The sequence below is a fragment of the Thalia democratica genome, chromosome 1, assembly GCF_965202585.1.
Source record: "Thalia democratica chromosome 1, ktThaDemo2.hap1.1, whole genome shotgun sequence".
Classification (NCBI taxonomy): Eukaryota; Metazoa; Chordata; class Thaliacea; order Salpida; family Salpidae; genus Thalia; species Thalia democratica.
The window spans coordinates 53,187,537-53,305,805 of NC_139165.1; the positions used below are offsets into that span (position 1 = coordinate 53,187,537).

General features: G+C 26.4%; 6 protein-coding genes across 6 annotated transcripts; all 6 read right to left on the reverse strand.

Moving 5' to 3' along the window:
- Positions 1-6,632: 6,632 nt before the first annotated feature.
- LOC145837579 (tRNA pseudouridine synthase Pus10-like) lies at positions 6,633-21,768 on the reverse strand. Its single transcript, XM_082945125.1, has 7 exons — positions 21,361-21,768; positions 20,028-20,200; positions 18,793-18,969; positions 18,659-18,737; positions 10,769-10,990; positions 9,406-9,633; positions 6,633-7,076 (listed from the first exon to the last, which is right to left on the reverse strand). The coding sequence occupies exons 1-7, from the start codon at positions 21,766-21,768 to the stop codon at positions 6,891-6,893; spliced, it is 1,473 nt and encodes a 490-aa protein (XP_082801251.1). The 3' UTR covers positions 6,633-6,890.
- An 892-nt stretch (positions 21,769-22,660) lies between these two features.
- LOC145847074 (uncharacterized) lies at positions 22,661-24,407 on the reverse strand. The gene is made up of 2 exons (XM_082953496.1): positions 24,277-24,407; positions 22,661-23,381 (listed from the first exon to the last, which is right to left on the reverse strand). Exons 1-2 carry the CDS (start codon positions 24,279-24,281, stop codon positions 22,787-22,789), a joined length of 600 nt encoding a protein of 199 aa, XP_082809622.1. The 5' UTR covers positions 24,282-24,407; the 3' UTR covers positions 22,661-22,786.
- A 26,384-nt stretch (positions 24,408-50,791) lies between these two features.
- LOC145849256 (putative mitochondrial pyruvate carrier 2) lies at positions 50,792-53,153 on the reverse strand. The gene is made up of 4 exons (XM_082954402.1): positions 53,031-53,153; positions 52,030-52,070; positions 51,532-51,728; positions 50,792-50,976 (listed from the first exon to the last, which is right to left on the reverse strand). Exons 1-4 carry the CDS (start codon positions 53,125-53,127, stop codon positions 50,958-50,960), a joined length of 354 nt encoding a protein of 117 aa, XP_082810528.1. The 5' UTR covers positions 53,128-53,153; the 3' UTR covers positions 50,792-50,957.
- A 7-nt stretch (positions 53,154-53,160) lies between these two features.
- On the reverse strand, positions 53,161-55,277 carry LOC145849255 (Y+L amino acid transporter 2-like). The gene has a single exon (XM_082954401.1). The coding sequence runs from the start codon at positions 55,192-55,194 to the stop codon at positions 53,752-53,754; it is 1,443 nt and encodes a 480-aa protein (XP_082810527.1). The 5' UTR covers positions 55,195-55,277; the 3' UTR covers positions 53,161-53,751.
- A 12,388-nt stretch (positions 55,278-67,665) lies between these two features.
- LOC145848639 (importin-5-like) lies at positions 67,666-80,225 on the reverse strand. The gene is made up of 24 exons (XM_082953979.1): positions 80,122-80,225; positions 79,250-79,400; positions 78,443-78,562; positions 78,075-78,177; positions 77,827-77,923; positions 77,421-77,525; positions 77,029-77,151; positions 76,655-76,775; positions 75,839-76,048; positions 74,959-75,227; positions 74,658-74,777; positions 74,082-74,213; positions 73,554-73,658; positions 73,382-73,476; positions 72,179-72,344; positions 71,868-72,024; positions 71,634-71,806; positions 71,384-71,527; positions 71,105-71,251; positions 70,671-70,777; positions 69,747-69,859; positions 69,256-69,511; positions 68,994-69,135; positions 67,666-68,649 (listed from the first exon to the last, which is right to left on the reverse strand). Exons 1-24 carry the CDS (start codon positions 80,197-80,199, stop codon positions 68,563-68,565), a joined length of 3,321 nt encoding a protein of 1,106 aa, XP_082810105.1. The 5' UTR covers positions 80,200-80,225; the 3' UTR covers positions 67,666-68,562.
- Positions 80,226-93,900: 13,675 nt separating this feature from the next.
- LOC145833466 (uncharacterized) lies at positions 93,901-109,450 on the reverse strand. The gene is made up of 31 exons (XM_082940645.1): positions 109,258-109,450; positions 108,891-108,942; positions 108,027-108,143; positions 107,573-107,707; positions 106,896-107,057; positions 106,657-106,830; positions 106,523-106,600; positions 106,300-106,413; positions 106,090-106,143; positions 105,754-105,969; positions 105,496-105,691; positions 105,154-105,417; positions 104,309-104,517; positions 103,711-103,893; positions 103,249-103,426; positions 102,307-102,504; positions 100,826-101,128; positions 100,586-100,765; positions 99,990-100,097; positions 99,610-99,717; positions 99,312-99,428; positions 98,772-99,014; positions 98,510-98,689; positions 97,924-98,031; positions 97,406-97,720; positions 97,160-97,321; positions 96,787-97,043; positions 96,255-96,555; positions 95,412-95,563; positions 94,832-94,966; positions 93,901-94,696 (listed from the first exon to the last, which is right to left on the reverse strand). Exons 1-31 carry the CDS (start codon positions 109,278-109,280, stop codon positions 94,430-94,432), a joined length of 5,289 nt encoding a protein of 1,762 aa, XP_082796771.1. The 5' UTR covers positions 109,281-109,450; the 3' UTR covers positions 93,901-94,429.
- Positions 109,451-118,269: the final 8,819 nt, after the last annotated feature.

Below are 118,269 nucleotides of genomic sequence, written 5' to 3' on the forward strand. Positions count from 1 at the left end.
TAGTGATAGTAAAAAGTTAAACAAGAAAAAAAAAACTACCCGTGCAAAATAACCCCGTCCAAAAGCGTCTTCGTGCATATTTGACCCTTCGTGCAAAAGTGTCCCTTCGTACACATTAGAATTCTACCCGTTACTACAATGTACTAATAAGATATGCAAATATAAATATTTTTGTACTATTCACGGTAATTTTCAGGTATAGACTAAACTAGTTTAAAAAAATAGTTAAAAATAGTTATGGGTAGGTGTCAAATATGCACAAAAACACATTTTTGCACGAGTTGATTTTTTTTTAATAACTTTTTTTTTTCTATCACTGTTACCGCTAACCCTTACCCTCGGTCAGTAACTTTTTTTTCGCTTATTTTATTTTATTTTTATCATTATTTTATTTTATTTTTGCTAATAATTTTAGTTTGAGTTTTTTCTCTTTTATTTTTATTTTTACTATCCCTAACCCTTACCTTCGGTCGGTAGGCTTTTTCTTCTTTTTTGGTTTTTTGTTAACTAGTTTTTTTTTTCATTTTTGTTTCTCTTACAAATGTAACCCTTCGTGCAAAAGTGTCTTTAGTGCAAATGTAACCCCTTGTGCAAAAATTACTCTTCTTGCAAAACTGTCTTCGTGCAAAATTGTCTTTTGAGCATGTTTTTACCCTTGGTGCAAAAATTTTTTCGTGCATAACTTACCCGTCCCAATAGCCTGATTACTTTTAGCCCGTGATCATTTTTAACTGAACTATTTTTAATTCAATGATTTTAAACTTGGTCTTTACAATATTTTTACCGTTTTATACATAACTACTTAATAAAGAAAAGCCACAAGTTATCTCACAAATACTATAGCTATTTTTATTTGAACTCAAAAATGTTTTTGGTCGAAACTTTGTTCATATTTTGATTGTTTTTCCGTTCATGTGTCTACAACTGGATGTCAGTCATTAAAGTTTAATCTAAAAGAGTTTCAAAAGCTGTCATTACGACCTCTACGCCATCAGACTACTCTTTACTATAACACAATTCAAATTTACCGTTAACTAATCTAAATCTAAAAGCGACTTTTACTCTTTTTATATTTTCGGTTCTGAAATTTTTATGCATTGTTTGTTGAACAGCGTTTTAGTTTCAATTTACTTATACTTATTTTGTCTTTATTTTGTGCTCTTAGCTTAAACTATCTAAGAAAATCTGTACATAGCTTTTTCAAAACACTTAAGAATACTCATTTCTTTATACTGGCACACTCATGATTGTCAATTAAATACTGTCTTTAATAGCAATAATAAGGGTCTACCAAAAAATTTTCAGAAAAACTGCATATTTGCAAATGGACATCTTTTAAATAGCAACTATGAGTGTGTCAGTAACTACAAGGACAACAGTTTTATTTTAAAATACGAGCTGAGAATTCTTTTCTGCTTAATATACTGGAAACTTTATATACTCAATTTCTAAAATCCAGTTTATGTCAAAAGAAAAAGTTCGTTTATCAAAGTATACTTTTAAAATTTTTATATCAAGCAGTTAAATCGTAATCATTTTCTTAAATATTTCTAAAGTTTACTTTTTTTAAGTTTTACCGTTGGTTCGCTTAAGTATGATTTTAAATCTAATAAACTTTAACAGTTCACAGTAATTTTTTTATAGCACAGGGTTTGGTAAACTGCGGTCCGCTAGCATGTTTTAATTTAAAGTGTGGTGCGGTCTGCAAGTATGCAAACAAGGCCACCAAAAAAATATCTGAAACTTAGACTGAGTTTGGAAACGAACTACAAAAAAAGTATTTTAGTTAAAGTTAATGGGTAACTAAAGACTTACTTTAGATATTTTAGGTCTGCTATGAAGATTAAAAACTAGACTAAGACTGCTGCCAGCAACTATTTTTGTTTTTGAAGTTTAGCCCGCGACCTATAATAGCCTGCCGACACCTGTTTTAGCATTAAATCTTAGTTAGTTTTAAATCCTAATTTTTCACTTGATTATTAAGAATTTTACATATTACAAACTTTTAATGCTTTGATTTTAATATTCTTTTATTTTAGAAATACTGTTTTGATAACCCTTAGTTGAAAGTACTTAACAATAAATAAATATTATTGAAATGTGTCTTGTTAAAACTTTTGGATTAATTAAGTAACTTAAAAAACTTTTTTTTCATTGAGTTCAGCTTAAGTTTAGTTGTATGATAAAGTTGCTCAAAAAAATTTTAGTTTTTCTGTAAATTAATGTTATACAATTTAGGTTGTGCTTTTTTTTTTTGTTTATCACTTTTTTTTCTTTAACCTGAGCAATTAATCTCATGCTCTTTATTTTTTCACGTTTTTTAGCGTTTATTAAAAGTAACGTATAGCTTTTTTTTTTAAACCAACATGCCAAATGTTTATTTTGTTTATCATATTATCTTTTATATTGTCCTGAACAACAGGTTAAAAGGTATCCAAGAGGTGTGCGACTCGATAACCTAAAGGTTCTTTGTGCACCAGGTCCTAGGACCAAATACTTTGATCGCCTTTTTTTTTTTGTTCAGTAAAATAATAATATTAGTCTGCTGTTTTTTGAAGCTTAATCTTTATTCCATAAGTGAAAACCCCAAAACTGTAACACGTAAGCACAGACTAGAATCTTCTGTCCAAGATTGCTACTTTATATTATTTCCTTTTTTTAACATTTTTGTTCCCTAGTCGACATTCTAGACCTCTTTAGAAAATAGAGCTTGTCCATTGCTTGCATCTTACTGGTTCTGCTCAGTTTATGTTTTCAATGACATATCCATATATTTTTTCAGCCTCCATAGGAATAACAAAATAATGTGTAAATATGTGAAACAAATCTATGATTCACTTTTCTAAATAGTTTTTCCTTGTTTTTGGTTCAATATTTTTCTTTAAGATTTTTTGTCGTATTTAAGTCTGTTTAAAAAAAACAACTAAAAAAAACAAGCATTCGTTTATATAATCCTATGTATTAAATAACTTTTTTTCGGTACTAAGTTTAGATAAAGATCGGAGACAGAAATTCATTTTACAAGTTATTTTTGTTAACTTAAAATTTTTCGATCTACACTTGTCAAAAGTTCATGTAGATAACTAAACATATTTGTGTAAAACGGTGAACTAATTAAAATTGTAAGATTATGCGTTATAATAGCTTAAAAATTATATGTACAATGCAATGCTATTATAAAGTAATTTTAACTATTAACGAAAAACCTAAAACACAAGACTAAATTATCAGATACTAAACAAGTTATAAAGTTAAGAGTTTCTAAAACAATATATTATAACTTTACGTTAATACCAGCTTAAAAAAGGTTTTAACCGGCGTATAAAAAATTATTTAACAAAATTTAAAGTATAAGGTAAAGTACTGGAAACTTAAAGCATTAATAGCAATTTTAATAAGAGGAAACAAACTTATTTAAATACCACTTTATTGCATAACACAAAAATTTTTTCATTATAACTTTTATTAAGAATTTAAGCGCTTTTGGAATTCAAAAACTCTCTCGTCAAAAATACTAAACACTCACAAGTTAACTAAACATAATATAAATAGAGTGAAACTAAATTGTTTGTAAAAAACACAAAAAAATAAAACGACAAGTAACTAATAAAAATGCATTATTAATAACAAAAAAACTAATTAAAACCAAAATGAATTATTTGAATACATTGTTAGTTACTCTTGATCCTTTATCAGGACCAAGCTGATTATTTAAATTTGGTTAAAGTTTTTTAATATCAAAGCTTCTGTATACGAACTGCACGTTTTAACGATTATGAATGTTGTTACAACTAGTACAAAATGCACAGTTTTCGATATGTTTAAATACCGCACTATAAGTTGAAGTCACATGTTACTTAATTCTTACGAAGAGTTGTCTTTCAATCTCACCAATACATTAGTTGTTCAGATCACCTGGACACGTAAATTTGTAGACTAAGAAACTTTGATGCAAACGACTTATTGAGTACTCAAGGGAGAAATATTTCCCAACTTTTTCTGTCTTATATGCAATACGTATTTTTACTCCGATGTCTTCGAACATAGCTTTTATGTTTTTGGAGAATTTCTCTGATGTCTTTTTAACATATGGTATTGTAATGTAATGCTTGTCATCATCTGTATTTTTAATTAGTTCTGACTCAAAGTTGTTTTTCTTCTTTTGCATCTGGTCATCGATAAACTACAGATGAAAATACAGATTATGATGGGCTGTAAAAGGTTTGTCTTAGTCAATTTTTCGGATTTTACCCACGAACGGTCGCTTCAGTGCATATGTATTTAATCCTGCTTAGTTAGATCTCAACAGCGGTTCTCAAGACTATGCTTGCTTTGGGTTCTTATGAAGCCGCAACCGGTCATAGGTTGTCTCGGATGCTGTTTTTAATGGTCGTGTAGTGAAGTAAACTATATATTATTAATGGCGCGAAACATCTCGAATTTGTTTTATGATGGCTGTAATAAATAAGAAATTGCTATGTAGTAGAAAAACATATGGTTTGCTCAGCAAAAAATTATTTAATATAACAAACTAAGTGTAATTAATCTTCAATAATTACATTAGACATTTTTGAAGTAGAATTGTACCTACTAGTTTTACTTAAACAATGCATAATAATCTTTTATTTACATTGAATGGCATTTTAAAATGAAAATTATAAGCAACTTAGTAAAAATGTTGCTCTTTTCAAAGTGAAACTTTACATTAAAATTTTGTGACATCACAGTCAAATTTTAAATTCAATTAAGTAGATCCCCAAGCTATATGTAAAACATTTTAGTTCTAACTTTTTTATGTAATAAACTTGACATTCATTATTTAAAAGTTTAGCAAACAAGCAAAACCAAATCTGTAAATAACGTTTTTAGTGAATAAGCTATGCTTCTTTTAAATTTTCTTCTACTTTTTTTATTCAGGAGTCGCCCAGGAAATCAGTCAAAACACGCTCCTGAACAAATCACGAATTAAAATTATAAATTAAGTTGTTTTATTTGAATTTTTCATGATAATTTTAATCATAAACAAAAAATATTCCGAGTAATAAAACTAACTTAACATACTTTTGTTTCTGAATTTTTGTTATTACAGGGTGGCCACTAGTTTTTAGAAATTTCTTACAGGTCTTTTTAAGTACACGTTTTTCTGTCTTTTTTTGTTTAAAATAGGCTTAAAGTAAAAAACTGTTTTAATTAGTATAGCAACATTGAAAAGATATTGTTAAACCTACTTCAGATGTGTTTTCTAATAAAAAAAATTTTGATGACTACAAAATTTTTTTGTCTATATCATATATTTTTTGTGTATAATCAGATTTCACTACTTAACATGTAAAAGTGTATAAAAATCCAAGTTGTTTAGTGCTTTTTGTTTAAAACTACAGGTTTTTATAGCCTAAATTTTTCAAAGTTCCAGGTTTTGTGGCCACCCTGTTATTAGTTAACCATAAAATAATAGTATACAAGAATCTGAAGGAAATTAAAACTTCTTTTAAAGGTTCAGTTCAACAAGTAAAATAATAAAAAAACTACTGCTTAGATTAAATCTTAGTTTTTTAATCTATTTTAAGTTTAGATATTAAAGATTTAAATTGCTATGCACATTTTTATTCTTTATAATCTATCTTTATAATCTGTCTTTATAAAAAATATATACTAAAAAATATTTTAAGAAGTTTTCTAATTTATAATAGTTATATCCTCGTGATTGTTATATTTCATTTTTAAACTGGGAAGTGGTCAAGATATAATTTTCAAACCTAAACAATGTAACTGACGTTTTTTCAATTCTGAACAAGCACTAGACTGCACTGCACGACCATTAAAAACGATCTGAACTGATTTTGTCCTTATTATGTGAACACAGTCACGATGAACCGTCGTATTAGTCTAATCAAACAAGATAAAGTACATTAATTAGCACTAAAGCGTTAGTTTTATAGAAGATATCCGAAACATAGGTTATAATTATTTGCTTTTCAAAAAATCATAAACGATAACTTCTGATTAAAACTGACAATATTTTAGACTTTAATTGTCAACAATTTAGTTGCATCAATGCATTTTGGTTATACTGATACAACAGTTCATAGTGACTATGTCTGCTTATGAGCCCTAATGAAGACGAAAATAGGCCAGTATATCGCGTGAATTGTTGTTGATAGTCGTATAGTGCTTATTGATGCAGTATAGTTCTTATTGTATGTTGGCGAAAACATCTCAGCTTTGCTGAAGATAACCTAAATATTGACACTATTTACTGCGAACAGCATAAAACAAATTTTCAGTTAATACTAGCTTTCATTATTACTCGATTTAAGCTAAACTTACTTATTTTAGTTATTAGAAACTATAACATTATAACAATTTTTTTAACTTTCTATTGTTAAAGCTTAAAATATATTTAAGTAAACTTAGACCAGGGTTTCCCAAACTCATATTTTCATTAAACTCCCTTTCATAAAAATAAATATTACTTCCGTTTATTAGATTTCGCCCCTTTAGTAGTTAATTACAATTTTCACCTTCTTTTTAATTAACGCCCCCAAATAGCTAACATCGCCCCCGAAGTTGCTGTATTGCCCTTTTTGGGAAACCCTTGTGTAATAAATCAATTTGGCCTAACAACAAAAAAAATAAAAACTAGCTTTAGCTAGGAATGTTAACTTATATTCAAATGAAACTATCGATATAGTAACTATAATAATTTATTCTAAATCATTAAAAATTCTAAATTTTTGCCATAAAAAATACAATTAAAATATTAGATAAAAGTATTAACTAAATAAACTGTTTAATCTAAAAAGTTGATAGCAATTCATTATCTAAGAAAAATTAACTAATACTAGAATATGAATTCGCTATAAATTCAAAGTTAAATAATGATAGATCATCTATGGCCACACTAAGTCAATGGAATGCACGTCCAAGTAAATAATATCCACTGGATTTTCAAGAAGAGTGCCAAGATTTGGAGTGGTTCTGCTGAGATCTCCATTTACGAATTCTTTTACGTAAGTTCCGGCTTGAGTTTTCAACTTTATTTTAAACTTATCATCATCATTTGCAACATCTTCAACCTTTTTCGTATTAAATGTTAAAATTTATAAAAGCTTAGGTATTTTATATATAACTAAGTATTATAACTAATGTGCACTATAAATTTACTAAGAGTCGAACTCTGAACTAAAAATACACTGAATGTTTTTGTAACAGTTGAGAGTTTTATAGCTTTTTTTTTTAAACTAAGTTACAGTAACCTCTCGTTTATTTACGCACATTGTGTCCACAGAAAAATGCGTAAAGATACGATAGATTGTAAAGATACGAGAGGTACCAAATATACTTACTATAATGGCTGTATTTTGATATTGCTTCTAGTTAAAAGCAGACTGGGCACTTTCTCACTTTTAACACTTAGTTTACTTCATCGATAAATATGAAAACAAAAGATAAAACTATACAATTATTTAAAAAAAGTATTTAAGCTTATATAAAATAATAATACTTGTAGAACATTTTTACTAATTTTTAAGTAGGTTTTATCTTTATCTTTATTTATATGTAACTTATTTGATACTTAACATTTACATTCTATTCTACTTGCAAATTCAATTTATAGTTAACCATTTTTTTACACTTAACCTTTTTCAAAAACATACATTTGGTGCTGTATTGAATTTCTTCTTTTAAACAAATATATAAAACATAAGAAAAACATTTAAAAAAAATTGTTTTGTTACTACAACATCTTTTTTTAATTTGACCTTTGCCCACATAAGGATAAACTTGACTTGCATTGTAATAAAGATATATTAATGGATTTTTTGAGTAGGATGAAATTTCATGCCATAAGAATTTGAGGAATTTCAAATTTTATTTATTTAAGGTATAAAAGGAGGGTCTTAAGACACCTGAGCTATAAAGGTCAAAGCCATAGAGTACAATAGGCTCCTATTAATAGACTTTTACTTTTTGATTTTTTTAGAATTCTTAAATGCGTAACTAAACGAGAGTGCGTAACGTCGCGAGTGCGTAAATATGCGAGAGGTTACTGTATGTGGAAAATTTTAAGTGAAAAAATTATCAATTTTATATTTCTCTTAACATTTTTTATCATTGAAAGATTTGCACTATGTACTATTTTGGTGTTTGAGTTTTACAAGTGCTGAGGTTTTATATTATATATATAAATACATAGCTTCCTATTTTATTTAATATATAAAAATAACTATTTTTCAATTTGCTTACAGCTTTTCAACGCTTAAAAGTGTCTCTTCAGAGCAAATAAAGTTTTACTGAATAAATAAGATAACTCAAACTTTTCTTTTCCCAAATATTTCATCAATTTTCATCAGGAAAAATACAATTGAAACAATAAACTAAGATAAAACACAAACAATATATATTACATAAATATACTAATTAATCAATTAACTAAATTCAAGCGTAATCAACATAAGTAAAGTTGAAAATAAAACTATCACAAAATGGCTTTTAACTAAATAAGGCTAAAGTGTAATCAAATTCTTTCTTTTAAAATAAATTAGGTTTATTTAAATGTATAAGAATGGCTTCTAGCCTTATTAATTCTAAAGTATTTGTACATTGTCACATAATACTAAATTTTGAAATATCAAAATTGTTCCCACAACAAGTATTGTTTACCAAATGTTCAGCTATAGCGGATTTTTTCCATCGTATTTTTGACTGCTACGCTCTTTTTTTTGTCACTGATGTACGAAATAATACATTTTGAAACATGCTCTTTTTTTCTTGTTTTTAGGTGACGGGAACTTTGTCCAATGTCACTACATTTACAGTAGCATTTTAACTTGTAGACTACAAGACTTTTTCTCTGGTAACATTGGGCATTTTCCTAATCATTGGAGTATTGGTTTAGACATAAAGAGAATTCTAAGATTTACTGAAAAATAGGTTCTGTTTGTCATGTCAACGATCTTTTTTTCAATTTATTTTAATCAGAACCAACATATGGTAGTTACAATAATATTGGGCGTTTATCCGGTCCATAAGGTTTAGCTTTGTTTAACCTTGTTAACAGCTACTTTATAATTGTGTAACGTTTTAGGGTATTTATTCAGTAAAGTTTAAAAATAAGTCTGATGTTTTAGCTGTTAAAAGAAAGTTTTGTAAGTAAAATCTTAAGTTTTCAGAAATACAATTACGACATATTAAATGTAATAGATTAGCCTACTTTAAACACAATTCATATACAAGTAAAGCTATCTTTTTATTTGTATTGCTAGTTGTTAATCTTAGTTTTAGCTCGCCTCTATTTTTAGTTATTGCTATATTATTTCTTTGAATAAAACTTTTTGGTTAAGATCCTACTTAAGATTTCAAAAATTTATAGTTTTATAATAACTTAAAATAAAAATTTCTTACTAGCTCTATACTGTGAATAGTTTTTTGGCGAGTAGATGCCGTTCTTCTATGCAAAACTCTTATTGGCGTCTTTTGGTTTAACACAAATGGTTTTAGTAGGTGAAGTTCGCGAAGTTTTTCTGTGCCCATGTTATGATTCTTTGTTAAGAACCTGCAAGTGGCAATGTAATCTTTTGTTTTCTTTTCTTCCCCTTCTTTTAAAAGCTCACACTTTTGTTTTCCAACCACCTTTAATATTTGTTACATCTCAAATTTTATACATTTTATTTAAAGTTAAGTTAAAAAATACAAAAATTAAGTGTAAATTTTAAGACAATAAATTAATTTCATTAAATGTAATCTTCACAAATCACTTACAACTATTTATTCTTACTATTATTAATTTTAGACTATAAAATATAGGTATTACGATGTTTTTAATTACACTGTCACTTTATAAGTTATTGTAAAAAATAGTTAAAATTTTGAATTAGTTACAGTATACAAAATAAAAGTATACTTTACCAACGCTTATGCTAAATAAGTCTATAAAAATACTATCACGACTAATATGTTTCTAATTATTTCTAAGATAAGGAAAAAGGGGGCAAGGTACTTTTTTACAGGTTGCCTCCATTCATGGCGTAATTAGCAGTTCCTTTTTATCATGTTTTATAATCAAAATTTGTTTTTGAGGTATTAGGAAACAAAGATATTTATTAAAAATTTATCTCCTCCTACAACTTTTAAGAAATTATTCTCAAACTTTATTAGTCTAATATTAAATACACAATTAACAACCCTATTATACGACTTTCCAACCTTCAGTAAATATTTCTTTTCTAAAAAGAATATACTTTTTTACTTGTGGTTATATATTTATTTTTAGTTGTTACAATAAGACTTTTTCTGCTAATAACACTTCCTAAAAAAGGATATTTCCATATGAATATAAAATGATGATAGATTTGTAGTAAAGTTTTCAAAGTTTTGAGAAAATTGACAATGAAAATTTCTCCTAAATACGTTATATCTCAATAGTAAAATAAAATGTCTATACTGTAAAAAATAAATTTATAGTATATAAATCGAGCTTTTCAATGCTATAAAATACTAAACTTTATTATCAAAAAGGTCTTTTAATGTAGTTTCAATTATGATTTTATCAGAACAGACTTAGTTAAGTATATATAAGCTATTTTTTTGTCTTTAAAAAAATATATTCTATTGATAATCTTATCACATTAATTAATTTTATAACTTGTACTTTTCAACTTATTTTGTCTAAAGCAAAATAAAACTTAAATATAACCAAATACAATGACCTAGTTTTTTTAAGAACTCTATAGCTTAGATTTTTATATTCATCAAGAAATAAAGTAACCTGCAAGCAAGTAACTTTAACATCATCGGTTTGCTTGTTGATTTTACCTTCGAGAACTTTCATTTCTTCTTCACTAAAGTTAACTTTTGTTGGGTCGACCACTTCAATTATGAACGGGCGCCCATTACCAAGCATTCTTACATCACAATCTTCTCTTCCAGATGATTGAAACTTGTGGTCAGAAGAACCAAAAAAACTGTCGAGTGGTCCAACTATATATTCCTATTAGGTAAAATCAGAGTTAAGAAAAAAAAAGCAACTGATACAGATACTTTAGAATATAACTAAAGCATTTTTTTATAAAAGGCATAAAATATTCTACTAAAGCTCAGTCAAATGTGTATTTTAAATTAATAATTTAGCCTTACCAAGAAAAAAAGTGTTAGTTTATAACTTTCGAAAAAAATACCCTAACATTTTTTTGTATATTGAATTTTTTGGTAAACTATTCCATAAAATGGATATAATACATTCTAGGTTGCAAAAGAGTCTATAATATAATTAACTTATAACAAAACATTTGGTAGCTGAACGTATTGTTATTATTCTCGCTCACGTTAGTGTTTGAGCACTTTAATATTGTCCAGATAGAGATTTTTTTAGTCTTTTAATATTTTTAACTTAAACTTTACTTGACCTTTTATAGACAAGTTCAAAATTCTGTAAATACATGCAAACTCTGTGTTCGCATAAAACTACAAAACATAACTTATTTAATGTGCAACAAACATAAATAAAAAACAATTTTTGAAATTCAAAAAGTGCAAGTCGTATCAGCTTGCTTATTTTTTACCTTGAACATACCAGCACTTACTGTTTGAAGGTAGAACGCGTGTATTTCCCTTATTTATCTACATTATACCAGGGGCGTAGCGTGGAGAGGGAAGCTGGTGCATGCGTGCCACCCAAAAAAAAAGAAGTAAAAAAATGCAATACCTTTATCCTATATTGTTTATTTTTTCTGCTTAACTTGCCTTTTTTCAACTATGTTTTTCTATTATTTGAAAAGTAAAACGAAATTTCGAATACCAATTAGTGACAATTTAGGGAAATTACCCAGTATACTGATTCGGTGCGTAATTGCAAATGCGCACCGATGTTGATGAAAAACTCCATAAGGAAACATTTTATAACTTCATTAACTTCATAAGAATTTAGACTCAAACAGCACGCAACTAGTTAGTGCACCGCAGTAGTATAACCTTATGACAGATTTTTTACAAGGACAAATGCTAACATTTTGTTAACAAACCATAAAGCTAAACCTGTTTTATAGTGATAATGATTCAAGAATAAACAAATTGTAGTAAAAATAGCAATAAACAACTGCTAATAAAATAAAAATAAATTGATAATAAGAATAAAAAATATTAACAACATAATTTGATAGAAAAATAACAAAAAACAGAAAAAAATAAATAATAAATTAAAATAAATAAAAAACAAACAGTTCATACTGTGATACAGTTTTAATCTTACTATACAAAAAGTATTGTTTAAATTATCTAAACTTAAAATTTTTATTAAAAGTAGTTTCTTTTTTTATTAAGATAAGAAACAAATCAAACTTTGTTATTCTATCAGCTATAAAGTTTAAAAATTAAACAATTTTTGTAGCAAGTTATTTAAAAATTTCTTTAGTTACATAATGAATTAATTTATAGCAACTTGTAAAACAAAATTTTTACAATCAATTTTTAGTCTAAAAGACATAATAGATTAATTTTAAATTTAAATTTATTTAGTTTTAAATAAAATTTTAAATGGTTTTTAAAAAAATTTCTTTCTACCAACTGTTTGTAGTATTTAAAAAATGCTATTTCCTAAAGATCTTAGAAAAACTGATTTTAAGATAAGTGAAAAGTTATATTTCTTGTGAATTTTTAAAAGCATTGAAAAAGTTGACTTAAAAACTTTATCTTTTAAACATTTTGTTTTGTATCAAAAACATTTAGTAAAATCTTTCCACACACTCAGGATAACTCAGGATTTTATTAAGTTTTGGAAAACTTTAGTATGTCTCAGTAAAAATCAGGATAACTCAGAATGTTTTAAGTATTTTTAAGTACAGGCTGACTAATGATAGATTTGTTTGTTTTTTTAACTCAGGGTAGATTTAGTGGTTTTAAAATCTTTGTTATAAAGCCTAGTTTCTATAAGTTTAAAAACAATAAAAAAATTCTTTAAAAGAATTTAAAATGCTTATGATGACACATGACATAAAAAACTACCTCAGGACAGTTATTTTGACTCAAAGAGTGGCAAGGCAATCCTGATATCTTCAAAGTTAATTGTTTTTTTTTTTTTTTTTGTAAAATATGTTTTATTATACTAAAGAAAAAGTAAACACTTGTTTTTATTAATTGTTTGTATATTATCTAAAAAAATATGCAAAGTGATATTGTATGGAATGTTGCAAGTCTAAAAGTATGTCAGATAGTAAAACTATCTGAAGTTCAAAAGCTTGAATTGAAAAATAGCAGACCAACATCAGATATTGCTATTACTCAAGACTGCAGTTCAAGTGGTATGAAATTTTTATTTTTAATTTTGTTTATATTATAAATTTTCTTCATTTGTTAAGATTTATTTTTACAGTTTTATATTGTGATATAAGTAAAAATGTAAAAGTTAAAAGAAAAACTAGCGCTTTAGATTTCTTCTACAAAAATTATAAAAATTTAAAACTTTTAATTTTAATACTGAAGGTTTAACATTTTTATATATAAGATTAAAATAGTATATTAAAAGCTGCGACAAACTAAAAGTATGAGTTATTTTGAGTTTAATACAATTATTTTTTGCTGATATAAAATAGAGAACATTATTTAGAAATTGCACAGAGAAAAATGTTTTGAGGTATTAATTGTTATACTTAGTTGACTATTTATTTGTAGTTTAAGGGCACATGGGGGGTAAGCCATGTTTTTTGGAAGTTGATCTTGTTTTATAGAGTTTTTTCTAAGCTTTAGGATGCTTTTTGTTGTTTTAAAAAATTCGAACTATTTTTTGAGATATGACCAGTCAAAGTCGGGCCGCATAATAGGTTCCCTATGGGAAGGGAAAACTAAAACAGCGAAAAAAGGCTAGTTTGTTTAAAATTTACCTTCTAATACATTTTCAAGGAATCTTCTTCAAACTTTAACAGTTTAATCTTTATACAATAACAAAAAAACATTACTTGTGAATTTAAAAATTTGTAGTAAAAATTTTATTTTTGAAAAAAAAAAGACTATTTTTTTTAATTTTTTTTATTAAATTTTTATTTATTTTAATTATCTAAATTCATAAATTTATTTTTTCTTGTAATGTAAGGAACATTTTCTAAAATTTGAAGAAGATTGCTTGAAAAATGAAGTAGGAGATAGATTTTTAGTAGTTTTTTAAATTTCCGAGAAAATTGACCCCGAAAAATTGCGGCCCAAATGTTTTAATTTAGGGGATTACTTATTTGAGAAAAAAATTACGCACCCCCTGACCAAAATACCACGCTACGCCACTGCATTATACTAATCCAGGGGTCGGCAGGCAATTGGTGCTCGCAGGCCAAATTTAAAGTTTTCAAAATCTTCGCGGGCCACAGTTTTATTTTTTTGATATTTGAATAATTTTTGGGCTTCTGTTTTGGTCAAACCAGAGATAGTTTTACTTTTATTCACTTAATTACTTTAAATGACTTTTAGCTACACATAGAATGCCTATTTAATACATAAATATCTGTTGTAATAGAATTTACATTGTTTAATATACTGAGTCTTAATAAAATATGTACTTTCTTAAGTACTTAAAAAGGTAAACTTAATAGAATACTTTTATAAAAACAAATTGTACAGTAATTTTCCTTTATTGTACCAACATATGTTTCTGTGTGTTAACGAATCAACACACTTCAACTGGGTTGTTTAATGGGAAAGACAACTGTTAACTAACCAGTGAAGTTACTTAACTAGGATCTTTTATTAGCAAACGATTAAACCTATATTTTGGACAGTTTAAATACTATTATTATTTTACTTACAACCTAACTCTCTATAAAAACCGAGTTTGAAAAATATTTATAGGTCACTTTTATACATTTTTTATATTATGAACCACCTTTTCGTATCAAAAAATGTTAACTTTATAAAACAGTTTTTGCGTCTTAAATAGTTTGCACTCTTTAGAATATTCAGTAATTAGTTAACTAAATAAAAATAATACCTATTTATACTGTACATAAGCTAAATCAAAAATTTTACCATAATTAATGATCGAATGCTTTAATAAAATACCTTATTAGTAGTTAATTAGTCTTTTAAACGGTTGCCAATTTAAAAGCAAAAATTTCTGAATTATATTAAAAATTTACTAAAAGTTGAAATAGCTAAAAACTTTCTGTTAATCAAGCTTAAATACATAACTAAAATATTATTATTGTAATAAAGCACAATAAGTAAATAGAAAAAAAAATACAATTAGTAAACTACACTACAGTCATAAAAACTATTCTGAGAATTCGAAGATTTATTCAAAGTGTTTGAAATAAAAGTTTCAGATACACCTGAGTTTTATAAACATTTCTCAAACAGCTTCAACCTAATCTGAATGTTAAATTTTTTTTAAACTGGCCTGATTGTTTGGCAACCCTGTTTAAAATAAAGTTCACAAAATAAAGAAATACCGAAGTTAATTAACAGTGAATTAATTGAATAAATAAAAAAAATATTTTATTTCAGCTTGAATAGATAATTAAGTTTTTTAACATTTTTAACAAATGTATAAAAATTTATTAAGCAATTAATGAATTAGAAAAACCTATTTTTTATTGAGCATAATAGCAATTCTTTATAAGCAATAAAAATATTGCATTCAAAAAGTGCAAATATGAATTATAAGAAGAGCTATAAGAACTATAATACGTTAGTTTGGAGTTATTGCGAGAAACAAAAAAAAAATCGCTTAAGTCAGTTTCAACGACGCACATAATTATTTACAGTAACTACAGACTGATCAGAAAAAAACTGTTTAGGCAAGTTATAAAGTAGCAAAATTAATTACTAAAAAAAATTATCGTTTAGAGTTGAAAACTTATTTAAGTAATTTGTTTTTGCGTTATTATAATATTTTTGTTTATTTCTTCAATATCAACAAGAAGTCGTGTTTAGGTATATCTGAAGATTATAAAGCCGCATAAACTAAATTACGACTTTAATCAATCTGTTAAGATGCGAGAACTGATACAACAGATATTGCTAATTTTAGAGTTTTTAATACAGGTGTTTTTACTAATTTTGACGTTTTAGAAGAATTTCTAGGTTTAGTTCCAACACAAAGCACAACAATAGGTAAAGAAATTTTAAAAGCAAAGGTACAATGCACCAATATAAAGTTTTTAAAAGTACAACTTTTTACTTCTATTTTTAGTATATAATTAAGTTAAAGGTAAAAAAATCTGTCTTAGACAGTATAATTTAAAAGATACTGTTAAGATACTTTAAATGTGTTTTTTAATAAAAAATATTTAAATGGTATATTTTTTGTGTCAAATCGAAATATCATTACTTTACATGTGAAAAATTGTTTAAAATTACAGGTTTTTTCAATAAGTCTTAAATTCATGGCTTTTTCAGATTTTTTAAGTGTAAATTGTCAAATTCCAAGCTTTTCCGTGATTTTTTATCAACACTAATTGTTCACACTTATATATATACAGTAAGTATAAATAATAATTTAAATTATATCAGCTGAAAGACTTAAAATTTAAAGTATATTTTAATTCCAACCAACACTGTTTATAAACAAAACATACATCATAAATTTAATTTATCACTCTTTAAAGCAAAAAAGTCAATCAGAGTGACCAAAACTAGCCTGATATTTTAGAATACAAAAAAAACAATTCAAGCCAAAAACTGAAAAATGACTAAATTGGCCTGAGATTTCCAGTCTTAAAATAGTCATAGTCTGAGTGTGTGGCAATTTTTATTTGTTTATTGATCGAATTTGAACTATTTGATTAAAAATGTACAAACTTAATAAATTACCATTTCTTAATCTAGTTTGTATCAAATAGGTAGTTCCAAAAAACAGCAACTGTTTATATTAGTTGCAACGCGTAAAAATTAACTTACTTTGCAAAAAAACATGGTTGAAAAATTAAAAAGTTTACCTAACAAAAACTTTTTTAATTTATGTCATATATACTGTTTTAAATGTGTCTGTACACACTTAGATATTACATGTAGAAACAATAGTGTTAGAAAATCATGCATAAACTAAATTTTATTTCGTTAAGTATTAAATAAAAAGTTTTTAAAATATGAGTATCTTTGTTCATTGGTGTGCATAGAAATTAATTGAAAATGCAAAGAAAACTTCTAAAAAATCAAAGGTGACAAAACCAAAACAAATTAATCTTTTTTTTTTAATTATTTTTATTATTACTATTATTATTATTATTATTATTTTCATTATCATTATTAATCTTATTATTATTATGATTATTATTATTAAGTTACTTAAATTTTTTTTTGTATAAACTAAAACATAAAATTTAGAAATAAAACATCTGTAATAGAAGCTTAGGTATAAAAAACGTGTAAATAAAACTAAACTGTAAAGAAATGACATTTTAGTTAATTACTATGCATTACTTTTGTACAAAACGGAAAACAGTTAAATGAATTTAATACCAAATAGGTATTATACAACTTTCTTACTAATTCAAAACACTTTTTATACTACTTTTTCAGAAAATAATTTGCTGTTATAAGAAGAAAGTTATTATGAAATTAAGAAAAAAAAACCTGGTAAAATGCTAACCTGTCTTTTTCACAATTTTAAGCTAAATCATTAAAGTCTTTTAATTGTTTTAAAATGTTATACAGGAACTTAAGACTAAATTTATCAAACAAATGTGACTTGAAATATATTATTGCTCAGCGGGCCACATTTACATGCTCGCGGGCCGCAAAATTTTCTTTCGCGGGCCGCATTCTATTCAAAAAAATAACGTGCTCGCTGGTCACAGATTTACCCTTCGTGGGCCGCATTTGGCCCGCGGGCCGCAGTTTGCCGACCCCTGTACTAATCTGATTACAAACCTAAATACTTATCAGATAAATTGACTAAAGCTGCTAAGCGATAAATTTTACCTTCTTTATAATAACTTTAAACTAGATTTGAAACTAGATTGATCAATCGAAGTTTTTGACCTTTTATAAATTCTTAGAGAGAGTAAAAATTATTTTTGAAACAAGATAAAAACTCAAATATAAACACAATGAGTGTGTATAATCCAAGATTAATTCAATATGTTTACAAGCATACTTTTTTGTTTGTCTATAGTACTGTATAGTTTTTATATACCGAAAACAAAATTTATATAGTAGTTTAACTTTTACATACTTATACAACTTTAAAACAAAAACACTAAAAAATATTATAGTTAACCTAATTTGCTTGGACGGATCGCTAATGGGAGTTCACAGCAGTATTTAAGTGTTGAACTTTAGGATGTAGTATTTAAAACATACTCAATGAGAAGTAAATGTAGAAAAAAAAAACGTTTCAATATCACAAAAACAAGTATTAAAACTCTAAGGTCCTTTTGAGTTATTATTTTTTATTATTTTGACTTATAACTTTCCCAAAAAAAAAACAAGCTTTAAAACCACTCCTGACAAATAGCAACCATTTTATATCCTTTATCAAGTTTTTATTTTATTATTCAAAAAATATTGTCTACTATATAGCTAAGTTGGAAAAACATATATAATGCATATATAGATAGGGCTTTTGATTGCTAAGTAGTATTATATGAAACATATTAAAGGATAACAATAATGACAAAAAATTATTAATCAAACATATCAATATCATAACACTAAATTCTTACAACAAAAATCAAACCTCAACTGAATGTTCTCTAACTCGTTTCCCATCGATAACCCAAGGTGTTTGAGACAATTCCCTCGAGTACTTGTTGTACCTGATTGCATGTTACTTTTTAATATTTTTTCATAAGAAAAAAACTGGTTACTTACCTTCCACCAACATACAAAGAGGTGTGTTTCAGTCCAACTTCAATTTCACAGCTGCTAATGATTACGCTCTTACATTTTTCAATTAATTCTTCTTTTTTGTGATCTTCTATAAACGAATTAACTTCTGCAATACTTGGCAAGTCTAAGTTGTTTACTTGAAATGTCTTTTTCTTATTCCTATAAATTTATGAGGAGATTTAGTAAACTGAAAAAGATTTAAATGTATTTTAGTTAAAAAATCTTTACTATAATATAAAAAAAAGACTAAAAACGAGAGTTATTTAGATTAATATATAAATCTAAAACCTACGATTTTAAAGAATGTATGTATATACATTTTACTGTTTTTACAATATATTAATGATACTATCTATCCAAGTTCAATAAACAAATTAGAAGCTAGCAATGTGGAAACTTTTTTTGTTTTAACAATCGTTTATTTAAATCCAACACTAAAGCTTCAATTTTATAAGCGAATAAAATTTACAACGTGAAAAATGATAAACAAAATAGTACAACATTTTTTTAAACATAATTGCGTATCTTTAATCCGAACTCCCTTTCACTAATAGCTAGCCTAACTCTTCAAAAACTAAATTAGTTTTGTGACAGTGAGAAAAAATTTGCAATTTTGATGTTATTTATTAATGTCTTACCTGCATTTAAACATTATTTACTATAAACATACAATCAAGTATGTTTAAGAACCAATGAAAACACCTATAAAAATTAACTTCTCAATGCATAATTAAACTGACAAACTCAGAAAAACAAAACATTTAACACCCGTAATTACAGCTTTGCTTTAATTTTTTGATGATTATTTTTTATCATCATCTTACGTACACAACTCCAAACAAATTTACTGACCATAAAAATTTTTCTAAACATCAAAAAATTGTGAAAAAAATTTCAAGTTTTTTATTGTTAAACCTGTTGAGTTATTAAATAACTTTATTTTAATCTATAAAAGTCTACAAAAATGTTTCGCACAATTTAAAAAAAAAGTCTTTAGATCTTTAGAGAAACCAAATATATAATAGGGCTGCAAATTTTGAAAATTATAGTACATACAAAAGGTGTAAAAAAAAATTTAAGAGTAAAATTGTAATGAAAATTTCATCCAATAGTTATTACTGTGTACCATTCTAACAATTTAACCTAAGCATGTCAAGATACTATTTTTATCTGATATAATAAAGCTATATAACGACAACTTGTAATGCAAAACCAACTTCCACCAAGGGCCATTTTTGACTTTTTTTTGTTTGCGATACTTCTTCAATATTTCAGGGTAGAGTAATTCTTCCGAATCTTTGTGTTTGTAAAATAAAGATATTTGAAGTCCGCTACTTTCGTTTTTTCGCTCATTACCAATAATAGTGTTAAGAAGTGGGTCATACACTAACTAAAATAAAGTGTTGTTATGCTACTATATTTATGTAATGTTTATCTATAATTTTATTCATTATAATTTATAAGTAAGTTTATGAAAAACATTATAATTAGTTCATTAAGTAGTTACTAGCTTAAAAGGTAAACTAATTTAAAAACAAAAAGTGAGTTATAAATTTTACTTATTAAACTTTGCTTTTTAATTTACAAACTTTAAAAGTTAAGATTTTCAAAAGCCAAAAATTTAAGTGTACAACAATAAAAACTTTATAATTTAATATAAATAATATAACAGCCCTTTTATCATTAAACTATATATCTGTTGTATAAAATATTTCCTCTTATTATTTAGTTAAAATTTGTAGCAAATAAATCTACTCTTGTTTATTTAAAAAACTAAAGTTATTCTACAAAAAATACAAATAAGTTAACTTAATCATTGCATATACCTATCTTATAACTTATTTTACTAATTTAAACAACTTTGAAAAAATAATAAAGAGGTAAAGTATACACATCAACTTGTTACATAAAATACTAAACTAACTGCTTAATTATAAAGAACTCAATTATTTACTTAGACAAAAAACACTTTGATTCTAAAATTATGCTAGATAAACTTTTGTGTATATATCACAGTTTCACTATGGTAGTGTCCTTGCTACAGATCATCAATACTAAAGAGCTTACAAAAACTGCTTGAACAATATATTAATAGTAAAAATTTTCAGTTTTATAAAAAATATTTTATTAATTTATACCAGATTGCATTGGAAGTTAAATAATTATGTAAATTTCTAGGAAAATTTTTGAATTTTTTTTTCTGAATTTAAAGGACTTTTAATTATTTTTACCATTTGAAGGCCTTGAAAAATAAGGAATTTTGTAAATTCAAACTAACAAAATCAGACTTTTCCTGACTTTTGTCATTTTTTTTAGTTTTTCCTGACTTTTCCTGATTTCTTGACTTTTCCTGACCTTGTGCGAACCCTGCATGGCAATCCTAACTAAATTTAGTACCTTTGTACTCAATTATAACAGGACAAAATAAGCAGAGTGAGAGATGTAAAAAAAAGAAAACTAAAGAACGAAATAATATATTATTATATTTAATAAAAACATTACAAATTATTTTACATTTATCAAGCATACATATACACTGAGGCTCCTTACTTTTAAAATAAACTTGGTGTCATATGTAGTTGAAACATCCTTCAAAACTCCTTCAGCCTTTTGTAAAAATAAAGTTTCAAAAACTTTCATTTGAACTGGAATAGTATAGAAGAGCTGATAAGAATTAAATTGTCTTTTGCTAGCAATGATTTCATTTTTAACCTTTTCAACTGTGTTTTTAATAAACAAGTCTTGGAACATACCAAAACAAACTGTACACCAGTTATCATTGTCCTTTTCTACTGTGCAGTCTTCCCACACTTGCTTTGTTATAACTTCACGTTCAGTTAAGTGTAATCTTATATTTTCTTCGCTAGATTTAATAACATCTATCTTAGCAGTGGTAAAGCGGCAAATACATCGCGGACAAACCTCATGAACAATTTGTTGTAAAGATGAAAAATTCATATTTTCTTACAAAAAATGTGCCTTAAATTTAATGAAAAACATTAGTTTGCTATATTTAAAAATTTATAGCTCAAGAAATCTATTTTAGAATTAAGTGCCATAAAATAATTTAACTAAAACTTTTAAAGTTTATTAACAACTTTTAAAACTTTATTATAAACCAAGTGTAGCAACTTATCCTATTTTATTTAAATAAATTATTTTAAATTTCAAGCTTTGTTTAAATTCAAAAATATATTTTAAATAAAAAATATTTCATAAGATAGTGTATCTTATATCCTAAATGAAACAATAAATGTTTTACATAGCTGATTATAACTATAATAATCATAAATAGCGTTATGGTTTAAAATAAATAAATAAATATTTTGCATAAAACATTTCAATTAGTTGAAATAAATATGCTAGAAAAAATAACTTATCATTTTCAAAGTTAATATCTTAGTTTGTAAAAACTTTTTGATCGAAAAATAAAAGACTTAATTAAGTAAATTAACTAATTTAAAAAATAATAAAGCTTTTTTTTCAAAAAAATGGAAACAACAAAAACAACAAAGTCTTTTAAAAAAATACTAGGTTATTAAATTACCTTGAAATATTAAGTTTTTTAATAAACTGTTTTAACAATTAAAAAAAAATTCATTTTAAACTAAAAAATGCATATTTTAAAAAAAATAACTTTTTTAAATAACTCGTTCAGGACAAAAATAAATCTAATTAAATAAAAATTAATTTATTTTTATTCTGAAACTAATTCATTTTGAAAACACTTTGTAAATGAAAGCTTGTTTCTTGTACAAATTAATGCATCTAAAAAAATTAATTTTTTCAGAAGCTTTAAAAAAAAACTTATAGAAATAATTAAAATTTACAAAAACTATAATTTAGCACCTTATTCTATATAGTTAAAGCATGAATTTAACACTTATCTTGTAAAAAGTATCTAAAGAAAGCTTTAGAAAAAAATTATTACATAATAACAAATCAACATATAGTAGAAAAAATTAGAGTGTTATTATTATTGAAGAACACAATCATTTTTGGAGTCTTTACTTGCATTTTTTCTAATTGCTTTATTTTTAGCATGACGTAAGGAGTCTCTTTTTAACATAGTTTTATAAGTATTATCTAGGTAGTCAAAAGCAGTAGTACGTTTGAAGCTTGAACCTTTGCTTTCATTATAGTCTGGGTCTGCAGAAGCAAAAGTTTGAGAATAGTTGTTTTTTTCATAAGGTTTTCTTTTTTCCCTTGGTCTCCACGAAGTTCTGATATCCTTAATTGATCGATTGGAAATATAAGGAGTAGCTGATTGTCCAAGAATTACTTTTCGATGAGCCAAAAGCTTTTCATATGCCTCTGAAATTTTTTCAAACTGTTGCGAAGCGTTCTCACTTTTGTTGAGGTCCGGATGAGTCTCTTTACTTTTTTTGTAAAAAGCTTTTTTTAGACGACTATCACTTGCGTTGTAAGGTATTTCCAGTATATCACTGTATTTTCTTACTTCAGATTCAGTGAGTTTGCTATGTTGTAGTTGTGTTGAATGGAAACTTCTACAATTTAAGCTTGTAATTAAGGATATATTTTTTCTTATAGGTGGAAGTTTAGTGAGGTAACTGAAATAATTTGAAAATTAATAAACTTAAGATAACCAAAACTTTTAATGAACATTAAACTTTAAATCAACAGGTACTAATAAGATAAATTAACAATATTATACTTAAATAAACTGAGTAAAATAACATATATAATTATTTATTTTTTAATTAACACACTCATTATGATGATTACATAAGGAAAACTATTTAGGTTTTCCACAATTTCAATTAAATTTTTATAATTTTATGCTTCCTTCATTATTGAATATACATTCAAAATTGTATTCAGTAGATAAAATGTTTCATTAATGTTTATTAACAAGCTTTACTTGCCTTTAATATAATTTATTTATAATAAGTTTTTTTTTAGTTTTACTCAATGAAGCCTTAAGCTTTTTTACCAGTTTTCATTAAGTTGTATTATTTTTTTATGTTATTTTCTTTAATAGCTTTGTTAATAGTAGCTTTAAACTTTTTTACCAGTTTTCATTAGTTTTATTTTTATTATTTTAAATACAGTTTGTAAATGTCTCCATAAATTTTCATTTTTATTCTCATATATTAATTATAACTGAGGACCTCATTAGTGTTATTAATTTAGTGGAACAATGTTTTACAAATTAAATCTTAAACCAATGAATTGAATAAAATTTTCATAAAATCACTTGATAGAGTAATTATAAACACATAAAACTTATGTTATATAAAAAACTTTAAAATTAAAAGTATATGTTAACTATAATAATTGTTATTGTTAATGAAATGTTAATGTAAATGTTATTGTAAATGTTAATTTATTCATACTTAAAACTTTATATATCAATATTTTTTACAGTTTTTATCAAATAAACTAAAATACATTTGTTACTATAGCTATCAAGTTTACATTTGTAATAGTATAACATTTTCTTACCTCATTTTATGTTGAATTTTTAATGATTTTGCAAATAAAATTTTCTGAAAAAAATTATATTTAAAATATGTATACTAACTTTCAATAATAAATATTTCTTTAGTAACTATTTAACTTTTTTTTAACTGAAGTTAAACTAGAAACAGTTCCAATCAGAATTTTTCACAGCTTTTAAATATAAACAAACTGAAATAATTATTTTTTTAAATATGCTACTCTTTTTAAACTAATATAGGACTATTTTGTTGAGCAAAATAAATTAAGTTAAGGGTTCAATCATCAGAGCAAAAGAATAAAAGCCATCATGATTCAGTATAACATCAACAAAAAATAATCAAATTCACCAAATGACCATCAACAACAGCATCCAAGACAACCTACGGCTGGTTTCATTTTTATTATGACTCCTAATAAGTCCTAATATAGTCATAATGATAGTCCTAATAAGGGCAAACCAGTCGTAGGTTATTTTGGATGCTGTTGTTGATGGTTGTGTTGTGAAGTTCAGTGTTCATTAATAACATCTATTCAAAAATATGCGGACAAATTTTCTAAGCACTGACCTATTTTATTTAAAGACTGTATTTTATTGGTTTCTTTAAACAGGGTTACCACTCTTTGATGCAGAAAAGTCAGCCTGAGGGACCAAAAACTAGCCTATGTTGGACCAAGCTAGCCTGAGTCAGACTTAGTTTTTGGTCAAATTTAAAAATAAGTCGTATTAGCCAGAAAAAAATATAAAAATGTTATCAAATCCTGAATAGTTAATATTTTCATAATACAAGGTTGTCACTCTTTGAGTCAAAAAAACTGTACTGAGTGATTAAGTACTGACCTGAGTCATCCTGAGTTTTTTCAAAACTTTTAAAAAGTTTTTTTTAACTTTTCAAAATTGTTAAAAATCTAGTTCTTTAACAAAATAGGTTATAAAACAAAATATTGAGACTAAATCAACTAAACCTTATTCTCAAAGTCTAGAAAAATATGTATCAAGATCATTAAAAAACCTATAACTATCTTGAGTTTTTCATTAAAAAAAACTATCCTAAGTCAGCCTGAGTTTGAAAACAAAATTCAAAACACCATGAGTTATCCTGAGCTGTCCTGAGTGTATGGCAACCCTTATAACAACAAAATAAATTTATACTTATAAAATAATAATAAAAATCAAGCAAAAAACTGATTTCCAAATCATAAAAAAAAGCCTGAAGTTTTTGAAAAAAGTCAAATAACTTAAGTTATTTAATAAAAACTGCAAACAAGCATGAATCAGCTGAACTTTTATTTAAATTAATAAATGACTACTAAAATGCATAAGTTCAACTTATAACCAACACATTAACTTCAAAAAAAAATTCAAATACCAAACTATCCAATTAGTAAAAATATATAGTATATCTAATGATGTTAATGAACTTTTTATATCCTTACTAAAGACTCTTGTTTATTATGAAACAGGTGAGAAAAGTATAAAATATTATAAAAAAGAAATCAATCTTGCAAACTTTACATACTTATAAAGTATGTCAATCATAAATAGTAGTAATGTTCACTAAAATAGCCTTAATATACTTACATACACATAAAGTAATGTTTAAATTTATCAGAACAACTTATTTAGAAACTATCATTGATTTATATAAAGCTTATATTGCACAAGAACAAAATTGAACGAGGGTACAAAATTGCACAAAGATACTTTTGCACAAGGGGATAAAATTTCACAAAGACACTTTTGCACTTTTTTTTTTTAGTTTTAAATTTAATTCTTATTTTATATTTTTTTCTAATTCAGTTTTTTTGTTTTACTATCACTGTTACCCCTAGCCTTTACCCTTGATAGGAAGCTTTTTTTTTACTAATTTTTGAATCTTTATTTTTACTATCACTGTTACCCCTACCCTTACCCTCGGTCAGTAACTTTTTTTTTTGTTTTTTTTTACTCTTGTGCAAAAATGTAACTTGTGCAAATTTGTCTTTGTGCAGAAGTATCCTTGTGCAATTTTGTGCCCTTGTGCAATTTTGTCTTTGTACAGTTTAGTCCCCTTGTGCAATTTAGTAAACTTGTGTAATTTTGTCTTTGTTCAGTTTTGACCTGTTCCCCTCTTAACTACATCTAATTCTATTGAAAACCTTTAGCTAAAACACAGTTACATTTTCATAATGTTTCTCTAAAAAAATCCTTATTTATTTTAACTAAAAAAAAATGTAAAACATTCAATATTATTATTATTTCATTTACCAGTCTTCAAAGTAAGAAAGCCAGTCTGATTACTTTTTAATTTATCTAGTAAGTACCAAAAAAATAATATAATACTTAATGATTTGTAACTCTTTTAAGTAAAATAGCTAGACATGAGTGACAAAAATCTGATCTCAGATATATGAAAATAGCTTTAGTCAGCAAGAGTATATGAAAAATTGAAAAAATAAAGTTCCCACTAAAATTTCAGAAAAAATTCTAGGGAAGTCTAGGATAAATGGGACACATTCAAAATCCACCCAGTCAAAATCGAGAGCCGCTTATCGATTGAGGATAAGGGTTTAGGGTAACAGTGATAGTATAAAATCAATAAATAAAATGCAAAAAATATACAAATATATTAATAAATAATATATTTAAAAAAAAAAAAAAAAAAACAGGTGAACTTTGAATGCAGCTGGATTTTGATAGTATACCAGGATAAATAGCAAACTTATAGGTTTATTTTGTTAGATGGTGTTAGAGAACAACTATATTATGCTACTGATTCATAATCTTTTTTAACTTAATTATAATGTCTGTATATATGTTGATATTATTGTACTTTTTTCATCAAATTAATAAGTTTATTTTCATAGAATAGAAATTGATGTTTCAAAGTATTTATGCCTATTGATATGGGAACGGGTCAAATATGCACAAAGACTTTTTTGGACAAAAGGACATTTTTGCACGATCGTAAAAAAAACAAGACAATAAAAAATAAAAAGATAAATTGTTTGAAAAAAAAGTTACTGACTGAGGGTAAGGGCTACGAGTAACAGTGATAGTAAATAAAAATAACAAAAAAAAGTAATAAAATAAAATTTAGAAATAAAAAATAAACTAATAAAAAAAACATTTGCGGACCGAGGGTTAGGTGTAATAGTAGAAGAATATAAAAATTAAACAACTAATAAACATTATTGATCAAAAAAAACAAGAAAACTTAAAAATTAATAAGAAATAAATTGTAAAAAAAAACTACTGACAGAGGGTAAGGGGTATTAGTGATAGAAAAAATAATAATAAATTTAAGTAAAAAAAAAATTATAATTCATGGAAAAGTGTCTTTGTGAAAAAATGACGGTTCTGCACAATTGATACCGTGCAAGAGTCTTTGTACATAATTGACCCATCTTCTACCCACTTTATATAGTTTATAGCTTATGATAAAAACTATATGTTAAATAATTGAAATCTTATTCAAATTGGGTCAAAGTAAAATACTTAAAATATCAAAAAAAAAACTATGGAGAATAGAAAAAAAAGGTTTTAAGAAATTAATTCATTTAAAAAAATAAACACTAGCCTGAGATATAGAAAAAAAATATCTAAACTGGTAAGCCTGGGTCAGCCTGATTTTTTGAAAACTTTTAAACTAGCTTAAGTTAGCTTAGGTGGCCAATATGAAGTAGCTGAAGTGTACAAGTTAAACCAGCAAACACCAGGGTTCGTGCGCGAAATTTTTTTCATTTAGCCTGACTGGGACAAATTTAGCCTGACATTTTTTAAAAGTAAGGAAAATCCCCTTAAGAAGTCATTTTAGATATTGGGGGGTCAAAATTAGTACTATTGTAGTCTCCGACTTCAACTCAAATCAGGGTTCGTGCGCAAAATTTTTTTTATTTAGCCTGACTGAGACTAATTTAGCCTGACATTTTTTCTAAGTAAGGAAAATAACCTTTAGAAGTCATTTTAGATATTGGGGGGTCTTGATCAGTACTATTGTAGTCTCCCAGTTCATTCAGTTTTACCTCAAAAATATTTTGAGCTTTAAAAATCTGCAAAAAGCAACTCATAGCTTATTCACAACTCAATAAAATAAGACTAAATTGTGAAAAGGGTGATTGACCCCCCACCCTATGCCCTTAACATAACAAATTCAATTATAAGTTTTAAAATAAGTGTTATATCTAATCTTTTACTAGTGTAAAAATTTAATATATATTACTAAACACAATTGTTCAATTTAATTAAGCACTTAGTAAAAACATTATAACCAGAAGATTTATAATAAAACGATGTGCATTGTGTGTTTTATTAAAACTTAAAATGAAACGCTTATACAAGTATTAAAATTCAAACAAACAGCTAAGTTGCTGAACTAAACTGTAATGTTTAAACTGTTTTTTTTTTATGAATTTTCATAAATATGACGTAAATAATCTACTAAAAACAAAATAATCTAAATTTTTTTAGAGATTCAACAAAAGGTTTTAAGCATTTATTTTAACAAATACTGACTGATTTTGTCTTTAATAACTAAATCATTCTTTAGAAATAAATTCACATCTCAATTTGATCTTTAAAAGATTTCTCAATTTTTTTATCAAAAATTTTGAAGCATTTGAATTGAGAAAAACTGAGATTCTCAAATTTTTAAATAAAAAAACTGATTTAGCCTGACGTTTTTCAACTTTTTTCAAAAAAACTGATTTAGCCTGACTTAGCCTGATTTAGCCTGACGCGCACAAACCCTGAAACACTAGCTTCATGGTAAAATTTTATAAACAAACTGTTTCAAGATTGACAACTGCGAGTTTCTGTTGCTTAATTGATGAGTTTCAATAAAAACAAAACCTAGGTCTCAGTCCACCAAAAGCATATAGTCAGATGGTCCAAGTGGTATGATGGAAACTTTATCTCAACATTTTTTATAATGATTTTAAAATTAAGTGGTTTATATTAGTGGCAACACATGATAATGTCATATGGATAACTGAGCAACACAAACTATTGTTACTACAGTTATCTCTCACAATATATTTTTTTTTTGCAATTATAGCATAATTACATATTTTAGTATATCTTAATATACAATTGAGGTAAATTAAAACTTTCCACACCTCCTATGATGTCATCAAGCATTGCTCCTATTATCATTTTTTGATTTAGACTTATGTTTTAAGGTAATAGTTAGAGATAAGGGTATATTAGTTGATATTTTGGTAGAGTACTATTATCAACAAGGTCATTTTAGGCTATTATTTTTAGTAAACAGTTAGTTTTTTTTTTTATATAGTTTAAAATAAGTTCTTAAAAATATTTTCATAGTTTTACAAATACTATTATGTATATGTCAATGTTTCCATGATCAGAATTGGCATTCATGGGTTTTTAAAAAAAAAACTCTTATCAGTTAATACTTAAAATTTATTATTTGTTTACTTATATTTTAGAGTAAAAATATAAGTACTTTCTCTTCAACAATAGACACTATGTGGAAGAAAGTCAAGCAAGCAAGTTCAATGTTTAATTTTATTGATTAACACTTAGTTAATCAAAATTAGATAAAGAATAAAACATCTCTTTCAATAAATAAATCATTGGGTTATTTTTATGAGAAAAAACATCAGTCTCAAACTGTACCTCTTTACACCAACAAATGTTTTCTGGTTGTGTAACAAGTGTGTAAGATCATGTGCAACTTTATCAAACCTTTTAATGTCTTACTTATAATTAAGCAAAGTAAAATAAAACCATCTTTTAAAGAAAAAACCCTAAGTGACTATTTATGTGTAATTATTTTCAATCATTTTTTACTACTGAAAAAAAATGCTTTAAATTGTGTTTACAAATTTAATGATGGGTAAATCGATGATTAAAAGGCCTTTCTCCACACCTTTCCATTGACAAATGTTCAATGACAATGTTTGTGACTGGCAAGAGTTCCTTTTTTCTTTCTAATGTCCTTATCTCTGAAATACCTTTATATAAGTTTTTTAATACTTTGAAAAGTTAAAAATTTTAGTATTCCCTATAACAAAACTTTAGCCTAAACTTTAAAGCAGGGTTAGATAATTATAAGGTATTAAGTTAATCTAGTCTTTCTACCCACAATATCTAGTGTTCATCAAGATTATACCTCTATGAAAAGTTATGATTTTCTATATATGATTTTTTCTTGATTTTTTTAACTTTTTTTATTTTCTAGTTTTAGGACTATGATTAGTATAAACGAAATTTTTAAAAATTATAGTTTTTTGGCTGATAGACATTTTTTCAGTAGTTTTGATAAATTTTAAACCTATTTTTATAGATCTTAACTTTAAAAATAGATCTAAAACCTTTGTTATATATCATAACTTTAGCTATAAATGAGTGACATGAAAAGTAACATTTTATTTTAATAAAAAAAAAATAGTCTTTGACAAAAAACTGCCATTAAACGAATGACTGTGTAGGAATTTAAGAAAACAAAACTTTCAAGTCTTTCAAAAGAAAAGTTTATTTTGTTTTTCTTTTGTTCCGTAAAAAAGAACGTTTCAACATAATTTCTACTAAATTAGTAAATTTAGGTTTCAAAGAAGGGTTCGTAAAGTTGCGACTTACGCATCAATTATTGACCGCTATGCAGAGTTGCCGGGTTTTCAAAATAAAATACTTCCGTATACAAAATAAACGTTTGATTTGTTTGTTTTAAATTCTTGGGTAATTCTATGGCGACCTCTTGGTGATAGAAATTTAAAAACTGATCAAGTGCTTTTCTCTCTAGCTAGAATTCTGAGAATCTACTTTTAAGGTTTTTTTTTTCAACATAACTAGTGTTGTTATGAAGGTGTTCATGAATTGATGATTGTTTACCTTTGGGCCTTACGTCGACATTAAAAATAGCTTTTTTAATCGTATTCGTAACATGTTGCTCTTACCTACGTAGTCACTTCTGTAACTAGAACTAAAAATGTATACTAAATTATTTAATTCATGGGTACATGTGGCATCTTTCACAGTTTGTTAAGCGGGCGGTTAAAGTGGTACGTAACACAAAGTGAAACGCTATTATAGGTGGATTTTCTAGCTAATGAACCTTGCCTAGCCAACCTAATTAAATTTTTAACCATTTATGCAAGGTGGAGGTAGACTTGGCAAGAATTTGCGCCGATGGAGGGTAAGCGGTTCATTTTGAACTGAGTTGCCTTAATTGTGTTCATGATGAGTATTTTGAGGTAACTTTGAGAAAGTTTTGAGAATGTTGTCCAATTCTAAATCCAAGCAGTCAGCCATGAAAATTTTAATGGCTTTATTGGTTATGCATTGTATAATCTTTAATTGTTGTTTGGTTGGACAAAATGAAATCAAGGAAACTTAATGTAGACTAAATTAGTCTTTTCTTTACAATACAACAAAAATATTCTAGCAACCCTGCTGCCAAATAAATACTTTTGGCCAATGAGTACTACATACTACACAAAAATTATCTATTTCCTCTTAAATTTTTTAATTTATAATCATTCATTTTATACAAATTGCTGGTTTAGTAGGTACAACTAGTATTTTGTGCGATTGTAATAGTATTCAAAAACATTTACTCACATATAAAACTTAATATAGTATAAACATACTTTTAATCTGTTTATTTGAATAATATATTGTTGTATGCATAGAAATAGACAGTGAATAGTTGTTAAGTGTTAAGATATGCAAACGGTTGCCACATACAGCTAGTTGTTGCTAAACCATTTGTTTTTACGGACTATCAGTTTTATTAAAATTGCATTTTCTTGTTAGTTAAGCGGAACAAACATTGTGTTATCGATACTTTTTAATCAAAATATAGTCATATTTGAAATCTAGTACAGTAAGTTCTTTTTTACACACATTTTAAACACAGTAAAAAATTGCATACTCAATTGAATGAGCCTTCCTAAGAATTTTCACCCAATAGTAAAAAACGATTTTTTCGAATTTATGTTAACTAAAAACACAAAATAAGCTATTAACTTTACCATTGTAAGTTTGACACAAAAATAAATTTTACATTTTGTTACTGTGAAGTAAAGGAAGATATAGTAGAACAAATTTATTTATAAGAAGATAAAAGTAATTTTTGCCTTTTTTGAAGCAAATTTTTTGAATTAAAAATAAAGTATTTTAAATCTAAAAAGCTTTAATTATTGTTAATATTTTTTTAATTGTGCAGTGTTGGACTCAGGCATCAAAACCTGAGCCACTTAAACAGGACACTCAATGAGAAAAATAAAAATAAAATCCATTTATATTCAACAAAAAATAAACATAAACAAAACTAGAAGTATAAAAAAACTCAAAAATAAGCTTATACTTAATTGCTTAATATAAAAGGCGATATTTTAGTAAATACAAACACATTTGTACAAAGTTAATAAAAATAAGTTATTAGTCTGTTAGGGGGAAGGCGTAGGGAAATAAAACTACTTAATATTACAAATAGAAAAATGAAGAAACCAGTAATTAATTTAGATAATATGAAAATTATAAAAGTTTTTTTTATTAATTATTTCCTATTGTATTTGTGGAAAGTTACTGAATTTTACTGATATTTATAATATTTATATTAAATCTTTTTAGTTTTAAGCGAAAATGTTCCACCCTCTCACACGATACCACATTCATGTGGTAACTTGTTCCACATAGTCTTTGCTCTGTGAAAAATGAACCTTGCCACTGACTGTTGCTAAAATTAAGTTTAAATTTTATTGTTCTATTATTTCCTCTTAACTGATGTTTATCATAGGATAAAATAAATAATTGACTAAAAAAAACCTTATAATTGCCATTTATAATTTTAAAAAGCGTAAATAAATTAAACCCCTATCTTCTATATTCTAGAGATTTTAATCCAAGTTTAACCAATCTAGTATTGTATAGTGTATTGGATATGTTACATCGACTACACATAAAACGGGTAAAATTTCTCTGCACAGACTCAATTTTGTTAATGTCGTGTTTAGATAGGGTGATAAAATTTTGGTATTGTTATCAAGCTTAGGACAAAAGTATATCTTAAATAGTTTTGTCAGCATAGCTGAATTAGTTTCAAAACGCTTTTGTATTTGATATGATAAAACTTGTGCAACATTATACAAATAATTTATCTGTTCATTCCATTTAAGATTTCAAAAGATATATATTTCAAATCTTTAAAAACTTTAACAGTTGATATTTTAGTGTTATTGATTAACAGGTCAATCGGGTCAAACGGTTTTTTTTTTTAATATAATGAATGTTATAAAAGCTTCAAATTTTGATTATGACTTAAATAATTGTTTTGAATGAATACTTTTTTTGTAAAGTATGAAGAAGATAAGTTTAAAGTTAAATTAAAGCATTAAAACGCAAGAAACACTTAATTGATATTTTATTAAGAAATATAAGAAATGCCAGTACATAATTAGAAACTTGTACTTTAATGTATAGAACTTTTTTGCTTTCTTTTTTTTAATTACGAACATATATATATATAAATTTCATAACTAAAAGTAATCTTATCAATAAAAAATATATTTGTACGACTCAAAACGGTATTTAGTATAGAATTAAAAATTAAATGCAACAACTTATAAAATTTTCTCACCCTCTCTAGCATCCCTTTCTGTTATGCATGAGAAATTATGTAAGGTTAATAAAACATTAAGGACAAATAAAACGAACTTAACTTTGGTATATTGTAACTCATTTATAAAAATAAATTCAATTAAAGTGATTTAATTTACAAACCTATAGATATGTAGAAACAAGAAGTCAAATAGCTTGTTTCTTTTAGAACTATGCTATAGCAAAATTTTTTTTATACCGTTTTTGAGTTTTTTATTTAGTTGTCAAAAAGAAAAAAAACAATTGTTTAAAGACTGATTAAGAAAAATTAAAATTTCTGAGAAAATGCACGTTTTACTATTTTTTTTTAATTTAAAGACTTTTAAAATGTTGTTTATTGAAAGATAAAAAAGTGATAAAAAATTTAGTTTAAGGATCTGGTGTACGAAAAACCTTTTGGTTATCGAGTCATACGCCCTAATACAGTTTAATATCTTGTCAACAAATAAACATTTATAAGGAACTTAGAAGTATCAAAAGAAGAAAAACAGAAAATTATATGCAAATTGCACATATAAAAAAAACATGTTCATTTAAGTTTACTTCAAATCTAAATGTTTATAGCTATAGACCTTAAAAGGTAAACAAGTGGTGTGCTACTCGATAACCGAAAGGTTTATTTGTGCACCAGGTCCTAGGACCAAATAATTTGAGCGTTTTTTTTTTTTGTCGTTCTATAAATAGAATATATATAAAAGTCTCTCTACTTAAACTTTAAAAGAGTTCTGTTGAAAATTATTTAGATGTTTAAAGAAGCTTTTTTATGTATCTATACTTATTTTCATACCGCGTAAATACTGGTTTAATTACTCACAAGTTTTGTATGCTCAGTAGTTGGATATAGTGCTATCAACGATACTCTTACCTAGTACTTTTGTAACAGTTCTTTAGATTAAGTATAGTTTGAAATCGTTTACAAAAAAAATTGCTAAATTCAATTTTAAAATTTTATAAATAAGCATTTTTATTTATATCTTATATAATATGAAAGTTTTGCAAATGACTTTGAATTTTTTTTTATCTCTTAAGAGCTTAATTAGATTCTATAAATTTTGACAAATTTAACTTACTAGTTCGTTACATAATATTGTTAAAAGTTTATATTCTAAGAAATTTTAGGTTAAATTAATAATTTTGTTCATTTTGCTATATTTGCAAGCTTAGATATCATTTGGCTACATTTCCGTACTATAAAGATGGGTGCACGACTATTCAAATTCAGACAATTCAAACTCCGACGATTCAAATTCTTAAAAAAAAATTGAAACGGCCACAAATAAAAAAGTAATGTATATTTGTAAAAAATGAATATACATATGTAGGTTATATTAATATCTACAAGCAATTTTTTCTTTAAAAAAAATAAATTTTTTTTGAGATATAGCTTAAATAAAGTAAAAAACATAGTTGTTTTTATTAATTTTAAAATATTTTGAAAAATATTTAAGATTTGCCAAAACAGAAAAAGTAGCTTGTAGATAATAATAAGATTTACATATACATTATTATTTTTTAGAGTTATAGTATTTTTAATATTTTTTTAAGAATTTTAACTGTCGGAATTTGAGTTGTCCGAGTTTGAATTGTCGTATAACCTACAAAGATAAACTATAAATCAAATTTCAAAGAATATCACTTATGTTAAATCTTCCTTTAATTTAGCAATTATGAAACTTAGAACATTCTTACTTTATTTGTCAAGAACAGAACCATATTAATAAAGATGTAAAAAACCATCGCTTACAAAACCTTATTCAAAAATACCCTAGACCTAGATGGTGTCTAGTGTTTAAAAAAATTCATAACCTCCATTGAACTATTGGCTACAAAGTTTTAACAATTTTCTAAAATATGCCTATGTTATAGAAAAATTGCAAAATATATATGTATTATACCCTATATATTATAAATATTTAACCAAGTCTAAGTAAAATAAAAAAAAAGACCTTCCGATACTTCGGTAAAACACCCAAACATTCGTCTTTAAATTTATGAATACAAAAATAAATACTTGTATAGATGCTGTGTTTAAGAATTTCTTTAGAAAATAAATATTATTATTGTTTGGTGTAAAGAACTGAAATTTTTCTCAAATATTTAGTATACGCATTTCACATAAGCTACGCACTTTTACCTGGGTTCAAAAAAATTATCTAATCCGATATTCCTAATTTCTTATTTTATTTTTGTACACAAACTGTAATACATTTACTTTCTTTTTTAAATTACAGTTAAATTAATTAAGATAAATTTGTTAAAATATAGTCAGTAGCTAACCGTTACAAATCTAAAAATTAAAAAAATTGTACTGCGAACAGTAATAATATCGGTAAAAATAAGAACATAAAAATTAATTAATAATTTTCTACACATTACAAAATCATAGATTAAATGAAGTTTTAGAATACGTTTGAAAATATTTTTTTGAATTATTTTATATTATCAGTACTAATCTAACTATAACAGAACAAAACTAAACTTGCAAATAATATAAAAAAAATATTTTTTTTTTCAAAAAACGTAATTGCTTAAAAAATGGAAACTTTCTTCTATAAAAAGAAACTTAAACGAAAAACTGTAAAAGTTGATAGAATTTAGTTAAGCTTTATTTGATTTGCGAATAGCTTTTTATCTATTCTTATTACTGAATCATTACAAAAGTCAACTGTACAAAATATAAAGGAACATACAAAAATGTACAGAACTCATATTCATTCATATATAGTAGCTATACTAAGACTTTGAATAAGTAGTTCAATTAAAGTTTATATGTTGCATTATAGTAATTTAGTATCTTGGTCTTTTAATTTTCTTTAAAAAATTCTTAAATAACTTAAAGTTTTAGATTTTACTTAATTAAATTAATTAAATCCCTTTCATGCCTAAAAAACAAGTTTTATTGCATTATAAACATTGCACTTAATTATAAATTTCCTTTAATTTTAAGCATCAAAAGTTTTCAAATTAATTCAGATGCTTTTACAAACTGAAAATTAGTTTTATGTAAAAATTTATTTATAACAAAAAAAATCTTTGACATTTCATATTTTACTACTCCAGTTTTATTTGTAAATTTTCAAGTATTTATAAAAACTTTTACTTTGTTAATTTAAAACTTTTTCAAGCTGCTTAATTTTAATGGTAAAATAACTGAATACAATCCAATAAGTAGCAAACAATAGCGCATTATTGCACTACAGTAATTTTGTTCGATATTTTTTATGAATTAAATTAAAGTCAAAAAAAATTACAAACATTTAAAAGTACATACAGTAACCAGCAACTTAGGTACGCTCTGCCGGTTCAGTACGCACTTTTTTAGCCAAAAAACGCTGTGTTCAAAATAGGTTTTTTTCTTTTTAGAAATCAAAATCCAAACCTAAAAGTAATAAAACAAAAATATTACGTTTTAAATTAATTCTTACTGTATAAAATTTTAATAAACTAAAGCTAAAGGAACCAGAAAAAAAATTATGAAGTTATAAATTGCATACTAAATCAATTATTGAAACAAACATATTACAGTTTGATTACTTAACGAAAACAAAGAACAATGCAATTTAAATTGACATACCCAATGATTGAAAAAGTCGGATAAAAAAGTGTTTATAAGATCATAAAAGTTTATAAAAAAAATAATGAACAGTGCTGTTAACATTTACATACACCATGATTAAAACATAAACGTTTAAAGCGTATAATTATCTAAATTAAAGTTTTTAGATAATGAGAGTAATAAAGAGTTTAATTGACATTTACAGACCTCATGAATCAAAAAGAAATCTAAAAATTGTGTTAAAATGCGATATTAATGAAAATAAAAAGTACTTAAATTGTCATTTACATACTCCATGATTGAAACGTAAACTTAAAATGCGTTTAAAAAATAATTTTGATAAAAAAGAATATTTATTAGACTTAATGTAGGTAATTAATTACCGAAATTTTTTAGGTACGCACTACCGGTTATATACGCGTTTTTGTGTTGTGTTAAAAAAAGCGTATCTAAGCAGCAGGTCATTAACATTATAATATAATACGCTTAAAGTTCACTATCGTTTTTCATAACAGCTTCCTGAAAAAGTGTTTTTGATTTTACAATTAGAGTTTACCGCGGTACTGAAATGTTGGCACACGTTTTTATTTAAACAATTTTCTCCGCTGTGATTTTTGATTTCGATCCACTCGAGTTTACAAAGCTCACAAGAATTGTTCAATATTAAATCACCAATAGCTACTCGAACTATTGACCATTTTATTATAAATTTGATTTTTTTATCCTTAAGATGCCATATGTATTTCGCTAAAGTCGTAGTGTGTCGACGGTCAATATTTTTGAACGAGTAAAGATGTTGTAGGTATCTTTTTTTAAAAACTTTTCCAGTTGATCCAATGTAAACTTTTTCGCCGTCTTTAGAAGTTACAACAGCTTTGTAAATAACTTTTGATAGCTGACATTTTGAGTTTACTGGGCACTCTGTTTTCTTTGCACAGTTGCAATAGTCTTCTGTTTTATCAGTGATGGCTGTCTGTAGACAATCTTTTAGCTGTTTTTGACTTCTTAGTATCATAAGTAGTTATTTTTTAAAAATCTTTTAACTGAACTTGTTTCAAAAGTTTAAACAGTTTGTCTAAAAACTTTCTTGGTTAACTTTAAAATAGTCAATAGACATGTTTATTTGCTTCTAAATAGTACTTACAGACGAACAAGTTGCTGGTAAACAATTCTTTTTCGTTTATCATTAATAAAGATATGTATGATTCACAAAATTAATTGAAGAAGCTTAAAAATAGCTCAAAGTTTTTGAGATGTACCGATAAATTTTAGTCAATTTATATCGATTCAATGTAAATATATTTAAATAGTTAAATACGTTGTTTTAATTATACTATTTGTTCTATTTGTAGAAAAAATACTTTTTAGATAACCTAATTGTTAAAAAAATTCTTTTGGAATTTAAATGCTTTTATTAAGTTGAACTCTTTTATTGCCACAAATATAAAAGCTCTAAGTTGTTTTCATTTTTTTGAAGATTTTTTAAAAACGATAATACTTCTTTATAAAAAGTAAGCCAATGTTTGATTTTATTTTCCTTATAACTATTTCTTATGAATATAAGTTTCGCGCAATCAACAATAATTAATGAACTTTACCGCAAGATCAACAACAACAGCATCCGAGATATCCTACGACCGGTTATTGATGGGGAGAAACATCTCAACAATGTTGATGATGGCCGTAATAACTACTAGTTAAAAATGATCAAACGAGCGCAGACTATAATCTCACAATAAGCTGACAATGTCTGAGACGTTGGGCTGTGAACGATTTAGCTGTGTCAATTTTTCAACTTTACCCATAAACGGTCGCTTCAGTACTTCGCACTTAATCCCGCTTGGTTAAGATCACAATAGCGGTTTCTCGCAACTATGCCTGCCTGATGAGTCCTAATTAGGACGAAACCGGTCGTAGGATGTCTCGGATGTTGTTGTTTTTGATCTTGCGGTAAAGCTCATTAATTAATATAAATGTAAGTTAATGAATGTATTTTAGTAAAAAAAATACACGAGTACAATTTTTTTAATTTTACATTAAGTCGCTAAATATCATATATTAAAATGTAAAAATTATTTTACTTAAGCTTTGTATAACTAAATTCTACTGAAAAAAGATTTTTAGGAATAGCCTGTATTGTTTATTAACTTAAGTTACAAAAAAATATTACCTAAATTCAAGATTTCTATATAAGTTAGTTATAAACAAAAACTGTAACAACTTTTATGCTGTTTAAAGCTCTGCTTTAACGATATATGCCTAAAACAAATGATAAAATTAGTTAACAAACATTTATATTTTCTAATTTTCTCATTTCGCGACGAAAATAAAGTTAACTATAAAAACTATTTAAAAAGTTGACTAACATATTGTTACCAATTATAAATTTTAGTCATATCTCAGTTTTAAAATACATTAATGTTTTAAACGTAACTAAAACGTATAGTTTTTATTAATCAATTAAGTTTAAGTTTAAGGTCATATAATCCTATCGCGTTGACATTATTTTAAGTTGTACACTACTTTAACGCAAATATACAAAATCTAAAACAATTTTTTAAGTTTTTTAAAAATTGTATTTTACGTTTTTTTTTTTTAACTTTAACCATTTACCGTGTTCAAAAAGTTTTTAAGAAACATTAAAACAATTTGTTTACTAACTTTTAAACTGTTTTTATTTAAGTAAAACCTTTAGCCTTTTTTCTTACTTTTTTTTTGTAAAAGTTTTGAAAGTTTTTAAGGAAATATTTATTTATACTTAATATAATTTAGAACTTTATGATTATTAAAATTTTTTTATAAACTTTATTATTTTTCAACACATTTTGATAATTTTGGGCAGCTAGTTTTTATCGAATTTAATTTCACAAAACCTTTAAATAAAAACTTTAATATATCCGCTAGTTAATAATATTAAGCTTTTTTAGAAATACAAAAGTTAATAAAAATATAGTTAATTATTTTTTAGTTTTCCACTTGAACTAAAATTTAAAACACTTTTTAGTATTTGTATAAACATATTTTAAAAATAAAGAAGTATCAATTTTATGGATGTGTTTTTTGAAATTTCAGTACTAAATTTTTTTTTGACCAATATAGTTTTAACATATACCAATGTTTTGTAATTGATATGTTCTTTCTAATTTTTTTTAACACATTAAATGCAAAATAGTTTCGTAATGCAATATTAAACAAATTCTCTAAAATTATTGTACATTACAACATTATAAAGGTTAAGATATGAAAAAAGTACAAAAATTTAACATAATAACTTGCTTTAAAACAAATAGCCGTGCGTATTATGTTGATAAGCGTATAATGAAAGATTTCTTACTAAAATTAAAAAAACACAAAAGCTATTTATTTTAACTCTTCATGTAAAGTTTGTATCCGAAGAAAGGTTGTTTGTGAAAATACTTGCCGTAATTCAAACACACGGCATTTTAGACTGAACCTCTGCTCATGTGTAACTACAACTTTTTTTTTAATGTTTGTCCCTTTTATACAAGTTTTATTTGTTTAACTTTTCAACTTTTTAAAATAAAATGTTTAAAGTATATGGGTGTTTTTTACTTTACTTTAAGATAGCAAGATACTCGTATCTTATAATCTTATCTTTTATAATAAACTAGAAATATAACTTTGACACTAAATATATAAGGAAAGCTAGAACTCTCATTTATTGCACTTAAATTAGAATACACACTACTTTTGTATGATTTGTCGAAACTTTGGTGTGTTTTCGTTTTATTTTGTTTGGTCAACTTCCTTTCGTTGAGTTTTTTAAGCCTTATGTTTAATTTTGCAAGCATCAACTTAAACTCAAAAACATCTTGCTCACGACCAGAGTGGCAAATATATTTTGAAACTTTATATTTTTGGCTGTTTTGTGAAGTTGTAGCCACACCCGCTATGTTTGTTATATTAGAGCTTAATAAACTAGTGACAAAACTTTTTGTTTCAGAATGTTGTACACAAGTAGGTTTCAAGTTTGAATTTTGGATAAGCTTTGACAGTATGTGTTTGTTGATCCAAAGGAAACGACCATCACTATTAAAAGATTCGCTTTTTTCAATAAAATCTAATACTTTTAGTTGATGTAGACTATGATTTTCGTGTGAAGTTAATAGTATTTTTTCGTTTCTTACAGGTGTTTCAGATTTTCCATATAAACTAGAAAACTCTTTTTCAGAATTGGATAAGCCCAAGTTTATAAAGTTGCATTGTCCTTGTTTTATTCCAAGCTGAAGAAATCTATCTGAAGTTTGTGTTGAGCAGCTCATTACATTTAAGCCAACACTGTAATTACGCATAGATGTCATCACAGATTTGTCAGCTTTTTCATATGAATGATTGTGCTCTGCTTTGCTATGACTTAATGTTGTATGATGTTCAGAAAAGTTTGATGCAGGAGTTTGACTAGTGAGAAAGGCGGCAAGTTTGTTTCTGTGTTGAGAAATAAAAAAGTTCTTATTTAGGCTATCCTCATCTAAGTAGGTTGTATTACTGTTTACTGACGGGTTCTCATTTGCTGAATATTCTCTTGGCGGCAGCTGGCTCACGAACAAGGCTGCAAGTTTGTTATTAGTGTGTGTTTTGTTACTACTTACGTTTTTGTCTGCTTCACTTTGTAAATTGCTGTGTTTTGAAGCGTTAACATGATGTCTAGAAATTTCTGACTTTTCATTACTATTTAATAAACTTGGTGCTACTTTTTCTGTTTTGTTTAGGTTCGGAAGAAAAAAGTTATCACTTTCGTTTAATAGATCTACGCTAGCTCGTCTTCTTTTGTGAACTTGTTCGCTTTTGTGACTACTTTCGGAAAGAAAGTTTGAGTTGTTTTTTAGTTCGGCTAACTTAGGTTTTTTCAGCGCGCTTTTATCATTTTCTAAATGAATATTTCTGTAAGTGTGACGATCAATAAAAATGTGTGAATGATGAATTGACAAACTTGACTCAGCACTATCGGAGTCTTGGTCAAGTGTAAAATGGTTTAAAAGCATTTCATTGTTATGATTTTCTTCTTGGTTGTGCTTTTTGGAGATAACATGTTTAAAGTGGTCTACTCTTTGTTCGTGATGAAGTGGAAAATGGTGCAAAAATAAGTCATGGTTGTGTTTTTCTGAATTATCAGTTTTACAATGTATTTTGGAATCATTACTTGTGGCAGGATTTTCTTTTGAGTCGTGATGACTAGTAAGGTGGTGTAAAAACAAATCATGATTATGTTTTTCCGACACTTCATTTTTATTATGTATTTTAAAATCATTACTTGTGGCAGGATTTTCTTTTGAATCACGATGACTAGTAAGGTGATGTAAAAATGAATCATGATTATGCTTTTCTGAGACTTCAGTTTTATTATGAGTTTTAGAGTCATTACTTGTGCCAGGGTTTTCTTTTGAATTTTGATGATTAATCAAATGATGTAAAAATAAATCATGGTTATGCTTTTCTGAGCCTTCAATTTTATTATGAGCCTTAGAATCACAACTAGTACCAGCATTTTCCTTTGAATCACGATGACTAGTAAGATGGTGTAAAAATAAATCATAGTTATCTTTTTCTGAGCTTTCGGTTTTATTATGAGCTTTAGGATCATTACTTGTGCCAGTGTTTTCTTTTGAATCGTGATGACTAGTAAGATGGTGTAAAAATGAATCATGATTATGTTTTTCTGAGCCTTCAATTTTATTATGAGCTTTAGAAATATTACTTGTGCCAGGATTGTCGTTTAGTGGTTCGTGATGACAAGTAAGATGGTGTAACAATGAATCATGATTATGAGAGTTTTGCTCGTTTTGTAAAGCAGAAGATACTGAAATATTGTTAACTTTATCATCTTTTTTATCATTAATAGCTTCATGTGAAAAAGTTTTATCGACACGCTCGTTTTTGTTGTCTGACACTTTAGTATCATTATTTGGTGTTAATTTGTGGTGCTTATTCAAACCTTCATTAAGACCATGACTGTCTTTTTGCTGATGAAAATTTACGTCAACCAAGTTAGATTTATTGTTGTCATTGGAATTTTGTTCATTTTGTTTATTTAAATTTTCATTTTTTTCATGGCCTTGAAAAACATTGTGAAAAAGCAATGCAGGTAAATACCATTTACTTTCTTTGTGTTTTCCTAAGTCTTCCGACAACTTCTTTTTTTCTTTTAAAGCAGGTTTATTGTTATCGTCTGTAAGTTTTTGAACAGTATTTTCATGACTGATTTCATTTCTTCTATCATCGAAAATGTCGTATTCATTAATATCATCGTCATTAGAAGGATCATATTTTTTATTGTTAGACATCTTTATAAAAACAGTTACAACGTGACTTCATTTTCATAAAATCTAGATAAAGTTTTAATTAGCAAACTAATTACACAGTAATTATCACATAAATATAAGTATAACAAGTTTTTAATCTTAAAAAACACATGAACCCGTAGATATAAATTTAGTAGCTTAAGCATTGTGCATTAAACATTTGACAACTTGGTTTTTACGTAACAAAGCTTCGTTGATAAGCAAGCGATTTAAGCAGGTTAAAGTTTTATTTTAATAGTAAATCATACGATTATATTGTAAATATTACAATGCAAAGCTGTATTAAAATTAAAGAAAAATAATAAACTATTTTTGAAAAGATGCTGTCCTCTCTGTTTCAACTATTACGAGTAAAATAATTAAGTATATAAATCAGGGGTCGGCAGGCAGTTGGTGGTCGCGGGCCAAATTTCAAGTTTACGAAGTCCTCGCGGGCCGCAGTTTTAGTTTTAGTGACATTTGAATAATCTTTTGGTTTTAGTTTTAGTCACACGAGAGAAAAGTTTAACTTTTATTCACCTTATCATTTTAAATGACTTTTAGCTATACATAGAATGCTTATTTAAATAAACATTTATTAGAATAAAATTTACTTTGACTAATATACTTAAGTGTTAATAACTATGTACTTTCATAAGCATTAATAAGTTAAACTTAATACTTTTGTAACTTTACTAACAACCTAACTCTTTATAAAAAACAAATTTGAAAGACAATTTATGGGTAACTTTTATATATTTTTTATACTATTAACCCCTTTTTTCATATTTCTAAGAATATTTACTTAAAAAAAATATTTTTGCGTGTTAAATAGTTTACATTAATTAAAAAATTTAGTAATTAGTTAACTTAATAAAGTTAATACCTGTTTGTATTCCAGAAAGCTAGAACAAATTCTTTAACATAATTAATTCTCGAATACTTAAATAAAATATCTTATTAGTAACTAGTCTTTTACATAGTTGCCACTTAAAAAGCAAAAATGTCTGAGTTGTATCAAACCAGCCTAAGTTTATTAAAAGTTGAAAAAACTAATAAATCGTTGTTAATTAAGCTTAAATACCTAGTAAAAATATCATCATCATCAAAAAGTGCACAAAGTGTAAAAAACAAGAAAAAACTACAATAAGTAAACTACACTACAATCATAAAAACATTCTGGAAATTAAAAGATTTCTTTAAAGTGTTTGAAATAAAAGTTTCACACAAACCTAAGTTTTTAAGCTTTTAAAATAGCCTATTTGTGTAGCAACCCAGTTAAAACAAAGTTCACAGCATAAAGAAATAACGAAAGTTATTAACAGTAAATAAATTACATGCCAAAAAAACTTACAAGTCAGCTGGAATGGACAATTAAGTTTCTTAAACAATTTTAACAAAAGTATTTAACTTTATTGAGTCATTAGCAAAATAGAAAAACTTGTTTTTTATTAAGCATTATAGCAATTCTTTATCTGCAATAAGAATATTGCATTTGAAAATATTAATTGCAAAATATAAGACGAGCTACAAAAATAAAAAAAAAGTTAGATAGGAGTTATTGCGAGAAACGATAAAAAAACAAATCACCAAAATCAGTTCCAACAAAGCACAAGATTATCTTTAGTAACTACAGAATTATCAGAAAAAAATTGTTAAGGAAAGTTATAAAGTAGCAAAATTTATTATTTAAAATGAGAAAACGTTTATAATTGAAAACTTTTTTAAAGAGTTTATGTTGGTAGTAATGAAAAACTTTTGTTTATTTCTTCAATGACAACAAAAGGTCGTATTTAGGAAATGCATTAAGGTTATAAAGTCGCATAAATCAAATTAAGACTTTAATCAATATGTTAACAAGAGAACACTGATAGAAAAACTATTGCTCATCTGAGAATTTTTATTAGAGATGTTTTTACTAACTTTGACATTTTAGTAGAATTTCTTGGTTTAGTTCCAACACGAAGCACAACAATCGGTAAAATTTTACAAGTAAGCTGCAATGCACCAATACAAAGGTTTTAGAAGTACAATTCTTTCTTTTTATTTTAGTATAAAGTTTAATTAAAGTTTGTAATGTGTCTTAAAAAATATATCAATATTAAAAAACACTGTTAAGCTACTTTAGTATATTTTTTAATAAAGAAATGTTTATTTGCTAAATTTTTTGTGTCAAATCGAAATTTCATTACTTTACATTGAAAAATTGTTTGAAATTCCAGGTTTATTCAAAAAATCTCAAATTCAAGTTTTTTTCCAGAACTTTTAAGCATTAATTTTCAAGTTCAAAGCTTTTCCGGGATTCAAGTTTTTTTTGGCAACACTGATTGTTCACACTTAAATGTACACAATAATATAAATAATATATTGAATTATATCAGCTGCAAGACTTAAAATTTAACATATATTATAACTCAAACTAACACTGTGGATTGAGCAAAACATACATCATAAGTTTAATTTGCCACTCTTTCAAGCAAAAAGCCAGCCTAAGTCAACAAAAACATTTCTGATATTTTTGTATACAAAAAACAGTTCTAGCCAAAAACTTATAAAATGACTTAGTTGGCTTGAGATTTGAAGTCTACAAATAGCGATAGTCTAAGTGTGTGTCAATGTTTAGTTGTTTATTAGCTTGAATCTGAACTATTTTGATTAACAGTGTACAACCTTGATAAATTTACCATCCCTAAGTCTAGTTTATATTAATTAGGTAGCTCCAAAAATCAGCAAATGTGTGTATTGATATGCAAGGCATAAAAGTTAACTTAGTTTTACAAAAACAATGTTTGAAAAATGAAAATGTATACCTAACAAAAACTATATTAATTTATATCATATATACTCTTTTAAATGTGTCTGTACAAATTTAGATGATACATGTAGAAACAACAATGTTAGATAATTATGCATAAACTAAACTTAGACTAACTAAAGTATTAAATAAAAAGTGGTTTAAAATATGAGCATCTTTTTAAGTTGGTGTGCATATAAATTAATTTAAGTGCAAAGAAAACTTCTAAAAAATTAAAATGTGTCAAAAGAAAAATTAGAAAAACCTTATTTCTTATTACTATGTTAATTTAAATGTTTTTACAGTAAAATATAACATTTACAAATTAAAAAATCTACAAAAGAAACTTAGGTATAAAAACCTTGAAAAAGAATATCTAAGCTATAAAGAAATGACACTTTAGTTAATTACTGTGAATTACTTTTGTACAAAATGGAAAACACTTGCATTTAGTTTATTTAATAAATAGATATTATATAACTAACTTATTAAGTTCAAGCACTCTTTACACTCTTTTTTCAGATAATTACTTGCTGTTGTAAAAAAGAAGTTATTATGAAACTCAGAAAAATATCCTGTTAAAATACTAATTTGTCTTTTTCACATTTTTAAACTAAAACAGTAATTTCTTCTAATTATTTTTAAATGTTATACAGAGACTTAAAACCAAACTAATCAAATTAAATCGAGTTACCGAAAAAAATTTAACTTGAAACATATTTTTGCTCAGCGGGCCACATTTACATGCTCGCGGGCCACAAAATTTTCTTTCGCGGGCCGCATTCCAGTCAAAAAAATAATGTGCTCGCGGGCCGCAGATTTACCCTTCGCGGGCCGCAATTGGCTCGCGGGCCGCAGTTTGCCGACCCCTGATATAAATTAAAGGTACAACTTAAGTATTTTTTGAATTATAATTAGTCAACGTCAAAATAAAACTTTTTTTTTAACTCGATTTAAAATTTTTGTTTATAATTAAGTTTTTGTACACTTCATGATATTTTTTAAGGAAAACTAAATAACTAAACGACACTTACTAGTTTTCTTGCTTTAAAATACAACAATTTATAAACTTGTTGAGAATAACTTTAATAGTGATTTCGTTTAAAAGCCGTTAACAAGTAACAAAGTCCTAGCATAATGTCTGAATTGAACTAAATTCCTTTTTTGTAAAATTCATTGAATTTTAATTAGCAATCGTTTTTTGGTAGGCTAACACCTATGAATTAAAACTAGTAGTATTAAATAAAACTTAATCGTCCGTATAATTTTTCAGGTACATATTTAAAAAATATTTTATTAAAAACTTACATTAAGGTAGCTTATTTAATAGCTAGTAAATACTAACCCTTTATTATTGTATTGAATATATCATAACAGTTTTTGAATTTTTTAAATGTATTTTTGTATTGATTACAAAAATTTGAAGTTATTTAAATAACTGCTGTCCTTTCAGCAGAAAAGTTTGTTATACAGTTTTTTTTAAGGAAAGATTCTCGTTAACTTATAAAAGCCTGCTGACCGCTGACGTCAGTTTAAAAATAAAAGCTTATATGCAGAACCTTTTTTTAAATGTTATATAGACTAAGATTTTAATCTCCTTATATTCTCAATGACATATGATATGGTATAAGGTTTTTATATGCTATGAGAACATATTGAAATCGAAAAGCTGAAGTTTCGCAGATATTCAAAATCAGATATTTGCATTTTCAATACTTATTCGCTATAAACACATTTTCGTAAAAAAATAATGGAGCTTACAATTCTTATTCAATTTAGACAAAAAACATCTCAAACGATTTGTCTAGCTTTTTGGATATGACTTTTTTGGTTTGGATTAAATAAAAACATTAAACAAAATTTTGTGACCTAAAAATTCAACTTTTTTTTTTGTTTATTCTATATAAAACAAGTAAGTTTCGTAAAAAAATAATAGAGCTTACAATTCCTTTTCATTTTAGATTGCAGTCAATTGGTTTTTCATAAATCAACTTATTGTAATCAGGATAAAGTATTGATACATCTTTTTAAATGCTAAAATAAGACTTTTCTTTGCTTACTAAAAGTTTTCAAACTACGATAGACAAAACAATATAGGTTTTTTTAAATTATAACTTTCTTAATGTTGCTAAGAGTGTGATTTTACTTATTCTTTAAAAATAAATGGTTTGCTTATCCAAAAACTTTAACAAAAGTAATCTTTGACGAGTAAAAGTTATATAAAATTTTAAATATAATCAAGAATAAAATCAGTCTAATATAGTTTTATACGAAGTTCTTAGTTTAAAAAAAATTAGATCTTTATAAAAAATAGATAATCTTAATAGAGATTAGAACAGTTCGTTGGATTATTTAAGAACAATTTATTCAGTGCTCAATTTGTTGAACTGTATTGGATTTATTAAAAACACCGTAGAACTTTGTTACTAGTTAAGAGAGAAATGTGCGTCAGAAGAAATTGGGTACTGAGAAAATAGCTGAAATGTATAGTTGTAATTTAAAACTGTTTAGCTAAAATTGCACGAAAACACAAAATTGCACGATGATACTTTTGCACTAGGGGATAAATTTGCACGGGTTGAATTTTATTTTTTTAATATAACTGTTACTCCTTACCCTCGGTCGGTAGTTTTTTTTTTTGTTTGTTTTTATAATAATTTTTATAAGATACTTTTTTATTTTTACAATCACTGTTGCCCCTAACCCTCGGTCAGTAACTTTTTTTTTCTTGTTACTTTATATTTTAGTTATTTTTACTCTCGTGCAAAGCTGACTTTTGTTGCAAAATTTTCTTCGTGTATTTTTAACCCGTTCCCAAAATAGTATGCTGTTTTTATAAATTAATAGTACTCACAGTCAATCCCAAAAGATAAATTGCAAAAATACATAAGATAGTAAACTAATTAAACAAACAGACTTTCACAAACTTTTTTTTTTCTATTTTCAGGCAGACCAAACAATTAATTCACAATTTGCTTTAACTTATTTAACAAAGACAGTGAAACTAAAAAGTTATATATTTACAATTTTTCTATATTAGAAACCAAGAAGTATTAAAACTTATTAATTAGAAAAATATGGGCAATTAAGAAACAGCAGTACTAGTTATCGTTGTTAAGGTACTAAATCTATTTTTGGCTTCAAATAACTTTTGTGCATTAAAGTATTTTCATGTATTGTTTAACTATCAATATAAAACACTTAATATCCAACATTACAATTTATTTTACACAACATAACAAAACTTATTTTTTAAGCTCAAAATAGGCTAGAAAATATTTTAGTTACGTAGTATCAAAGTATAATAAACAGTTTGAGCAAGTCATCAAAATTTTTCTGTCAATGTACCACAACCACTTAGTTCTACTTACAAACTTTTTGCACACTAGTGTTATTATTGTTTAAAGTTACGTTTTTTAAATTGCATTTATGTGAAATTGTGTTAACAATTCAAAAAATAGTGTATATCGTTACTAGTTTAAATCGATAGAATTTACTTTTATATTACATGCAATATATTATTCCATTACAAGTTAAAATTGTAAGATATCCAGCTTCTTTAAAGGCTTGAATTTAGCAGAATTGGGTGTCATATTTTTTAACTTATTATATATGTACAAATATTTAGAATTTATTTATAAGCTAATTTTTTTTAGAGTTAAACTAAATTTTACAGATAAAACAAGTTATTTGTAAGTCTAACGTTTTTCTTTTGAACTTTCAGGTAAAGATTAAAAACCACTACCAAATTAACATACTATACAATATATAAATTATTAGCGAGCTGGAATAAAATTATTCGAAAAATCATGTGTTACTTTTACATGAGTCAATCACCTTTTACTTTAAATCATTATTGTCAAATTAAATTTATAGTACTTGAGTAATAAAAATTTCTTTTAACTATTGAAATCAACTTTTTAACTTTCTCTGAAAAAAATTATAAAAAATGTAAAAACCAAACTATTCACAAATATTTTTATAACAACTGAGTATAATTAAAAGTCCACTTGAATGTATAATACTTCAAGTACGTGGTTTACTATGTTTGTACGATCAAAGTTCAAACTAATAATCGATATTTAAATTTTCTATAAAAGTATTCTTGTTTTCCACATCACCTACATGTACAATAAAACAAGTATTCACAACATACATTAAAAGATAATTAATAATGTCTATAACAGTAGTATTTACACATATGTTATTTTAATTAATAGTTTAAAACAACATATTTACAAAATATACAATATTCATATATAAAAACAAAATTGATTATAATTTTATTGATTAATAAATGATTGAAAAAGAGTAAACTATAGTACTGGCAAATTGAAGAAATTAGTATGAGGTTTGAAAAATTGCATCATGGATTGAAAAAAATTGGCTCCTAATTAACGACTTCAGATATTAAATAAAATGCTGCATCGAACTTTAACTGCTAGACTGATGACTGGAAAGAGTAAATTTTTGTTTAAATTAAAAACTATTTTTCAAAAGACAAAAATGAAAAACAGCTTGAATAAAAAGCAAATTGAAACTCTTAAAAAATAATATTATGTAACTACGTTTACAAAAATTATCCTTTTTAAAATGTACTTTTAGATAGTATATTTTTTTGTTAATATTAATTAACAATGATAATTAAAACAAGCAAAATAAAAAATATAGGCTAATTTCAATACATTTTGTTATGTATAATTAATTTGTAACATTTTATTAATTTGAAATTTGTTTGACTTCTACAAATATACCTTAAAGACTTTCATAATGGACAAATCACTACCTTTGCGGAAGATCAATATTTAGATCTTTAAAATATCAATATAATTATCAAGCTAATTAAACTTTTTTAAACTAACTTGTTTACAGCTATAAGCCGTTTTGAATTTCAAGTAAAATTCAATTTAATATTAAGGTTAAAGATAAAAAATGTCATTTAAAATCTAATGAAATAAAACTACTTTTATATATTTTAGAACTTAAAAAATATGAAAAAACAACTTACTTGAGAACTCTTGCTGTCTGAGCAAGCCCTGTAATTCCGAGGAAAACATTACATGAGCAAAGAAAATAGTTTACAGGTATAATTACCAAACAATACCTAGCCCAGATAAAACCAGTGACTAATAAAGATAAAGATTGGTTTAAACTGATGTTTTCAACAGGACGGGCTAAATCTGACATTCCAGCAAAAACTAGTCCCTGTATGGAAATAGAATCTTAACAATCAAATTATCTATATACATACAAATATAATATATTATTTGTATATAATAAATAATTATATACAAATATAATTAAATTTGTATATTTTTTAAGTAAATTTTACTGTTAAGTAGTAGCGATACTAACATAATTCATTTGGAAAAAAATAACAACAAAAAGTTTTTTATACAACTTATTTCGACAACTATTTACCATTTATTGTTATAAGACACTGTTAAATATAAAATAATATGTTAAAATTAAACTATAAAATTTAGCTTATTATTTTATAACTTACCCACTTGATAACAGGACACCAAAAATGAATAGTTCGTGGACCTGTGGTACAATGAAATTTTCAGAAAATATTGGTAGAAAGAGAATTTTTAATAAATATGTATATAATAGTTATGTAATAAATAGTATGTTTTGTTGAAATAACTATTATAATACACTTTAAATATTATATTTTATCTTTGTACTTCTAAGAAACTTATAAAGCAGTTACACCTAGTTTATTTATTTAAAAAATATATATCACTAAATTATTAACTAGTAATTATGTTGAAAGCAGTTAAAAAAAGACACCACATAGGTATTTCAACTTTAAATATATATGATTGAAAATAATATATTGAAACATCATTTCTAAAATGCTATTATTTCAAGTAAATTTGTATTTATTCATTGTACAACTTGTAAAAGTAAGTTTATAAAAGACTGTAATTCAATTTTTATGTACTTGATAAACAATAATAATTTGAGTGAGTCAAGTATTACTTTCAAAAATCTAACAAAATAAATACTGATGCATATTTAAATTAAAATATTATTAAGCATAGTTATGTTACTTAATTGCTAAAAATAACTATACTGATTTTATTGGTGTGGTGAGTTTTTAAAGATACATCTAGTCAAGGTATTAGCAAAAAAACAAAAGTTTTCTTATAAGAATTATGTGGGAGAGTAAAAACTTCATGTTTCATTTCATTCAATTATAAAGCTATAGACCGTAAATTTCCAATAAAGGTAATTTGATATTTAAAACTTATGTAAATTAAATTAATATATTTTTCCAAAAACTCTGATTGTATTAAAGCAAATCTAAAGGTGTATAAAGCAATAATACTTCCTGTAAAAAAAATTAAGTTAAGTATTTAACAAAATCTAAAAAAATTAAAAAACTATTCAAAAACTGCAGGGAAGAAAAGATTGACTTAGATTTATTTCTATTTATAAATGCTAAAAAAACCTCAGTTATCAAAATAAAATATTAAAAATAATTAGTTTTAATCCAACCTGCAGGATGATTCCACTTTATTTTTAATGCAGGAGACAGTCTAGACTGAATTCTAGAGTCTACACTCAAGACAAAGCGTCTTAAAAAAGCAGACATAGTATTCTTATTCTTAAAAAATACAAATTTCTAATAAAAACACATTTTCATTAGTACCCATTAAAAACCAAAATATAATTTAAAAAAATTGAAGACTCACCCTAGCACCAAATTTTTAATTAAGTTAAGAAATTTTTTTATTATCAATAGCTGCTTTTAGAGCATCAAAGTATTTTAGTAAGATGTCATAGTAATTTTATCATTGGAATAAATAATAGACATTTGTCTTAGCAGCTTTTAATAAATTAAGGGTAGTGTAATAAACATGAAGAATGCTTTTAGAAATTACATATTATTTGCAGACAAAAAATAACTAGAAATATTATCTTAATAATAGACACTTTTATATAATGATTATACTACAATATAAACATTAAATAAGACTGTGTTTAAATTTTGTAGTGTGAATAAAACTATTTTTGTTTAATTTAATAATGATTAAATCAGTAAAACACTGTTTATTCAAACATGTTTTAATACAAAGTTTAAAACAGAAGTGCAAAAGTTCACTTTAAAGTACAAATCTTCAAAATAATTAGTCTCTCAGTAGAATCATCAAAAAATACAATCAGAAAATTTTGTCAAAACTAAATTCACTGGTCTTCATCCATTTAAATAAATCAATTACTCATCTTCACTTGATTCTGGTAAAACAACTAATAATTTTTGAACAAAATTTGAGCAGGTAGTTGTTAATGTTTTACAAAAAGCAGGAGTATACCTACCTTTGTTATACAGAAATATAAAGTACAATGGAAAACCAGTGGCCAAGAGGGCTGTACCTATAAGACTTTTAATTAATGCATCATAAAATGGCACCACAACTAAGACAACACAAAATCCTCCAAAGAGAAAAGGCCAGAACAGGCTAAACTTAATTGGTCTAGGCATTTCTGGTTTTTTGAATCGCAAATAAATCTGTCCAAAGATGGATAATCCAACTGTGAGCCAATACATAAAGCTATAGTATTCAATTAATTCAAAAACATCTTCAACAAATAAGTAAAAAAGTGTCAAAGTACCAGTAAGAAATAAACTAGGAACAGGAGTAAAGCTTTTAGGACTAACCATTGAGAATATGTTTGGCAGATGATTTTCTCTGGCGCCAACAAAATACAAACGAGAAGAAGCATAAAAAGAAGAGTTTAATGCACCAAAGCAAGACATGGCAACAAAAATTGACATAATCCATCCATAGCTTCCCATCGTTTTAGTTGCAAAAGTTAATGCAACTGCATTGGAGTTTACCATTTCTTCAGATGAAAGAACCACATAGTATGCTACATTAGCAAGTAAGTAAACAATAGTACAAAGAGGCATTGAAATGTAAATTGCCATTGGAAGATTTTCATATGGATTTTTTAGTTCTTCTACCATGAAGTTTAGAGTATCCCAGCCAGCATATGAATACAAACCTAAATAGAGGGACATTACTATTCCTTCAGATGTCCATGTTGTTCCTTTCCAGGGATCTGCTAGAGCACCTGTACTAACACCATCCTGAGAATAAGTTACCAAACCAGCAATCATGATGACAATTAATGCAAATATCTTAGCGTAGGAGAAAGCATCTTGAATTCTAGTTGCTATTCTAACACTTTTTACATTCATTGCTAAAATAAAAAGGCAGCATGCAGCAGCAACTAAGCGTACAGCAATAATTGGAGGATCACATGTATCAAAAAAAGGTTTGATCAAATATTCTGAGAATGTTACTGCAATAGCAGCTTGTACAGTTGGTTCAATAATAAGCACAGACAACCATAACCTCACAAACCCCAACATTGGTCCAAAAGAGTCTTTAATGTATGAATAACTAGCTCCTGATTTAACAATTGTTGTTCCAAGTTCTGCATAACAAACTGCTCCTACTAATGATAAAACACCACTTACAGTCCAAATAATTAAACTAGCTGCTGGTGAACCTATATATTCATGTACACCTTTTGGTGTAAGAAAAATTCCAGAACCTACAATGTTACCAACCACCATAGTTACTCCATTTAAAAGAGATAACCTTTGTTTCATTTTAACTTCATTATTTTCTTTTACTATGTCTTCAGTCATTATGATACATGTAAAATTTAGTTTTGTCAGTAAAATATCTATAAAAAACAATGAATTTATATTATATAGTTAAGAGTAATCAATAAATAAATACTTTTATAAACAATAAATGTAATGAATTATAAATAATACACTAACAATTGAAAATTATTGAGCTAAGAGCTTAATTGTAGTATCAACTGGAAAAAAACTTTTTTATTATTTAGTGCAAATCTAGCTGAAAAAAGCATCAAGAGTTGCAGATTTCTACTTTGCAGACTGAACTTGTCCCACAGCAGGTCACAGTTTGCTGACTCCTGGTTTAAAGATAGATGTTTCAATGATTTTGTTATTCACAGAATTGCCAAACACTTTATGAAAAATTGTTCAACGTTTTTTAAAAGACCATGTTTTTGATCCATTTAAAGTATAAAATAAAATTTAAAAGTAAAAAACAGTCCTAAATAGTATTACAGCATTAAAAAGATACTGTTAAGCTGCTTTAATTGTGCTTTTTAATATATAAAATTATAATATATTTTTCTAATATGAAAGATTTTTATATCTTACTGATATTTCATTACTTTACATGTAAAAACTCACTAAAAATTTCTCTAAATTTTATTTAATTTCTTTGATTTTAGGTTTTTACAGGATTTTTACCTGAATTGTCAAATTTCAGGTTTTTACAGGATTCCAGGTTTTTCTAGCACCCCTGTATTTAAGACCTCACTATTATAAATAACAATTTAGTGTGAGTTTTTAGGTATATAAGATATTCAAGTAAGATATTTCCAGAATTTTCAATTATTTTTTTAAGAAAAATAGTTTATTTTAATGTTTTTCCATAATTTTTGTTTATTCAGGCTGGCCACTGAAATTTTTTTATAAATTTTATAGGTATTTTGAATTCCTTCTGGATTTTCCCACTAAATTCCAGGTTTTTTAATGGTTAAGTTTTCTTAAACCTTATTTTCACTTTAAGTTAAATTGAATTTTGTTATGATACTAATTTATAGTTGTTAAATTCAAAAACGAGTTGAAAAACAAAAAAATCTCTTAAAATTTTATTCATTATATGTTAACATTTATTTTCCGTAAGCACATAGTTTACAAGCAACTGTTGCAATCTATAAAGCTTTTTTTTAGAGAAATTATTTAAAGTTTACATGACTGAGAGTGAGTTTCTATTTTTTGTTTAGTCTTTATTTATAGCTATTTAACTTATACAAACTTGTTAATAAACTGTTTGTTTAGTTTAAATTAGTTAAAATTACTTAGTAATTGTTTTTTCCAGTTTTTAATTGTGAGTTTTTCTTTATTTAGAGCAGGGTTTCCAAACTTTTTTTCATAAGGACCCTCATGGAAATAAAAAAAGCTATGGCCCCCTCAAACAAGATCTCCAACAAAACTACTATTAAATACGCTTAAAAGGTTTTTTTTTGCTCTTCCTCATCAATTCCAGAATATCTAGTATATATTTAAAATTATGGCCTTGTGGCTCCCACTTTTACAGCTTATAGCCCCTTAATTTTTGAAACTTTCCTATAATATCTAGTATAAGTTTCAAAACTACTATTATTTACAAAAACCCTTTTTTGCTCTTCATCATAAACTACAGAATATCTAGTGTAAGTTACTAATTATGGCCTCTTAGCCTCCTTTACACCTTATGGCTCCCTTAATTTCTGTAATGGACCCCAAGGGAGTTAAATAAAAAAATCATATTTAGGGTCGTTTGGCAAAATTATCAAAATGTAGATTTCTAAGTAAAATGGCCACCATGTTTACATTTAACTGGCCTGAGTGTATGATTGAAATAACTAATAATGAGAGTCAAAAACTGAAAAAAAAATAGTTAATCAAATTTATATACCTAAATTTACCTAGATAATAACAAGCTGGCTTGAAAAAACACTACTTAAAAAAATATTTCTAAGTTAAAAGTTACTGATTGAAAGAAATCATCTTTATTAGCCTGAGTTTTGTAAATAAATGAAAAGCACCAGAGTAAGCATGAATATTAAAAAAAAAAATTAAACTAGCTTAAGTTTATCAAAAGTTAAAACAAGCAAGATTTATTTTCTGATTAGCCTGAGTGTGTGGCAACCTTGATAATGGCTAATAGCAACATCAATTTAAGTAACTTGTTACTCAAATTATACCAAATTCTAAACTTGTCAAATTTCATTAACCAAAACTTTCAAACTACACTTTTTTTTTTTTTTTTAATTCTAGGTTAAACCGTCTCTCTGTGGTTAGCTAGGTGAGAAACTAATGGTATTCTTAAATACAATGTGTAGTTATAACTGCAAAAAAAATTAAATTGAACATCCAAGTAGGAGAGATCACAGTATTTAAGGTATTTTATTATTTGCACACCTATGAAATCATCAAATCGCGTGTTGCCACTGGTGTTAAATGAAGGGGATCATATAAGCTAGCAGCAAAAAAACTACTACAAGGATCACCATTATAAATTAAAATAAACTAGTTTTAGAACCTAAACACATGATTAATATTTTAAGTAAAAACATTAATAATAACATTTACTATTTGTTTACATTTTTACTTTGGCAGTATGTAGTTGAAGAGTTAAATTTTAGCTAATACAACATGTTAGACTGTGAATCTACTTCTTTTTTAGCTAACTTATTGTTGCATCAGGTAAAATTTGTATAAGATGTGATGAAAACGAACAAACTGGCTGATTTTAAAGTTTTTTATTTATCTTTTACGACTAAGACTATATTAGGAAAGGGTAGGCCCACGATGCACTTTTTAGATAAAAACAGACTTTTTTTATAGCAGAAAAAAAAGTAACTAAAACTTATGATATTTGTTTAATTAGAAGTTATTGCTATTGTTTTATCCAACAACTTCAGTTTTATTGTTCCATGTTTTTTTTTTTTAACTTTTGATTTAAAGTCGTACTTTTACTACTTTCTAAATTTATGTATAATAACTTCGACCTGCAAAAGTATTTTTTTATATAATACGACCCTCATTTTTTTCCTTAGAAACAGCTCCTTACATAGAAAAGCCTGAGAAACGGGTACTTACTATGTACACTTTACAAACTTTGCAAATCCATGTTAGTTCACAAGTAAACCTTACAAATAAGTGCAATGTTTTTTGTATTTTATAAAATACTTATGTGTTTTGCTCTACAATGACTTTATCTTTTTTCAGTTTTTAAACAGCTTTAGATGTTAAATACCATTTTTTTTAACAAAAAAAGACATTTAAAACTTATCTATACAAAATTTTTAAAAATTACAATTTTTTAAATTTGAAACAATTTCAATAGTTTTGTATTTATTAAATAGTGTAAACAGTTTAAAAATAGTTTAAACAGTTTATTGAACAAAAACAAAAAAAAATTAGTCAAAAATTTTTCGGTTTTCAGCTTTATGGCTTTATTTTTTAATTATTTATTTTTATTATTTTTTTAGGCTTTATTATTTAGTTTTCAGCTTTATTTTCAGCTTTATGGCGAAAACTTTTTTTTCGAACGTTTTTCAAAGTTTTATGATTCTATTTGGAATTTTTGAAATACAAGTTTTCTTGTCCGTTTTTGGTGTATATTTTTTTATCAAAGTTTTTGTTGTTTTATGTTGTTAATACAATACTGTATTTATACTGAATCGTATTGGATTTAATTGCAATTTGTATTGCTTTTTCGAATCAAATTCCTCACAGTCTTTATCAAAGATTTTTAGAGCACTAATACAGATTAAATAGTCTTAATAAATAATTACGACTTAATGTTATTTTTCAAGTTTATGTTACAAATTTTGGCATACTAGCCTTAATTTTTTTTTTTAATATTTCTGTTTAGTGTTTTAAAGTTTTTGCATATATATAACTATTTTTAACATTTTTGATGATTAGAATAGAGATAAATAAAAAGTTTTAAAACAAGAAGCAAGAATTAAAATCAGAAAACTTGGAAAAAAGTTCAAAAAAAAAAAGGCTTTCACCATAAAGCAAGAAAAATAAATTATTTGAGTTGCTTATAAAACATCTGATAAAAGTTTTTGTAAAAAATGCTGCTACTCATTAAAACATTACATCAGCAGTTTAAATGTTGGTAGCAGTAACTGCCATTTCATGATGGTATAAAGCATTAAGATTAGTTTTTCAGATGTTTTTGATGTTTCCTTTACTTTGCATGGTATATTGGTTTGTAGCAATACCAAGTTTAGTAATTTTGCGTTCAGCTTCGATTAATTTCTTATTTATAAGAAAATAGTTAAAGCCTGTTGTAAATTATATAATACTTTTATTAAAAAATGTTTCTTTTGCTTAAAAATTGTGGTTTATTACATTATTGAGTTTAATTCCATAGTTTACACTTACGAATTCAGTTTGTTAGGATAGTTAAATATATTAAAAAAAGTTTAATAACTCAGGATTTTCTATAATCTTTTAAAGAATGATGCTGACTTTAAAGAAAAATTTTAGTGAAAACGACTAAACAACCGAGAGGTTTTTTCGTACACAAGGTCCTTAGACCATTTTTTTGAGCATTTTCGTTTGTGTTACGCATATATATTATTTGTTCTACTCGCTGCTAGTTTAAAGCCAGATTATACAAACGCAAAACGTATATTTCTTAAAGTTAATAGGAAAAAAATAAAGAAATTATCGCAGCTTACCAACCGTTTATGGAAGAACATTGCAAACACTTTAAGTATTCTGTGCATTTAGAAGCATTCGAACAAACAAAAATTAAATTTAAGCCACAAACTATGTGTATGCTACTCAAATTGGAAGGTTCTTTTAGAGCTTATTAGGAATTAATTAACTAAATTAACGATTCCTAAACTTGTTATCCGATTTTCCAAAAGAAATATTTTTTGATCATTCAGTATAAGTATTAGTTTATTTATGTATTTAAGATTTTATTGATGTACTTTTCTAGTTGTTTTTTACCTGGTTTTAGAATATGTAAAATTTATCCTTCAAAATTAGCTTTTGATTAAATTTCACTAACCCTTACAAAAACTCTTCACCATTTATTCCCATAATAGTTAGATGCCACTCTTCACTATATAGACCATTCATAAATTAGATGCTAATAATTTGCTAAGAAATCCTAACGAATCAATTTGTTGGACTGTACAGTGTAGCAAACAATTAGCACGAATCTACGATGTTCTAAAAAAAAAGAACTGCAAAAAATTACACTAGATAAATATATGCATATACTAAATAAAACCTATATTTTTAATAGATAACTACTAGTAACTAAAAGATATATTATTATTCACAGTGTAGAACATTACTCCATTTTACACGTGCGTTAGTTGAACAAAGCAAGTAGTGCGCAAACTATTGTTTCTAATATATAAAAACACTTCTTAAATTTGATTTGAATTACGATTTAATAATATTTCATGTTTATAAAACACTGTTAACATAATGAAATAGACCCCTTAAAAACTTAAAAGTAAAATACCTACAAACTATTATTTGATTAACTTCATGTATATTGTGTTAATTTTGGTTTATAAATGTTTTGTAAATAAGTTAACTACTGAAATGTTGACTTTATATTTAATATGGGTTTTATCAAAAATAGATAACTTATAATTTAAAAAAATTTAATGTACTAGTGTAAACAAAATTTCAATGTTAAATTTAGTGATTTACAGGGTTGCCAAAGTTTTTTGGATTTTGATTTTCCAGGTTTTTTGAATTTCTTTCAAGTTTTTAAAAAACAAATATTTTGGTCGACTTAGTAAAAATTAAATTTAGTTAAAAATTAGCTGAAATAGTATAACTAAATTGAAAAGATACTTAGAGCAACTTTAAATGTGTTTCTTAAAAAAATAAAAATTAATAATACAAAAAAAAATATATGATAAATTTTTTGCATCTAATCAAAATTTTATCACTTATCAAAAAAAAAAGCATAAAAATTCAGGTTTTTAGTGATTTTTGTTCAAAACAGTACAAGCTTTTTTTATCGTTGGATTCACCATATCTGGTAATTTTTGATAACTGGTAACCAAAATAACTTGATTTCAAATAAAGGTACAGCCGAAATTAAATTTATTTATTGAAAAGAGAATAATTATTTTTTTAGAAACAAAGCTATTATTGTTTAGTTAACTATCACACTATATTAATAAAAAATAATTCTCTTTTAACGGGATATCAAACTGCATTTGATAACTGTTTTGATAATTTGATTTTGATTCACCCAAGCATTTAGGAGAAAATGAGTCTGATGTAACTATTCATAGGACATGATTGAGTAAAAATACTCATCAGTTGGAGAAAAAATGATTTTTAGACTACCTTGCTAATACTAACATGTAATTCAACTTGACAATTCTATTATATGTTGTTTTTTGTAAAGTAATTTTTAAAACAATTCTATCGCTTATAAGCAGTTTTTTGATCTAAATCAGGGGTCGGCAAGCAGTTGGTGCTCGCGGGCCGCAATTTTAGTTTTAGTGACATACATTTAAATAATCTTTTGTTTTTAGTTTTAGTCACACTAAAGAAGGTTTTAATTCTATTTAGTTCATTATGTTAAATAACTTTTAGCTACATACAAAATGCCTACTTAAATTATACATGTTTATTGGAATAAAATTACATTGACTAATATACTTAAGTCTTAATAAACTATATTCTATCTTAAACACTCAATAAGTCTAACTTAATATTTTTACTACTTTACTTACAACCTAACTCTCTATAAAACCCGAGCTTGAAAAACTTTTATATGTCATTCTTATACATTTTTTTATTTAAACCACATTTCCATATTGAAAAAATATCAACTTTTGAAAACAGTTTTGGCGTTTTAAATAGATTGAACTCTTTGGAAAGTCAGTAATTTGTTTAATAAATAAAATTAATACCTATTTGTATTGGAAAAAACTAAACAATTTTTTTAACATAAATAATGCTCGAATACTTTGATAAAATACCTTAGTTGTATTTAATTACTCTCTTACATGGTTGCAACTTTAAATACAAAATGTCTGAGTTATATCAAACCAGCCTAAATTTATTTGAAAATGAAAAAACTTGCTGTTAATCAAGCTTAAATACCTAACTAAAATATCATCATTATATAAAAGTACATAATATGTAAAAAGACTAGTAAAAAATTACAACTATTACAATTAATAAACTACACTACAACAATAAAACCTATTCTGAGAGCTCGAAAATTTATTTAAAGTGTTTGAAATTAAAGTTTCACATATACCTGAGTTTTTAAAAATGTCTTAAACAGGTTTAACTTAGTCTGAGTTTTTAAAACTTTTAAATTAGCCTGTTTATTTGGCAACCCTGTTTAGAATAAAGTCAACTAAATAAAGAAATAACGAAGCTTATTAACAGTGAAATTAATATTTAACAAAAAAAAAGTCAGCTTGATAGGACAATTAAGTTTCTTAAATAATTTTAACGAAAGTCGAAATATTTATTAAGCCATTAATAAATTAGAAAAACTTATTTTTTATTTAGCATTATATCAATTCTTTATCTGCAATAAATATATTTCATTTTGAATGAAGTAAATGTGAAATATAAGACTAGATATAAGAATTTAAAAACGTTAATTAGGAGTTATTGCGAGAAAGGAAAAAAAAAAGAAGCTTATGTCAGTTAGAACAAAGTACATGATTATCTTCAGTAATTACATACTGATCAGAAAACGTTGTTAATGCAAGTTATAAAGTAGCAAAAGTAATTACTAAAAGAAGATACTGTTTAAAATTGAAACTATTTTAAAGAATTTGTTTTGCCGGTAGTAAAAGATGTTTGTTTTTTTCTTCAATGACAACAAGAAGTCGTGTTTAGGAAATGCCTGAAGATTATAAAGCCGCATAAATCAAATTAAGACTTTAATCAATCTGTTAAGACGAGAGCACTGATACAACAATTATTTCTCATTAGAATTTTTATTAGAATTGATTTTATTAACTTTCACATTTTAGAAAAATATTTTGGTTTGAAGTTCCAATGCAAGACACAACAATAGGTAAAGACATTTTATAAGCAAAGATGCCATGCACCAATATAATGGATGTTGATTTAAGTTTTTGTCAAAAAACATAGTTGCTACTGCAATTATTGCTAAATACATGATGGTAATATGACTTTTTTTTTCAACCACTTTCGTGGACTTATCTTGTTTGTCAATCAACTTCATTTAGTAATACACCAGGAAGCATTATGTGCGAAGACAACAAGCTTTAAAAATTTATGAAATTAACAGTTAGAGTAGTGAACACAGTTTATCAAACATAATTTACCACACACAGTTAAGAAAAATAGTAGAAGAACTAGAAAATCAATACGTTGACCTAGTTTACTTTTGGCTGGTTCTTTGGTTAAGTTTTTGTTTGTTGTAATAACGAGTCTATGAAGAAATGAAATGGGATCTGTTCTTAGAAGTTATAGTATAATCATTATTTTTTATAAAGATAAAATCTCGATATCATTTTTAGCATTTCTGGTTCTTTCTTAAATCGCAACTTAACAAACCTAACTTGGTATTACAAGAGAAAACAAGTTATTCTATGAGATGTGGTACCATATTATGACTTTTGAAACAAATCTAAGACTATGGGGGTTTAAGGTAAAAGAAAACAAATATAGAAATTTCTACAACCTTTAAAAAAATCAAACTGAAAACTGTTTTTTTGGATACAATCAAAAACTTATCAGATAAACACGATTTTCTGACCTCCAATTGTTAGAGATTTAGTTCAGACTCTATAAAACTTCCGCAAAAAAAAAAAGTTAAATTGTAACGCACATTTACAACCAAAGTTTAATGTGTGCGATAGCTTGATTGAAACGGTTTTTCTTTTTGTAAAGTTTTATAATTTATCAAACAACGGAAAAAAAATGACAAAAGAAACAAAAAAAAATTAATAAAGAAATCAATTAAGGATCAGTTGAATCACATACGATAAATTGAGCTGGTTTATTGGTTCTGCACCTGTCGCTGTTTTCAATAAATTATCTAATACTCTCTTTTTATATCAAAACAATGAGGTACTAAAAATAATTAGAACTGTCGTTACTACAAGTTTATATATAAAAAAAATATTAGTACAGTATTCATTTAATACTGTACAAACAGACAAAAATATTTTGTACTTTAATACTTTAGATAATTAAACATTATTTGACATTAAAATAAATTATTTCAAACAATATAAATAAGACTCAGTTTTTAGAACAAAATATAATTCATGCTTCTTTCATCAGTTGTATACTAAGCAATAAAAATAAAGTTTTAAATCTAACTTATATAGTGAAAATAAAATCGACGTAATTAATAATAACTCTTTGCTTTATTATTATTAATTACGTTGATTCGATTTTCACTATATAAGTTAGATTTGAAACTTTATTTTTATTGCTAAGTATACAAATGATGAAAGAAGCATGAAATATATTTTGTTCTAAAAACTGAGTCTTATTTATATTGCTTGAAATACTTTAATACTTTTACAAATTCTAAAAACAATTGTAGGAGAAATTCTGGAAATTTATTTAAGTATTAAGAAAACTTATTTAAATATTTTCACTGAAGTAAGTAACATTTTCTATTTTTTTAATTTAAAAAGAAGTAAATTCTTTTTTTGCTAACAGATTTTTTACTTTCACCATTATTTCTGTATAAGGTTTTACACACAACAAAAGAAGAATATACTGCGAAACCATATAAATCTGATTACCTACAAGAGATGTTAAAGATTAAAAAAAATAAATAGTTGGTTATTATACTCGAAACTACCACTATTACTTGTTTTGTAAAAAAAATGTTTTTCCTGTGTTGTATAAACATGAAATTTGTCAAACAAAAATATTTTTGCAATTTTTATCCCTTAGAAAGAATGTAAACAGTTTCAGGGTTGCCAAAGGTTTTTAAGAAAATTTTTCTAGGTATTCTAAAGTTCTTCCAGGTTTTTAAAAGTACAAGTTGTTGAGTCTATTTTTAGTATAAAGTTAAGTATAACATAAAGACTGTCTAAAATAGTACAGAAAAATTAAAAAGATACTGTTAAGCTACTTTAAATGTGTTTTCAATTAAAAAAACCGGTGATAACAAAAAAAAACTATATGATAGATATAATTTCTCCTCTTGAATTTGAGATCTTTTTATTAATTTTCGAAAAATCAAAACATCTACTATAGATTTTTTGTGTAAAATCGAAATTTTATTACTTTACACGTTAAATTTTTTTTAAATTCCTAGTGTTTTCAAAAACTCTCAAGTTCAAAGTTTTTCCAAATTTTTTTAGCATAAATTGTAAAATTCCAAGCTTTTCAGAATTCAAGGTTTTTTAAACTTGGTTGTTCTAACTTTTATGTATATAGTTGATCTAAATAAAATTTCAAGTTATATTAACTGCAAGACTTAAATTTCAACATATACTCTAATTCAAACTAAAACTGTGAGTTTAAAAAACATACATCATAAGTTTATTTTGCCTCTCTTCAAAGCAAAAAAGCCAGCCTGGTTGACCAAAAACTAGCCTGATGTTTTAGAATAAGAAAGCAATTCAGGCCAAAAGCTAGAAAAATTCCCTAAATTTGCCTGAGATTATAAAAGTCCTCCAACTAACCTGACTTAGTCTGAGTGTGTGGCAATGTTTAATTATTTATTTGATTGAATTGTTTTGATTGGAAATATACAAACTTAGTAAATTTACGACTTCTAAATCTAGATTGTATTAAATAGGTAGATCCAAAAAAAAGCACCTACGTAAATTAGTATACAACGCATAAAATTAACTTAATTTGCCCAAATATATTGTTTGAAAAATGAAAATGTATACCTAACAAAAACTATTTTTATTTATGTCATATATATTGTTTTAAATGTGTCTGTACACACTTAGATATTACATGTAGAATGAATAATAATAGAAAATTATACATACACTATACTGGATATAACTTAAGTAATTAATAAGAAAATAGTTTAAAGTATGAGCATATTTGTACATTAGTGTGCACAGGAATTAATTTAAAGTGCAAAGAAAACTTATAAAAATGTGTCAAAAAAAAAAACCTTATCTCTTATTATTTTAAATGTTTTTGTACTCACTCAAACATTACTTACAGTGATAAAACATCTATAAAAGAAACTTAAATAAAAATACATGTTAAACAAAATACCTAAATTGTGAAGAAATGACATTTTAATCAACTACTGTACATTACTTTTGTAAAAAAATTGAAAACATTTGCATTTAGTTTATTTACTTAAAATTTATTATATAAATAACTTATTAATTCTAAGCACTGTTTACATTCTTTTTTCAAATAATAACTTGCTGTTGTAAGAATAAAGCTGTTATGAAACTGAGAAAATACTTTGGTTGAATGCTAAATTGTCTTTTTCACATTTTTATGCCAAAGCAGTAGTCTTTTAATTGTTTTAAAATCTTATACAGGGACTTTAAACGAAATTAATCTAATTAAACCGAATTACACAAAAAAAATTTTAAATATATTTTTACTCAGCGGGCCACAGAACTTTTCTCGCGGGACGCATTTCATTCAAAAATAAAACGTGCTCGCGGGACGCATTCCATTCAAAAATAAAACGTGCTCGCGGCTCACAGTTTGCCAACCCCTAATTTAAATTTAAGTAGTTAAATGTAATATTGTTTTAAACATTATAAGTATCTTTCTTAAAATTTTGTAAGGTTCCATTTACATTGAAGGTATTCCTAAAGCATTAAGTTTTCAATATTTGTTAGTGTTTTATATGTTATCTATATAAAACATGTTCAATAATTGTTATGCCTAGTTTGATATAAAGTAGCCTTAAGTATTATTTGATATAGGTAGTAGTAAGCTTTTATTGCTATTATTTATTTACTATGGTTCGTAGTGTAGTTTGTAAATATACTATAACCCTTCTATTTAAGTAACCCACATTCTGTGTAGATTACACCCTGAAGGGCTGAAATCAAACCGCAAGCAAATTAAGTGTAGAAATATTTACAACCAGTTATTGATCTCCATTGTAAGGTTTTTAAATAATTGGTAAATGCTATAAATCTTACAAAATGTTTAACGTAAAATTTTTCATTCGCACTTTATTGTAGTAATTTGTTTTTCGTAAAACATCAAACACTTTTAAAAATTCTATAACCAATTAGCATTTATGTACTTTATTTAATATTATAAAAGAGCTAATTAGAAATCAATAAACTAGAAATTATTTATCTGACTCTTAAATTCTTCCAGCTGGAACATAATAGTAGGTAATAATAAAATTGAAAATTATATTCGGTGTGCAACTTAAAAATGTTTAACAAAATTTTAAATAATACAGATCCGGCTTGATCTCTATTTGAAAAACATCCGGATTCAGTTTTACTAGTGAACTTTTAAGGTCTTAGATAAACTATATTATAATTTTGTTACACTACAAGTTCAATTGCTCTAAAAGCTTTTTTTTTTATAAGAAAAAAAACAACACATTTGATATAATAATTTATTGATAAAAAACGATTAAACAAAATGCCCTTCTAAAAATCATTCTACAATTTGGTTTCCAAAACTTCAAAAAATCCTTCTATTAAAATTTGTTTTAAAAACTAACATTCGACCAAATAAAGGCTAAATGTCAAAGAGGCAGTGGAAGAAAAAGTTACAAAATTTCTTTAAAAAATTAGTTCATTTTGAATCGAAATATCTTAGAAAAATTTACTAAAAATGTTTTAATTCAAATTTCCTAGGTATAATTAAAAGCATGCTAAAAATTGCAGAACAAATTAAAAAAAACGCTTTTTTCACTCACGGTTGCCACTATCAGAGGCACAAAAAACGAGCCTCAGTTTTTTGATAGCTAAAAAAATTGTTAAAACAAATGTGGAGAAAAATTGTAGGAAATCAACTGGTAGCTAATCATTAATACTTTAAAACAAACCTAGATAAAATATATATTTATTGAGAACATAACTAAACTTTTTAAGCCAAGACGGACTTAACTCCATGAAAATTAAAAACAAAACCAGCAAAGTTTTGACAAAAAGTTAAAATCAGCCGGTGTTAAAAAATAAATTAAGCTTGAGAGAGAGTGGCATACCTGCTTAAAAATTTTCTTCACACTTAGCAGCGTTTTTGTAATAGGTATTTTATACCAAAAAATTCTCTATGACATCAAAAGTGACAAAAACGTGTCAAAAAAAATGGTCGGTTTATTTAATACCAAAAAGGATATACAAAAATAGACAAATCAGGCACTTAATAAAAGCTCATCATGTGAGTTGAGTTTAAAAACATTATTGTAATTACAAATAAAATTTTACAAAAAAAGCTCTAAGTATTAAATATTAAATCAATTTCACAAAATCAAATTATCATGGAAAGTCTTCTAAATAATTAGCCTTCCATGAACATACCGAGCGCCATCTGCTTCGGAGTTGGAAGACTCTTGATTGAAGATGTCCACACATCAGTTGCATTTTCCTGTGTTCAGAGATTTTTTATTTTTATGTTTAGTAAATTATATTTAACTTATATCTAAAATAAAACTTATAACAGTAAAATGAAGTTGTTATAATCATTTTATCATAAAAACAAAACACTACTTATTTGAAACATGAGGTTGTAGTTTAACTTTTATAACTATTAGTATCCATATCTTAAGTTAAAAAAAATAAAACGAAAATAAATTGAGCAAAATTTTTCTAGGATAATTCTAAATAATCTGCTTTAATATGTTACTAACTCTAAGTTAAAATGAACTCCTTTTAAATAGGCTTATAAGTCTGTAGCAAATATCATCAATATACAAATGTCGCAAAAAATACCTGAATACTCTTGCAAATGTTTAGAAGACGTTTGGCTACTTCAGGGCACATTTCAAACGACTGACCGTAAGCTGCATCAGCAATTAAACAAATAACTGCTGGTAGATTTGAGTTGTTGCTACCCAAAACCACTGGATCATTACTGTTAATTTAAGTATAATAATACATACTAGTTTAAATTTTAAATAAGACCAGAATAAATTTACAAAAGTACTGTGTTTAAAAACTTAAAACAAGTTAAAGTCATTTATAACTTTTTAACCTTTCAATCAGATCACACAAAAATGAATAAACATGTGCTGCTTCTTCCTTATCCTCTGTAACTGGTAACCAAGACAACCATGTTTTTAACAGTTGCTCTTTTTGATCGCCTAGCAACTGTGGTGCATGTTTGAGGATCTTGCTTATTGCAGAGACGCAGTTATCCAACGGAGCAAGATCTTCTTGAGGCACCACTCTTTGACCATTTTGATTTCCATATGGACCAATTATGGCTTGTTGCAAACGCGGAATTGCCTCTGTCAGAAAGTATTTTCAAGGGTTTATACTATTTTATTTATAATCAGTATATTATCTTATTGTTACATCTTTTAAAACATAGTTTAATTCATATTATTTTGATTTATGCTTTTAATCTTTTTTAACTTTTAAATAAGTCAAAGTTCATATTAAGAACGCTTATTTTAATTTTTGAATTTAGTAACTATTGTAAAACAATTAACTTAATGTGTACGATAAAAAATGACAGCGAACCTTGTATGACTTGAGCAAACTCCAGTGGAGCACTGACGGCCATAACACCAATTCCATACGAAGAAGCTTGACGCACCTCAGGTGACTCATCATTGATGTAATCCAACATTGGTCTGAAATATATTAATATAAATCTTACATTAATAATTGGAAAAAACAATTTTCATTTAGAAAAAAAATCTGAAAGATTAATTTGAAAACCATGAACAATTTACATAAGTTTAAGATTCAACTAAATCATAATACTCGAGCAAAAAAAATGCGACTTGTAGGAGAAACATTTCAAATACATGTTATCTTTCTCAGAGATGTTTTTTGAAAAACAACTTAATTTACAACTTTTAATTTAAACTATTTATTTCTATACAGGATTTAGCTTCAGATATTAAAGGCTATTTACCAGAGTATTATTTTACTTAACTTGAAAATTTTCGAAATTAGACTTTTTTAGGTAAAATTTAAAAAAAAAGTAGATATGCTTGGACTATTATAATGCAGAAAATTTATACATTTTTGTCAAATAAAAAACTATACTACCATTATAGAAAGTTTCTATTTATAACTGAGACATAAAAAATCTCTAAAATGGTTTATTAATGTATAAGTAAATAATTTTGAAACCTTTTAAGTTAATCTATAGAAGCAAATTGTTTTTGCCTCTTTTTTTTTTGTAAAGCTAATTAACTTTCCCGTTTTTATCACTTCTAGATGAAATATAAATAAGCTGATGAAGCTTATAAAAGTAAGTAAAAGTTTAGGTAAAATTTACAATTTTAAAAATTTTTAGTAATTTAAAAATAAAACTATATTTTTTAATTATGACCTAATTGTACAACAACCCTGAAATTCAATAAAGTAGAACTATAACTTTCATAACTATAATTGTGTGTACACCGGTACTTTGTAATAGTAATTTAAACTTACTGAACAAAAATGTCTTTATATTTGAGGGCATGAGCACCGCAATGTTCAACAATGTCATCGAAAACACACATGGACCACTGACGATCTGCCCAAGGTCTTTCTGGCGCCTAAAAATGTTCATGTTTCTTAACAAAACTTCAATGTTTTACTTAAATTAGTACTATAGTCAACTTATTTAATTCAGCATGATAATTACAGAAAGTGTAACAAAAACAGTGACAAAATGAACTGTAGCTGACTTATAATACTAAATTTGATACCTCGATTTATGTAACTAATTTTAGAACTTATCTAGTAAAATAACATGATAATTGACAATGTTTGCTAATCAAATTCTGTTACTGAGCTAATAATAAAACTCACATATGTTGAAATTATAAATTGTTACAACTTATCAAACATGTAAATTCAACTAAAACTATTATTTAACTAACTAGTAGTCTAGTGTAGTATGGCAAAAGTGATTCAAAAAACGGAAACAGTTCGCTTTTGTGGGTATAAAATAAGGCGTGCAAAATATCCGAAATTTTGGAAAGGAGGTAACAATCATCACCATCTTCCTGGATCAACTTTTCTTCCACCTATTACATTTTCAAGTTAATAAAACATGATTGAGCAAGTAAGCTTATTATACTGAAGACTATGATTTTATAACTTTGACATAAAAAAACAGTATTTAATTAAACAATTTTAGCTACTGTTTATCAACTAACATGTTCGTCATAGTCTTCATCATTTCTTTGTTGGAATCTCTGTTCAGCTTTCGTGAAATGATCCTCCAGCATTTTTTTAAGCGTATTAGCAAGCTCCCCATATTTATCCATCGTAAAACAGCCGATACCTCTTATTTCTATGCACTGAATTTTTATTAGATATTTCTCTTCTACACTTTTTAAGATGTTTAAAAAAATAAAACTTGCTATTCAAATGCAACAGTTTTATATCAATAAAGAACAGTCTTACCCTAGCCAAAGCTTCCATTTCAACTGACTGAGTGTCACTGACCGGCTCGTCAGCAATTGACTGCAACAGATTAGGCGCAATATAATCCCAAATATCTTTAACGTGATCTTCACCTTTCACCTGGGCGCTGGTCAACAAGAGTGGGAGGGACTCAGCGGCTGAAGCCCTAACTCCTGCAAAGTATGTATTGAAACGTAAACGCTGCTTTATTTACATTATAATATTAATACTAACCGTCATGGAAATAAAATTTGAGCAAAGGCACCATCAACTTGACGACTTGGGGAACATACTCAGCGAATGCGTGCTTCAGTTCTTTGGCGTAACACACGAGCATTTGGCAAGCAGTTGCTTTCTCTTCTAAACCAGCAGTTTTGATTCCAAAACTTTGCTGCATGGAAAATATTTTACTATTTAAGAATAAACCGTAACTAAGCTTTTCTTTGTGAAAATAAAAGATTAACAGACTTGATAAGATAGTAAATCAAAAAAAAAAACATAAAACAGCAAATAATTTATGTTTGTGGAAAAGAAAAATGTATAACCTGATCACCGAGCTTGATAAATTCCCAACCGTCGTCTTCGTCGACTCCATCAACGTCGTGAGTGTCCAGCATTGTCACTTCGGGCCTGACAGATGCCGCCTTCAACAGAGGAGCCATAACAACTGGCAGGTATTCAACAAACTTTTCACCCAACAGCTTGCACATCCTGTTATCAGGTAGAGAAAATGTTTTAGATTAAAATATCTAAGAAGTATACTTTTTCACTTCATATAATAGAAAAGTTATAAAAAGCTAGTTTTCTGCACATAAAGGCAACAAGTTTTCAAGAGATATTTTAAATTTTTAGAAAAGTTTTCTCATATCAAAATTCGTGTATGTTATTATTTTTAAGAATAATAGACACATCGATAAGGTACGCAGTTTTGCCTAGGTTTAAAAGTTTAGAAATCTGTTTAACCTTTTTAAATCATTCAAATTATAGCTAATATACAATATTTTAAACAAAACTACAATCTAAACAGCTTTGCATGATATATTCTATAAGAATTAAGTGTATTTGCAATAATCATATGAAGATCATATCTTTGTTTGTTTACTTTCATTCGTTTGATAAAACACAGGAGCTATTTTTTTCAAAAAGTTTTTGATTTTACTAATTTTCGAGTTTTAATGTGTACCTTATCAATTTCTATACTGTATTCCGATAAATAAACGCGTTTAGACTGTATAATAAATGTATATACTATTAATTTTACTTTTCTTGATAGAAATATAAAATAAGACGACTTTAGATGATTTTAAATAGAATAAATTTAATAATTGTTTACTTTTATAATTGTATTCAATTATCTAACTTAGTGATACACAGCTTTTACATAACATGAAAACTAATAATAAACTATTAAAACTCGTGTATCTAAAATAATAAGATTTTTTTTCACATTTTAAAACATATTTAAGTTTAAAAAAAAAGTTAGTTATGTAAAACTATAGTTTAATGATAAATAATTATATTTAATATATATTGTATAAAATTATAAGAAATTACATGTAATAAAGTTACTTAAAACAAATTAAGTTTAAACCTAATTATTGTCAATTTAAAAACAATAAAAAAGATTAGTGTTTAACTATTTTTGTTTAAAATAACACTTTATATGATTAGTGCCAATTAAATTTATAGTAACTAAAAAAACAGCAGTATTTATTATATGCTTTAAAATCTGAACACTAATTATGAACCTTGCCCATGCACTAATCATGTATGATATTTGAGGATCATCATCTTCCCAAGAAGTTGTGTCAGCTTGAGTTTGCAGCAGGTGATTCATTATGTCCTGAAAACAACCAAAGACAATGTTAAACATTATGTGTTTAAAAAAATATTTTAACAAACGAAATGGAGAAAACCAACTTGCGCATCAGGCATAAATTTTTCACTACCAACAGCAAGTCCTATCAGACTGATACACTCGATTGTTTTTCCTCTTAACATTCTGTACTCTTGCGCCTTTGCTTGCTATTAAAAAATTATTTTAAATAAAAAAGTTTTTTTTATTTAACAAAAAAATCTACAAACTTATAAATATTCGTTATATTGCTTAAGTACTTTCAAATTCTTCTTCAGTAGGCAATTAGAACAACAATTATTTAAAACGATTTTGTTTAAAACAAAAAAATCACGAAGAACAACACACAACCAAGTGAAGATTTGAGATACTTAAAACTATAATATTCTTACTATTAAAAAAATATAAAAATTACTATTTGTCTAATTTACAGAGCGTCCCTTTCTATTTTAAATATAAGTTCAATTTTATACATTGTAATTTTTGAGTAGTTTTAATAGTGTTTTTTTAATAATTCTAAACGTAATGAAATTATAATAAATTTCCAAATATAATTTTAACATTACACGTAAAATGAACTTAATTTTGTATACCTGCATAATCATTTTAAGCGTAGGCATGAATCGATCATAAAAGGCAGTAAATTGTTTTTCAGCAGAATCAGCAACTGCAGCTATAGTAGTAGTGACTTGTTCCAACACTAACTTACTACCTACCTCTCCCAACTTTAAAAAATAATTTTATTCAATTATTTACATAAGTTTAGCAACAATTGAATTAGTTTATTTAAAAAATAAAGTATCATTAATATTAGAATGAAAATACTAACTTATATATTTTTTTTTAAAAAAGATACTTTTAGTTAAAAAATTAAAAATCTTATTCCTACAATGCGTTCTTTTAATATAAAGATTAGACTGAGAAAGTTCCAAAACAACTGGTTAAAAATTGTAGGAGCAGATAAATCTTTAATAATTTTTTGTTCTTTAAATTTGCGTTTTCTGAAAGGAGCCTGTTGAAATCTCCAACAGCCTTATATCTTAAAAATTACTTCAAATTAAAAAAAAATAATAGCCTAGCTATTAATTTAAAAAAGAAGACTAACTTGAAAAAACTAGATTTAACCTTTATGGCCTTAATTTAGTTAAAAAAGAAAACTTTAGACTAACATTTTGTATACGTTGCGAAAGTACTTGTTCCAATTTACCACACAATGGTTCAAGATATGGCAAAATGATGGATGTGGGGCAATCTTCGACAAAATTTACTAGTGCAGCACCAGCATGTGCCTAAAATAAAAAAATTATTTAATTGTTAGGTACTTTTATTTTGACAAAATATAATACTTATGTTTAAGTTACTTAGCCTTGATCAACTTAGCCGTAATTTTATAGCAACTAGCATTTTACTTTTTTTTTTAATTGACAATTAAAATATTCATAAAGGAATAAATTTACAATCAACACTAACTTGTACTCTAGGGTTCTTTGCATCATCCAAGGTTTCATATAGAGCTTGAACAAGAACTTGGTGATGAATTTTCTGCATAGTTGGTGCGAAATCTGTGCACATTTGACCAATGCAGTTGCAGGCAGCATATCTGACCCTGGGATGGCTATCTTTCAAGTAGGGTACAATTTTGTCAACTATGTCCTTTAGGCACGCCTCCATATTCTTATGACAACCTTCTCCTATCGCACTTATTGCCATCAAACCGGCATGTCTATACCTCCAGTCGACTGTTTGCAACAATTTTTTTAAATTGATAAACTATAACTTTAGTTGTATAAGAAATAAAAGGTGCATGTTATAATACAGTCAACGTGAAATTAATTCATACATTTTTATGACAAAGAAATTTAAGAATTTTTAGGTGACCAAAATATTAAGTTGAAAAAAATTAATACTTTTTTAATAAATTACTAATCTAAGCTAGGGGTTAAAAGCGTACTGTTCGCTAAGAGAAATATTTTGCTGAGACTTATTTATTAACTTGAAAACAACTCGTGTAAATTAAATAAAACTGATCTTTTCAATAACAAGAATTTTTATATAAACACTTTTATTTTTAGTATATACTAAAGCTTTTAAAATGATCATTTCGTTGAACTTTGCATTTGAAAGGTTTTTTTACTTCCATAGTACAATTATTAAAACTACGCAGCCCACGAAAAATTGTATGGTTAACCTTGTGTGACGACTAAAAAAAATTTCATCTTTAATCTAAACTATTTTTTCTAACATTAAAACATTGAGTAGTTTGAACTTTGAAAATGAATTAATATTTTATTGAAAAAATATTTTCTTTAAAACGTACTGTAATAACTTTAACAACTATTCCATAACATACCATTACTTAACATTTGTGGCACATGTTTCATCACTTCTGGCAGCACAATTTTTCCTCCCAAAGCGCAAGCAAATCTATCAATAGAGTTTTCTCCGATCACATGATTGGCTTCTTCGTCATCATCTTCATTTGATTCGTCAGCTGTAGACCAATCAGTAAGCGCCTCGTCTCCATCTTCCAAATCAACCATGAGTGCTAACATCTGCTCGACTGAAATATTTATTTTATTTTTATAACAACAAGTTGGCAGAAAAGCCCAACAAAACCTGTTTTTGGCTAAAAAAATTATATACAAAAAAATAAAATAAAAAAGTATCCATTTATATAATTTACTTTTGACTTAGTTTACTATAACCTAAACTATAAATAAATAAAGTAAAACACTGATTTTGTGTAAAACGAATTTGGCTGCAAATTTTTTTCCCATATACCTTAAAAAAAAAACTCTACTTGGAATCTCGATCAAATAAGATAAAAAACCTAAGTTTAATGAGGCTATAAGAAGTTGTTAGCTTTACATAAATTTTTAATAAGTTAAAAATTAAACATTTAAATTTTCACATTAATGATACTTCCAAGTTTTCAATGAACAATTTGATTGAGAAAGATTAGTAAAAATTTTTTTTTAAAGATAAGTGAGAACAGTAACACAACATTTTTACTTGTTTTTTTAACTTTAAATCACGAGGTCTTAAAAATAACTATTATTCTACTAATATAAACCGCTAATAATAGTAAATAGATGGTTAAATTATCAACTTAGTTTTGAAACTGTTACGTTAACAATGACATACTATTTATGTTACAGAAACTAACCCATCAGAGGAATACCAGTTTTTTGCTTTCTCACCATAGCAGGAGCAGTTTCAGCTAATGTAATTACACACTCTAAGGCTAGTTGCCTAATCGAGTCATCTCTATCTCCATTTGAAATCAACTATAAAATTATATTTATATTAAAGCAAACAAAAAATGTTCACTGTAAAACTTTATAATTATAATAGTTTATAAATTTCAAGAGAATAAAAAACAAATAGATTTTTTTTATTGTCATTAAGACAAACAGCTACTAACTTTCTTCTCTCATTAACTTGCACTTTAAACTTAGGGTTTATTTTTGATGCCTTATATTTTTTATAAATTTAGTAATATATAACTTTTGTCTATTATAGTTTAAAACAAAAACAAACTATATGGAACAACTGCATTGCAACAGAGAGGTGAGGACGGATAACTTTCGGTGCCTCTTCACACAATTCACACAAACCCTTCAACACCACATCATTATCTTCATCTGCGCTTTCGTTACAAGCCTAAACGAATCATACTGTTTGAAAATTTTCGACAACCTTTGCAAAACTGATTGTAATAAAAACCTGCAGTTATCTTAAAACAGATGCAGAGATTAAAAATGTGAGAAATTGAATAAAATAAACATATTAGAATATTTTATAACTTTATTTAAACAATTAACTGGAAATACATAATACACTAAATTATCATTTAACTACAAGCAACTAAATTAAACTTTTTTTTTCAATAAGCATTAACTTTTAGAAACTGTTTTAACTTTAAAACTAACTTTAAGCATCAATGGCAACAAATCAGAGAACTTTCTTATGTACTGGTTGTTATCAACATTTTCCAATAAAAAGGACATCAGTGCACAGGAAGCAGCAAACCTTACCTGAAGTTTAAAATATAATCTATTAAGATATTTAGAATCCTGTAAAAAAAATTCATTGCAAAAATCACAAATATTTTATATAAATTGTCATTTACTTCATATATTTTTCTTAACTTTATAATAAAAACAAAGTCATATGACAAATAATCAATAAATTCTCACAAAAGATAATTTTCACTATAAGTTTTAAAAAAAAGTTAATTTAAAAAGTAATAAAAACACACAATACCTCTCTTGTAAAAGTAAATAATAGTTATTAATATATTCTATTCTATTTAAAGAGATTAATAAAATAATTTACGTTTTTTGTTTCACTATCTTGAAGACATTTATTCAACATTTGATGAATGATATCTTTGTAATGTTCTTGTTGATTACCAAAAATACCTGGATAATGACTGAAAAAAGATTCATTATTTAAAAAAGTTAGAAGTTTTAATTCTGATTTAATGATGATAAAAAGTTATATTCTGTCAAAAATAAATACACATTTTAAAATATTCTGAGATGTCAAAATTTTTTGGAGATAATTAAACTGTTTTGACTTACTTGAAAATGTATAGGGGAATTTCTTTTAAACTATCATCCGGTGAGCTAACACTTTTAAACATGAAGTCTAAAACTTCAGGCCAGCTTCCTTTTTGTTCATCATCTAAATAGGTTTATTATACAGATTTAGAAAAAATATTAAACTAAAAATTATAGAAAATTTAAGATAATTACTTTACAAGCTTTTAATATACACATGTAGAAAAAAGAAAACAGTTTATAAATTAAGAAATTATAAATTTTAAGCAATTTCTAATCATAAAATTCCAAAAAGTATATAATTCTAGATAACATACATTGCTTTGATGAATATTACTAATTAATTTTTTTTAATATTTTTTAATTTTACAAGTAGTCATTTAACTTGCCCATTATTCTTCTTGCTAACTCAGATACACAGTCAGCAATTCTTTTACGAACAAACTGTTGGGGCTTATCACCAATACAAGCTAAAAGTTGAGTTTTAAACTGTGTCTGCTCATCCTGATCTGATAAATAAATTTAAATGATTAGATGTACAGTGCAGTTATTCAGCTAACTTTGAAAACAAATTATACTAATAAAAAACAGTTTTATACAACTACACGAAGTTGCCACACTTTAGTCAAAAAACTGTCCTGATAGACCTTAAACTATCCTGAGCCATACTAAGTTTTTCTAATATCCTTAAAATACCAATCATTAACATTTTATAAAGTTTAAATAAACTTAACAAAATGAATTAAAATACAGTTTTTGAAAAAAAAAATGTTACAAAATATCAAAATAATCAAACTGGAACAAAAACAACTGGAACGATTAACATTCAAAATCTAGAAAAAAAATGAATTGAGATCTTCAAAAAATCTTAAAACTATCCGGAATTTTTATATTAAAAAATTAAATTGGCTTGAGTCATCCTGCATTAAAACAAAAATCTAACTAGCCTTAGTTATCCTGAGGTATGACATTTTTGAAAATTCCAACTGTCCTGAGTTTGGAAACACTAATTACAGCTAATTAAATCAACAAGAGTTACAAAACTAACAGCATAATTCTTTTTGTTGTAAATTAGGTAATTAACTACTTTTTGAAATAAATAATTTTTAAATTAAAAATATTTTTGTAAAACTATTAAATAGTGTTTTTTTACGACTGATTTATAATAAAAATAATTCGAAATAAATTATACATACTAAGAGTTACAAAGCTAGATGAGAAATTAGAAGTTATAAGTCTACGAAGAAGAATTGCAGATTGCTGGTGTACTCTTGCTTCATCGTTGCTGGACAGAAGCTGAAGAAGCAATGACATGCGATTTATTACTGGCACTGATTCGTAACTTTCCTATTTGAAATTTGTAAATTAACAACAAATGTTAGAGTAAGATGTTTCTAAAAAATTTCAAACTTGTGTTTTTCAGTGTTAAAATATTTTAAGATTAATTCAATTTGACTATATTAAACTTTAGTAAAATAAACTATTTGAAATATCAAAAACTCAAATAGTTTGGTTTAAACTAACAAAAACCTATTAAGTATAAGCAAAATAAAAACATTTATATAGAATTTATTTTTAAATAACTTAATAATTTATTTGCTAACATAATTAACTTTATAATATTCTAAAAAATAAATAAATAAAAACTTTTGTTGTTACTTAGCATATTAATTTATCTTATTAGCATATAAATTTATCTTATTAAAAAAAAACTTTTCCTAAAAAGAAATAAAAAAATAGCTAGGTTATAAGTAATCTAATCTTGGTAAGCCTGAGTTTACATTTTTAATAGTTATGCATGGATTTATTTAACATGTTTTATTATTAAATTAACATGACTAACTATAATAAACACATAACTTTGAAAATAATTTAGAAACAAAAGAAAAATATAGCTTTAAAAAAATTATTTTACTAAAATTTAATTTAACATATTATGAATTGATCAAGTTAAACTAAGATTTTTCTGGTTGTATTTTAGGTTTTTTTCTTTTTAATTGAATTAATTTTACATTAGCACATACTATAAATTACAATTTTCATTATTATTAAAATGCAAAACTAAGACCTCTGCTCGTTTCCTAACTTCATTGTCTGGTTCCATTACTCCTAAGAGTGTATTTCTAAATGTAGCTAAATCCATCATGTGTTACTATTATTAATATTAAACCTAAAAAATTTTAACCAAATAACGTTACAAAATTTAATCTAAAGTGTGATGAAGATAAACAAAAAATTGTATATAGAAGTATAACTAAAACTACACACAAAGTAGTGTAAAACTATTATCAGCTTTTAAGAATAATTAGTTATGACTGACAACAAAAACCGTTCACAGAATAATGCTTTTCTACAAAATATAACTTCTTAATTTTACAGCTTAAAAATATAATCACGAGATTGGTAACACGACTTATTAATAGTTTGGTAAATAACACAATTGTAAAAACTAAAATTTTATTACAAAAATGAACAAATAAACTGATTTTTTTAAACTTTTTGACAATACTTTTTTGTTTTTCATTTTTAAAGACATATTTTAAATATTGCATTTCCATAAAATTTGAGACTTTTATCTCAAAAAAATTTAGAGAAGATGGACTTTTAGTGATTTCTATTGATTTGCCATTTTAGTTTAATAAAACATAAATGCAAATTAATTTTTAAAAAAATAATCAATGTTTTTAATAAAAAAAATAATTTTACTTAAAATAAATATATTTCCTACAACAGAAATGTCAATTATTTACTTAAAATTAAGCTGAGCAAATTTCAGAAAGGTTGCTAAAAACTGTAGAAAAGGATAGATTTTTAATGAAATAGTCTTTTTTGCCTTTTTACTTTGGTACTTCCATGAGGAACCTATTGAGCTTTCTGACTTAGTAACCTCATATCTCAAAAACTAATTTGAACTTTAGAAAATGGTAAAAAGCAACTGCTAGTTTAGTTAAAGATCTTTAAAATAAGATCAACTTGTAAAAAAGTGCCTTACCCCCTGTGTCCTTAACTAAACTTTTGAAAAATATTGTCTTTGAAGATTTAAATTTTTAAGTTTGAAACAATTAAGAGTAAAAAAATATGTGGATAATTTAAGGTAAAATTTTATGTCTCTGTTTCTTATTAACATAGAGTCAAATCATTATAAATATTAAATATATATTTCAAAGAAAAAATACTTATATTATTTTTAGGTAGCTTAGAGCAGTGGTCATCAAGGTTTACACATAATTTATTTTTGAGTGCACAAAACTTTTGGGGTAAACAAAACTTATTTTGGGGTGCATGAGTTTTTCAGGTTGCACTGAAAAAAAAATTTAGCTTTTAGATAGTTTATTAATTTTTAAAGTTGAAATTTTACACCAAAGTTATTTACAGCCTAAACTTAATAATAACTTATATTTAGTTTTCATTTTTTAGCTATTTTGTTAAAAACAACCACTTTTGTACCTTCTAACACTTTCAATGTAAATAAATCAATAATGTAAGACCCATTCTCCTGGAAGAGCCTTCCAAAGAATAGTTTATAAGACTCACATATGGAAAAGGTTAGTATACAATTTTATTTAGCTTTATCAAATCTTCTAGTTTAAGCTTTTTGCTACAATTAAAACTACTAAGTTTTATTATGATGATATATATAATAAAGTAATAAGTAATTATTCTAATATATTTACACAAAATAATTTATCAATATTTTATGTAACTACTATTTTGACATACAGAATCATTTTAATAAAATCAATTCAAAAAACTATACCTCTAATAAGTTAAAAACTAAGAAGTTAATAATACTAATATAATGTTCTTATAATAACTCAGTCTATTCTTAAATTTTATAGGGCTGCCACACCATGGTGGCTAAGAAAACTGAAATCCTTAAAAATTATTGAAATTGACTTTTTAGGCTAAAAAACCTTGAATATCCTGGAAATTGAGTCATTTTATATATTAAGAATAACTGAAAGTTTAAAAATTTCAGTATAACTTGGCCAAAGTGATTTTTATTAAAACTCAGGGAAGTTTTATTTAGATTCATTTAAATCTTAATTGAGATTTAGCTGTTCAAGTTTCAATACTTAAATAGTATATAACCAATAATTTTGAAGAATTTTAATTTTTAGAAATGTCTATTTAATTTGTTTCTAAATTTGTTTAATATTTTATAACTTTTAAAACTCTGACACAGGACTGTTCTTTCAGGATAATTTTTTTAACCAAAGAATGGTGACCCTTATTTTACAAAATCTTAGCTTAAGTTCAGGGTTGCCTCTCAATCAGGATACTCCAAATAATTAGAAAATTTGAAAAATCTTAGGATGACTTAGTACAACTATGGAAATTTGATTATGTTTTTTTAATTCAGGATAGTTTTTTTTTAATTGTGGGAGTTTTCTATGAATAATTAAGCTAGGTTTTAACAACTAAGTGCAGAAATTGCTGCAGTATCCTTATAAAAAAAATTATAGTTATTTACGTGTTCCTACTACTAGCGGCATAATTTAGGGGTACACAGAAATTATTTTTGGCAGTTTAGTGTGCACAGAATTTTATCAGCTTGACAACCACTGGTTTAGAATCATATCTAAAAAAATTAAGTTAACTTTTAATAATCAGAAAAAAATAATTTTATGAACACAGTTGGTTATAGAGTTTTAAAATATTGAAACTGGATAAACTAATACTTATTCAAGACCTAAAAAAACTGGCCAGATATTCTATACACATCTTAAATACACCTTTAATCCTTAAAAAATTTTACTTTTCAAAACTAATAAAAATCAAGTTATTCAACAAAATTTGTTATAAAATAAGAAAAATATTGCAACTAAACCAACTAACTCTCATTCAAAATTTATAAAACAGCTCTACTGAGGTTTTTTTTTTAACCTTAAAAATTTCATGAGTTTTTTATAAAAAAACCAGGCAATCTGAGTCTTAAAAAACCCAAAAATCCTGAGTTATCCAAGTGTGTGGCAACCCTGCACTTTGATAAATACAGGAAATACTCTTTAATGTAACAAAGAATACAAAAAAAAAATCAAGCCAGTTACAAATATACTACAACTAGTTGTAAGCATGAACATCAATATTAGAGTTAAAATACAAAACCAAAAAATAGGTTAACTTTCTTAATATGGTTCTAATTTTTTGGTCAAGTTTTTAAATGTGATGTTTTGCTGATTCCTAAAGGACTAATAATATACTAGACAAACTTATATAAACTGTTTTATTAACGTAGAAGATACATATTTAATAATAATAAACAATAAAAGAAAAGTCTGAAAATATTTCATCAAATACATTTTATAAAAATAGTACTTTAACTGTAGTAACTTCCTTCAAAAATTGAAAAATTAACCAACAATGTGGTTTTTTAAATCTTGCACTCGTATAAATTTTAGATTCATTACTGAGGTTAAAAATAAATTTAAGAAAAAACTTCAAAGATTACTGCATTTTTCAAATAACCTTGAAAATCATATTAGTCTTAGTGTTTCTAAAATTTTAAACTTGTCTGGGCATGAGACAGCCCTTCAATAAATACGGACGGTAATGCTTTGGTTTCTGGGTTAATGCGCAGCAGCAGAAGTTGTGTCACAGGAACTTTTAATAGATGGGACTGTATAGAACTCCCTAAATATAAAAATATATAAAAAGAGTAGGGCTTCCCACACTCATTTTTATAATTTCCCCTGTGGCAAAAATACTAAAAATAATAATTGTCCCTCTATTCAGGGTTGCCAAATAGTTAGCAAATTTTCTCCAGGTTTTTAAAAGTACACATTTTTGGGTATATTTATAGTTTTAAGTAAGTTTAATGTAAAAAACTGTGTTAAACAGTATAAAAACACTAAAAAGATATCTTAAAGCTTCTTTAAATGTATTTTATAATAAAAAAAATGTTGATGATGACAAAAAAAAATTATCTATATGGTAGATTTTTTACGTCAAATCAAAATTTTTCTACTAAACATGTAAAATTCGGAGTTTGACAATTTAGGCTAAAATACCTGGAATTTGAGAAAACTAGAATTTTAAACAAATATTACATGTATAGTAGAAAAATTTGTTTAAAATTCTAGTTTTCTCAAATTCCAGGTATTTTAGCCTAAATTGTCAAATTCCAGGTTTCCAAGTTTTTTGGAAACCCTGTCTATTATAAACATCAGAATATCAAGTGTAACTTATTTATGTGGTTTAATATACAACCAATACAGATGGAGACTTAATCAAATTATAGCATAGTTCTCTGACTTAAACATAGATTATACAAAAACTTTTATTATGGTCTTCAAAGACTGTTCTTCCAGGGTATCATTAAACATAAAATACATGTTGATCTATTTTAAAAAATTATTTTCATATTTTAATTAAAGTTGTCTAAAAAAGTCTCAACACACATGTCTAAAAATATACTTAAAAATTAATTCAACTTTTAGCATGTTTTTTAGTAAGCTTTTAATTAACAAAAAATGATCTCTTTTTCCTTCATGTTGTTTTAATTTTGACTATTTTTTGTTTTAGTATATTTTAGCTTACAAGGCAACTTGTGTTGCAAAAACTATAGAAGTATGTTGGAAAATCATGTCAACATATAATAAAGTTTATAAATTTTTACAACTAGGATTTGAACCCTTAGCTTAATCAAGTGTGATGATGCTTTTTTTTAGACAATTTCCAATTAAATTTTTTGAATAAGTTTTATTTTAATTTTTAAAACAATATAGTTTTCAAAGAAAAATAAGTCTTTGAAGGTCATTATTTAAATTTTTATTTATTTCATGGACCTGGGTCATAAATTGATGAAATTTTTATCTGTATCAAATACTAATTGGTGTACATAAGCTAGTTGTTGCTACTTTACTAGTTGTCCTCATTTTTTTACTCTTTATTATTAACTCCAGAATATCTAGTTTAAATTTCAAATCTCCCATATATTGCCCTTTAGTCAGTTTTTACTCTACAGTAAAAACCCCATAATATCTAACTTAAGTTATTTCATTACTTGCAAGTGGTTGCTCTTGTAGAAAGGGTAAAAAGAAAAATGTGAACATACTTGATTGTAAAAATCTAAATCTAAAGAAGGAGACAGCATGGTTGCCACTCATCAAGCTAAGAAAATTTTCCTGATTTTTCCTGACTTTTTACCAAAATTTTCCTGACTTTTCTAAATCAAGCTCTTAAATTAAACTTATTCTAAAATACATAATCTAACACCTTAAACTATATAAAGCTTCCAATCTAACTTTAATACAGGTTATAAACAATAGTTTTTTGCTGAATTCTATCATCAAACTTCCAGTACACCACTTCAATGTATGATTGATGTTTGTAATAAACAGCCCTGTCAGCAAAATACTTGTATTACTACCTTATATACACAGCTTGTCTGAAAAAAGAAACATTTTTTTAGCAAATCCTAGCATAAATGTATCTAGATAAACAAACGACATATAAGGAACATTTTGCAGTTTATTAAAAGATATTTTACTAATTTATACCAGCTGAAGGCATTGGAAATAAAATTAAATATTTTTGTAAATTTCTAGGAAAATTTTGGAATTTTTTTCTGACTTTAAAGGACTTTTAATTAACTTTTACCACTTGAAGGCTTTGGATAACAAGGAATTTTGTAAATTTAAACTGACAAAATCTGACTTTTTTTTTTATCAAATTTCCTGACTTTTCCTGACTTTTTTTCAAAACCCCCCATTTTTTCCTGACTTTTCCTGATTTCCTGACTTTTCCTGACCGAGTGGCAACCCTGAGACAGTGTGTTTGATATTAGCAGAAATAGGTTTTAAAAGTGCATACCAACTTCTTTCTTATATAATTTTGCTAAAAATTGTTTACAAAACATATGGTGTGAGGATCAATGACCTAAGGATCATTCTCAACACCAATCCATTGACCATAGTGGTGAGCCTTCACATTATTTTTTTTCTTATAACTTAGCACTTAACTTATAACAGGTTCTAAAAATCTTACCTGAGTGACCAAAAACTTCTATGAGTTTTTCTGAGTTATTTCGAATCCTTAATTTTTTTTTAGTAAAAATTACCATGTTAATTCTAAGAATATTGAAGAACTTGCCGCAAGGCTAAAAACTTTCTAAATAAGCACTTAAAAATAGATAAAATTAACTTTTTCAAACAAAATATTGAAACTGGATTAATTAAATCTCATTCTAGATCTAGAAAAAAAATCCCCTGAGATTTTTTAAAAGATCTTAAAATTTCTTTGAAATTTTTAGAATAAACTAAAACTGCCCTAAGTTAAAATAAGAGAATCAAAATTCCCTGAGATTTTCTACAACTTGAAAATTCATTGAGTTTCCCTGAATTCCCTTAGTATGGGGCAACCATGTTATAAAAATAATCATAAAATTAAATAAAACTATAAAAATTAAAACAAGATGCTCTCAATATAATTTCATAAATAAATATTGCCTTGGAGAATTGTAAGATAGTTTTGTAACATAATTTTTGCACATTTCTACCATAAATTCCTCAAAGCTTTATTTATTGTTAACCATTTGCTAAAACAATAAGTATAACATCACTCTCCTGACATAAACCAAATAGATGAGGTGGATAATATGATTTGAAAGACATACCAATTTTTCTTAAACTTGTGTGAAAGTAGTGATCATCATTCATGCTGGATTTTTTTTCAGCTTCAATAAAAGCCAGTTTGGAAATTTAAGGAAGAGTTAATACCTAAATTGGCATTAAATGTTTATGCCATTTTTAGTTTTAGCTGCATAACACTAAAACAAAAGTAAATTGATCCTTATATTTAACTAGTTATTAAATTTTAGTGTTCAACACTAAAAATATTTTAAGTCTCAAATCTTCTCCTTTACAACAATAAACGTTTTCTTTGCAAAAGCAATTTTTTTTTTATTAAAGCAATAATAACATGCCAAAAAACTGCTTTCCACCATGTATAATTTTACCTACCCCTCTAATATTTAACTTAGTAAACGTTATCATTTTAAGAAACATAACATGTTAAAAAATCGTCTTTATCAACAAATTAGCCTGAGAGAATTTTATCTTTACGATTATCAATATTTAAAAGGCAAATATAATTCTAAATAATCGTGTAGTAAAAGTTTTTTTTTTTTATAAAAAGCTACAAAGTATGTTTATATCATAAATTGTTTTATACACTTACTTTTATACGCAAAATCAGCCTTTGTTTTACGTATTTATTGAATGCAAGCAAGATTAAACTGACTCTGATAACATTCTACTTCTACTATCTTTAAAACTGCTTATTTCAAAAAAAAGTTATTATATACTAAAATAGTTTGCGAGACTAAATTAGTAAGTAGAGCAATAATAAAGAAGAAATTATATCGACACGTATAAAAAAATATTTTTATATAAAAATTTATGTCGATAACTTACAAGTCACCTCTCGCGAATCGACGCACTCTAATTCAGTTACGCATTTTAGAACTCTCAAAAATTATTAAAAAAAACAATAACTGTAAAAACTCCAGCATTATATAGTTGTTGTATGTATTGAGCTAACTAACAGTATTTTTTTAAACATTTTGAAATTTAATCTTATAAATTTAGGTAAAGATAGATTTTTTATAAATTAAAAAAATTTCACTTTTAGTTTGTGCCTTCCATCAGGGACCAATTGAACTATATATCTTTGCTCTTTTGTAATTTACGTGTATTTTACCCTTTATTCCTATAAATAAAACAAAGTACACACAACAGTTATGGTATAAAGTTTCATTTCAGCTCAATGAATCTCTTATTTTTAGCTAATTTGTTCTTTGCCCACCTAAATTAAAGTTGTGTTGCATAATATTAGAGAAAGATTTTTCTCTATTACCATTCAAGGCAAGTTTGATCTTAGATGGGCACGGAACAAAGAAGAAAAGAAATACTTTATATAGGCATAAACTTATTTTATTAAAAAGCTTTTCACATATATTTAAAATTTGAATAAAAACAATTTTTGTGTACAAAAAAAAAAAAAGGGAAAGTAACCATACTGTATTTAATCAAATACATTATAAGAAAACAGTCAATTATTAGGTAAATTTGCTACCTCTCGTTTAATTACATTCGCTCGTTTAGTTACGCACTTTTGCTAAGTACACAAGATGCGTAGATTCGCGAGAGGTGATTATAAAACATTTTAAAACGCAATAACTACTAAATTTAAATCCTAGTACATAAAATAAACTTGTTATGTTGCTACTTTGTAGTGAAATTTTTTAAAAAAGATTATAGCTGCAGTTTTTAGTTTGCAAACAGTAAGTAAAGTGATAAACGTAAAGTAGAATCATTAGTTTTTAAGTTTTTTATATTTGTAACTCTAAAATAGACTAAGTTTATTTTAAGGTTTTGTTTAATTTGCGTGTCTTTTTAGAAATCAGGTCAAAATGTATCAAAAATATTAAAATCAAAAAGTTTTTTTCAGGAACTGTTATAGAATATTTTCCTCGCAAAAACTTAGATAAAATTTTTTTTAATAACTTGTTAGAATAATTAACTTACATTTAGTAATATAAAATTAATTAGTTTGACTAAAGTTATAAGTATCTTACTTTTTGTCAAGACTTGTTATTAGTAAAATCGAAAAAAAATCTTTAGTTTTTTTTCTTTTAAAATCTGGCTGGATCCGGATAATTTTCCAATCAAGATCCGGGCTAATCCGGATCCAGATAGATAAAGTTTTTCGAAATTGTTAATGCTTAGTACATTACTTAACTTTTTGTATCACCTATAATAAATCTGGGCAACCTTTAAATCAAAATTCAAATATATCAGGAAAGCCTTTTGCAGACCGAAAATTATATAATTTAAATCTTGGTACGCATAAATCTAAAAGGTTATACTAACTGTAGTAAAAAAAGTTATACGATCAAGTAAAAAAAAAAACTATAATGTTTAAGTCAAATAGAGTGACTATAGAAATGAAATCAAAAACACAGGAACAATAGCAAAAAATCAAAAAAATTTTAGAAAGTGAATTTGGTTTTAAACCGCATTCCTGCAAGCTAATCAAAAGTAACACAAACCAAAAATATATTGATTTGAATAAAAAATAGTCCAATAAAAACAGCAACCTAGAAGAATTATTAAAATAAACAATATACGAATCAGAAGTTGTTTACACGAGCGTCACTTTAGCACGAGGGGACACTTTTGCACAGATTGAAAAAAAAAATTTTTAATAACTTTAATTTTTTTTCTCGCTTTCACTATTACCCCTAACCCTTACCCTCGGTAGGTAAATTTTTAATTTTTTTGTTTTTCATAGATAATTTTTTATAACTTCTTTAAATTCTCCTGTATTTTTATGATAATAATTTTTATTAGGTATATATATATTTCTATCACAATTACCCCTAACCCTTACCCTCGGTCGGTAAGTTTTTATTTTATTTTTTGTTTTTTTAATTAGTTTTTACTTTTATTAACTTTTAAAAAAATTTAATTTTTACTATCACTGTTACAACTAACTCTGACCTTCGGTCGGTAACTTTTTTTTTGTTTATTTTTTTTTAATCAATCTATATATACTTTTTTTCTTGTTATTTTTTACAACTTATTTTATTTTATATCCTTTTTATTTTTACTTTTGTGGAAAAGTATATCGAAAATAAAATTAATAAAACTAGTATAACTAGCAATAATATTTTTCTTTAATTTAATAGTTTTATTAATTTTTTTGTCAAAAAAACTAGCCTACACTTACTGTACAAACAAATATTTGATAAATAGATAAAAGTAGATTTTAAAAATATGGTAATAAAATATATTTATAACTAAAAAGAAACTTAATGTATCTTTATCCTAAAAACATATTTTTACCGAAGATCAATGCATGGGTAGGCAAACCTCAGCGAGCGACGTATCTTCAGATTGAAGAAATTTCGTGCTGACCACTCGTGCAAAACAGTTTGTGCGAAATTTTTTTCTATACGATCTACAACTTACTTTTATTTGTGAAAAAACAGTTGTGTTTATTAAAAGTTTGTTTCAAATATCTCTGCTCTAAAAATTGTCTATTACTTTGTATGAGTTCTAAAATTATTCAGGTCCGCTAAATACTTTTTACAATCAATTCTGGCCCGTAAAAGACTTTTAATTTAGTAATCCGGCACGTTACTTATAAAACACTTCTAACCCCTGCAAAAAGCTTACAAAGAGTGTAACGTTTAACATATAAAAGTTTTTTATGATTATCGCTTAGCTCATTATAGTTAATTTTTACTTGTAGTGTAGGTCTCAATTACTGAGAATTACTGAGAAGTGTCTCAATTATTGTACGTAATATTTTGTACACTAAAACATTATTACTTTTTTTTTCAATTACAGTTTACTATTTTATTTTACTTGAAAAGGTAGCAATTTTTTTGTCACCGAAACCTGGTTGTAAATAAAATACTTAGTTTGCACATCTTTATTTAAAATTATTTTATAAACAAATGTACATATAGCAGTATTGTTAGATTTGTTTCACTTTTCTAATCTGCTGTTTAAATAAATCTGATTTTTGGTTAGAGCTTAAATAACTTAGATAATACAAAAAAAAACTTTAAAAAAAAAAGTTCAAAAACATCTGCTTTATTTTGGTTTTGTACTCAATAAAACAAAATAAAAACTCAAGTATATAATTTCCGATATGTTTTTTCTATTGTCTTCAGGAAAAATAAAATAGAAACTGCAAAAACTAGAATAGAATATGTATTAACATTTTATTCAACGATTGTTACCTTTGATGACACTGTTTCTCTTGAAAGGATCTTCAGAGCTTTTTAAGTAACAAAGTTCTATAGATCCTTTTAGGAGAAACAATGTTAGCTAAAGTAGCAATCGTTGAACAAAATTTTGATAACTAAGCTCTTATATATTTAGCACTCTAATTCATACATTTTTAAACTTATGTTATAGAATAGAACAAATCAACATATAACAACTATATTAAATAAAAATTAAAAACACTTAGAGTTTTAATAAACAAAGAAAATTTAATTCAATTTGACACAAAAGAAGTTTGAACTAAATAAAACAATATTATATTAATAAAATAGTCTACTTAATTTTTTTTAGAAAGCTTAGGTTTGTTTAAATATATTTTAATAGCTTCGAGTATATTTAAATAAAAGCTATTCAAACAATGTCTTTCAACACTAAACCTGGAAACTTTTAAATTATCACCAAAATTATGGTTGTTCTCTAAGTGTTCAGCTAATATTTTCATGGCATTTCTAGCTTTAAATACTTTTTCTTCAGTTTATTTTTATTTCTGACTGCTAACCTCTATTTCTTCTTTTTATTAACAACGTAAGATTGAATGTCTTTTGATACATGTTTTTTGATACGTGTTTTAAAATGTATAATTTTAATTCGACTCAAAGCTTTTTTAATTTATTTAAACAAACCTAAGCATTGTAAAAACAACTTTGACTATGGTGTTGCCTTATTTCGTTAAAGTCAATTTTTTGATAGTTTAAATAAAATTTTTTGTTGTATAAACTCATTGTTTTTAAATTGGTTAGTTTTTATAATTTTTGTGTAGTTTACATACTCTATTATATTCTTTTTATGCCGTTTCAATTGTTTCCCTTATAATTATATAAAAATATAATGTAATTGATTAAATTGAGTTGTTATTTTTTTGAGTACAGAAGAAAACTTAATAAAACTTTTACGTGGTTTGAAATAATGTCCTTAAAATGGTTTGTAAGTTTTGATGTAGTCTTAAATAAAATGATATGATTTTAAGAAGCGTTTTGCAGTAAGTCGTAGAAAAATAATACTAGACTAAAGGCGTTAAAGTTCAAAAACTTAGTTAACATAGTTTTAAAAATAAAGTACAAACTTACATAACTTTTTGTTTTAATACTATTCGCAAAAAAAAAATAAAAAAATCATTTGATAAACAACGTAAGTTGTACGAAGAAGTATAAAAACTCTATTTATAAAAAATACAAGCAGTTTTGAAATAAATTAGATTCGATTAGATTGAAAATAACGCATATCTACTTGAACAAATAAGAGATTTGTAATCCAAAGCGAATAGATTTTGCAATCGCTCTAATTAACTTTAAAAAAAGCGATTTTGTCCTATTTTTTTATAACTTGTTTAAATATAAATGTGTTAATTATCTACTTGTTTTAAAGCTGTGTCGTCTCATTAAAAAACTTTACGTTTATACTAAATGTTATCATTTTTTCCTAATCACTCCACATTCCTGAATATAAATGGATAAACAATTTGAATCTGTTATTAACGAAAACTAAAATAAGCTCAGTTTTATTTTTAAACTATAAAGGGATTTTTTTTTTTAATAACACTGTTATAATTCATAAAAAAAACTATTTTAATTTAATATTATCATTTAAGTTTTCTTATAGATGTTTTCTAAAACAAATAAATTATCAAATAAAAAACAAGTTCAAAAAGTCTTTAAAAGTTTTATGTATTAATTTTTATAAAAAAAAAAATGTTATATTTTGATTACTAGCTTAATCTTATTAATAAAAAAAATATTTCTTAGACTAAAACCTTTAGTTTATATAATCAGTTTTATTCAACAGTTTACATGGTCGAAGAAAAAAAAACCTTAGAAAAAACTTATAGTGAAATAAAAAAGCTAAACAGTCTATACTAAGTAAAAAGATTTTTATTATTTTATTAAAAAAATTGTTTACGTCTAATTAAAATACGGAGTTTTCAAGGCTATTGCTTTTTGCAATGTCTAAAATACTCATATATCGATCGTATTATGCAGATAATTTCATCTAGATATTTTTTAGCATTTTAGAAAACTTTTTAAAATTAGGCTTTCTACTAAATAAAAGCATCTAGCATTGACAAGTAGATACAGCTGTTAAAGTATGGCTTCATAAATTAAAGATATTATATTAATTTTAAGTATAGCTCTTTGTTCATCTTACAAAATTCTTTTTTTTTCAGTGAATTGTACTTAAAAGATTTTTTTATCAGGTGATAGTAAACATAAACATTTTTTCCTTTTTATCAGTTGAAAAAGTTAGTCGTTGTTAGAGTTAAGATTACTAAGTATTTACAAAATAAGATTTCTTTAAATTTTGTATCTTTTATAAAATCTTAGAAAATCTCATTTTTCTGTTTAGGTAAACTTAATTAAGGTAATCAAAAAATAAGTTCTAAAATATGTAACTTGTTTTCATAGTACTAAATAATTATAAGTTTAATTTAAAAACGATTAGAAGAGAACTTACTTTAACTGTTTCTAAATATTTTATCAGCTACAAATTTTTACCCTATTATTATTGTACATTTTAGTTATGATTTATATTTAAAGTTTGACTAAAAGTTCTACTTTATTGAAACAAGAAAGTAGAAAGTACATGAAAGTCCTAGAATTTTTTCTGAAAAACATAGAAAACCAAGACAACTATTAGTTATTTCATGTTTTTGTACAGTACTTAAATAATAAGTAAATGTGTTATTGTTTTTAGAAACAAAGTTAAATGTATATTTATTACTCTTTTGCTCAGATTATCTAATTTTCTTAATGTAGTTTAAATAAACTTAAAAAAAACCTTATTATTTACGATAAGTTTTAAAAATCTATTTCAGTTGAGAGCGATATTTTATATTTCAATAGCAAAATGATAAATACTATTTTTAAGTCGACTTATTTAGACCATTTAAAGACTGATTTTGTAAAAATCTTTATAAAGACAAAGTATACCAAAATGATCTAACAGAAAATCGTTTTACAAATTAATAATTAAGTTTATGATTTATCATACTTTTATTTAGCGTTATATCTTCTATTAATAATTTTATTTGATAATTTTTGTGTATAAATACTTTATAAGTATCAGATGATTTACTTGTTAAAACGAAAAAGTGTTTAGTTACTTTAGTATTATTCTGTTGTTTATAATATGTTTGAGTTTTAATGAGGTTTTTTAAACACAGACGATTATCACATGATAATATTTTAAAAATATTTCTATAAAATCAAAACTTTATTTGTGTGTTTTTCGAAACTTGTACAAGTACTTTTTGCTAAATTAATTTAATAAAAAGCAAAAAAAACTTAAAAAGGCAAAAAATTTAAAGCCACTAAAAAACTTAAATTTCAAACAACAAATCTAAAAACAAAAATATTGAAACTATGCTGATTTTTTTTTTCAAAATAGCAGATAAAAAGTTAAAGTTAGAAATACAAATAAAGATAACCGAATTTTATTAATCGGTTGGTTTATTGAAAATAATTTTGGCGTGGCAACAACGCCCCATCCTTGTTGAGTTCGGGACCTGCTGCTCTTTACAATATGATCTCGTTAGAATAGCTTGAATTTATTGGTTAATTCAAAGAACCATTAAAAACAAATTTACGGGTTTAGACGCATGCAAACGTTACACCTGCTGACACGACTTCTCAAGTTTCCGTTCATTATCATGAGGTTTTCCATTTCTTGCGTGAACATATCGTTACCAGGCTTGACTGTGGTCATCCAGAAGCTAAATTGGTTATTGTAAAACGCGCAATGACCACGGGCTCCGTTGCACTCAATAAAAGGAGTGGCACGGAAATCCATGAGACACGATCCTGGGCTCGCCAGCTTTTGGCCGTTGCCTTCAGCTCCAGATGACGTGTGCTGTTAAAAGTGTGCAAACTTTTATTCTTTATTTGCCAATTACTTTTGATTCTATGAAAAATAGCGTAAAAATTGTACTAAAAAACTTTTTTTGTCTAAATTCAACAGCTATAAGTGGTATATAAAACTACTGACCATGACAAAACTGTAACCCATCCACATACTGTTCCATCCGACAGGACAGTTAGGATCCAAAGTTGTTTGACTGTGTACTGCAATTGCTAATGAAGGAGCTTCGCAAACTGAACATCTGCTTATGTATTTCTCAACCTGCTCATAATATAAAAATATAAGTATACCTTTGTAATGTTTTGTAAAGCTGGTTAAAATAGGTTTTAAAAATTTTCTAAATAATAAAAACAAATCAACATAAAAAATTTTATTAGTAATTCTGTGGTGTACGACTCGATAACCGAAAAGTTTTTTTGTACACCAGGTCTATAGACCAAACTTTTTGAGCGCTTTTTTTATATCTTTCATTTAACAATATATAGTAAATATAAAATACAAAACTTTTATAAAGTATTTAAGAAATGTCTAGTTTTAATAGTATGATTGTAAAAAAACTAAAATTTTAAACAAAACTTCAAACAACCTGTTTCGCTTAAGTTATAAAATTTAAAAGCTGTTATACTTGCTCATACTTATTTTTGATGAATAAAAAAACGTCTAGTAGTCTGAAAAACGATTACATAGAAATAAAAACGTGACTTACATTGTTAACATCAACTGGTTTCAATGGAATTCTTTCGTTTGTTGTTAGCCAATAAGATTTGTCATTTCTTCCAGCATATCTACAATTACCATTGGGGTTGCAATACAAAAATGGCATGGAATTGAACTTTCTAGCACATGAACCAGCGGAACCTATTTGATAAATGAGTTATGTATAGAACATTCTATTTAGCTCTCTAGAGCATTGCTACTAGTAAAGTTCACATCGACAAAAGCTTTTTACTAATAGCATACCTTTAATTAAAAAAATATTTAAAAAACACTAACAATTCAGAGTTAGTTAAGTTAACATAAAAATTTTAAACTAGAATGAATTTTCTATAACAGTCTTAACCCTACTGATGATTTTATAAAACAATTGATTCCCTATTTAACATCTTAGATATAGTGGGTCAAGATTTGGGGCCACTGAGCTAATTGTATTTCAATTAAAAAAAAAGTTTTATTAATGTAAAGACTCAACCTTTAAATAGTTGTTGCAAATTTAATTTCTTAAAAGTTGCTTTTCATTTTATGTTATTAAGTTAATAGGCAAAAATACAATCTTGAAAAATAAAAATATGGTTTAGCAGTATCTAAAAATTGTTAAAACAAATTAGTAACTTAAACTACTTACATAGAAAAAACCTGAAAGTTATTATTTAAACATTTGCTTAAAAAACTGTTGTTTCTAATTATTACTTAAAACTCTATAACAATTATAGTAAATATTCTTAAAACAATAGTATTAGCCAGATTGTTTTTACTTCTACAACATAAGTCGTGACCGAATCATTGAATTACTTAAAAAAATAACGAAAAAGAATAAGTAAAAAACTCGCACCTAAATCTTGACCATGAGCTCTTTCACTTCCTTCCAAGTACAGCATACTGTAGCCTTTCCACAACCTTCTCATTCCAGCTGGACAATCCGGAACAGTTGTCGACTGACTGTGACGCACGATTATGTGACCAGGTGGTCGTCGTCTTCCTGCTCTTCCAGGTCTTCCTCTTCTTCCCGTTGAGCCATCGATTCCTGGTGTTCCTGGAAAACCAACTTCTCCTTGAGATCCAGGCTTTCCACGAATTCCTGGAACTCCTTTACTTCCATCTAGACCAGGAAGACCTCGGTTTCCTCTTGAACCCTAGAAAATTTACAAACTTCTCCTAAAACAATTAAAAACAATTTGTTACTTGATAGAATCTAAAAAAGTAAAATTTTAGAAACAGTTGTTTCCAGCAAAACAAAATTTTTAGATTATTATTATTGTAGTTAAACTTGCTTTTTTCGAAACACTAAAAAAAAAGGTTTAAAGCTAACACTGAAACAGTGTAAACAAGTATTCTTATTTTATTATAAGTAAACTACAAATTACTTTTAACCCTCTAGGTCCTCTATAACCAGTGTTACCGGGCATTCCCATCATACCAGGAATTCCGTCCAAACCTGGATCTCCACGTGATCCCCGAGGAGCGTCCTTTTCACCGACTTTTCTTCCGGGTTCACCATCTTCACCTTCATCACCCGCCAGTCCTACTAATCCATCCATACCAGGCTTTCCTATTTGTCCTTTCTGTCCCTTTTCCCCATCTTTTCCTGGCATACCGTTTAGTCCATGTTTACCAATGGAGCCTGTGTATTAAGTTGCATTCTTAAGTTAAATTTTTCATCTACTTGTAAAATATTGATTTATACTATTTTGTTTTTTTTACTACCAATTTTGTAAAATATAAGTATTTAGTCTTTACCTGATCTTCCTTTAAATCCCTGTAATCCAGGAGGTCCTTGGGAGCCGGGAAATCCGTCCATTCCGTCAAAACCGTCTTTTCCTGGAAGTCCTCTGTCCCCTTGACGTCCTTTCATTCCGATCAAGCCTTGGTAACCTCGAGGTCCACGCTCTCCTTGTTCTCCTTTATATTTTTTAAGCAAAGTATGACAATACTGTATTTATAGTACTATTTTTGATCGAATTTTAAAATAATCTTCATGCATACCTACTAATCCGTCAAGACCAGGTTCTCCAGGTTCTCCGACATCTCCTCTTCTTCCAACAACGCTGGGTTCACCTTTAGGACCAGGAAAACCTTCAAGACCCTGATTTCCTCTAGGACCTGGTTCTCCAATTGGACCTTGCTCACCAATATCTCCAACAGGTCCAATTTCTCCTTCGGCACCAATATCTCCCTTTTCACCACTAAAACCTGGTTCTCCTCTTGGACCCATTAGTCTTCCTCTTGCAGGATAACCTTTGTCTCCCGTAGGACCATCAATACCGTCAAATCCGGTAAGACCTGGTTGTCCTTCAGGACCTGTTTAACGACGATTCAACTTTTTTCATTAAATTTTTATTGAAAGTATGTGCTAATATTTTGTTCCGTATTTTTAATTTTATATTACGTTTAAAAAAAACTCTCGTCATAAAATATTGTTATTAAATAATTTTTAAAAACCATAAAACTAGTCGTTAGTTAAACTGTGTTAATAATTTAATCAATAACAAAAAAATACTTGCCATCTTCTCCTGGTAGTCCTTCAAATCCAGGTTCTCCGTTTTCTCCTAAAAGTCCAGGCATTCCTTCTAAACCAACTAAACCTGGTAATCCGGGTCGTCCTTGTGGACCTAGTAAAAAATAGTTTATTGTTTGTTACGTATTTGTACGTAAAAACAGTTTAAAAAGCATCAATTTTAAAGTTACTGTGGATTTTTTTGTATTTTTTTTTAAAGTTGTACGTGTTTTTTTTCATTGAACAGTTTATCTTTTGTAAACTTAGAATTTTACTTAAATTCAATAGTACATCTTAATTGTACATCTTGAAAAACTTATCAAAAAAATAAAAAAATTGGTTACTAAACAACTTTTTACATAAAAAAAACATCATTAACGCTATAAAAAATAAAAAGAACATATTTTTTTAAAGAAAATTTAATACTTTGGCCCTTTTAATTAAACAGTAGTATAACTTAAAGTTTTTTATAAATAATGTTGTGATAAAATTATATGTCTTGTTTATAAACAAACCGTAAAATAGCGAGATCTTAATCAAAGTTCTAACTCTTGTGTTTTATAGTTATATGTACTTGTAAATTTAGAACAAACCTGATTCTCCTGTAGGACCACGACCACCTACAGATCCCTTGGGTCCTTTTAATCCATTTAGACCATCTTTACCTGGTAAACCACGCAATCCTTTTTGTCCTTGACGTCCTGAAAATCCGTCAAGACCTGAACTACCTGTTTGTCCTTTTTTACCTTTTGGTCCTGGACCACCTTTTTTACCTGTACAAAATTATGTTCGGTATATAAATCTAAACAATCATGAAATTTCCTTCAAACAATGTTTTTAAGATTTTTACTTTACCTTGTTCTCCTTGTTGACCTTTCTGTCCTATCATTCCTGGAAGACCGTCGAACCCGTTGTCTCCATTGCTTCCTTCAATACCTTCAAGGCCCATCATTCCTCGCTGTCCTTTGAAGCCATCAAGACCACGAGGACCGTCTTTACCTCTCATACCTTCCATACCATTGAATCCTGGCCTGCCTATATCTCCTTTACGACCTCGTCTGCCTGGCTGTCCCTGTTTACCGAGCGGTCCCGGCATACCTAAATGATTTTCTCAAGTAAAATAAGAATTTAAGAACGGTATTTAATAAGTGTAAAAACATAATAAAACTTTACAGACTTAATAGTTTGGAAGAAAATGAAAGGTAAACATAAAACAGTCTAAAAAATAGTTTTAAAGCTGAGTTTTTCAATAAATTTTCTAATATTTTTTTACAAAAAGTTTTTATACTTTAATATGTATTTTATAACTAAAATAAACTTTTATTTGTTCTTTCACCATGCTAGTAAGTTACTTTAAAAATTACATAGTAAAATATTTGATTTATTTTTACTAGCCTTGTTCTCCTTGTGGTCCTGGTTCACCTTTTTCATCTTTATAGCTATCTTTATCAACTTCTGGTGGTGTAGCTGCATCTCCTGAAGGTCCCTTCTTTCCTCTTCGACCCTGATTACCTGAAAAAAAGAATAAATTGTCACAAGTTTTCAATTAATTTAGTGTGCTTAACTTTGTGGAGAGTTTTTTACTTATGTTAACTTAAGTTTTTGCGCAGATATAAAAGTTATAAAAAAAAGTTCTTGATTTGTTTATTGAATTATTTTAGAATAAATAATTTGATAAAATCTAAAAAACTACCTTTTGCCCCTTTTCTTCCAACAACCCCAGGAAGACCATCCTTGCCATGACGACCAGGCTTTCCTGATGGACCTTTGTTTCCTCTAAAGCCTCTTTGTCCATCGGGACCTTAAGATATTTTATGTGAAAACAATAATTACGTACAAAAACACAATTTTTTTTTGATTATTTGATAACAAAGTAATATAAACTGTTTTGATCTTAAGAATAAAATAATTTCAAAATAAGCTTTGAAGAAGTTTTTGAGTCTATATTTTTTTAAACAAGTCTGCTATTGGTTAAGAGTAAAATATATTGAAAAAGTCTGTTTTTTTACTTTAATCAAATAGAATGAAAACTTCTATCGAAAAGTACAATTAAAGGTGTTTGAAAAAACTTACCACGGAAACCATCGAGTCCATTTAGTCCTTGTTCTCCTTCTTCTCCAACATTTCCATCTAATCCTGCAAATCCTTCGAAACCGCGTTCACCTTTTTCTCCTGGAATTCCTTCAAAAAAATTACTTATTTCGAGCTTTTTATTATTATCTTTAATATAGTTACTTAGTAACGATTTCCTAAAAAAAAATTTAACAGTAAGAAACAAGTTGTTCTAGTGATACTCAAACTTTCTGAAAACTGTACACAGTAAAGTAGAGATGAAAAGTCTCGTGTTCACTAGATAAATCTTTTTATACTCATAAATATTTTAATCATGATATAACTAAGATTTAATTGTCTTTATTTGTAATTAATATACTAGTTTATGCCAAAACAATCATAATAAAATAAAATTTTTAAGACATAATATACACAAGATATAAAAATATTTTTATCATCAATCAAAATTTCTGTACACAGTAAAATAGTTTTTATACACATTACTGTGCATACTTTCAGTAAGAATGCTTTAAATTTTATATATCGTTGCAAAATTTTTCTTAATTATACTAAAAATATAAAAAAATTGTACTATTACTAATAAGTTTCTAAAATACCTGGCAATCCATCGAATCCGGATATTCCTTTTTGCCCTTTAAGATTTCCTGTTGCTGGTATACCGTCTCTACCTCTATTACCTTTAAAACCACGGGGTCCTTGAATACCAGCTCTTCCTTTCAAGCCTGCAAGTCCTGGTTCACCGTTTAGACCAGGTTCTGCTTTGTCTCCTTTTTCTCCTGAAGGAAAAAATAAATTAATGAAAGCATAACCAAAGCAATAAAAATAAACTTCTATACCTGGTCGACCATCAGCACCAGTAGGACCTTCCTCTCCTCGTTTTCCTTTCAGACCTTGTGCTCCAATACGACCGAACTTACCAGCTTCGCCCTTCTTTCCTGGCATTCCAGCCATACCATCTAAGCCGTCCAAACCAGAAAAACCTGGTTGTCCAGGCTCACCACGTTCTCCAGTCATATCTTTGCCATCTTTTCCAGGCTCTCCTTGTAACCCGTCAACTCCTGGGTTACCGTCTTTTCCAATTATTCCTGGCAGACCAGCAAGTCCATCAGCTCCATTATTACCTCTCATGCCTGGTCGCCCTAGATAAAATCAATGCTTTTAAAGACTTGTAAAGTTAAAAACTAGTTGTATTAAAGTAAAACTAGTTTTAAACTATAAAACACGGGTAGTTGTCAAATTTGCACGAGCGTAAAAAATTGTACGAGGGGACAAAATTGCACGAAGACGCTTTTGCACGAAGGGTATTTTATGCACGAACACACTTTTGCACGAGCAAACAATTTTGCAAGAAGACATTTTTGCACGGGTTAAATTTTTTTTTATAAATTTTCATTTATTTTATTTTATTTTTTTTTACAATCACTGTTTTTCCTAACCCTTAACCGCGGTCGGTAACTTTTGTTTTTAATTATTACTATTTTTTTGTTTAATAGTTTTTATTACTTATTTTATTTTTTTTTTTTACTATCACTGTTACCCCTAACCCTTACCCTCGGTCAGTAACTTTTTTTAATTTTTTTTTTATTAAATTATCTTTTAGTTTATTATTTTCTTCTTTTCTGTTTTTTTTTATTATCATGCAAAAACGTAACTTGTGCAAAATTGTCTTCGTGCAATTTTGTTCCCTCGTGCAATTTTGTGCCCTCGTGCAAACTTGGCTTCGTGAAAATTTGACTTCGTGCAATTTTGTGCACTCGTGCAACTTTGTTCTCGTGCAATTTAGTCCCCTCGTGCAATTTTGTTTTCGTGAAATTTATACCCGTTCATATAAAATACAGCTATGATTATTAGCTGAAACAAAATAACAAGATTTCAGGCAATTAGACATTGTACATCTTCAGTAAACAGAACCAAACTTATCTTTTAAGACTTTAAAACGTTTCAAATAAAAAATAATAATCTGAGTCCTTTTACTATCGCATTCTAAAACAATTGCTAAAACTTAATTCTAAGTTATGCCCATTTTAATTTAAAAGTATAATGAGTTAATAAAATCAGCTATACTTATTTAAATGTATTTATATAACTGAGTCCTTAGAATAGTACTTAGAAAATTCCAAGTTTGAAGTAAAAATATTTTTTAATAGATTAACATACAGTTAGAAGTATAAGTTATTTTTTAGATTGACTTACAAAATTTAAACTTGGTTTGAAAAAGTATTAAAAAAAAGAAATTTTAGTTAACTTTCGATAAAGTTTTTCCTGTCCTAGATTGCATTATAACTATTTTATTATATTCTTAAGATTGCTTCAGTACCTTCAGGGCCTTCGAAGCTTTCTCCGTCTTCTCCTTGTTCACCATCTTCTCCAGGATTACCTTGCTTACCAGGTTCACCATCTTCTCCTGGCATTCCTTGCATACCGTCTTGTCCATTCAAACCAGGGTTACCTGCATCACCTACTCTACCTTCGACTCCCTTCATCACCCTTCCACGGATTAATTCTCCGGGAAAACCTAAGTAAATTTATTAAAATTTATCAAATAACTTAAAATAGTTTTAAAATTGTAAAAATGATTAAGTGTTTATATAAATTATTTTACTTAAAAGCACTGACCATTTTTAATAAATTATAATTACTTTTAGTTCAGGAAACTTATTAAAACAAAATTTATTTCAAAACACTGTTTCATCTGACAGCCTTCGTCAGTTACAAGATAGTTATGAAAACTGCAGTTAAAACTAAAGAAAAACATTAATATAGGGTTAAACAAGAGTTTCCCAAACTCATTTTCATAGCTGCCCGTTTCAATAATCAATGCAATGTAAGTATTAAAATAATTTTTCAAAACAATAAGTAATATTACAAAACATCCCTAAAAGAAAAATATATAAATTTTTACAAACCATAAAATTCTAATTGCTGTAATTATTATTTTCAAACCCTTTCAATAACATGTTATGTTACTAATACATATCCAATAGTAAAACACAATCAATAAACAAAAAACTTCAAAAATCCTAAGCAAAAAAACTTCACAATTTTATAAAATGCATAATGCCACAACAATCCGTAACTAAAGTTTTGTTTTTTTAAGATAATCAAACGTACGAGACAAAATCGGATTTTACTCTAAAGTTTTGCAATAAATAATAATAAAAAAAAAATAAATTAACCCTAAAAATTATTTTATCAAACAAAGATCAAATAATTTAACTGAGTTTAGAAAAAAAGTTTGATCATTTTACTTTCAAAATACCTTTTCGTCCTTTAATTCCAGGGTTTCCCCTCGGCCCTTGATTTCCAGGCTTCCCTGGTTTTCCTGGACGTCCAGGTATTCCAACAGCATTGCGTCCAGGTCTACCACTCCTTCCATTTCTACCTTGGTCTCCCTTTTTACCATCAGCTCCATCAGGACCATCAGGTCCAATATCTCCCTTAAATAATAAAACACTTTAAAATTCTAACTATTTGCAATATTTTGTGATGTAAACTGCTTTCGGTAATTAAACGAAATAGTTTTTATCAATTTTTTTTTGCAAAATAAAAGTATAAAAAAAACGCATTATTTTTAATTTAAATTAAAAAAAAAAAGCAAATAAAGTCAGATTTTTAAATGTTCTTGATAAGAACAGACTGCGTTTATTTCAGTTTTCAATTGTATATTACTATAAAAAAAAAACTTTTAATCTTTAGTTTTAAACACTTTTAATTATCATACTTTTGATCCTCGTCGTCCAGGCTGTCCTGTGAGACCATCTTTTCCATCACGTCCTGCAGCACCTCTAACACCGTCAGCACCGATGTCTCCAGAGTCTCCTGCTTCTACTAAGTATTCTCCGATTACAGCAATATCTCCAGGCTCACCAGCTTTTCCTGGACTTCCTTGTTCTCCTCTAGGACCCTAAAGAAATAGTTAGACTAGTTGTTTTACAAAGTTTAAATTTTACCTAATATTGTTATTTAAGATAAAAAGATATTGATCAAAAATAAGATAGAAATATGAAAAATACTAACGAATAATAAAAAACTTATTCTAAAATTGTACAACATGCTATAAGTAAGAGTAGACTAATTTATACTTACTATCTATTTTGCCGGTAGTAAATTTTACCAATATATATAGTTTTATCAAGCATAAGAACAAGCAATAACATAAATTTAAATAAAAACAAAATGCTTTGTACACTACGGGAAGTCATAGATCTACAAATTTAAAAGTAATTCAAATACATTTTATAAAGCATAGCAATAAATTAAGTTTTGAATGAAACTTAAACAAATGTATTAAACCGACCAGATAAGTAACTATTGCTCACTTGTTCACCGCGTTTTCCTTTCACTCCGTTATCACCAGGAGCGCCAAGGTTTCCTTGTTGACCGTTTAATCCAGGAAGTCCAGTCATTCCTGGTTTACCCTGCTCTCCAATTGGTCCATTTTCACCTTCAGGTCCTTGTGCATCCTCACAGTCGCATTCGCCTCCAGGAAAACCTTTCAGACCTTCTTCTCCTTTCTCTCCGTCAATTCCTTATTTAGTTATTTAGTCTATTTCTATTTTTTTTTGTTGTCATTGTAGTTTTTAGGAGTTAATTTTGAAGCTTAATTTGTACAACAGTAAAGTGCTTAAAAGTATTAAACTGAAGAATGAAAAATCAAAATTTTCGATAATTAAACTAATGTATTACAAGTACAAATAATTAGTATTAGAAATAAAAAGATAAGTATAGATTTAAACTAATTTTAACTAACTAGATTGAAGTAATTAAAAGTGTTTGGGAAATTTAATTAAAAATTAATAAGCAAAAAGTATATAAACTTTTATTGATGTAAAGCATCGTTAAAAGTCCCTTACCTATGTTTATTATCAAACTTGATGTAAGCTTATATTTTTAATGTACTAAACAGTGTTTTATGTCTATTTTAGAATGTAAAATGATATAAACACTATTGGTATATACAAAATAATATTGTTTTTTTTTTCGAAAAACATTTTAATTTTAGTAAAGGAATTTGTAGGCAAAATGATCATTCAAACAAAAATACAAAGAGAAAACAAAATCAGGAGTATTTTTGTCATTTTTTGAAGCTGACCACTTACAAAGTTTTATAAACTTAGCTAATATATAGTACAGATTAACAAACAACTAGAAGAAAATGTTTTACCTGAAAAACCTTTCTGCCCTTTAACACCTTGCGAGCCTTCATTTCCTTTTGGTCCAAAAACTTTTTCATTAAGTCCATAAAATTTGCCTGGCTCTCCAGGAGTACCACGAGTACCTGGAAGTCCATCTCTACCTGGTTCTCCTCTAGGACCATCTGTACCACGTGTTCCAGGAATAGACATTGCTTTAGGCCCACGCTTACCTTTTTGACCTGGAGCACCTACAATACCAGGAGAACCAGCATCTCCAACCATTCCGTCAAAACCTGAAAAGTAACAAAAAAGTAAATCTTTAAATGTAAAAAATATGTACATATAAAATACAGCAATTGTGCCTAACGAACCTGCAAAACCATCTTTTCCTGGTTCCCCAACTACGTTCTCTCCTCTTGGTCCTTGCTTTCCTGGAAGACCATCATCACCCTCATCTCCAATGAGTCCGTCTCTTCCGTCTCGTCCATTTTGGCCTGAAAGACCTGGTAGACCATCCATACCTACTTTTCCTTCTGGACCATCAGGTCCCTTCAAACCAGTAATACCCTGCACAGAAAAAAAAACAGGTAACGATAACATTGTAATTTTAACAAATTAAAAAAGCTTACTTTAAGTCCAGGGAAACCAGGCTGACCATTTCTACCATCTTCACCACTCTCTCCATCCATACCACGACGTCCTGGTACACCCGGCTCACCATCCATGCCTGGATCTCCTTTTACTCCAGCAAGCCCTTGCTGTCCTGGGGCACCGCTTGGACCGCGTCCTCCGGCCATTCCTCTGATTCCACGCTCACCTTTCATCCCATCAAGACCAGGGTAGCCCTAACGTCATTATCTTTATAAGCTTTATTACAAAAAATTCTAATGGACAGATAATATGAAAACAATGTAATCTTATCGTATATGTATGCTGATTATTTGCGTTAGAAAAAGTTAACTCACAGGAAAACCTTTCTTTCCAGATTCACCTTTGTATCCTTTGTATCCTTTTAGTCCCTTAAAAAATATAAATATATAAGAATCCTAGTCAATAGCAGCAACATTCAAAGTTTTGTAAAAAAGCTCTTAAATTGAAAACCAACTAGTTTCATAACGGATTTTTTATTTTTAAATCGTTGAAATTAAGTCTATCTAGTACTTTTTGTTACTAACTTGATCTCCTGGTTCACCAGGAGGTCCGTCGATTATTTTTACTTCAGTTACATTTCCTTCGTTTTGAGTAGCTGGCGTTGGTTCAGCTGGATCACCTGGAGGTCCTTTTTCTCCCTTTTATGACGTATAAAACGGTTAAATTTGAAGTTATAAAATACCGATATATAATTATTGTTTAGGATATCTTGAAGCTTCTTTTAATCATTAAAGTTTGCAAACTTACTGGATCGCCAACTTTTCCGATAAAGGCTACAGCAAAAAAACCGTCAATTCCTCTTTTACCATCTGGTCCAGGTGGACCCTATAAACTAGATGTTTAAAAAAATTCAAAAATATCAATCAAAACTAAAATCTTACTGGAGGTCCAGGTGGTCCGTCGGGACCTTTTGGTCCAATGTCTCCGGGAGAACCCACATAACCTTGTGGGCCTGGTGGTCCAACAGGTCCCTTGTAACCTTTAGCACCTTTCGGCATAGTATTATCGTCTATTTCAATCGGTTCACCTTTTTGCCCTTTTTCACCAGGCTTTGCCTTCAAAATTGCATAAGGTTTAAATTCAATTCTTTCAATGGAGTATACTTACATGTATTACTTACCATGCTTCCATCCTCTCCATCGGTACCTGGTGTTCCTGCTGGTCCAAGGTCTCCTTCAGTTCCATTGCATCCATCTACACCGGGTAAACCTTGACGACCTTGCTCACCTTTCAAACCGTCGTGTCCGGGCATTCCATTATAACCAGAAGGTCCTGGGTTTCCCTAAAGAATTCGCACATAAATATTTTTTTCGATTACTTTTTAAACATAACACTATTTAAAAAAAGACAAAGAGATGTTTAGCACTAAGTATTTAAGCTAATTTTATTCACCCACTATTTTAAAGTAAGTTCATTTAAAATTTTTTAATCTATTTTTATTCACACTAATTTATAAAAATTTTTATTATGAACATTAATTATAACTTGAACTTTGTTAAATTAGGGTCAAACAATTAAGTTTCAAATAAATTATAAGAAACAGTTTGTTTACTTACTTGATTTTTTTTTTTTGCTCTAAATATATGACTATTAATTAATCTTTTATTTTGTTTGAAAAAACGTTTAAATTAATAAAAAGCAACCATTACTATTCGAACTAGCAAAACAACCTACTTGCTTGGGTATAGTGTATATCTCAGTTTAGATTAAATTGTTCATTTTATATTTCAAAGTCTTAATAGTATTGACTAAACTAAAATTTAGGAATTGAAATAAAATAAAGATTAAAGCAATTACTCTATCTCCTCTTGGACCATCAGAACCGGATTTTCCCGGCATTCCTGGAGACCCTTTTTCTCCTCTAACACCTTCAATTCCCTGTATTCCAGGGTTACCTACTTGACCTGGTTTTCCTTGCTCTCCATGTGGTCCCTTGAAATAAGTTGATGGTTTAAGTCTTTTTTATGTAAGACTTTTATACGACAAACTGCTAAAACCAGTACTTTAAAAAACGCTTTTAAAGCAACAAAAATTTAAAAGCAACATCATTTTTTTCAATTAAATGTAAATTAGATTTGAAAAGTGTTATAATAAGACTTTAGCTTGTAGGTGATACAAAACAGAGCAAGCTTGAAAAACAGATCAAATTAAAACTTATTAAGTTGCATTTTGATTAAAAATATTTTTAATTTGTTTAATATTTTTATTAAAGTATTTAAACTAGTTGCGTTGTATTTTATTAAAAACTAACTCTTCGTCCTTTTTCAGAAACGCAACCAGCACAAGGTCCCTTACAATCTCTACCATTACACTCTTCATCATTATGATTTTTAACTTTTAGCTTTTTGTAGCCTCCTCTTCGATGTCTCTAGTTTAAGTGATTCAATGAAACAATTTTATTTTGTTTTTTAGTTACACATACTTGAAAGCATATGTATAAAAATAAATGAGTACATTATAAAATAAAGTTATAAAAGGTCTCTGTAATTTTTTTTTTGAATTTAAGCGACTTTAGCAATTAACTTTATCAGTAACTTTTGTTGTTTTAACCAGCTGTATTAAATTTAATGTTTAACAGTATAAAAATCAAGCTATCTTATTACGAATTCCTTTTTAATTTAAAGTTTTTACCTTTTTAAATTAGCTAATAACAAGTCAGTTGTCGAAGAAAGTTTATAATCAATTTGTTTGCAGTTAAACATTAAAAGTAAATCACAAGTTATATAAAGTTCAAAAAACTAGACTCTGTATTGACTAATCAAAAAAATTGAAAAAAGGGAACTTATTTAATTAAACTTATAGTACAAAATAGTCTAGCTAAACGTGCCTATAACGAATAATAATAAAGTTCTAGCAACAGCTGTGGCTACATTTCTAATAACTTCACCGTTAGGTTGTGCTGTACACACGCTATTCGTTTTATTTTAGATTTTAATTATTTTATAATTTATAAAAAATCTGAATAAAAGAATAGTTTAAGAACTATTTCAGGCGTATTAAATCTAAAAAATCCACTTTATTACAAAACAGCTAGTTTACGTTGTACGAAATAATTTAAACAAATGCAGTCTTCAACTTTAAATTATCTTTTGTATTAAACATTTAAACAACTAACTTTAGCAGCATCAGTACTGTGAAGAATAACTAAAAGGAAAACACACAGAAACCTGATAAAAACATTGTATTTAGTGTTTAAACAGCTGTTATAAAATTTATTTAAATTTATATTTTTACAATATTTTTTAAATTTAATTTAAGTACTACCTGTAAACGTAAAACAATAAGATCACCAAATATAAAACAGAAAATAAAAGTTACACATGAACTATGGCTTTATAAATACTTTTTTTTAATTTAATGTTTTTTTTAAATTATAAAACGTTTTACAGAATTCATTTAATTCTAAAATTTTCTTCTTATACTAGTTTACATTTAACAATCCAAAAACAAATAAGTTAAATATAATTATAAAAAATACTTACAAAATTTGAGATCTTAGTTTCATTGTGTTTTTTTAATTAGTACGAAAGTACTTATGTGTGTGACTAGACCTCTGTCTTCTATTCTTCTGTTTTGGAGTGCTAGAGATTCGAACAATGGCTTCTGCCGCTTTTTCGATCTCTTATCTCCGTGAAATGTGCAAAGCTTTGCTTTGCGTAAAAACTCTACCAAAAAAAGTCTGCAAAATTTTTTTTGAAAATTAAATCTAATACAATAAAACTTATTTATAGTAGCCAGGATCTATAAAACGAAACCAAAAAATAATTCAACATGGCGTCGAAGCGCTTATAATCACGCTACGTTCGCTTACATACATTACACTTGCTATGCTAGCAAGAAGTCAAATGAGCTCTCTCGCATCCACGACCAAGGCGTTTTCTGTTGAAAAAAGAAATGAGACAGCGAATTTCCACTCAAATGTTCACTCGTCACGGCTGACTGGTTCCCACTCCACACCGCTTCACTTTTTTTTCTGTTTGTCGGTGCCAGTGTTCCAGGTTTTTGATAATGTTTTAGAAAGTTACCAAACCCACATTTTGTGGACGGTATGCGGAAAAAATCTGCTTACACAACACTTTCATTTTTGTTCTTAATCAAGTTAATTAAAGTTTTTATGTTTTTAAAAACCTTGCATGCTAACTGCGCTGTTTTATACATACATCAATCGCCGTGCAAAGTATTCGTAGTTCTAAAAATAATTACTGTAAGTAACTTTAATTACAGTTCCTTTAAAATTTTTTTTAGCTTTACAAAAATTAAAATAAAAGAAATAAAATATTTAGCTAATTGATATAAAACAATTATTTTTACGTAAGGTTACAAAACACTAACCATAAATTTGGCATATGTTCTTGCTTAAAATATCCGATGTGCGTGAGCAAATGAAATAACTTTTCTATAATTAAAATAAATTGCTTAAATTCAAACTTCATATTTTTATTACTTTTTGGAACTTTGGTGATCCATAAAAACAATGAATTCAAATGATTGATCAGGTAATTAAATTAAGTTTTTTTATTTATTTTACATTTAAGGTAATTAAAGTTTATTTGAAAAAAAAACTTTAGGGTTTACAGCATGAAATATCTAAGTGTAAGCACATTAGAAAAAAACAAGGAACAAAGATATCGCTTGGTATGCAGGCCTTTGATGTGGATAAGAAAAGTATATCTAAACTTAATCGGGGTTTAGTATTTAAAAATTAACTGTTTATAATGTGGTTAATCTTAAGCTAAAATTCGGCAAAAAAGTAGCTTATCTTTGAAAGGTTTATACTATTTGCAAAGTTTTCAACAGTTTTTTAACAACCTCAGAAGTTCATGTTAAGGAGGTCTGTTTTTACGTAAGACTAGGATAGGGTAACGCCGTATAAATTCTTAAAATTTTCAGAATTATATTAAAACTTGTATAACTTCAAACTTTTTTCATGTTTTTAAAATTTAAATTTTTATTTATTTTTCCATGATGAACACAAAAGAAATATCAAGACACAAAGTTTTTAAAACTTTTGTTGTTTGTTATGTCGTACTAACAAATGATATTAACTATATCATTTACTTACTTTTTAAACAAGCGACACTACACAAACTAGTTTCAATAACTAAAAGCTCAGTGGGACCAGTGTAAAATACTGCTAAACTACAAAAATACTTCTTAACAAGTTCAAAAGTATACAAAAGTTTGATTTAATACGAATTTTTATTTGTGCCAAGTGATCGGTAACAACAATGCATTCCTGGTCGGAGGCTTGCTGCAAATACTTGTGGCATACGTGCGCTGGTGGTTGTCTGCTTTTGTCGTGGAATTCAAATTACTTCTTCCGCCTTTAAATTAGACCTTTTTGATTTATCCTGTGGTGTAAAGTGTTGACGACAACTGGCCATTAAAGAATTCCATTCAAATCGCCTTATCCGTAATGAGTTCAGCTATGTAATGCCGATTTATTACGATAGGAAGAAGCGCAAACAGCTTAGAAACATTTAACTTTAATATTATTATTATAAATACGTTAAAAAACTTTCATATTATTTTTTTAAAAATATTAGTAAATTTGTGGTGCATCATACATATTTGATTCAAAAGTTAGTTGTATGACTAATTAGTATTTGTACTATATTTAACTTTTACTACTTATTACCTTATTTATAGTTCAATAGAAATTTAGATATAACTTTATAAAGATCTATCTATTTATTGATAAGTTTTAAGTAAATAGTATAAATGCAAATTTTACTTTAAGTTATAATCCATAGTCCTAGACAAGACGTTAAAAGGTATCCAAGTGGTGTGCGACTCGATAACCGAAAGGTTTTTTGTATACCAGGTCCTTGGACCAAACTTTTTGAGCGCTTTATTTTGTCTTTCAAGCTTCACTCTGAAAAGTTTAAAAAAGTATTTTTAAAGTAAAGGTTTTACCTAAAAAAATATCGCGGGCGGCAGATTTTTGCTTTGCGGATCGAAGTTTTCCGAACTCTGGATTAACTTAATTGAAGACTTGAAGATATACGAACTAAACAATTTTTATTATGTAAATTAAAACTAAAAAAATTTTGGAAGATTTGAATAAAAAAATCGTAAAAGTTTTTGCCGAAATAAAAGTTTAAATTGTTTAGTTCTGCTTGATTTAGTTTACGTATGTAATATTTAAAATAAAAATATCTACAAGAAATTAGTGGCAGTATCCTTAATTTATTTGATATTGCAGCGCATTTATCATTTCGAGCTTCAATAAAAAACACCACACCTTAGTACTTGTATTACGTAACAACAAACTTCAAAACAAATTCTTTTTCAACTTTTGATTAATTTTAAAATTTGTTAATTTTTTACAACAAATTTTTTACTACAATGCACAACAAGTTTTTAGAAACATGTTAATTAGCTATTTAAAAAAATAATTTTCTTTTAAATGTAATTTCACAAGTCAGGCCTTGTTTTAGTATCTGAAACTTCCAAATTTTTCTAAGCTTCATAAAAACTATTTATTTGATAGAACTAGTATGTTTGATATTATATTTGGTGAATTTAATCCCCTCAAAAAATAGTTCTAACAACTTTATAAGTTTTTGCTCAAAAATCTAAAATCAATCTTTGTAACTTCAATTTTGTTATAAGTTAATTCAGAATTTTTTTCAAACTTATCTGTACCTGAAAAGTTTTTAGATAAGTTAAAACAATACAAAGCAATACAATCCTGTTAAAATACAATGCTAAACAATTTAACAAACTATGTATTTGTATACTCTTGTTGTTTACTATTATTAAACTGTTGTGTTTTGACATTATGAGTTTGTATTAAGTAAATAATACAAAATTGTGAAAATTAAGTTTTTTTTACAGAGAAAGTGTTTTTAGGAAAGACCGCGTAAAAACTTACTTTTATACAAAACTTACAAAACTCAATGTAATTTTCACTAACTTGGTCCCGAGAACTTTTATTCTTACATAAATACTTATTGTTACCTAAAATTTTGAGTAAACACAACAATAAAAAGTATTATTTTCAAGCGGCTTAAAAGTATGTAATAGTTGTAACATTAATATTCTTTGTAGAACTTTTTTAAACTTCAAAGCAGAAAAATCACATGCTAAGGATTATTTATTTATTTTGTGAAAATGAAGCTCTTTAAAAAGGTCGCTTGTATTAATTTGCCTACGGCATAAAATACTTTAATCGGACATTAAGGTTAATTAAGATTTATAATGTATATTACACAACGAAAGCAAACTCTGGTGATGACACACTAACTATGATGGCGTGCAGTTGTTCAATAGTACATGTTTAAGTTGTTTGAACAAGTGTATTCTATAAAAAAATTACTGCTTAGGCAGAAATTTCAAAATAAAGTTACTTTTCATGATTTTTCTTTATCATGATTCAATAGAGAACAAAAGCTTGTTCTAGTTTTGAAGTAGTGTAATATTATTCTACTTTTGTAGGACTGTTTGAAATATGAACCCAAAAAGATTGTTTGAATTAATAAGATCTAGTTTAAGGTTTTATATAATAGTAACATTTATAAAAAAGTAAAGTATAGTCAAATTATCAAAAAAGTTCATTATCATCTTTGCAAAATACAATATTTACTAAATATTTACTAAATAACTATGCTGTTAGTTTTTCGAAAAAGATGCCATAATTGTAGGTGATGCAGTTGCGTGTGAAACTTCGGCTAATTGCGATGCGATTATAACAACAGAATTCACCTGCTTTAACGCCTCGAGAAAATTAGCGACAGCGGTGGGCTGCTTATTCGGCCTTGCAGAGTGACATCAGCAGATTTTTTCTTTGGCAAAATAAAAAGCAGGCGAACTGCAACACGCTTTGATGAGCGATGACAAAAGTGTTAATCAACCCACGTAATGTCTTTCCGGAAACCATGTCTTTACCTCAATGCAAAATCTTGTGCTGCTTTTTTTGTGACTGCGCAAGGAAAAATATATCCAATTTTTTGTGCTTTCTGTAAAATTTAGATCCTTAATCAATCGTTTTAATACTGGTTGTAAAACGCATTGCTGTTATTTGAGCAGGCGTAAAAATTTTAGCTGTACATAGTATGATGATTTATTAGTTAAATGATTACCATATTCAGCTTATACAAACTTTATACACTTATAAATATTAAGTCAAATCTTACGTGTAATCGATATTTAGTTTTCATTAATATAAAATTTGTGTTTATACTTTTAAGCACAAAGAATTTTTATACGTTGCTGTCTTACAACTTCTAATCATCATTTTACTTTCAGTTATCACCTTTTTGATCAACCAACTGGTTTATGCTATAAAGACGTGTTGAAAGGATTTGATAGTAGTTAAACTCCTATCTAACAAGATTTCGTAGTTGAACTAGGTGATAAAATAGTAATGGTCAAAGCAGTATTAATATAAAAGTTTTTACTGAAATCTCACACAGCTTCATTATAAAATGAAAAAAAAACCACTAAAACTCCTTCTAAATAACTTTTTACTAAAATGAAAATGTAATTTAATTAAAAGAAAGAAACTGAAAACAATATTTGTAAGTATTTAAGTATAAATTTGTCACTTTAGTTGTCGGTTTAATTTCTTCGATATACATATTTTGTTAAGTAAGATTTAAAAATAGTTTACTATTTGTAGAAATTTTTCAACTTTTCTTTAATTTGGTTTATATACACAAAACTATATTTTCAAAAAATTGTATAAAATTTTAAAAAGAGTTTAAAGAGTATTTTTCATAAACAAGTTATGCAATGTTTAAAACAACAAAACTTTAATATCTTTTAAAATAAAACTATTAAAAATTTATCCAAAAATAATATGTTTTATAGATAATGTTTTTATACTTTTTGGATTTAAGGTTTAAAGAAATTAGTTATAATATCTTGTAAAAAAATTAAAAACGGCTATTTTATAACAAAAAGAACAAAGTTATTTGGTTATAAGAATTTTGTAGTTTTAAGCAATCGTTGTTGTGCCAAAGGTTTCACATTTAAAGCAAACAACTTTGTACGAACTTTTTCTTATAAATTTCTTTTGAAAATAAATAACTATGTTTAAAGCAAGCAGCTTATAGGCATTTAGGCAGTACAAATGTTTATTAACATACATTTGAATTTAAAGTGTATAAAAAAAAAGATAGCATAAATTAAGAAAAAATGTACAATTTGTAATATTTATGTACTTTATCTGATTTTCTTAAGCTATAAATATTTTTTTAACTAATACTACAACAGCTTTAACTCATTTAATGCAAATTATGCAAACAAGTTAAGTAGTCAAAATATAAGCTAAAAAAACTTCAAATGCTTAGAATGTCGTAAATATGCGCTTTTACAACCTAATATGTTTACTTAAGCAGTTTTTACATACTATTTCGAGTGGTTGAAGAATTGATATTGAACTGTTGAACTTTTATGTTTATTTAACTAGCAAAAGTTGTAAAATAAAAAGACGATATTGTGACAAAGGCGACATAACAACACTTGATCGTATATATTTTCATAAATAGGTTTTAAATAAACTTCACTGGTGAAATTATAATTATAAGCTTCATTTTTGTATGTCAAAAGAAAAAAAAAAAGTGCCTTTTAAATACAGTATAATAAATTGTTAACGTAAGGATTTTATTACACACTCTGTTCAAAAAGTAAAACTGCATATACTTACAAACGTTTTTGTGTCATTGAAAAACATGTAACCCACAGCATAAAGTACTTGATAACAACATCTAGAATTTTCTTTTAAAAATTTTGAGAAGCTTTAAATTTTTTTCAAATTAATTAAATCTTAAAATTTAATTATAAACCTAACAACACACAAAATTATTTTACAGTAGAACTAAATTGGAAAAGTATACTTTCTACATTAAGAGTATAACCACTTGTTTGAAAACTTTAAAATTTAATAACACTAACTTAACAACACTTTTTTGAAATAATTTTGAAATTGTTTTTTTTCTAAAATATGTGTTTAAAATAATTCTAATAACATAAACCGTAGATAGTTCCTCTGAATCAAAAACATTTAAACAAATATTAATAGCATTCAGACTATAAATGTGTTTTTGTAGTTATAAAAACTAAATAGTGTTAATAATTTTTTTTATAATTTAGTTATGAAGTTTTACAAGTTTATTTCAAGTTTACATATCGTTTTATAACTTTCAACTAACATTTCTTAATCGAACTTATACGTGCGTTTTTGTTACCAGCTTTTCTTGGTAAATAGTTAATATGTTTTAAATTATACTAAGATAAATTTTTAGCTTTCCTTTTTAAAAACTTTAAATATATTTTTGTCATTAATAAAAAATAAGATATAAGCACAAAAAACGTTAAAATCTTCAAAAAGGTATAGTTTAAGTGACAAACTTACCTTGCGAAGTTGAATGGAGTAAGAAAGTCCTGTTTTGTAAGACAGTTAGACAAAAAAATGTTTTTTTCATGGGTATCTTATTGTTTTTCACATAGCTTGTTTAAATCTAATTTAAGAGAGCAAGAAGTTTTTTTGATAGTATCGTAAAAATAAATAAAATTTAGTATAAATCAAAACTTTAAAAAGATCTATGTTATTTAATTAAAGTATACCTATTTCGATCGTTGTAACAATAAAAACAGCAAAAGTAATCATTTAATGGTTTCATACTCAACAATTAAATATTTGTGAATATTAGGCTAAAATAATTTAAAACATGTATAAGAAAATAAAAAAGCAAGGAAGGTAAAGATAATCTAAGTTTTACTCGATTATATAATTTTTTCACTTTTGAAATTCAGTCATTTTATAAAAAAGTGTGTACATTTTGTGACTATACGTATAATTCACATATTTGTTGTATTAGTCTCTAAAAAAATTAATATGTAAAAGTTAAACAAAAGAAAAGCTAAATTTCTTAGCCTACAATACATTTTCAGACATTTAATCATTAGACAACAAGTTTTTACAATGGTATCATGACGTAAGAATTTGATGTAGAAGTTGTTTAAGTATTTAATTAAATGTCATAAACAAAGTAACAGACAATTGATATTTATATTCTCTTGTTTTCATACACCAGACAAAGAGCAGAAGTTTGTTTTGTTGTCTGCAATATTTGAGACAGACATTAAAATTTCAATTGCATAAATTAGTTTTAAAATACTTTAGGGTAAAATAGTTTAAAATCATATTTATTTTGTGTTTTTACAGCCAACTTAATACAAGCATTAGTAATAAAACTCTAAAGTACTTAATTTCGTAATTTAAACTTTTAAAATTCCAAATAAAGTTAATGTATAAATCAAGTTTTTATAGTGTTTTTGTATAAAGTGTTATTAGAACAAAAGCAACAGTTGTGTAAAAAAGTATACTTTAAAAGTTAATGGTTAGAGTTTTATAAAAAAAACGTGTATAATTTTTTTTGCGTAGGTTCCATTATAGTTAGCGTACTTTTATATTAGGGAAAGTAACACAAATACGGTTTGCTAATTACAAACAAAAACTTTTTTGAAATAATTGTTTTTTACTGCTGAAAGTAGTTAGAGTCTCTTAGATTATTAAAGTTATATTACTTGACTATTTATGTGGCTTTCCATGAGCAAATTCATACCGTTCGTTTTATTCGTAAACTGTATATTGAGACCGTGACACATAGTAATCATTAAATCATTCCCAAGAGAAGGCTTTTATTTATAGAGTAGAGAATTGGAAATAAGAATATGAACTTGGACTTGAACTGAGCAAGCTACTGTTCCAACTCAATGCAGATGAACAACTTTGTTTTACCTTTAATTAATCCTTACCAATGCCAAGTATAAACAGCTAAACACCTGACTTAAGTTTTAATTTAACTATTTCAGGAAAAATTAAAATTAACAATAGCTCTCACTTTTTTTTATTTTAGTTATTAAAGTTATAACTTTAATTTTCTGTACTGTTTATCTTCTGCATACTTAAAAGACTTTTTACCTACAAGATGTTATATCATACAGATTTTGGTTTTGAAATGCTTTAATTAGTAGGAATATTTCGGCTATCTTCAGCAAAGCTGAGCCAGCATAAAACCGCTGTCTATTGCTTATTGAAATGTGTTAATAAATTGAAACAGTTTGATAATATGAATATGAATTATAAAACTTGAGGCATAAACTAAATTTCTAGTTGTTTATATTTGTTTTAAATATAGATACATAATATTAAATGGTGCAAAACTAAATCTACTTGCTTGTATAAAGTCAAACTTATTATATTACATAATTTTTCTTATTGTATTTTTGATATTAGTTTATGATGAGATTTTTCATAAAAATACTTTATAGTTTTAAATTACTTTTTTCTATACTTAGAATTTTAGAATAGAGTTTCATTGCTACATCTTATTTCAGTTTCTGAATAGAAATTTTAATACCTAATAAAATTGAGCTATATTTACAAAAAAGTTAATAAACGAAATTCTCAATAAAAGGTACGAAAAAGTGATGGTAGACAGCTCAATTACAAAGAAAATTAATTTCCTCTTAACAGCTGGTCT

What these genes read in the sequence shown, in the direction of transcription:
- LOC145849256 (XM_082954402.1), bottom strand. Translation starts at nt 53,127, where the DNA reads ATGTCTGCTTTTTTAAGACGCTTTGTCTTGAGTGTAGACTCTAGAATT. An exon ending in AAAGTGGAATCATCCTGCAG is followed by an intron (nt 52,071 to 53,030) that starts GTTGGATTAAAA and finishes ATTGTACCACAG; the next exon opens with GTCCACGAACTATTCATTTT. An exon ending in GGTGTCCTGTTATCAAGTGG is followed by an intron (nt 51,729 to 52,029) that starts GTAAGTTATAAA and finishes ATTTCCATACAG; the next exon opens with GGACTAGTTTTTGCTGGAAT.
- LOC145849255 (XM_082954401.1), bottom strand. Translation starts at nt 55,194, where the DNA reads ATGACTGAAGACATAGTAAAAGAAAATAATGAAGTTAAAATGAAACAA.
- LOC145837579 (XM_082945125.1), bottom strand. Translation starts at nt 21,768, where the DNA reads ATGAATTTTTCATCTTTACAACAAATTGTTCATGAGGTTTGTCCGCGA. An exon ending in ACACCAAGTTTATTTTAAAA is followed by an intron (nt 20,201 to 21,360) that starts GTAAGGAGCCTC and finishes ACTTTATTTTAG; the next exon opens with TTAGTGTATGACCCACTTCT. An exon ending in TTAGAGAACATTCAGTTGAG is followed by an intron (nt 10,991 to 18,658) that starts GTTTGATTTTTG and finishes TTTACCTAATAG; the next exon opens with GAATATATAGTTGGACCACT.
- LOC145848639 (XM_082953979.1), bottom strand. Translation starts at nt 80,199, where the DNA reads ATGATGGATTTAGCTACATTTAGAAATACACTCTTAGGAGTAATGGAA. An exon ending in GCCACAAATGTTAAGTAATG is followed by an intron (nt 75,228 to 75,838) that starts GTATGTTATGGA and finishes TGTTGCAAACAG; the next exon opens with TCGACTGGAGGTATAGACAT. An exon ending in CAAATTTTATTTCCATGACG is followed by an intron (nt 71,807 to 71,867) that starts GTTAGTATTAAT and finishes CATACTTTGCAG; the next exon opens with GAGTTAGGGCTTCAGCCGCT.
- LOC145833466 (XM_082940645.1), bottom strand. Translation starts at nt 109,280, where the DNA reads ATGAAACTAAGATCTCAAATTTT. An exon ending in TTTCTGAAAAAGGACGAAGA is followed by an intron (nt 107,708 to 108,026) that starts GTTAGTTTTTAA and finishes ACTTATTTCAAG; the next exon opens with GGACCACATGGAGAGCAAGG. An exon ending in TGGAATTAAAGGACGAAAAG is followed by an intron (nt 102,505 to 103,248) that starts GTATTTTGAAAG and finishes AAATTTACTTAG; the next exon opens with GTTTTCCCGGAGAATTAATC.